Below are 144,179 nucleotides of genomic sequence, written 5' to 3'. Positions count from 1 at the left end.
TTTGCTGCAGTTAACTGGACTGTACCATTGCAGCTAGAAACCTTCATGAAGACTCTTGTTGGTGTGAAGAAGTGGGCCATGACCAATATGGGAGCTGACAGGGAAGGGGTATGCCAATAGGGTTTATTTGTCTTCCTTTCCACCTGCACTCCCTCACTTGCCCTCAGCATCTCCAGTCTGGAGATGCTCCCCTAAAGGCCAGCAGTCTGGCAGTAAGGAACCTTATGACAGACAACGGCAGTCCTGACAATTCATAGGTGTCTGGAAGCCCAGTCTTCCAGACTCTTGCAATAAACTGGATATCTCTGGTCCCAGAGAACAGTTCCATATCCAGGGTCCCTAGAGCAGAAGGACTCACCCCATGGAAAAGAGCCCCAAAGCGCTGGCACACACACATGTGGAAGGTAAGGAGCATGCAGATCTGTATGGAAACACTCCCTCAGTGTACCTTCTTGGACTCCTATCAGTGTGTGCAAGCACTGCTCTGGAGAAAATCATAGAGAGTCATCATTACAAAAAGGTGCACTCAGCTCCCTCCTGGTGGCTTTGAGGTCGGCAAAAGTGCACACATGGCAACCTCTTTACAAAAATTCAACCCAGCTACTCTGAACCGAATCACACCCCCAATCAAGGCTTGTACTGTGTGGGAGAGCTCCAGGAGGAGAGTGGTGTTTCTCAGGGTATTGTGGGACTCTGACATTTGATAAATCGGGTCGGGGAAGGGGGTGGCTATATTTTATGGGGCCCCGAGGCCTATTTAATGGAAAGGAGAACTATCTTTTAAGAAAAAAAAAAAACAAAAACGTGTATATATAATTACTTTGGCTTTGGAAAGGACCAATGCAAGTAAAAGACCCTGAGGCTTTTATTGGCTTCATAGAAAATCAACTTGGAAGTGGGAAGGTGGGAGCTTGAAATGAAATACCACTTTCCTTTTCTCTGTTCTTGTCATTTCTATACAAATCGAAGCCCCCAAGGACTGCAGCTCCTCCACAGCACCACTTCCCTTGCAGAGGGAATGCCTGGGCTGCAGCGAGGGCTTGCGCAAGCCCCCTGCAGGATAGTGAGGGCAAGACTAAATGGAACATGGGCCAGGTGAAAAACGTGAACTATGCAGCTTGGAGAGAGAAATGAGTCACTCCTCTGACCTGGCAATTCCCAAACTTGAGCTTGATCCTTTTATTTTTACATCTCACAGATCATCCTCCCTCTCTGGATCCCCCAAGTCACACAATCCCTTCCTTTGGTGGGGGCCAGTGGGGCAGGTGGAGGCAGGAGGAAGATGTACCATTATTCTGTAGTACAGCCTCTAGGTCTGGGAGGCCGCGTAGCTAAGAATGGGAGCTTGGAGCCAGGCTTCCTGGGCGTGGAGTCCAGCTCTGCCACTTACCTGGATGACCTTGGGCAAGTTATTTCAGCGTTCTCTCTTTCCATTTCCCCTCTGTAAAACTGAAATAAAGTTAGGCCCTATCTCATAGGGTTATGTGAAAATAATTGAGGAAAAGTGTCTAGCACAGCAGGGTTCACAAGGTTGAGTCATAACTCAACAGCCGCAGCTGTTGGATTTTAACGCTCTGGCCTCCCAACCTCGTGAGGATCGTGCCCTCTTGTTGGACAAGTCTCTTTCCTCAACCCTCTCTCTGAGGAACTCAAATAGTTTCTAAGATATACTGCCTTGGAGCAGAAGACAAGGAACTTGGGGCAATTCTCCCCATGTTACGGCCAAGCAAAATAAGGCCCAGAGCTGTTAGGGGCGGGCCCAAAGCCTCAGAGAAAAGTAAAGGCATGTCTCCAAGTGGAGCCAAAGCCTCATGTCTCCTCTGTAGTATTCTCTGGACAGGGAAAGAGGTGGGGCTGCCCCGTGGAACACCACCAGTCTGCCTGGGACTCTGTTAATGAGCTGGGCACAGAGGCTCATCCTGTAGTCCCAGTGACTCAGGAGGCCAAGGGGGGAGGATTGCTTGAGCCCAGGAATTCGAGGCTGCAGTGCACTGTGATCGCACCTATGAATGAACAGCCATTGTACTCCAGTTTAGGCAACACAGTGAGACCCCACCTCAAAAAAAAAAAAAAATTAAAAGGGGAAGTAAGCATCAAGAAGTCTGGGGAAAGTCATTTGTCCCCACAACCTTCAGGAGGTGGAAGATGACTGCTGCCTCCTTCAACTCCACCTCAGCACAACCAAACACAGAAGGTGCTAGGCTCTCTGAGCAAGGACTGCCTGCCTGTCAGGAGGCCTGTGGCCTGTGATTCCCAGCTCTGCCACTAGCTAGCTCTGAAATCCACTTCTTCTGTCTGTAAAATCAGCAATTAGGCTGGATGACATCTAAGGTTTTTATCTTAAACCTCTTCAGAAATTGCTCCATCTCATAGCCATGTGGAGAAAACACCGGAAGCCAATATCCCTGAATGTGGCACTTCCTGTCAACTACGATACCTTCTCCGGACTCCCATCATGTCCCAAGGAGTCCTGACCCATGTGGGGACATAGCCTGAAATGACCAGCTGCCATCATCCTTCGGCCACAGCACCGCTAGTGTTTGTGAGTGATAAGAGTGGGTCTGGAGGAGGCAGCAGGAAACATGCTTGAGAAAAAAAAAATCAGGAAAATAATTTTTCCATTTAAAGGGCAATTTTTCAAGTAATTTTTTTTTGGCAAATGAACATAGACACCAGCCCATTCCCAATATACAAATTCTCAAACATTTTCTTGCTTTCCATGAAAAAATAGTAAAAGGCTCAAGACAAGTAGCAGAAATTGAGACATTGGTAAGAATACCTGAACTCTCGGAAGTGGGAATATGGAAATGGGCGACTGCAGGTCAGTGTGGAAACCCTCTGGTGCCTCTGACGTCCATGTGTCTGCATAGGAGGATGTATGACGTGACCTCCACTTCACCCCACCCTCTGCCATGAATTCCCTTCCTGCCTGAGAATTCTAGAATTCTACATGAGTTGAGCAAGAAAGTACAAAGGAGGACTGACTTGGCAAAATCTCATGGGGCCCTGGTGAAATGAACAGGTTTGGCAATGATTGTGTCACTGTGACCCCGGACAAGTGACATAACTGGACCATGCAAAAGTCAAGGATGTTCACATCCTGTCCAGCAGCTAAGTCTCTACACTGCAGGGAGTGAGCCCTGACCCTTAGAGGCTGACCCCAGTGAAAGAGTCAGGGAAGGTTCTTCTTCCACCAAGTCTTAACCCAGCCTCAACAAGGAGACTTTGCAACCTGGTGATCGGGCAATATTTCCCATTTCCTGGGCTGTGAACATTCCTGAGTCTGTAGCCCTGAGCTGGACAAAGAGTGAAAATCCAAAGATCGAGACAGCCATTGCCTTCGGGGCCTCCTAGAATAATGGAGGAAGCTACCAGACTAATGAAGGTGATATAGAACACATTAAAATACAGTCATGTGTCACTTGATGGGGGCGATATGCTCTGGGAGATGTTTTATTAGGTGATTCTGTCATTGTGCAAACATCATAGCATATACTTACACAAAACCAACATAGACTATATAGTATGGCCTTTTGCTCCTAGGCTATAAACCTATACAGCATGATGTTGTACTGAATATTGCAGGCAATTGTAACACGATGGTAGGTTATTTGTATATCTAAACATAGAAAAGGTATAGCAAAAATACAGCATCATAATCTCACGAGACCACCATCATTTATGTGGTTTATTATTGACTGAAACACCATTATGTGATGTATGGCTGTAATCCTACCGGAGCTCATGGGGGAAAACAATGGTAAGTAAAAATTAACATAGCACAAGTCAGCCACCTAATAAGGAATGGAGGACTGTGATGGCTAATTCATGATCAACCTGACTGAATCACAGGCTGTCCAGATATCTGATTAAGCATGATTTCTGGGTGTGCCTGTGAGAATGTTTCTGGAAGAGATTAGCATTTGAATTTGTGGACTGAGTGAAGCAGATTGTCCTTCCCAGTGTGAGTGGGCATGGTCCGATCTGTGAGGGGTCCCAGTAGAACAAAAGATGGAGGGAAAGAGAACTCCCTCTCTCTACCTGACTTCTTGGACTGAAGAATCCATCTTCTGCCTGGGAACTCCTTGTTCTTAGGCCTTCAGACATGACTTAGAATCTAGACCATGGACTCTCTCCAACTCCCAAGCCTTTGAACTATACCATCGGCTTTCCTGGGTCTCCTGTTGCAGACAGGTGATCATGGGCTTCTCAACCTCCATAATCATCTGAGCCATACCTTACATATATATTTCTATTGGTTCTGTTTTTCTAGAAAATCCTCATACAAGAATGAACTGAATTAATCAAAGAAGATTTCTTGGAGAGGGTGAATATTAAGGCTGTTAATAGAAGAAATAAAGAGAAGGAAGGGAGTCATTGATTCAGACACAACTGATAGGACAAGAGTGGGCTACCCCCACCACCTATGGGGGATAACTTGAGGGCAGACTCTGATCCAGGAGGAGGGAGGTACACAGCTATCCATGTGTAGAATTTAGAGGCCCTAAGAGCTCATAGCAAGTCACTCCCAAGTCTTGGGTCTCTCTGCCCATCCTAAGAATGAGGAAGAAGGTAGCCTAGCTAGTCTGTACAGTGCTTTCCAACTCCAGCACTCTATAGTTTACAATCCTAAAAGTGTGGGAAAAAGTCAAACGGTGAGTTGAGTAGAAAACTGGTCACTTTGGGAGGCCAAGGCAGGTGAATCACGAGGTCAAGAGATCGAGACCATCCTGGTCAACAGGGTGAAACCCCGTCTCTACTAAAAATACAAAAAATTAGCTGGGCACGGAGGTGCGTGCCTATAATTCCAGCTATTCAGGAGGCTGAGGCAGGAGAATTGCCTGAACCCAGGAGGCGGAGGTTGCGGTGAGCCGAGATCGCGCCATTGCACTCCAGCCTGGGTAACAAGAGCGAAACTCCGTCTCAAAAAAAAAAAAGAAAACTGGTGGTCAGTAGGAGGGGAGTAGGCCAGGCTCTTGAGGCATCCAATCTGAGAGTAATTTAAGCATGTCTGCTTGGACTGAGCAAACTCAAACCTCATCCCTGACCAGACCCCATCCAGGACCAGTTCTTATAAAGCAGCCTCAGAGCAGAAGGCAACTTGTGTCTATGGCGGAATATACCCAGCTGGATGCAAAGGGACTGAAATGTTTAAGAAGGTGGGCTAGGACTAGAAAAGTGTCACAGCTTCAAGGTGACATGTCCATCCCCTTTCACAACAGACCACTGCCCGCAGACTGTGGTCAGGCTGAACCGTACCAGCCTTGGTGGTCAAGCGTTACTCGACTTCTCAGTTCTCCAGCTGGCCCTTGTGTCTGGATCTAGACTTAGCGTGTATGCCCATGCCTTATGCTTTATGCCCATGTGCCTTAGCCCTATGCCTAAGCTTTTCATGTGGAGCATGAAAGCCCCTGAGAGACACTTGGGCCAGAGAATAGCAGCCAGGGTTGCCTTAACTAGCATGGGGAGATGGAGGAAGGGTTTGGGCACAAAGCAGTTTTGGGACCCCCACATCCTGCCCTGAAGGATGCACCCACTGAGCCTTTGCCCTGAGATTCCAATATTTTCCATCCCACAGCACTTTTGCCAATTCAGATGAGTGCCATGGGCAGAAATAGGTATGGAAAGTGGGGAGGTTGGCAGGATTCCAGCTTGACAGAGCACCAGGCTTGGTAGTACAGGTCATGAAACACGGTTCAGGGAAATCCCCAAACAGATGTGCCCCAGATGGTTTCCCCATTACTTTGGGTAACTTTCCATTGCCACACATCCACCCCTACCCACCCCCTAGGTCTCTTCTAAAGATCCTATTGCTCACTTTGTGACTTGTCAGGCATGAGAATCAAAAGAAGCAATGATCCCAGTTCCTGAACTTGAGAAGCTAAAGTCTATGTGAGCAGATGAAACTTACACCCATGCTACAGTTAGGGAGGACTCACCAGGAGGACCTGGGGCCAACCGTAGTATAGGAGGCTCAGAAAGGGGGTGTCAGCATGAGCTGGAACAGTGGGAAGAAGGCCATGGGAATCAGTAAATGTGTGGGAGGCAGGGCAGGGGTCATGGAACAGGCAACAGACGATGGAGGATCAGATGTGATGGACCATAGGCAAATTAGAGGGAAATAAACCACCACCTGTTGAGTGCTTACTGTATCCCATGCCAGGCACTTTCCATCTGTTATTTCATTTTATCCTCCCAAAGAGAGTGGAGTATCTTTTTTCCAAGTTGCAGGTAGGGAAACGGAAAGGTTCATATGAATTTAGAGTTGTTCTGGTGGCCAATGAGAAGCCTCTCCCAGTGACCAAACTGGGGAATAACTTGATGGTGATGGTGACGGTGATGGAATGAGATCGGTATGGCTGTGGTATCCAAGGTACTGGAGAACATGCCCATCCACCACCTGAGAGTCATGACCCAGGAGCCCCTAGATGTCTTTGGAGCACTAAGTGGTGGTCTCTGACTTGGGGATCTGCCCTCTTGACTCAGATGCACTAACACTAGCCTTAGCCCAGGCTTCCACCCACACCTCCCTGTCCCCACTCTCCTTCCCCTGCTACTCAGCCCCTCCTTCTTGTCAACAGGCACACTCCTCCTTAACCCTTTGACCAGATGATGTCATTAATCACTACCAACTGTTAAGGAGGCCAGCAAGGTGTTATCATAACAAGCACCCGCACTATGACTATGACTAATCGAGTGGTGTGAGGGATTCAGAAAGCATTAATAATTATTATAACTATTTTTTTCTGCCTTGAGTTTTTTCTGTTGTTTGAGGTTTCAGGCATGAGATGGAGGGTGAAAGGAAGGCCCAATCTTTCCGGAGTTGAGAGGATGTGCCATTTTGTTCAGCCTCCCACCCAGCCTTGCAGTGGGCAAGGGGATTACCTGCTGCAGCCCCTTTGACTCTCCAAGCAGCACCTTGACGGAGGTCTGAGCAATGTGGGGTGAGTCAGGCCGGCTGGGGGAATCAAAGGCATTCGACCAGAGCGCGACTTCCAGGCCACACAGTCGGGGAATCCCTCAAGGGAACCAGGGACCCATGCTGACCAAATCCGGCCCGTAGGAAAGCCCTGTCTTGCTACATGACCCCTGATTCATGGGGCCCAGCTCACATGCTGCCCCTAAAGCAGCCCTCACCAGCTGCCTTACATTATTTTTTAAACTGTCACCCCCAAAGTCCTCAAAGAACCAACTCCCTGAGATGAAGAAACTGAAATGACAGAAGCTATGAAAGTCATCAGCAGAAGGCCCCATCGGGATTTAGCTCCATGTATAAACCTCTAAGGACAGGGCTGACCCACACAGATGATTGTCAATGGTTTGTGTGGGTGTCCCACGCAAATGCAAATCCTTCTAACTCTAATGGATCCTGAAAGCCCTTCATTCCGCTGTTATTAAAATGCAGACCACTCCTGGAGCAAGGGAACTAACATTTATTGTGGTACCTTTGTGCCAGGTACAATGAAGTACTTCATTTCAGCTAATAATATGCCGTTTAGTTCCATAACTCTGCTAAGGGACAGCAGACTGTGGCCTCTGCACCCACACCACCCAGGGTTCAAATCCTGGTTCTGACACTTAACCAGCTGTGTGGGCTTGGACTGGGCACATCACCTCTCTGAACAGTTTCCTCACCTGTCCAATGGGCTTACGAGAGGTACCTACATCTAGCCAAGCATACTGGCTCACACTTATAATCCCTTCTCTTTGGGAGGCCAAGGCAGGAGGAACGCTTGAGCCCAGCAGTTTGACACCAGCCTGAACAGCATAGTGAGACCCTGTTTCTACAAAAAAAAAAAAAATTAACCAGGCATGGTGACATACACCTGTAGTCCCAGCTTCTTGGGAGACTGAGGTAGGAGGATCACTTGAGCCTGGGAGGTTGAGACCGCAATGAGCTGAGATTGTGCTGCTGCACTCTAGCCTGAATGACAGCATAAGACCTTGTCTCTTAAAATGAAAAGAGAGCAAGCGAGAGAGAGAATCCATTACACAGATATATATTAAGATTGTTATGAGGATTTAAGGAATTAATACACATAAACAATCTAGAATGGTGCCTGCATTCCAAGGGTTAGCCCTTGTTTTGATTTTATTGTTTATTCTAGAGAATACATGATACTTATATCAGACTTGGTGCTGGAAACACCTTTTAAAAATGAAGGGAATATGGCCGGGCATGGTGGCTCACGCCTGTAATCCCAGCACTTTGGAAGGCCGAGGCAGGCGGATCACGAGGTCAAGAGATGGAGACCATCCTGGCCAACATGGTGAAACCCCGTCTCTACTAAAAATACAAAAATTTGCTGGGCATGGTGGCACACGCCTGTAGTCCCAGCTATTCGGGAGGCTGAGGCAAGAGAATCACTTGAACCCAGGAGGTGGAGGTTGCAGTGAGCCAAGATGGCACCACTGCACTCCACCCTGGCAACAGAGCATCTCAAAAAAAAAAAAAAAAAAAAAAATGAAGGGAATGTGAATGTGCTAAACCACAATGGGCCAGCCAGAGCAGCATGTTTTTGACATTACCTAATTATTTCTAGGGTACCCTGTCAGGGAGCATCCTTCGCTACTCATAAATACAGTATTTAATGTGGGGGTGGAGGGGTGTGAGGCCATGCCCAGGTTGGGAAAGGAAAGAAAAAGACTGTTAAGGAATTTAGGTCTGCCACCTGACTCAGGAGCCCTCAGCAATATTCACTCAGGAAGTGGATGGGCAGTTGGTTTGCTTGTATACTATTTCCAGGGTAGACTTTATGCTGTTCCCCAGGCTTTCTTAGAAGCTTGGAACCAAGAGCAGGCATCAGAGAGTCAGCCTTCAGAAGCCACAGATATTACCAGGATGGGGTAATTCCAGAGACGTGGGCGTCTGCTCGTGAGTGGCACTGTTCATTCTTCATGTTGGGAAAGGCAGACAAGATGATAAATCCAACCAGCCTGGGAAGACCCAGGGCCTCCCCATCCCCACTCAAATGCACAAACACACACACACACACACACACACACACACACACACACGCCGCCAGGAATGTTCCAGTTTACTTAGTCACCCAGTCTAGGATATTACCAGTGAAAACTACAGGTGTTTTTCTGGGAGGGTGAGAGATTGCAGTTACAATCTATTTTTAAAAGTGTTCAGTTGGCCAGTTACCTTTAAGAAAATGGGGCTTTTACAGGGGGAGGAGAAAGGAGCCTCTGGCGAGGGCAAAGTTCTTGGTGAAGGAAACCACACTGAGGCTTTGAAAGCCAAAGCACTAGTGAGAGGGCACTAGAGGGCTTGGCATGGGGCACAGGAAGCACTGGGACTGGGCACAGTATACAGAGAAGCAAAGTTAAAACCTAGGGGCAGGGCATGGTGGCTCACGCCTATAATCCCAGCACTTTGGGAGGCCAAGGCGAGCGGATCACTTGAGGCCAGGAGTTCAAGACCAGCCTAGCCAACATGGTGAAACCCTGTCTCTACTAAAAATACACAAATTAGCTGGGCGTGGTGGCGAGTGCCTGTAATCCCACTACTCGGAAAGCTGAGGCAGAAGAATCGCTTGAACCCAGGAGGCAGAGGTTGCAGTGAGTCGAGATCATGCCATTGCACTCCAGCCTTGGCAACAAGAGGGAAACTCGGTCTCAAAAAAAAAAAAAAAAAAACCTAGGGACCTCCTGGTCTCACCCAGCAACAGAGCTGCTGGGAATTTGCCCAGCTCTGTCCTGATAATGAATAAATCACTTTCCAATTAGTCCTTTCTATCTAACTCTACAGCTGTCCCTTGAAATAATCTCTTTCTTACCAAGGAGGAAAAGGAAAAGGTCGCTCTGGCATTGACTGGTATCTGATTATTTACGGATACAGCAGACACTGTCCATCCTTCATATCTTGATCAGTAGATGAGGTGGTAAAACTGACGAGTCCTGAGAAAGCCCTTCTGCCTAGAAATGCCTTACACACACAGGCACCTCACCACAGAGAATAACTTAGCAAAAAGAATGAAGAAAGATATCAAAGGTCATCTGTCATCGTCAACTTTCTGGAATCTGTGCTAAGAGAATCCCCTACGGAATCAAGGCCCTTGCCTTCCATCTTGCCTGCGCTGCCTTGGGTTGAGGTATGTGATAAACAGATTCTGGAGATGGTGAAAACCCTAACACTTTTCTAGCACCTCCAACTGCTTCTGCCTCGGCTACTCTGGCCCTGGGGTGGCGGGCGGCAATCGGGGGAGAGAATGAGGTGTCAGAGGCCCGGATGAGTTTGTAAACCCCCAGACACCTGCCAGAGCCTTAAAGCTGCGTCAGAGTCTGTCTCCATCAAAAGGAAAGAAACTAAGGGTGCCGCAACCAAGTCGCAGTAGCCGGAGTGGAAAATATAGCTCTGACACAGGCCGTTGGCTCTGGGGAAAGTTCTGCCGATGAACCATATTGAGACTCAATGTTGTTTATCTTCTCTCATTGCCGAGCTTGGGTTTTTACACTTTTTTCCCTCTTTTTCTACCTGGGAGGTACTGGGTATTTTCCTTTCGCTGCAGTAGAGGGGCTGCTGTTTCCTGACTGTAAGCAGGCCACAATCAGAGACAAAAACAGATGTCATGGGGCTCAGTTTATTCTCTGGAATACTGAGAGGATGGCGTAAGGAGAGAACCATGCCCTGATGACTTTTTTTAACCTTTTAAAAATTACTGAAAGAACCACAGTGAGATACCACCTTACCCCATCCAGAATGGCCATTACTGAAAAGTCAGGAAACAGTAGATGCTGGTGAGGATATGGTAAAAAGGGAACGCTTATACACTACTAATGGGAATGTATGTTAGTACCTTTATGGTAAACAGTATGGAGATTTCTCAAAAAACTAAAAGAAGATTTACCACTCGATCCAGCAATCCTACTACTGGGTATCTACTTAAAGGAAAGAAGGGCCGGTCACGGTGGCTCACACCTGTAATCCCAGCACTTTGGGAGGCCGAGGCGGGTGGATCACGAGGTCCAGAGATTGAGACCATCCTGGTCAACATGGTGAAACCCCGTCTCTACTGAAAATACAAAAATTAGCTGGGCATGGTGGTGCATGCCTGTAATCCCAGCTACCCAGGAGAATTGCCTGAACCCAGGAGGTGGTGGCTGCGGTGAGCCGAGATCACGCCATTGCACTCCAGCATGGGTAACAAGAGCGAAACTCTGTCTCAAAAAAAAAAAAAAAAGGAAAAAAAGTCACTATATATATCAAAAAGACAACTAACTGCACGTGGTGTTTACTGCAGTGCAATTCACAATTGCAAAATTATGGAACCAACCTAAGTGCCCATCAACCAATGAGTAAAAAGAGAACAAGATCATATCCTTTTCAGAGGCAGAGGAGCTGGAGGCCATTATCCTTAGCAAACTAACACGGGAACAGAAAACCAAATACCGCATGTTCTCACTTGTAAGTGGGGGCTAAATGATGAGAACACATGGACACGTAGAGGGGAACAACACACACCAGGCCTATCGGAGGGTGGGAGGAGGAAAAGGATCAGGAAAAATAACTAATGGGTACTAGGCTTAGTACCTGGGTGATGAAATAATCTGTATAAGGAACCCCCATGACACAAGATGACCTATGTAACAAATCTGCACATGTATTCCTGAACTTAAAAGTTAAAAAAAAAAAGATACTGAAACAAAAAAAGGAAATATGGTATATATACACCATTGAATACTACTCAGCCATAAAAAAAAGTATAAAATAACATCTTTTGCAGCAACTTCGCTGGAACTGGAGGCCATTATTCTAAGTGATGTAACTCAGGAATCAAAAACCAAATACCCATGTGTTCACCTGTAAGTGGGAGCTAAGCTATGGGTTCACAAAGGCATACAGGGTGGTATAATGGTCATTGGAGACTCAGAGGGGAGGAGACAAGGGATTAGAAACTACCTTTTGGGTACAATGGTTAGCAGTTTCCAAAAAGGGAAGTTCGATGAGAAGGTTCCATGGTGTCTAATGAGCCTAATGGTCAGAGCATCTTCTTCAGTTCAACGAAGATCTCTCGTACTGTACTACAAGCCCAGAGCTGGCCTTCATGGAATGCCAGGACTTCAGATCACCAAATCACTTTCCAGTCAGTCCTCTCTATCTAACTCTACAGCTGTTCCTTGAAACAATCTCTTTCTTTCCAAGGAGGAAAAGGAAGAGCTCACTCTGGCATTCTGATTGGTAGCTGATTATTGGTAGATATGGCAGACACTGTCCATCTTTTGTATCTTGATCAGCAGATGAGATGGTAAAACTGACCAGACCCAGGAAAGCCCCTCTGCCTAGAAATGCCTCTTACGCACACAGGCACCGCGAAATGGAGAGTAACTTAGGAAAAAGGAATGAAGAAAGATATCAAAGGTCATCTGTCATCCTCAACTTTCTGGAATCTGTGCTAAGAAAATCCCCTACAGAATCAAGGCTCTTGCCTTCCATCCTGCCTGCACTGCCTTAGGTTGAAGCATGTGCTAAGTGGATTCTGGAGATAGTGAAAACCCTAATGCTTTTCCAGCACCTCCAACTGCTTCTGCCTCAATCAATCTAGTCCTGGGGCAGTGGAGGGCAACGGGAGGAGGCGATGAGGTGTCAGAGGCCTGGATGAGGTACCCTAGAGTCCTAGACTTCACTACTGTACAGGTCATCAGGGAACCAAAAATCACTTGTACCTCTAAAGCTGCTGAGATTTCAAAAAAAAATTTAATTATTGGAGACACATTATTTGTCTCTGCATAGAGATATGGGTAAAAGAACGAACCCATTATCAGGAGACTTGGGCCTTATTTTACACTACTGTAAAATAGAATTAATGAGTGGATAAGTCTTGAGGTTTTTGTAAAACTTAAAATGAAACAATATGAAGTGTCTTGTACATAATAAGACATCAAAGAGCAATAGGGGAAACCAACCAAGACATGTAGTAGTTTGCCATTGGCCTCGCCTGGAGTCTAAGGCTTGGGTCAGGATATACCTTAGTATATAGTACATGGTGGGCTCACAGTATACAGTATTGGATAGCTGGCATCAGTTAGTCATAAAGTCACACGCACACACACATGCGAGCACACACTCACACAACATAAGATTGCTCAAGCCACCTCCGGAATTGTGAAGATGAATAAGAGATCTGCAGATCAGTGTGTTTCCCCAATCCTGTCATAAAGAAGGAAGGTCCACAGGTCCCCAGAAACCCTGGGCAGAGGGGGATTTTAGAAGGAAGCTTGCTGAAAAGTACGGACTCCCATGGCTATGAATGGTGCCTGGTGGAAAGGAAAGCCAGGCCAGACAGGGTTGCAACACTTGGTGCAGTGGAAAGGGTAATGCAGCCCAAGAAAAGAGTGTGTGGCTTGGTGGTTTGTGGCATGGCTGGGGAGGAGCAACTCCTGGATCCTAGTCCTGCTGCTGGTTCTGAGAAAAGCCACCAGAGCCTCCCTTCTTGAGTCAAGGACAAGACCACGGAGGGGCTAACGCTTTCATGCCTTTAGCTATTTTGTGGCTTTAAAGTATTTCAATCTATTTGCAAACCTCTTTGATCCTCTGCAAAGCAGGAGAAAGAACTGAGGAATCCCTCCAGTTCACAGGGACAGAAATCAAGACTCATTGAAGGTGGAAGACATCTTCACAGTCACCCAGAAGAAAGACCAAAACCCAGGCGTCCTCTTCCTGGGACTCAGTCTTTACCATTTGAGAAGTGTAAACCTGTGCCTGAGTCAAATGAGCAAAATATTCACACCAAGCTAGACTGTATCTCCTCTCTATCCCTGACATATAGAAAACATGGGTCCAGGTGACAGGGACAAAATACACACAATACACCCACATATGTGCACACATGCATCCATGCAGGCAATGACACTTCACAACTCTAAGGCAGCATACACAAAGTCCTGCCAAGGATGCTCACAAGCACTGAAGGATTTTTTTTTTGAGACGGAGTTTCGTTCTTGTTACCCAGGCTGGAGTGTAGTGGTGCGATCTCGGCTCACTGCAACCTCCACCTCCTGGGTTCAGGCAATTCTCCTGCCTCAGCCACCTGAGTAGCTGGGATTACAGGCACGCGCCACCATGCCCAGCTAATTTTTGTATTTTTAGTAGAGACGGGGTTTCACCATGTTGATCAGGATGGTCTCGATCTCTGGATCTCGTGATCCACCCGCCTCAGCCTCCCAAAGTGCTGGGATTACAGGCGCGAGCCACCACGCCCGGGCCGGATTTTTTTTTTTTTTTTAATGAAATCTCAGCGGAGTCAGATTGTTAAAGGAAGGCTCACGGAAGAGGTAGTGCTGAATTGAAAGGATTCTGTTGGCAAAAAAGAGGGGTGGTCATTGCAGGCCGGTGAAGCCATGAGTGGAAGCAAGGAGGTGAGAGAATACAGGGCATATTCTGACAATAGTGAGTGCCCCCTTGTTCTGGCCAGAGACCCTGTACAGCGAACCTGTGGGAACGAAGGCTGTGAAGGCGTTTGGGAGTGCCAATGTCAAGCCAGGTTGGGCTGTGTTCTGAAGGCCCTAGGCTGCCATTGATGGTTTGTGAGAGTAGAGTTTTGGTGATAAAAATGAGTGCTTTGAAAAGTGAACCTGGCTTGGTGGTTTGGGAAAATTAAGACTTTAAGAGTGCATTCTGTTCTCTAGTGGCTTGGGGGCTGGAGAACAAAATTTAACCTGTTAACTTGGTCGCTCTCAGAATGTTGCTGGCAGTAACTATAGCTGAACCTCCATGTGGCCTTTAGCTCAGCTCGGGTGGGAAGGTACTGGGGAGATGGGTGGGGTCCATGTGAAGAGCTCACCATCCCTCGCCCCATTTCCACAGGCCCAGATCTTGGTTACAGTGGCCCCAGCAGCCTCAACCCCAATTTTCCCACCACTACAACCTATACAGAAGCAAGTTCTGGCTCAATGTGGCCTGCTGCAACTCAGTCTCTCCTCCTCCCTCCTGTTTACTCTAAAGCCCTCTGGTTTTACTTGAAATGAAACAGAAGCCTCAGCTGTGGTCGTGGTGACCAGAAGCTGCTGCATCCCACTCCACCAAGGACCTTGTCTTTTAGTCCCCAGCAGTCCTCACTCACACAGAAAGGACTCAGAGGGGACATGAACTCTCCCTCCACTTGCACCATCTTTGGATGTTCAAAGTCATTTCAGGAGGCCAGAAGAGAAAGAGAAATTGTGGTGGTATCGACAGTCATAGCTGTCCTGATGGTACGGCTGTAGCAGCTGTAGCAGTCTCCGTATAGTTAAAGTCACTGTAGAGTAAGCAATGACTGTCAGCTAAGAGTTGCTGAGTGCTGGCTATGTGCCAAACACTGTGACAAGCATTTATCCCATTTTTTTCTCATAACCAGCAGGTAAATATCATTATGTTTTCCATCTTACAGATATGATAGGGTACCCTTGGTGACAATGTAGATGGATTCTGGATTCCAATGACAGAACTTTGATGAGACCAGCTTGCTCATGACATCCTCTAAGGATGTCCTATATTTCTCCCCTTTCACTTGCCTACCCCAAGTCCCCATCACCACACTTCCCTAACACACAGGTTTCATCTTGCAACCCCTTTGACCAGATACATGTTTATACACTTCGGTGCAGGTAGCTTTCCAATTTTGCACAGATATCTATAAGTCACTTTTTTGGAACCTGGCTCAATGTGGCTGGCTCAATATGGCCTGCTGAAACTCAGTCTCTCCTCCTCCCCTCCTGTTTACTCTAAAGCTCTCTGATTTTACCTGAAATGAAATAGAAGCCCCAGCTGTGGTCTTGGTGACCAGAAGGACCTTGCCTGTTAGTCCCCAGCAACCTTCACTCATCTCTGTAGAAACTCTACTTATAAATGTTGATTCATCCCCAGCCTACAAAGCAACTGGGTTACACTATAATTAGCACCAAACTTAGTTCAGGTTTTTGGGAGCTGGGGGTCTATGAGATTCGCAAAGGACAGCTTCTTTCTCCTACTGGACATGTGAATAGCCTCAGGCAATATTTGAAATAGGCAAGGTCGTCTTGGGTCAACTTCTGTTGCACTCTACCCCTTCTCCCTGGCTGTCCTCTCTGGAGGTCCCTCAGCACTTACCCCTCTGAGGGGCTCTAGGCATGCTCACCTTCTGCCCTGCTTAACCATGCACGCCCAGACGATCTACTCTCCTCTCCACCTGTCCCAGCTCACAAACCAGCCCCACTGGAACTCAGCGTGGCTCTGGGGGTAGTTCTGGGGTCAGAACCACCCAGAGGTTTCAGTGTCATTTTCATGGCTTCTTCCCCACCACGGTATTTGACATCCTGGCTCTCTAGAAGTTACTGGGGATTCCATAAAGGATTTCTCACCAGCCAGGTTAAGAAAGAACCAGGCCAGGCATGGTGGTTCATGCTTGTAATCCCAGCACTTTGGGAGGCCAATGCAGGTGGATCATGAAGTCAAAAGATCGAGACCAACCTGGTCAACATGGTGAAACCCCGTCTCTACTAAAAATACAAAAAATTAGCTAGGCATGGTGGTGCATGCCTGTAATCCCAGCTACTCAGGAGGCTGAGGCAGGAGAATTGCCTGAACCCAGGAGGCGGAGGTTGCGGTGAGCCGAGATCGCGCCATTGCACTCCAGCCTGGGTAACAAGAGCGGAAACTCCGTCTCAAAAAAAAAAAAAAGGAAGAACCAATGGTTGCCACTCAAGACCATAGAAAACGGGTACTTCTAAATCGGGGTGGCGTACATATTCTTTTCACTATCTATATGTTTGTGTTCTATGGGTCTTCAGTCTACCTGAAGTCTACCCACATGGAGCTTCCTTCAAGGCTCCAAGAATCTGCTGATCCAGAGCCTGCATGACCTCAGTGTTCATCCACGGTGGTTTTCACAGTGGTCTTATATCCTGTTTCCAGCACTGGCCATTCCTCCCTGCCTGCTTGCCTGTTCCCATGGGGTACAATGGAGGCAATGGGAGACTTTAATGCTTCAAAGCCCATAGCAGCTGGCAATTCTTGGGACTGAACCAGCACCCAGACTGGCCTCCCTGTGCTCTGCCATGGGAATCCAGCACCCCATGGTCACCTCCCTCAAGGGGATTTATTATCTGAGTCCCATGTCAGGAGCCAACTATAACAAGAACACTTCCTCCTCAGCACAGGCCTGCATTGCGCAGGCATTAAAACAACACAGACATTCTACCGCGTGGTGCAGATAACTGCTTGAGAACGCAAAGTCCTTTCTGAAAGAGATGTGAAGCGCTTTCTAGGGCTTTCCAGTAATATTATATTCTCCCTGAAACAGTCAGTGTGAGATATCCACTTCCGGAAGGTGATCACCTCCCTTCCACACCCCCTCCACCCCCAAGGCCGTGCTCTTGAGGAAAACGCAGCATCACGTCCTCCCCTACCGAGTGGAGGCCCTTTTGATTTCCACTGCTCTCAGCAGGAGTGACTCACAATGAAACTGCAACCTCAAAGTGCTGGGGGCCAGGATTGCGAGAAGGAAATACAGGTGAACACACGCCAGGGGAAAAGGTTTTGTTTCTCTTACAGAATGGCACTTCCAGGGCTGGGCAGAAGCTATGAGCTGGAAGGGGCTGAAGGGGCATGGTCTTGTGCTGACCTGGTGATTTGGAAAGGAAGGAAAATATGCATCAGAACCACTTGTGCCTGTTCACTTCTGCCAAGGGGAACAGAAGGGGCAGTCTGGAAGGAAAGATAAGGGAATCGCAGAATTCAAAGGCATTAGCTTTGAAAATCATCTTAGAAAAACAGCTTTGGCAAGCCCTTGGCTTATTGATGAAAAGACACCCCTTGTTTGGGAATCTCATAGTAGAAGGTCCAGGGCTGGGAAGTGGGTCTCCTAAATGCCTGAGCCAGTCAGTCTTTCTACTATGAGATTGACTTCTCTGTCTCCCTGCAGAGAGGAAAGTACATTCAAGTCTTCAGATCCATAAGGAGACATACTTAGCGTTTAGCAGCTGAGTGTTCCCAAAGAAAAACATCGACCACTACACCTCGGACGGGCTGACTGCTTGCTGTTTGTCAAGCACTCATCCTGGCCCTTGTGTACAGTCACTCACTCCATCCTTGCAACCCTGCGACAGTGCCAATGACCATCTCCAATTGTATATACAGAAAAGCTCAGAGACTTGCCCACGGTCACACAGATGGGAAGGGGCAGAGCTGGGTTGCAAATCCGGTCTGACTCCGGGGCTCGCACACTTAACCACCATTCTGTGCTGCAAAGACAAACCCAGAGACAGAGTACGTTATGGGGTTCCCAGTAACAGAACACTTGGACCCCGGGTAGGGCTGGGGGTTAAGCAAAGTGGAGAACGCAGTTCCAGCCTTTGCTGTCAGAGGTACATAATGTCTGTCACATAAGAGAGGCTCTAGTGCACGACCCTTAGCCACTTTCATGAAACCAGTCAACAACCTGATATCAATTTATATCCAACCCACTGCTTAAGGCACCTGAATCCAAGGTGTTGCTGGGAACAGTCTCAGATCATCCAAAAGCCAAGGAACAACAGATTCTCCTTAATTACTTGAAAGTATAATACTTTTTAAAAAGTATTCCTTGTATTTTAAGTAAGTGTTTTAATCTTAAAAGGAACACTTTTTAAAATCAAGAGTATCAGAACCTCGTTGGGCCTCCTTAAACTATTTTGAACTACATCTGAAGGTCAAAGCATCTTAGGACCTCTGGAGTTCTTAGTCCAGCACTGATGGAAAAAATGTTTCTGTTTCCTCTAATTCTATAGGTGGTCTCCCACAGTCAGGTGGGCAACCAGAGATCAAGATTTAATCTGACCACACAATGTCTGACCCAGTTCCTAAAAGGGTGCCATCCTTATAAAATGATTTCTAAATTCACTAGATCACTTAGAGCACCCCTACTGTGTGTTCCAGGCAACACTGCGTGGGATGAGAAGAGTGACAAGCCAATGATATTGATTTAATTGGATAAATTCTGGCCGGGGGGGCTAGGAAGTGTCTGTTTTTATTTTCACAGTTATTCTAAAATATGAGACAGCACAAGTCTTACCAAAGGCTAAGCAGGGTTTTTTAATGCCCCTTAGAATTAAAGAGGAGGGAGACAGGAGAGTAAAAGGCAGAAGTAGAAAGCAGAGCCCAATAGAAGCCTGTAGCAGAGCCCTTCCGACAGCTCTCTGCCCTGGACCACACCCGGTCCCTAGAACCTGCTCCTAGGCCTGGGGCCCCTTGGAGAAGGGGTTTACAGTAATGACAGGTCACTGGCAAATCAACCCCAAAACTCCCATGGGTTTTGACTTGAAACCACAAACACTGCTTGTGAGGCACCATAGCTTCCGTGACATATGAGAGGCTCACAGGAGCTGCTGAACTGAAGGACCACCCAGGCTGTTTGGAAACTCTGAATAAAGAACACAGCAGTGGGCTTCTCCCTTATCTACCCAGACCGGGCGCCCTGTGGGTACATCCCCTACACCTGCCTCTGAGGCCACACTTTGATCGTTCTCCTCCCACTCGTCCTCACCCGGAGATTTCTGTGAAACACTTACAGCATTCATTCTCTAAGGGTGATCTGAGGAACCCTGAGGGGGTCTTCCCTTTTCCAAGGGAAAATTCTTACGCTTCAACTAAAATGACATATCACAACAGACCGGATGTAGGAGCAGCTGTGAGGATCCCAGTTCTATCAAGTGAGAGAGTTAAAGAGACTTGGGGGAAAATGCAAAACAATGCCACTCTTCTCACTAAATGTGTTTTGGTTTGAAAAATAGTTACATCTCCATTTAAAAATGCCATGTTAACATGTAAGGGTTTATTATTGTTTATGACTTTCAAATGATGTCACAGGAGGCATTTTTAAAATTTCTCCATTTTACTTTCTAATATAATAAATGTTGAGATATATACATATATCCCACGTAAGTAAAAGCTCTTTGGGGGTCTTCAATAACTTTGAAGAGTGTAAAGGGGTCCTGGATCCAAATAGTTCACCAACAGCTGACTTAGGGACTCCAGGGAAGGCTGGATGCAGTTGCACGCACCCACTCCCTCTCCCTTCTTCCTTAGTCTATGAGCTAAGAGCCGTACATATAAATGACAGTTGGCCGGGCTTGGTGGCTCAAGCCTGTAATCCCAGCACTTTGGAAGGCCGAGGCGGGTGGATCACGAGGTCAACAGATCGAGACCATCCTGGTCAACATGGTGAAACCCCATCTCTACTAAACATACAAAAAATTAGCTGGGCATGGTGGCACGTGCCTGTAATCCCAGCTACTCGGGAGGCTGAGGCAGGAGAACTGCCTGAACCCAGGAGGCGGAGGTTGTGGTGAGCCGAGATTGCGCCATTGCACTCCAGCCTGGGTAACAAGAGCGAAACTCCGTCTCAAAAAAAAAAAATAAATGACAGTCGTAGTGGAAGTAGCATGAATCCAGGGTGGGAGAAAGCACCTGCACCTTCACATGTGATGCAGCTGTGCATCCAAAGTGCACAAAACGTGGAGTAGAAGGGAGGATTAAGAGTTGGTGGCGCGTTTTAGAGGTAAGGACCAGAACGGGCAAGATGAAGGGAAGTGTTCAACTTTCTCCTCTCTTTTGTAAGGTTTTTCTGGAAGGTGCTGCTGCTTTGGGTTGCTGCGGTGAGAAGGCAGGCTGATTTAGCTCTGCCGCACTCGTGAATCAGAGACAAAGCGCAATAGAAACACTCTTCTGTCTGAAAATATTCCAAGGCTCGAAATCTTTCCCTAACACAAAAATATCTAAGCCACCCTCACTATCATCCCCAATACCTAAACCTAAGGTACCCAAGGAGTATATAATAGATTCATAACATTTAATGGATGGAAACTTACTGTTACAGACTTTCAACTTCTTGCCATTACAACCTTACACACTGCACACATCTTAGACAACCTCCCCTAATTGTTGCTGCAGGCCCAGCGAAATCAGAGTGATTTGACACTTGTGTGAGTAAATGAATTAGGTACGAATTTGAAAAAGAGTTGGGTTCAGATTCCACCTTTGTGATTAATGACCTCTAGGACCTGGGAAAGTCTTCCTCTCTAGTCCTCAGTTTGCCCATTTGTAAAATGAGACATGTGAATTCTATAATGTCTAAGAGCCCCTCCTCTGCTGATGTCCTGTAGAATTTTAACATCCCAGCAGCCGTCGGGGAGTTGACATCTGCCTGGAGAAGCACTAATTAGTAATCAGATCAATTCTTTTAAAAACTGGAAAAGCTATAATGGGTATAGGCACGGAGCTTGTGAGGATAGTAGTTTCTTCAGATGAATCCATCCTCTACTTCTACTTTATGTGAGATAGAACAACAGACATAGAGCCATGTAGCACTACAAAAAATTTAGGAAGTACATGCTCAGCTGCTCAGTCAGCCAACATTTAGTGAGAACCTTAGATGTGCCCAGAACCATGCTGAGTACTGAGCAAACAACTTTAATCCAAACAGACACAGGCCCTGCCCTCAAGGTGGTCACAATCTAACGGGAGAGACAGAGGCCAATCAAATGGTCACATAGCCACATGCCTAATTACAAACTGACATCCATACTATAGAGGGGCAGGAGCAAGGTGTTCTAAGGTACGCCCAGGGGCTGACCTAGACTGGGGAATGATGAAGTCATTTGAGGAAGGAACATCTGAGCTGACAGCTGAAGGATGAAGACAGGAGGAAAGCAAGAAGGGAAAACTACATGTGTAAAGGCCCTGTGGCTGGAGAGAGAGGGCACAAATCACTGGGCATAGTGGCTGTTGTCTATAAGCCCAGCCACTTGGAGATAGAGGCAAGAGGATCACTTGAGCCTAGGAGTTCAAAAACAGCCTGGGCAACAAAGCAAGACTCTGTCTCTTTTTTTTAAAAAAAAAAAAAAAAAGGAGACTGAAAGAGAGCACATGAATCATTTGAAAAAAAAAAAAAGAAGAAGAAGAAGAAGAAAGTCAATGAGGTTGGAATGCAGAGGGAAGTAGAAAGTGGAGACTACTGTGAGCTGAAGCAGAAGAGACAGGCAGGGTCAGATGATAAAGGAAGTTGTAGAAAACATTAAGAGCATGAGTCCTTATTTGACCAAGAGAGGGAAAGTGGGAAGCCATGGGAGGGTTTAAGCAGCAACAGAGTCATGGCCAGATTGGTGCTTGGAAATGATTACCCTTTTACAACATGGAGAATATTAGAATATCAATTTGGCATTTATTTTGGAGTCCAGGAGAGATAAGATAGTCGTTTGAACCAGTCATTGCTGGTGGTGATGGAAATGGGGCCAAATGAGAAGATTAGAGAAATGTCCGGAAGAAAAATCTGAAAGTTCTGGTGACAGATTGGACATAGATTGGCAAGAAAGAGGGAGGGACCAACACATCATTTCCAGAGTTAATTGGTAGTTCCATTTACAGAGCTAGGGTGCACTGGATGAAGGTGAAACCAGAGAGAGATGATTTTACTCTCAGATACAAAACCAACTACATAAACTGGCAGGGGAGAACAGTACAAAAGAAAAGTGTAGAACCCCCTGCTCAACAGTCCAGAGAATTTCCAGACAGTGGCAGCAGAGCAAGGGGAGGACTCCTTCAGTCACGGGACCCTGCGTGACTGCAGAAGTCACTTACCTACAAAGCCAGCCCTGCTTGGACATGTTGGGTTGGAGATGCCAGTCATCCCATGGAGACTGAAGCAAACTAAAGCCCACCAGAGGGACAGTCCTGGAGCTGAGAGAATCCACTTGTGTCCCACACTCAGGAGCCCACTAGTGATCCTAGGTAGTCATGCAGACAGAGCAGGAACAGCTATGGTCCTCTGGGTGGCCAGGGCTCCGACACCTGGTGTCCTGCTCCCTGATAAGCCAAATTTCTCATCTGAGAAATTGCAGAGCACAGGGTCCATCCCCTGAGGAAAATCCAAATTGCCTGATTTGGAGCCACAGTTGCACAAAGGGGAATTCCACGTTGGCTGCCCAAAGATCAGCCCTTCCGCTGATCTGTGGTTTGCAGTGTCTGCCGGCCATGATCCTCGGAAGAGCGCTCAATCCAGTTTGCATAACCCTTGCTCCATTTGACCTAAGGGCCAGCCCCAGCCCAGGCTCCTCCTAAACTTCTGGCCCATCAGGTCTTTATTCTGAAGTACCCCAGACACTGTCAAAGCCAATGTCAGGAAAGCCCAGAGGAATACAGTGCTCGCAGACCCTGTCCCCTTACACCCCAAGCCTGCCACACTTTGGATGTGTGATGCACGTGGGGTCTATTGCAGCACAGCCTCCGAACAAGCCTCTGTCCAAGGAGCTGAGTAGGGTTACTCAAGGGAAGACTAGAAATTTCAAGCTGGCGAAGCTATTTTACATACTAAATGTCCTGGATAAGAAGAAATGAAACTCCTGTTATCAGCCTTAAACAAAATAACTACTGGAACAGGCGCGGTGGCTCACGCCTGTAATCTCAGCACTTTGGGAGGCCGAAGCGGGTGGATCACGAAGTCAAGAGATCGAGACCATCCTGGTCTACATGATGAAACCCCGTCTCTACTAAAAACGCAAAAAATTAGCTGGGCATGGTGGCGCGTGCCTGTAATCCCAGCTACTCAGGAGACTGAGGCAGGAGAATTGCCTGAACCCAGGAGGCGGAGGTTGCGGTGAGCCGAGATCGCACCATTGCACTCCAGCCTGGGTAACAAGAGCGAAACTCCGTCTCAAAAAAAATAATAATAATAACTACTAATGACAAGAAGGAGTCAAGCTCCAAGGGGCTTCTTCATCAGGACAGTTGTCTCCCATCCCCAAGATGGGCACTCTCACTCTCTCTGCCTGCATCATCAACCTGCCTGCTTTCTGCTGGCTGACCCTAATGCCCAACAAACTGTCTAAATCCAGAGTCCAGCAAGCCCGGATCCCTGAACCTTTCCTCTGCAGCTCCACAGCCACCCTCATAGGGCTCCTAGCCTGCTCCCCACTCTTAGGTTCCAGCTGCAGAATTGCAGTAAGGCACAAAACAACTACACCGAGAAAGCTGCCATTTTGCTTAGCATGAAAGTAGCTGGGAGGCAGATTTCTTATAAACGGTATGAACTATAAAGAATACTCCTCGCTGCAACCCAACTGGCTCCCCTTACCTTATTCTCCAAAATCCATTTGCATAAACACACACACACACACACACACACACACACACACACACACACCAGCAGTTCTTGTCTGCCTGGACTCTTCTGCAGCTAAAGTGGTGAAATTTACTGGGTGGAGTTTCCTAAGAAGATTACTAGGGTCTCCTGGATTGGTGAGCCTTTAGAGCTTTGGACTTTACCACCTCCTATCTTTCCTGTCTCCTTGCAACAAAGGCTAGGAGAACAGAAATGCAGGGGGAAAAAATGGGTCCTCGTTGGCATCTGAATGCCTACTTTGGGCTTCCTGATGAGAGAGACAGAAAATAAAATAAAATCCCCCTTTTTAAAAGCCATGCTTAGTCAGGTTTTCCCTCATTTGTAGCTAAATACAGAAATGAGAGAAGAGTTTGGAGCAGGGATGGAAGAAGAGAGATATTCCCTGTCCCACAACCTTCTGATTTCCCAGTGTGTCCCTGCCCTGGAAAAAAATTCATTTAAAATCAGTGTAATCACCATTGATTAGATGCCTGCTATGCATCTGGGCTTGAGGGCAAACTGGACTCAGACCTTTTGGCCTCCAGAAGCTCACAGTCTGAAAGAAGCATTTGTATCCTTGAAATTCACAGGCTTAACCGTGCCCAGGCTGACACTCTAACCATCCATAAGTGCCTGCCTTCTCACTTCCTTCCCTGCATGGGCTCTTGCTGTGTACAAAAGTCCAAACCCAAATCTGCATTGATGTCTCAAATGTGACCTATGGGTTTGGGACTTTTCCCTGTGGACCCCAGTGACTTTTTGGATGAACAGATAGCTTCAAAAACTTGAGAAACTGGAGCCCTATTTGTTGCTCTTGCTGCTTTGTCAACATAAGGGCACAAGGTCTTTACTCAAATGTTCATATCTGTCTCTTGACAGCAATACTATGAGGCATATCAATAGAGAAGCTGTTATCTCCATTTGTGAAATGAGAACTTGCACCAAGGAACTTGCCTATGATTCTCTCTAACCACTTAAATTCTGAAACTTTGAAATGAGAGTGGACAGTAATTTCAAATCAATGCGGAAAGAATCAACTCTTCAGCAAATGGCTTGAGATAATTGGCTACACATTTCAAAACAAGTAAAGAAGTCAGATCCTAACCTCAACCCTATTTAAAAGATTATAGATGGGAGAAAGATACAAATGGCTTTTACACACCTCCCTTCACCCTGTCATTTTGTGCGTGTGCACGCGTGCGTGTGTGTGTGTTTGTATTTACATACACATCTCAAATAATAAGAAAATCGAAGGGAGGCTGCCTGCCTCCCTGAGTCACTCTCCTTCTCCGAGTGCCCACATGTGCCCAGACCACCTCCTCAGCCTTGCACCCTCCAGGCTCACAAGGTACTCTTTTTTGACAATCCCAAATATAGCTGTTACCATCCATGGGCCAGATTCATTGTCCTGCTTTAGGGAGCTCAGAGCTGATTGGACGAGGCATGGTGTATATATGAATGGCAACCACGTAGAGGTGCAGGTTTCCTAGTGACATAAACACAGGGCATGATGGGAAACAAAAGAAGGAAGGGTTCACAGCCTCACGCAGAGTTCAGATCCCCTGTCCTGCCTGGTGTCCATGCTGAGTCTGCTTCTGGAACACCCAGCTCAGAGAGAAGGTCAGCCCGGCAGGCTAACGCAGACACAGTCCAGAAAACCCAGGAGCCAAGAGGAAAGGAGAAAGATGGAAGCAGGGGAAACCCAGCTCCGAGTTCCTTTCTCTCTGCTTCCTGGCAGCAGAAGTCAGACAGAACTCTTAAGCCAGTATAAGTCTAGCAGGAGCAGTAAGTCCTGAGTTCGCTCCGTACTAGTTTCTAGAAGGCTCTTTCTCACTTCCTGATTCTTAGGTTTCTACACTGATACTCCCTAAAGAGTTGGGAAGGGAGGCCACAGCCCCCTGACCACAGCCCCGTGATCCACAGGTCACCACGGCAGCGACATCCACAGGGTGGGTCTGGGCCCTTTCATCTTTCCCTCGCACTAAGTCTATGCTGGCTGGGCCCAAAGGTGTCTGCACCCCTTGCAGTGAGTGACCTTCTCCAGTGGAGCAGGCTCAGAACCTGCTGCCATTGGAGATGTTCCATTGGTGATGCAGGAAGGTGAGGAACTAGCAGAAGATGGAATGCTTTCCATTGGGTCTGTGGCTACTTAAGCTCAATACTTCCAGGCAGGCAGGAGGATAGGTGCTGTTGCCCTGCTGGGACAGATGAAAAACAGATACAGGGAGGATGAGTGACTTGCCCTGGGTGCAGAGTGACAGCGCCAGGGCAGAGCCCAGGCCTCCTGCACCTAGGCCAGTGCTCCCAGTTACTGCCTAAACTGGAACAGCAGGCAAAGCCCCTGTGAAAGGCGAAGGTGAAGGCACAATCAAAGGATCCCCAGAGCCTTTTCAGATATCTGAAGACGTCCTGATGTCACTGCCCCAGTCCTTCCCCAGGTAGAGCAACACTCCTTGCTGCAACACAACTGGCTCCCCTTACCTTGTACACACACACACACACACACACACACACACACACTAATACAAGACAACACTACTAAGGCTACTTTGGGAAGGGGAAGCAGGGATAGGTAAGAGTAAAGGAAGGGACCTCCTATCCAGCCTCAGGAATCCTGACTTCCTTTCCTTGTTATTTCTACTTCTTCCTCCCCATCTTTTAAACTTTAGATTCCAGCCACAGAAGCTTACAACTAAAAGAAACCCTAAGGGCTATTTAATTCAAGTTTTCATTCTATGTGCTGGAGATGGCATAGAGTAGGGTGAGGGAACCAAATTCTCAGTTGGCACTGGTGTACCCTTGTATAGGTGACATAACATCTCTATGCTTCAGTTTGCTCACTATAAAATAGAGATGGTGGTAGGGGTCATGGTGAGCACTACCTGACCAGCATATAACAAGCTTTCAACAAGTGCAGACTACTCTTACCCACTTCCCTCAAGCACAGGTGGGGAGGGGGACAGCTGGGACAGCTGAGGAGGTAGAAACATGCACCTGAGAAGCCAGGTGAAATCAGCGGTAAAGGAGCCTGGAGCACATCCTGTGACTCTGCCTGTCCTGTAGGAAGCCAGTCTCTGGGATGTAAAGTGGAAGAGCTGCTGGGGAGCTTTGAGGATATTTAGTCCAGCCCCTCGTTTCCACTTGGGGAAACTAAGTCCCAGAGACCTAAGGTGACTGCCCAAGTTAGCAAGGAGAAGTCTTGGGTACTCACTCCAGGTTGGGGGGATGCAATTATTTCTCAATCCCATTGTATTCTGGAATGGCCAAGTTGTCCACGTCACTGTGACCTAGGAACACGCGAATGGGAACCCACAGCCGTGGGCCTCTGCACACAGAACAGCTGTTCTCCCCAGGAAATTAACTTTTTTTTAAATTGAAAAGCTAAAACATTATTCTAAAAGAGGTAGCCTGTCCTAAAAATAGCTATAATGCAGAAGTTCATGTTCAACCATCTTTTTGCTTACTATGCAAAAATTGAAAACTATTAGAGAGGAGGAGCTCTAAGCAGAAAAAGTCCTGTGCCGGGAAACCTGTGACTGCAGCCTTTTATGAATGAAAAGACCTCCCTGAACCCACGATATAAAAGGGGGACAGAGAGGTGAAGGTCTACACACCAGGGGCTTGCTCTTGCAAAACCAAACCACAAGACAGACTCACAGAAGAGGCATGCACAGCTCAGCTCTGCTCTGTTGCCTGGTCTTCCTGACTGGGGTGAGGGCCAGCCCAGGCCAGGGCACCCAGTCTGAGAACAGCTGCACCCACTTTCCAGGCAGCCTGCCTCACATGCTTCGAGAGCTCCGAGTTGCCTTCAGCAGAGTGAAGACTTTCTTTGTGAGTATGATTCCCTCCTGTCCTTTCTCTCTTCCTGGGACTGCCTGAACTAGGCATTCTCCTGGAGCAATAAGAAGGACTCTCCTCCTCCATCCCCTCCACCTCCATTCCCCACACTCATTCCCCCAAACTTAAATTCTTAAGAGAATCCTAGACCAAGCCATGGGTATAGTGAATTAAGCTAAGCCCAGATGATGCAGTAAATGTGCAGGAGAAGCTGCCTTGGAAGGTAAATGCTTTCTTTCCCTTGCGGAGAAACTTCTTATAAGGTCCTACTGGATTAGGAGAATTAAAGAAGGATCTGGTTGGAGGTGAAGATGCTCCCCATGCCCTGTAGTAGGGAAAGGTAAATTGCCTCTGCTAAGAGCCTTTCCAGACCTGAAAGACTGGTGGTTTGGGGAAGCACTCTACAAAAGGGAAACCTGCATCAGAAGGAGATTCCTATTCCCTAGGATTTTTCCAAGCTGAACGGGTTGTCTACAGAAGGGAGAAAGAAAACCAGAGAACAGAATGCGAAAGGGGGCTCAAGGCACCAAAGGGTTGACATAGGTGTCGCTTAAAGCCTAATGTAGCTCTGCAGAAAGAAGACCGGACTGAGTCAAGCTTCTGCTTTCGCTTCAAAATCAGCCAGAGTTTTTAAGTAACTTGACTCTGAGGAGGAGGACCTGATTTAAGAGATGGTTCCATCACCGTTGAATCCTCTGTTTTTAAAACTCCCCTTTTGATTTTTGGGCCAGAGCCAATTTAATTAAAAAAAAAAAAAAAAACTCTAAGTGAAAGGGCATCAAAAAGACTGCATTTCACTTATTTCCCCAAACCTCAAGTTCATTCTCCTTTCGTTCTTCATGCAGCAAAAGAAGGATCAGCTGGACAGCATGCTGTTAAAGGAGTCCTTGCTGGAGGACTTTAAGGTGAGAGCAGGGGCAGGGTGCTGGGGAGTGTGCAGTGTGATTCAGGGAAGGGAGGCTCTGCTTTCTGAGTGCAGGGAGTTGTGTCTGTTTCCTTCACTTTGAAAAGGAGAAGTGGAAGAGCTTGGCTCAGCACAGCTAGCAGTCAGAGGGTTTACAAAGGGCTCAGTCCTTGCGGGGAGGCTTCTGGCGAAGGAGGATCGCTGGAACCAAGCTGTCCTCTCCAGCTAGTTGCAGCATCCCTCTTCCCAGCCACCTCCACCAATGTCTCACTCACCTTTGGCTCCTGACCTTAGGGTTACCTGGGTTGCCAAGCCTTGTCTGAGATGATCCAGTTTTACCTGGAGGAGGTGATGCCCCAAGCTGAGAACCATGACCCAGACATCAAGGAGCACGTGAACTCTCTGGGGGAAAAGCTGAAGACCTTCAGGCTGAGGCTGCGACGCTGTGTGAGTAGTAAACCAGTTCTTTCCCTTGCAGCTGTCCCCAAAATACGATCTCCTACAGACCAGCAGGGATACTCACACCCAGAGACACACCAAGGACACAGACTGGCAGAGCTAGCTGTAAATGTGGAAAGACTCCTAGAATCAGATTTCTTGCTCATTTCTCTCTAAGCAGGCGTAGGGGGTGGCTGCTAGGCATTTACATGTGAAATTTGCAAATAGCTTTCCTGTTATTTGTGAGTCATTTGTGGGTTATTAACTACTCCCCTCTCTCTTCATGAAAGGAGCCCAGAGTTTCAGTCAGGCCTCTACTGCCTCTTTGTAACTAGACCCTGGGCTGGGAGCTAAGGCTCTTGAGCAGAGGAAGCATCACTCACCTCTTTTAATCTCAACATTTTGAAAGCGAAGCTCTAAGAAGGGCCCAATTGACTGACAGGATTTTCCCTGGCATTTTAAAAGGGACGGGGGGGCTATTCGTGACTGGGCTAATGTTTATTAATTCCTCCAGGTAATTTATTTCTCCAACTGAAATGATGCTATCACTACCAATGGTTTCCCTTGTTCTCTCACCAATATTGGAAAATCAGTTGATGTCTATTTGTGGGACAGCGCTATGTGAAAGTTTTGGTTTAAGTAGCTTCCCTCCTTGGGTGCTTAAAAATGATCCTGGGGGGCCAGGTGCGGTGGCTCCCGCCTGTAATCTCAGCACTTTGGGAGGCCGAGACGGGTGGATCACAAGGTCAAGAGATCGAGACCATCCTGGTCAACATGGTGAAACCCCGTCTCTACTAAACATACAAAAAATTAGCTGGACATGGTGGCACGTGCCTGTAATCCCAGCTCCTCGGGAGGCTGAGGCAGGAGAATTGCCTGAACCCAGGAGGCGGAGGTTGCGGTGAGCTGAGATCGGGCCATTGCACTCCAGCCTGGGTAACAAGAGCGAAACTTAGTCTCAAAAAAAAAAAAAAAAAAAAAAAAGGTCCTCGGTGGCTGTGACTGAAGGGGAGGGACAGGATAGAGAGGCAGAAAGGGGCAGGCAATGCTGTAGAGTTCTGGGGGAGAAAGGAATCCCAAGACCTGGGTTGTCATCCAATCTTTGCAAACATCTCAGGGTAGGTCCTGGAGAAATACATTTTATCTCCCAGGGCCATGGTTCTTCTCTGACCCTTGGATAATGAGTAAGGGTGAAGCAGGACTCAGTTCTCTCTGGGAGCTATGAGATGAGGCATTAGGATAAATCTGGCCCCCTCTTCATGCCACCAGCTTGTCCCCCAAGTGTGATGGACGTGGAGCTGGGAGCCAGGATCACCAACACTTTCTCTTTTCTTCCACAGCATCGATTTCTTCCCTGTGAAAACAAGAGCAAGGCAGTGGTGCAGGTGAAGAATGCTGTTAGTAAGGTGAGCCTGGATGGTGGCAGAGAGGGTCTGCAGAGTACAGCCCATGCTCACTCCCCAACCCCAAAGCATGGAAAGTGACAGGGACTCAGCAGGCCCCAATCCTTCAGCGGAGGGAGTGTGGGAACCTGACAGATGGTATGACCTGCTCAGCCAGTGAGGAGCTGCCGCCTTGGTTGTGTTTGTTTTCTGTTAAATGTCTCTGGGGGTTTCTGAATGACTGTTCACTGCCTTTGCAAGCTTGTGGGTTGGGCTGGCCGGCCAGCCTATGAACACAGTGAGCTGTGTGCTGGGGAGAGTGACAAAGGAAACAGAAAGTAGCTTGTTGGGAATCTAGGCTGAACCCACACGTGCAGGAAGCTGGCACACAAATGTGCACATACAAATACACCTGGGGGTTCAGCCCAGACTCCCCAGAACTCAGAATGAGCAGGAAGCCAGATTCTCACTTATCCGGAGTTGGTTCAAGCCCACTGTCATTCTGCCCCTCGCACCTCCCAAGGTGCCTGAGAATGTCAGCTCCCAAACCAAACGGGGTTTCACACTTCCAGCTGTGCATGAACTTTTTAAATCTGATTTCCCAGAAACCATGTGGCCTATGTCCTCCTTGTGGGCTGGGAACAGACACTGAACAGCGTGCCAACATCAGGGGGTGCGAACCTCTCACAGTAGGCCAGAGCGGCAGGGCAGGGCCTGCTCACTGTGTTGGTGGAAGAGCACAGACATTTAAAAGGCTCCCTTCTCTGCTTCTCTCACCATCTTGCTTTCAAAGTGCTTCCTCTACTGTCTTTTCATCAAACTTGGCATAATCATCCTGTGAACACATGACCCTTAAAATTGTTGAATAGGCACCATTTCAAAGACGGTGCTTTGCAAAGTGAATGCTCCCCTTGCTAGCCGGTAGCTGTACTTCAGACTTGGAGGAGATGAAGGTCAGTGCTCAGTCTTTTCCAAGGCAGCCGGGCCTATCCTCCGGTTTACTTCCCAGCATGAGGGAGGACAAGCAGCCTCTGTACTCAAGGTCATGCCCATCCATGAGCATGGAGGAGGGGAGCCTATCTGGTCCCCAGAAGAGATTTTAACTGACCGTTTATCTTCCTACACAGCTCCAAGAGAAAGGTATCTACAAAGCCATGAGTGAGTTTGACATCTTCATCGACTACATAGAAGCCTACATGACAATGAAAGCACAAAACTGAAACATCCGGGCGGCGACTCCATAGACTCTAGGACATAAATTGGAGGTCTCCAGAATCGGGTCCGGGGTTCTGGGATAGCTGACCCAACCCCTTGGGAAACCTTACTGGACCTCTCTCTGAAATATTTATTACTTCTGATACCTCAACCCCCATTTCTATTTATTTACTGAGCTTCTCTGTGAACAATTTAGAAAGAAGCCCAATATTATACTTTTTTTCAATATTTATTATTTTCACCTGTTTTTAAGCTGTTTCCATAGGGTGACACACTATGGTATTCAAGTGTTTTAAGATAAATTGTAAGTTATGTAAGGGAGAGGAAAAAAAACGTTCCTTGGGGAGCCGACGGAAGCTTTCATTCCAAGCCTGACCACGCTTTCTAGCTGTTGAGCTGTTCTGCCTGACCTCCCTCTAATTTCTCTTGTCTCTGGGCCTGGGGTTTCCTAACTGCTACAAAGACTCTTAGGAAGAGAAACCAGGGAGCCCCTTTGATGATTAATTCACCTTCCAGTGGCTCGGAGGGATTCCCCTAACCTCATTCCCCAACCACTTCATTCTTGAAAGCTGTGGCCAGCTTGTTATTTATAACAACCTAAATTTGGTTCCAGGCCAGGCGTGGTGGCTCACGCCTGTAATCCCAGCACTTTGGGAGGCCGAGGCGGGCAGATCACTTGAGGTCAGGAGTTCCTAACCAACCTGGCCAACATGGTGAAACCCCATCTGTACTAAAAATACAAAAATTAGCCGGGCGTGGTGGTGCGCGCCTGTAATACCAGCTCTTTGGGAGGCTGAGGCAGGAGAATCACTTGAATCAGGGAGGCGGAGGTTGCATTGAGCTGAGATCACACCACTGTACTCCAGCCTGGGCAACAGAGTGAGACTCCATCTCAAAATAATAATAATAATAATAGTAATAGTAAATTTGGTTCTAATAGAACTCAGTTTTAACAAGAAATGATTCAATTCCTCTGGGAATGTTACATTGTTTGTCTGTCTTCATAGCAGATTTTTATTTTGAATAAATAAATGTATCTTAGTCACATCACGTTCTGGTGTCGTTGAATCTTGTCTGACTGCAATTGTTCCCTCAAAGCTCCCAAGACAAACGAGACGGGTGAGTGACTTCCGCATCTCAGAGAAAGGAAGCCAGCTACCCTCTCCCAGGAGAGAGGAAAGGCTCCAAACCTGATCAGAGAAAAAGCTATTCTCACTTTAAAGCCTACAGCAGAGATACTGTGGTCTTCCCACAACTCAATCCTTTAAAGATTTGCTCCTAAATCCGTCAAGATCATGTTGATTTTCAAAGATGAGGAGATTCTGTAGGTACCAAAATTAGAAAAGTAAACAGAAAAGGTTTTTTTGTCTTTTTTTTTTTTTTTTTAAGACAGAGTCTCACTCTGTCTCCCAGGCTGGAGTGCAATGGCATGATCTCGGCTCACTGCAACCTCCGCCTCCCAGTTTTAAGCAATTCTCCTGCCTCAGCCTCCCAAGAAGCTGGGACTCTGGGACTACAGGCATGTGCCACCATGCCCAGTTAATTTTTTGTGTTTTCAATAGAGATGGGGTTTCATTATATTGACCAGGCTGGTTAGGAACTCCTGACCTCAAGTGATCCGCCGTCTTCAGCCTCCCAAAGTGCTGGGATTATAAGTGTGAGCCACCGCGCCCAGCCAGGAGAAGTTTTTAGCGTGAATACAAATTTGCCTGGGTTTTCCTAAGGATTAAGATAATGAGCTTGGCCAGGCACGGTAGCTCACGCCTATAATCCCAGCACTTTGGGAGGCCGAGGCGTGTGGATCACGAGGTCAAGAGATCGAGACCATCCTGGTCAACAAGGTGAAACCCCGTCTCTACTAAAAATACAAAAATTAGCTGGGCATGGTGGTGCGCACCTGCAGTCCCAGCTACTCAGGAGGCTGAGGCAGGAGAATTGCTTGAACCCAGAAGGCGGAGGTTGCAGTGAGCCGAGATCATGCCATTGCACTCCAGCCTGGGTAACAACAGCGAAACTCCGTCTCAAAAAAAAAAAAAAAGATAATGAGCTAACAGGGTTTCTGGTACTAGGAGGTGGTCGCAGTGCATATAGTTGGTTGTTACTGGTCATCACGACTAAAAACTCTCACCAAAGCCTCTTTGAGCTGAGATTAGTGGCAACAGGGCTGGACCCAACAGAGTTGAAAATAAGCAAATTAGCCCACTTGAGAGGATAGCCGAGGACACAAGCTGCTGCTCTTTCTGTCCCCTCTCTAAGCCACCAGACAAATGTGAGATTGGCTTCTGAACTGCGGTCTGCTGGGAGGGGCATGGTGGCTGGGGAAGCCCTACTCAAAGCCTCGTGACTTGGAGGAGAGAGGAGGAAAAAATGGGCTGCGTAAACACTGGTCTCCCTCACGCTCTGCCTGGGCAGCCCTCGTCTGGGGAAGGGTGGGAGCTGAAAGGCTGTGGTCAGTTTTTCAGTAAGACCTGACTCACTTCGGTTAAAGTAACCAAAGGAAGGAAGTGGGAAACATCAAAGCTAAAATTCTGAGATGAAAGGGTAGGAGTAAAAATGGAGGTTAGCAGAAGATAAGGAGAGGGAGCCTGAAGCTCTCTACTCTGCGGCTATCCATATTGAACTAGAGAAGACATCCTGAGTCTGTGAGAGGAAAATCTTGGGGCCCCAAAATCACTGAGCTGAAGGGAGAAGTCAAGCTGGGAACTGCTCAGGGCGAGCCTGCCTCCCCTTCTACTCAAAGTCATCCCTCTGTTCAATGCGATAGATGCATACCTGATAGCCTCCTTCGGAAAAGAATCAGAAACTCAAAAAAATGCAACCATTTGTCTCTCACCTACCTGAGACCTGGAAGCCCCCTCCCTGTTTTGAGTTGTCCCCATCTTACTGGACGGAACCAATGTACTTCTTGCATATATTGATTGATGTCTCATGTCTCCCTAAAATGCATAAGACCAAACTGTGCCCCGACCTTGGGCCCATGTCATCAGAACTTCCTGAGGCCGTGTCACAGCCACGTGTCCCCAACCTTGGCCAAATAAACTTCCTAAATTAATTAAGATGTGTCTCAAATTTTCAGGGTTCACAAGTCCCCTGGCCTGGAAGGCTTAGGCAGTTAGCCTTCCAGGCAATGCATACTGACTTTAGTTTGGGGCTGGTACTTTGAGGGAAGTGGGCATCTGAAACAGAAACTCACCTGAAAAAAGCTCTACAGCTGATAAGATATTAACAATAACTACAATTTATTAAGAACTACAATGTATTAAGCTAATCACTCATTTTAAGCCACTTGGTATGTATGTATGTAGTAATAATGTGGCATTATTGCTGTTTTCTCTAAGAGGAAACTGATAGTCATTTTTTTTCTGTTACATTTGCTCTATTGGGATTTAATAATCACACATTCTGTAGATCATATTTGACAGTCGAAGTTTTTGAACAACCATACTAATCCAGCTCTTTAAATCGTGAGTCGATCACAGGTTAACCTGGGAGAAAGCGCAGGCTCTGCACTTCCAATTTATCATCTGTTTGTGTGTGTAGTTCTTCCAGTATCCCTGATACTTACGTTAATGGTAATATGAACATTGACTAAAGTCATCTGTTGGCTACTTTGCTAAGTACTTGATATATATTAGCTCATTAATTACCATGTAAAACCATGAGGCACTATTAATATCTCCATTTTTTCATGTAGTAAAAATGAGACCCAGAGAAGCTATATAATTTACCTTTGGTCATCCTGCCATTGAATGACAATCCATGGTCTTAATGATTATCCCACACTCCTAAAGTCATTTCCACGGGTAAATTACTGCATCTTCCTTCTTTTCTAGTATAATTCTGTTTGTATCACAAAAAACTGAGCTACAGGTTTTACGGTATGTTGTGTATCCACTTTTGTTTGTCTCAAGATATTTTTTAATTTGTCTTTTAATTTCTTCTTTTACCCACTGGCTGTTTGGGAGCGTGAGAAATGTGAATCTAGTTTGGCCTCATGGATAACATGGAGAATGAGAACTGGGTATAGAGTAAAATACTTCCCTCTTTTATTAGTTATCTATTGCTCTCTTCAACATTGACTGCTTAACAACACACACTTGTTATCTCACAGCTTCTGTAGCTCAGGAGTCTCGGAGTGAGAACTAGGAATTCCATCTCAGGATTTATACTGAGGCTTCATCAGAAGGACAGCCAGGCTTGCAGTCACCTGGTGGATTCACAGGGCTAGCAGATGCGTGGGTAACATGGCACACTCACCATGCTGTTGGCAGGTGGCCGTGATTCCCCTTCATAGGGCTTCTTGAGTGTCCTCACAACATGGCAGCTGCCCTCCCCAGAGCCAAAGATGCCAGAGAGAATAAGAAGGAAGTTGCAGTATCTTTTATGACCTAACTCCAGAAATCTCACACCATCACTTCCACTGTATTCTATTTGTTAAAAGTGAACCAGTAAGTATAGCCCACATTCAAGGGAAAGGGAATTGAAGGGAGGAGTGTCTAAGAATTTGTGCACCTCTTTTAAAAGAATTCTAAGAATTTAGAAGAAATAGTTTTGTGCTCCTGGGCTTGTAGGAAAAAGGGGAGGAGCTGGGTGGGCCTTGGTGTGCCTGGATAGGCCATCATCATGCACACTCTCACCTTCAGTCCTCTCTCATAGGCTCAGTCTAATAGATTTACTTCTCTAAGGCTTGGTTTCTCATCTGGAAAACTGGCAAAACGTCTTCCCAGGTGCTATGGCCTGAAAATTTGTGTCTCACCAAAATGTATATTTTAAAGCCCTTTCCCCAGTGTGATGGTACTTGAAGGAGAGAACTTTTGGAGGTGATTAGGGTTAGATGAGGTCATAAGGGTGGGACCCTCAGGATGAGATTAGTGCCCTATAAGAAGGACACTAGAGAGCTTTCTGTCTTCCCCCTACCACTTCCAAGTGCATTCAAAGAAGAGGTCTCGTGTGCACACAGTGAGATGACAGCCACCTCTCAGCCAAGAGAAAAGGACTCAGAATGAAACCTACCTTGCCAGCACCTTGATTTTGGACTTCCCAGCCTCCAGAATAGTGGAAACTAAGTTTCTGTTGTTTACGCCACCCAGTCTGTGGTATTTTGCTATGGCATCCTGAGCTGACTAATATACCAGGTTTGATACAACTGCCAAGTAAAATCTCAGGGATGAAGGTACGTATGTGTTTTAAACAGGGAGCACAGAGATGAGGTTTTGATGGGATTTTTTTAAGCAACAAGCCTTTATTCTCTAAGAAAAGCAGCCACCCCATCTCCTCCATGTCTACTCTGTGTCCTTACACCTGAGTTTGGAAAACGGTGGAGAATGAGAATCTCTGTCTGTGATCCTGGCTTTGGAGGTAAGGAAGATGAAACCAGTGAGAGAAGCTCCTGAAATCTGTGACTACAATGTGGTTACCTATGGAGCCACTGAAGGAAATTAGGGAAGAAGCAAAGAGTTCTTCTACCCTGGGAGTGAAGCACAAGGCAGAAGGAAAGGGAAGAGATCAGGGATGAAAAGAAAGAAGAGGCCGGGTGCCGTGGCTCACACCTGTAATCCCAACATTTTGGGAGGCTGAGATGGGTGGATTACTTGAGGTCAGGAGTTCCAGACCAGCCTGGCCAACATGGTGAAACCCTATCTCTACTAAAAATACAAAAAAAAGTACCTGGGTGTGGTGGCATGAGCCTGTAGCCCCAGCTACTCAGGAGGCTGAGACAGAGAATCGCTAGAACCTGGGAGGCAGAGGTTGCAGTGAACCACGATTGTGCCATTGCACTCCAGCCTGGACAACAAGAGTAAAACTTCATCAGAAAAGAAAGGAAGGAAGGAAGGGAGGAAGGAAGGAAGGAAGGAAGGAAGGAAGGAAGGAAAGAGGCAAGCTAGCTCAGTGGCAAAAATTGCCCATTCTGACATGTGTCCCCCTCAAAACACTTGTATGAGTGGTTTTAACCGTGGAATGCAGGAATCAGCTTTAGTCCTGGGAAAAATTAGGGAGAAGCAGACATAACACTCCAAGAAAATGGGAACTGGATCGTAAGAACATAAACTCAGAATTCAAAATGACAGGAAGATCTTTCAACTTTGGTAAGTGACAGAACTGGCTACAGAATGAATCAGTCAACTTTGTATCTCTGAGGGGATAGTGGGTCCCAGGCGATGCATGGGTTCCATTGTTCAATATCCCTTTTAGGCACTAACTCACTTGGCGACTGCAAAGATTTTACTTAACTTGTCTGGAACTCAGTTTCCTCAACAATAAATAAGAAAATAGGTCTGAATCGATGGTTCCCCTTGGGGAAACCATTCACCCTTGAGGCCACTAGAGTGGAGCCAATAGCCCCTGGGGCCACTAGAGTGATGGCACTCATAGCAGGGATGAGTAGTCTCAGCAATTTCCAAAATTTGGAAAAGCCTCATGGAAATTGTACATTTACCAATACCTCCTCTCTTAAGTCTGCACAAGCTCATTAAAAAGCACTTCCTGCTTTTTTGCAATGGGTTTGCCGCCAGAACACAGATGTCATGAAAACTACCCCAAAGGCCAAAATGGGAAAGGAAAAGACTCATATTAACATTATAATCATTGGACACGTAGATTCAGGCAAGTCCACCACTACTGGCCATCTGATCTACAGATGTAGGGGCATCAACAAAAGAACCATTGGAAACTTTGAGGAAGAGGCTGCTGAGATGGGAAAGGGCTCCTTCAAGTATGCCTGGGTCTTAAATAAACTGAAAGCCTAGCGTGAATGTGGTATCATCATTGATACCTCCTTGTGGAAATTTGAGACCAGCAAGTACTACGGGACTATCATTGATGCCCCAGGACACAGAGATTTCATCAAAAACATGATTACAAGGACATCTCAGGCTGACTGTGCTGTCCTGATTGTTGCTGCTGGTGTTGGTGAATTTGAAGCTGATATCTCCAAGAATGCGTAGACTGGAGAGCATGCCCCTCGGGCTTACACTCGTAAGGGTGTACACACCCTCGGGTGTGAAACAACTAAATGTTGGTGTTAACAAAATGAATCTCACTGAGACACCCAACAGCTAGAAGAGATAAGAGGAAATCATTAAGGAAGTCAGCACTTACATTAAGAAAATTGGTTACAACCCTGACACAGTAGCATCTGTGCCAATTTCTGGTTGGAATGGTGACAGCATGATGGGGCCAAGTGCTAACATTCCCTGGTCCAAGGGATGGAAAGTCACCAGTAAGGATGGCAATGCCGGTGGAACGACACACTTCTTCAGGCTCTGGACCTACCACCAACTCGTCTGACTGACAAGCCCTTGCACCTGCCTCTCCAGGAGGTCTATAAAAATGGTGGTATTGGTACTGTTCCCATTGGCCGAGTAGAGACTGGTATTCGCAAACCTGGTATAGTGCTCACCTTTGCTTAAGTCAATGTTACAACCGAAGAAAATTCTGTCAAAATCCACCTTGAAGCTTTTAGTGAAGCTCTTCCTGGGGACAATGTGGGCTTCAATGTCAAGAATATGTCTGTCAAGGATGTTTGTCATGGCAATGTTGCTGGTGACAGCAAAAACAACCCACCAATGGAAGCAGCTGGCTTCACTGCTCAGGTGGTTATCCTGGACCAGCTAAGCCCAACTCAGCACTGGCTATGCCCCTGTACTGGATTGCCACATAGCTCACACTGCATGAAAGTTTGCTGAGCTAACGGAAAAGACTGATCACCATTCTGGTAAAAAGATGGAAGATGGCCCTAAATTCTTGAAGTCGGGTGATACTGCCATCATTGATATGGTTCCTGGCAAGCCCATGCGTGTTGAGAGCTTCTCAAACTATCCACTCCTGGGTTGCTTTGCTGTTCGTGATATGAGACAGACAGTTGCTGTGGTTGTCTTCCAAGCAGTGGACAAGAAGGCTGCGGGAGCCGGCAAGGTCACCAAGTCTGCCCAGAAAGCTTGGAAGGCTAAACAAATATTATCCCTAATACCTGTCGCCCTGGTCTGAATCAGTGGAGGAAGCATGGTCTCAGAACTGTTTGTTTCAATTGGTCATTTAAGCTTAGTGGTAAAAGACTGGTTAATGATAACAGCGCATCATAAAACCTTCAGAAGGAAAGGAGAATGTTTTGCGGACCACTTTGGTTTTCTTTTTTGCGTGTGGCAGTTTTAAGTTATTAGTTTTTAAAATCAGTACTTTTTAACGGAAACAACTTGACCAAAAATTGTCACAGAATTTCGAGACCCATTTAAAAAGTTTAATGAGAGAAAAAAAAGCACTTCCCCCTGTCTGGATGGAGTCATCCACTCTCTAGAAAGACAGGATGCCTCATGCCAATCAGAAATTCTATTTGGTCATCATCTATTACAGCTTATTTCTTTATTCATTCATTCATTTGGGAAAGGAGTCTTGCTCTGTCACCAGGCTGGAGTGCAGCAGCACAATCTCAGCTCACTGCAACCTCTGCCTCCCAGGTTCAAGGGATTCTCAGGCCTCAGCCTCTTGAGTAGCTGGGATTATAGGCACCCACCACCACGCTGGGCTAATTTTCATATTTTTAGTAGAGACAGGGTTTCACCATGTTGGCCAGGCTGGTCTCGGGCTCCTGGCCTCCAATGGTCCACCTGCCTCGGCCTACAAAAGTGCTAGGATTACAGGTATGAGCTACCATGCCCAGGGCATCTGTTACATCTTTGATTAAGGCAATCAGAAAATGGGATTATTTCTTCAAAAATTTTTAAGCAGTCAAACCATTTTAAAACAGAGAGTCTCTGGAGAAAATTAATAGCAGCAGTCCTTAAATTAAAAGATTCAAAACTACTAATTCTGTTCAAGCCCATAGTTCCTAATTCCAGCCACTGACTCCTCCAGCCCACAAGCCTAAGCCCACCTGACCCCTCCTCCAGGACTCCTTCCTACGTCTACAGCATCTGCACTGCTAATTTTCCAGACAGTTCCCATTTATCCGTGTATCATCAACAGCTCCCTCCCTAGCAGAATTGAGCTGACATTGAGACTTTAGCTTCCAGAGGCCTCCTTGACACGCTGGCTGGAGAGGACAAGGGGGACATAAAAAACCTAAGAAAAGTGACACAGCATACCTCTGACTCTACAGTACAGAATGATATGCACAGCTTCTGGAGCCTGGACCAAAGCTGCCACTTACTTCTCAGCTACATGACCTTGAGACATTACCTATCTTGGTATTCTCCTCTGTAACACAGAGAGAATAATTACTCTTTCAAGGTATCATTGTGATAAAAAATAGAGGCATGAATACATAAAACTCTCCTGGCACAGAATAAATATTTAATAAAAGCAGCTCTATCTTAGACATTTGGGAAAATGCTCCCACCCACCAGATGGAACAATAGGTGCCAACACCATGGAAAATAGCTGGACACACCTTGCACTTGTACCCAATGTAGACCTGGACTTTTCCTTACAATGCCTTCTGCCTCCCTACCACCATTTCCGGTCAGAAAGAGTCAATAGTTCATCCCTGCGCTTGGAAGGGAAAGAAAGGAAGCAACGTTTTTTGAGTGCCTACTTTCAATTTTCCGAAAGTGATCTCAGAAATGCTTGGCTTGGTAAAGTAAAAAAGTACATATTATTAATTACAGCCCCTGGAGTTCTATAAAACCAGTAAACAGCTTAACATAGATGCCTAACTGCCCTTTAGAGCAATAATAGCTGCACATGCTATTAAGTATGGATTAGATTAACGACGTAGAAAGCCTCATTTGATTACGGCACTGGACTTTGCTTAAATATGCTCATTCTCCGTCATTGCTGCTGATCTGCTAGCAATATGAAATATGAGAATTCAGCCAACTGTTCTGCTTCTCCCCTTACTATTATTCAAGAAAAAGTATTTTCCAAGGTCATGAAGCCATTGTGTCCAGTATACAATCCGGAATCTTATGCCTATTTAAAGAAGTCTGCATGCATTACTTAGAGAAGTGAGAAGTCATTTCCAAAACTGACCCTATTATACATCCATCCCCAAGGCTGAATTAGTAACTTTGGTCAGTATGCAGTGTTAAGTAAATAATTGAATCTCTCTACGTAATAACCTCCACGTTCATGTCTGATGATCATGACACCCAAATCGAAGCAGAGGCAGATTGCTTCTCCATAATCTTTGCCCCAGGCCAGAGGTTTTAGAAGATACACACTTTTTCACTCAGAACCTATTATGCTCTAGTTTATGTTAGGTGTTGAAGAAAAGTAGTGAATAAGACAGACGTGATCTTTGCCTTTACGGATTTCATTTAATTTTTTAAATAAAGATGGGGATCTCACTACGTTGCCCAGGCCAGATTCAAACTCCTGGGTGCAAGTGATCCTCCTGCCTTAGCCTCCCACCTGCATATTGCCTTCAGCTACATGGATTTAATAGCTAGTTAAAGAAACAGACATTATAAAGTTAACCATATAATTTTATTATAATCCTGATGATTTCTATTCATCAGAAGTGAAAGATTTAAGAAAGCAACTAACCTAGACTCGGGGCTAGGGGAGGCTTTCATGAGGTGGTGACGTTGAACTAGACATGAAGGCTGAGCAGGAGTTGGCCCAATGAGGAGTGGTAAGAAGCAGAGCATTCTGCAGATTTAAAGACCCCTTAGAAGAGCAAAGAATGGGGGAGGAGGGGTTCATCTCTGGAGCAAAGATAGTTTTGTATCAATTCATAACCCAGCTGGACCCCAGGCTCTGTTCACAGGCCTCTGACTTCTCCATCCCATCTCATGTTCTGAGGCCCTGAGGCAAAAAGAATTAAACTGTTTGAGAAACTAAAAGATGAATCACAGCAAGTAAGGGATATTATATCTCATGGGAAGAGATTTAAGATGAGCTTGGAAGTGGGCAGGGGTCTGATCATTCAAGGATGGTAGGCCACGGTAAAAGAAAATTAGACTTTAAGAGTAAAGGGAAGCCACTGAAATCTATTAAGCAGAAAGGAGACATCTACCTTCTGTATGAGACCATTTAGGGGCCATTTGCTTCCAGTCCAGACAGGAAGAAACTGTGGTCTGGACTAAAGTGGTAATAAACAGGAATTGAGAGAAGCACAAGGTTTCAAACAGTCTGCAATTATTTAGGTCAGAATGGTGAGAGTGGTGAGGGCCAAGATGAACCCTCATCTCTGGCCTTAGTGGAGAAGTAGCAGGTTTGAAGGAGAAGGTGATCTGGTCTACACTGGCCCTGCTGAGTTGGAGGTGCCTCTGAGACTTTAAGTAAAAATACACACATGGTCAGATGGACATAGAGATCTAGTGTGGAGATCACTATGTTGGGGTCATTGATACAAAGATCATGAGTAAAATCATGGGAGTGGATAAGATTACCCAGGGAAAAGAGTGCAGCATGGAAGAGAAGAGAGCCCAGAACCAAGCTCTGAAGAACCCAGATATTCATAAGTCAGAGCAGGAGGGACTGTCAAAGGAACACACTGAAGAGTGGCCTGAGCAATATAAGGAAACACCAGAAGAGAGTGGCATCCCTGAGGACAAGGAAAGAAACCATTCTGAGAAAGAGAATGGTCAGCTGGATCAAATGCCATCAAAAGGTCAAGTAAAATCAAGACAAAAGAGCCCCTACTGCATGGAGCAAATGGAAGTGCTGCTGACTTTATCAAGAAGAGCAGGGAGCAGTAGAGATGGAAGATGGATGGTTGCACATGAAATGGGAGGTGAAGAAATGGGGGCCGGGCATGGTGGCTCATGGCTGCAATCCCAGCACTTTGGGAGGCCAAAGCGAGCAGATCACCTGAGGTCAGGAGTTCAAGATCCGTCTGGCCAACCTGGTGAAACCCCATCTCTACCAAAAATACAAAAATTAGCTGGGCATGGTGGTGCATGCCTGTAATCCCAGCTACTCGGGAGGCTAAAGAAGGAGAATTGCTTGAACCAGGGAGGTGGAGGTTGCAATTAGCCAAGGTCGTGCCAATACACCCCAGCCTAGATGATAGAGCAAGAGTGTATCTCAAGTAATAATAATAATAGGATAACAAGCGTGGACAACTCTTTCAAGATATTGGGCTGGGAGTTGCGGCCCGTGTCGATCCTGGGCTGGAGGAGGTGGCGGCCGCTGAGGCTGCGGTGTGAAGATGGCGGGCATGGTGGGGCGGGAGAAAGAGACCTCTATACACTTTGTTCCCGGGAGCTGCTGGCTGGTGGAGGAGGAAGTTAACATCCCCAATAGGAGGGTTCTGGTTACTGGTGCCACTGGGCTTCTTGGCAGAGCTGTACACAGAGAATTTCAGCAGAATAATTGGCATGCTGTTGGCTGTGGTTTTAGAAGAGCAAGACCAAAATTTGAACAGGTTAATCTATTGGATTCTAATGCAGTTCATCACATCATTCATGATTTTCAGCCCCATGTTATAGTACACTGTGCAGCAGAGAGAAGACCGGATGTTGTAGAAAATCAGCCAGATGCTGCCTCTCAACTTAATGTGGATGCTTCTGGGAATGTAGCAAAGGAAGCAGCTGCTGTTGGAGCATTTCTCATCTACATTAGCTCAGATTACGTATTTGATGGAACAAATCCACCTTACAGAGAGGAAGACATACCAGCTCCACTAAATTTGTATGGCAAAACAAAATTAGATGGAGAAAAGGCTGTCCTGGAGAACAATCTAGGAGCTGCTGTTTTGAGGATTCCTATTCTATATGGGGAGGTTGAAAAGCTCGAAGAAAGTGCTGTGACTGTTACGTTTGACAAAGTGCAGTTCAGCAACAAGTCAGCAAACGTGGATCACTGGCAGCAGAGGTTCCCCACACACGTCAAAGATGTGGCCACTGTGTGCCGGCAGCTAGCAGAGAAGAGAATGCTGATCACTGACAGCCCTGTCCTAGGAGCACAGTGTCCAAGAAATGCTCAGCCTGACTGCTCCAAATTAGAGACCTTGGGCATTGGCCAGCGGGCACCATTTTGAATTGGAATCAAAGAATCACTTTGGCCCTTCCTCATCGATAAGAGATGGAGACAAACAGTCTTTCATTAGTTTATTTGTGTTGTTTTTTTTTTTTTTAATGAAAAGCATAGTGTGTGGCACTTTTTAAATAACAAAGGAAATAGTTTAGTATGAGTACTTTAATTGTGACTCTTAGGATCTTTCAGGTAAATGATGCTCTTGCACTAGTGAAATTGCCTAAGGAAACTAAAGGGCAATGATGCCCTGTTTGCAGTAATTTTTCTTTTTATCATTTTGATTGTTCTGGCTAAACTTGGAGTTTGAGTATAGTAAACTATGATCCTTAAATATCTGAGAGCCAGGATAAAGCAGATCTGCTGTATACTTTTCATATGAAATGCATTGTTCATTCTCATAACCTCCATATTTTCAGGATTTTTGAAGCTGTTGACCTTTTCATGTTGATTATTTCAAATTGTGTGAAATAGTATAAAAATCATTGGTGTTCATTATTTGCTTTGCTTGAGCTCAGATCAAAATGTTTGAAGAAAGGAACTTTATTTTTGCAAGTTACGTACAGTTTTTATGCTTGAGATATTTCAACATGTTATGTATATTGGAACTTCTGCAGCTTGATGCCTCCTGCTTTTATAGCAGTTTATGGGGAGCACTTGAAAGAGTGTGTGTACATGTATTTTTTTTGTAGGCAAACATTGAATGCAAACGTGTATTTTTTTAATATAAATATATACCTGTCCTTTTCATTACATGTTGCTAAGTGATGTTTCATATGTGTGGTTATACTCATAATATAATGGGCCTTGTAAGTCTTTTGACCATTCATGAATAAAAAATATGTACTGCTGGCATGTAAAAAAAAAAAAAGATATTGGGTTGGAAAAGAAGAAGAAGTTGAAGACAGAAGAGTGAGATAGGAGAACTGATGAAATCAGGTTACTCAGAAAGCAGGACAGGGTGGGATGCAGGCAGAGGAAAGAACTACCTTTGAAATCAAGAGGGCACCTCCACTGAATAATAACAGGAAGAAAGTAGAGACAGTGGGTACAGAAGCAGGTTGCTTTGAAGAATCGTTGGCAGGAAGTTGAGGTTGATTTCATCAGATGGCTTATATTTACCCTTAAAAGAATGAATAAGGAGGAGAGAATGCAGAGTGGTTTGAAGTAAGAAACAAAGATTTGAAATGATGTTTGTAGAGATAGGAAGGATAAACAACTCTAGAGAAATGTGGTAGATTTCCAGGCAGTGTTGAGCCCAGTTCAGGTAGGTGGTGATGAATTGAAATGGTCTACCAGACTGTATCATTTTTTTCAGGTTTCTTTTGGCAGCCTGGGAGCAACACATAGAAGGCAGAATTGTTTTGCCCTGTGAGTATGACAAAAGGACGAGGAGGAGAAATTGAAAGTACAGGCACACCTCATTTTATTGTCCTTCACTTTATTGGGCTTGGTAGATAACGCAGAGGTTTTTTTATAAATTGAAGGTTTGTGGCATTCCATGACGAGCAAGTCTGTCGACACGATTTTTCCAACAGCATGTGCTCACTTTGTGTCTCTGTGTCACATTTTGGTAATTCTCAGAATATTTCAAAGTGTTCATGATTATTAAATCTGTTGGGGTGTCCTATGATCAGTGATCTTTGATGCTAATATTGTAGTTGTTTGGGGGCAGCACAAACTGTGCCCATGTAAGACACAGAACTTAATTGATCAGTGTCGTGTCTTCTTTTTTCTTGCCGAAAATATAAAATGTTTTAATTTCGTCCTGTAAATTACTATCACTTATATTGTAACTTTTATCTCTTAAAGCAATATCTAGAACCACACAATACATCTTAAATTATTTTAAAGTTACCAATTTGTTCAAATCTCTCTATAGGATCCAAGATGGCCGACCACTAACAGCTCAGGATTGTAGCTCCCAGTGAAAGCCCAGAGAACGAGACGACGCCACACTTTTGGACGAATTTTCGTCACTCACCGATCAGCCGATTCCCAGTGGAGGAGCCCCACGGGTCGCCAGCGCGACTCTTGTGGCCGCCGCAGCGGTTTTGCCGGCGTCTAGGCGCAGCAGCTCTTCATGCAGAGCCAACGGGACTGCTTCCCCTACTGACCGGAGTTTGGAGCTCCGGGAAGTCAGAGCCTCTTGTTGCGGACTCAAGAGGGAAGCCAGACCAGAGATTCCCAGGCAGAGGAGCACCATCAGTCTTACCACTGCTATTTAGGCTGCCACAGTGGGTTGCTCGGATCCCAACACTGGGAATCAATAAGTCGGACGTTGACTCAGAAAACTAATTAGAAAGGCGGTTCATCTACAATGAAGGGAAAAAAACAGCCTAAGAAGGCCGAGTATACTCAAAATCAGAACCCATCAGCAACGGAACAAGCCCTGATGGAAAAGGACTCATCAGTAACGGAACAAGCCCTGATGGAAAAGGACTGTGTTCCATTATCTGAAGTAGGCTTTAAAAGGTGGATGATAAGAAACTTCTGGGAGTTAAAGGAACTTGTTCTAACCCAATGTAAAGAAACTAAGAACTTGGAAAAAAGGTTCGATGAAATGTTGAAAAGAATAGACAATATAGAGAGGAATACAAATGAACTTATGGAGTTGAAAAATACAACACGAGAACTTAGTGAAATATGTACAAGCTTAAACAGCCGAATGGATCAAGCAGAAGAAAGGGTATCAGAGGTCGAAGATCAACTTAATGAAACAAAACGACAAGACAAGAATAGAGAAAAAAGGATAAAAAGGAATGAGCAAAGTCTCCAAGCAATATGGGACTATGTGAAAAGACCTAATATACGCTTGATTGGTGTACCTGAATGTGACGGAGAGAATGAATTCAAGCTGGAAAATACTCTCCAGGACATTATCCAGGAAAATTTTCCTAATTTAGCAAAGCAGGACACTATTCAACCCCAGGCAATACAGAGAACACCACAAAGATATTCCTCAAGAAGACCAACCCCAAGGCACATAATCGTTAGATTCACCAAGATCGAAACGAAGGAGAAAATATTAAGGGCAGCCAGAGAGAAAGATCAAGTTACCCATAAAGGTAAGCCTATTAGGCTTACAGCAGATCTCTCAACGGAAACCCTACAAGCTAGAAGAGAGTGGGGGCCAATATTCAATATACTTAATCAACAGAACTTTCAGCCCAGAATTTCATATGCTGCCAATTTAAGCTTTACATTTGAAGGAAAAATAAAATTTTTTAGGAACAAGCAAGTACTCCGAGATTTTATTACCACCAGGCCTGCTTTACAAGAACTTCTAAAAGAAGCACTATACACAGAAAGGAACAACCAGTATGACCCTCTCTAAAAATACATCAATAAGTAAAGAGCATTAACATAAAGAAGAATTTTTATCAACAAAAGGACAAAATAGCCAGTTAATATCAAACGGCAGCAACCCTAAATTTAAATCGACCAAATCTCCCAATCAAAAGATACAGACAAAATCTAACGGTATATCCAAAGATATACATAGACTCAACGGGTTGGGAAAAAAAATGTACAAACCAAACGGAGAGCAAAAATAAATAAATAAAAAGCAGGAGTTGCAATTTTCACATTTGACAAAATAGATTTCAAAGCTACAAGGAAACAAGGATAAAAGGATTAATGTAATAATAAGAGATCTTAACACCCAGATACATAAGACCCATAATGAGATTTAGATTCAACGAGACAGAAAATTGATAACGATATCCAGGACTGGAACTAAGATCCAGAACAAATAAACTCAATAGAGCTCTCCATTTTAAACACACAAAATATACATTATCCACAAAATCTAACGATATATCTAAAGATATACAAAGACTCAAAACAAGGGGATGGAAAAAAACTCACCAACCAAATGGAGAGCAAAAATAAATAAATAAAAAGCAGGAGTTGCAATTCTCACACTTAATAAAATCGATTTCAAAGCTACAAGGATGCAAGGGTAAAAGGATTAATGCAACAATAAGAGATCTTAACACCCAGATACATAAGACACATAATGAGATCTAGATTCAACAAGACAACAAATTGATAATGATATCCAGGACTTGAACTCAGAGCCAGAACAAATAAACACAATAGAGGTCTCCATTTTAAACACATAAAATATGCATTAACCACTTTAAACACTCAAAATATTGTTCGGCCATTATTGAAACCCATTTTAGGAATGAAGTAATATTCCTTTTTCCCTCTTTTTCTTTTTTTCCCCTTCTTCTCTTTTTCCAAAAAAAAAAAAAAATCTCTCTATAGTTGAGATTATGCCCTCTATAATAAACAGAAAACAAGTTATATGGAAGTTAGTTTGAGGATTATTTGTGCATGAATTTTTGCCTTCAAAGTCATGCAGAGTTCTTTTGCTTGCTCTGATTTTCTTATATTGTATTAAACTGTCACTTTTGTTCACATGTCACATGCAGTTTCACTCAATTGAAACAGTCAATATTCTCTAAAATTAAAAAAATTAATCTTTTAAAAAGTGAATCTATTTTTTGGTTTTGTAAGCTTTTGATAACATTATTGCTATAAGTTATACACAAAAACATTATGGTAGCAAATATAAAATTAATCTTATTTTTCACCAACAACTACAATTCACTCTTCATTTAAGGTTCTTCTAATGTTTCACTTATACATCTTCTGTCTTGTCTAGACTAATAGCTTTTGTAGCATTATTTTAGGGGAAAGAGGAATTGTTTATTTCCCTCCATGGGGTTTAGACAAATAATTTCACATTTCATTTCTGTTGTGTGTGCTCTGACTGCTCCACCAACTGCCTGCTCCTCCATCTCTCTCCTCCTAGGACCTCTCTGTTACCTGAGATGTAACAATATTAAAATTAGGCCAGTTAATAACCCTACAATGGTCCCTACGTGTTCCAGGAGAAGGAAGACTCACACATCTTGTTAAATTAAAAGCCAGAGATGATTAACCTTAGTGAAGGAAGGCATGTTGAAAGCTGAGACAGGCCAAAAGCTAGGGTTTTGTACCAAACAGCCAAGCTGTAAATGTGAAGGAAAAGTTTTTGAAGGAAATTAAAAGCGCTGTTCCACTGAATACACAGAGGATGAGTCAGTGAAACAGCCTTATTACTGATACAGATAAAGTCTGAGTGGTGTGGATAGATCAAACCAACACAACACTCCCTTAAGTCAAAGCATAATCTATAGAGTAAGGCCCTCGCTCTCTTCAATTCAAGGTCCTTGCTCTGGATTAGAAGAAGCTGCAGAAGAAAAGCTGGAAGCTGTGAGTAGTTGGTTCATGAGGTTTAAGAAAAGAAAAAAGAGCCATCTTCTTTTTTTTTTAGATGGAGTTTCGCTGTTGTTACCCAGGCTGGAGTGCAATGACGAGATCTCAGCTCACCGCAACCTCCGCCACCTGGGTTCAGGCAATTCTCCTGCCTCAGCCTCCTGAGTAGCTGGGATTACAGGCACGTGCCACCATGCCAGCTAATTTTTTGTATTTTTAGTAGAGACGGGGTTTCACCATGTTGACCAGGATGGTCTCGATCTCTTGACCTCGGGATCCACTCGCCTCAGCCTCCCAAAGTGCCCGGATTACAGGCATGAGCCACCGCGCCCGGCCAAGAGCCATCTTCTTAATGTAAAAGTACAACTTGAAATAGCAAGTGCTAATGTAGAGTCTGCAGCAAATTAACCGGAAGATCTAGCTAAGATCATGGATAAAAGTGGTTACATTAAAAGAATAGATTTTCAATGTAGATAAAACATTCTTATATTGGAAGAAAATGTCATCTGGGGCTTTCATAGCTAGAAAGAAGTTAATGCCTGTCTTCGAAGCTTCAAAGGACAGGTTTACTCTCTTGTTAGGGGCTAATGCAGCTGGTGACCTTAAGTTGAAGCCAAAGTGCATTTACCATTCTAAAAACCCTAGGACCCTTAAGAATTATGCTAAATCACTGGGCACAGTGGCTCACGCCTGTAATCCCAGCATTCTGGGAGGCTGAGGTGGGTGGATCACAAGGTCAGGAGTTCGAGACCAGCCTGACCAACATGGTGAAACCCTGTCTCTACTAAAAATGCAAAAATTAGCTGGCAATGGTGGAGCACACCTGTACTTCGAGCTACTTGGGAGGCTGAGGCAGGAGAATCACTTGAACCCGGGAGGAGGAGGTTGCAGTGAGCTGAGATCACACCACTGCACTCTACCCTGGGCAACAGAATGAGACTCTAGTCTCAAAAAAATAAATGTGTAAAATAAAAAGGAAGTATACTAAATCTACTCTGCCTGTGCTCTATCAATGGGAACAATAAAGCCAGGATGACAACACATCTTTTTACAGCATGGGCTACTTAATATTTTAAGCCCACTATTGAGATCTACTGCTCAGAAAAAAATGTTTTTCAAAAGATTACTGCTCATTGACAATGCTCCTGGTCACCCAAGAGCTCTGATGGAGAATTACAAAGAGGTGAATGTTGTTTTCCTACCTGCTAACACAACATCTACTCTGCAGCCCCTGGATCGGGGAGTAATTTTGGCTTTCAAGTCTTATTATTTAAGAAATGCATTGTGTGAAGCTATAGCTGCCATAATGATTGCTTTGATGGGTCTGGGCAAGGTAAATTGAAGCCATTCTGGAAAAGATTCATCCTTCTAGATGCCATTAAGAACACTCGTGATTCGTGGGAGGAGGTCAAAATATCAACTTCAGCAGAAGTTTGGAAGAAGTTAATTTCAACCCTTATGAATGACTTTGAGGAGTTCAAGACTTCAGAGGAGGCAATCACAGCAGATGTGGTGGAAACAGCAAGAAAACTAGAAATGGAGACTGAAAAATGTGACTGAGTTGCTGCAATCTCATGATCAAACTTAAACAGATGAAGAGTTGCTTCTTATGGATGAGCAAGGAGAGTGGTTTCTGAGAGGGAATCTACTCCTGGGGAAGATGCTGTGAGTATTGCTCAAATGACAACAAAACACTTAGAATACTCCATGAACATAATGGTAAGGCAGCAGCCAGGCCTGAGAGAACCGACTCCACTTTTGAAAGAAGTTCCACTGTAGGTAAAATGATATCAAACAGCATTACGTGCTACAGAGAAATCTGTTATGAAAGAAAGAGTCAATAAATGCAGCAAACTTCCCTGCTGTCTTATTTTAAGAAATTGCTGGCTGGGCGTGGTGGCTCAAGCCTGTAATCCCAGCACTTTGGGAGGCCGAGGCGGGTGGATCACGAGGTCAAGAGATCGAGACCATCCTGGTCAACATGGTGAAACCCCGTCTCTACTAAAAATACAAAAATTAGCTGGGCATGGTGGCGCGTGCCTGTAATCCCAGCTACTCAGGAGGCTGAGGCAGGAGAATTGCCTGAACCCAGGAGGCGGAGGTTGCGGTGAGCCGAGATTGCGCCATTGCACTCCAGCCTGGGTAACGAGCGAAACTCCGTCTCAAAAAAAAAAAAAAAAAAGAAATTGCTGTAGCCACCTCAGCCTTCGGCAACCATCACCTTAATCAACAGCCATCAACATCAAAGTAAGACCCTCCACCAGCAAAAAGATTACAACTCACTGAAGTCTCTTATGATCACTAGCATGTTTTAGCAATAAAGTATTTTTAAATAAGATATGTACATTGATGTACTCTTTTTAGACATACGGCTACTGCACAGTTAATAGACTACAATCTAGTATAAATGTAACTTTTACATGCACTGGGAAACCAAAAAATGTGTGGGACTAGCTTTATTGTGATGTTCACTTTTTGCAGTGGTCTGGAATCAAATCCACCCTATCTCTGAGGTATGTCTGTATCGCTAAGAGACTGATGGAAAAGATGAACCAAGCAGTCGAAGTTGAATACTGTGGGAAATAAAGGCAGGAGAGAGCTAAAAAAAGAAAAAGAAGCACCTTGACCATGAGGTCAAGGAACAGTTGTAATGGAAGGATCTGAATCACTAAGGAGAGGAGGCTGTGGGAAGAGAATGGAATGCCCAAATGAAGGGATTTTTGGAAGTGTGTCATTTTGAGGAATAACAAAATCCAGGCTCTAACCATTAGAGTAAATGACTGAGTAAAGGCAAAGAAAAGGTCATTGGAAATATACAAGTCGCAGAATTGAAAAGTCATATTTGGGTAAGTCATCCATAATGGTACTGAAGCCCACCAGACTCATGGCAGTAGAAGGGAGATCAGTAGAAGGCAGTAGAAGGAAAAATATGTGTTCAAATCATCTGTGAATGAAGAAGAGAGGGAGAAGATATTTTGAGCATCCTGGAGTTTCTGATAGATTCTAGCTTCTATAGGTGTACTATTCTCAGAGTTTCATATACTAGACAAATGATCATTCTAGATTTCCTGAAACTTTTTTTTTTTTTTTGACAGTCTTACTCTGTCACCCAGGCTGGAGTGTAGCAGCTCATTCAAACCTCTGCCTCCCAGGTTCAAGCAGTTCTCATGCCTCAGCCTCCCAAGTAGTTGGGATTACAGGTGCATGCTACCATGCCTGACTAATTTTTCTATTTTTAGTAGAGACGGGGTTTCACCATTTGGCCAGGCTGGTCTCAAACTCCTGGCGTCAAGTGATCCACCTGCCTCAGCCTCCCAAAGTGCTTGCACTACAGAAGTGAGCCACCATGCCCAGCTTAGATTTCCTAAATCTTAGAGGAGAATAGATCTAGATTTCTTGGGAAGACTCTCTAGCACAGTTGGAATTTCCTAATGCATGAAAAGACCTCTATGTTTATAAATAGATCTTACCAGATTGAAGTCACTTTTATGTCATACAAGTAACACATGTCCAAGCATAAACCACACACAACCTTAGAGTCACTCAAGACGCTTTTATTTTTGGCCAGGATGAATCATCATTTAATGACACATCCAATGGGGAACCTCCAGCAATTCTCCAAAACAGACCTTTCCTTCAGGGCACGGGTTCTTAGTTCCTTGAGTCTCTTCTGTCTCACATATTACCATGGAGCTCAATCTCTTTCCTACACGGCAAAAAGATAAAAAAAAAATCACCACCAAGAAACTGTTTCCTAGGGGGCCGGGCATGGTGGTTCACTCCTGTAGTCCCAGCACTTTGGGAGGCCAAGGCAGGTGGATCGCTTGAGTTCAGGAGTTTGAGACCAGCTCCAGCAACGTAGCAAAACCCCATCTCTACAAAAAAAAAAAAAATACAAAAAATTAGCTAGGCCTGGTGGTGCATGCCTGTAATCCCAACTACTTGAGAGGTGGGAGGATGTCTTGAGCCCAGGAGTTTGCGATTGCAGTGAGTCGCGATCATGTCACTGCACTCCAGCCGGGGTGACAGAGCGGAGACCTTGAAAAAAAGGAAAGAAAAAGGGAAGGAGATACGGAAGTCGAGAGGGGCCAGGCGCCGCTCCGAAGCAGGGAAGTGGGGCAAGATGGTTTCTATCTCCAACTGACTAGTGTTGGACACCGGAGTCAGTCTCCATGGAGATTATCTTTGATAACAAACTTCTTTTGGGGAATAGCTGAGTTTGCGGTTTCATTTTTCAAAACTCTGCTTCAGCAGGATGTGGAAAAAAAAGAAGCTATGGAAACTCATCTGATTCCCCATATGCTGTTGGAAGAGAGCCACCAGGAAACTGCCCCGAAGAATGGGTAGAATCAATCATCTGCGAGGCCCCAGTCCTCCTCCAATGCTGGTGGATAAGGAAGGTAGATGTCTGCTCTAAGAAGCAGACAACTGGACATGCACATTCATAGCAGAAGGAAATCATCAAGAAGAGGAAAGCTGACCATGCTGAGCCGTAGATAAATGTGTGTGTCTAAATAAGGGCTGCTCTGCGTCCTCACAGATGAATGAGATCATGCTGGGAATTCCCTCTGCAGGGAACTGGCCTAACTGGCATGCAGCTCCATAAATGCACATGTTTGTCTCACTACTTTTTGTATAGTTTATTAAAGTATTGATACAGTTTTAATAAGTAAATTTTTTAGGTTGCAAAATGGACTCCTCATCTTTATATTAAATTCACAAAAAACTGAATCTGAAGAAAATAAAGGGCTGCGTATTTAGCACTGTTAGAGTCACCTTTTCAACTTGTGAAATACTGTTCATTGCTAACTTGTCCTCATTTATAAATCACATTGTATTTATTTCGGTAATATGCATATTGTATCCGTGCTCTTGAATTAATTTGTATCTTTAATATATTTATCTCATGAATCTTAAAAAAAAAAGAAGGAAAAGGAAAAGAAGGAAGGAAGGGAGAGGGAGGGAGGGAAGGAGGGAGGGCGGGAGGGAGGGAGAAGGAAGAAAAAAAGGAAGGAAGAAAGGAAAACTAAAAAGAAATTGTTTCCTCGGGTCTAATATAAATCTCTTGATGAAAATAGACATCCTGGAGGGTGGAGGCTGAGAGGAGGGAGAGGATCAGGAACAATAAGTAATGGGCCCTAGGCTTAACATCTGGGTGATGAACTAATCTGTGCAGCAGACCCCCATGACACAGGTTTACCTATGTAACACACCTGGACTTGTACCTCTGAACTTAAAAGTTCAAAAAAAGAGGCTTACTTTTCCCTGTGAGCATTTACTTTAGAAAATGTGTAAGTTTTAAGTTATTTCTCTACCTGTTTGAAATTATGTAAATCTTTAAAAAAGGCAAATAGGCCTCTTGCCATCTCTCTTCCCTTCAGAAATGTCTTTCTCAAGTACCTGGGAGCCATCTCTTTGAAATGCAATCATGAAGGAAGATAGTGTCCCTACTCCCCGCGTCTTTCAGAGAGTAGGAGCATAACTTGGGCAGGTCCCTCTCTCCAAAACTACCTCTTATGACAAAGATATAAACAATTTATTTTTCCTTTGGATAAATCCAATTAGCAAACACAGATGGTCACCCCAGCTACCGAGTGAATCTAGGATGTTTCACAAATGGTGTAGTCCAGTCCTCCTACTTGAGGACTTGTCATTGTTCACCCTGAGGACATGTATGGAAAGGATTGTATGGGCTTGTCGACAACAGTGCAAAATCTAATCTCTTCCTCCGATGTTTGCCTTAACATTACAACCAGTAATTGTCCCACCGCCACCTCAGCAGAGGCATCCAGTCATTGAACATCCTTAGTTGCAGTCCAGGGAAGAGGATAGAGGCAGAAAGCTGTCTGAATCAGTGCTACTCGTGTGGGCTGAAGACCAGTGCTGCTCCATGATCTGTTTGTTGCCAGTTTGTGACAAGGTAAGTACAGAAATTAAGAGTTTGGGAAACATTATAGCAATTTGACAGATTATTTGTGCACACTCGCATGCTCACGTGTGTGTGTGTGTGTGTGTGTGTGTGTGTGTATTATACTGAATAATTTAAAACGGGGCTTGTGTTTTGTATATCTTTATTATAATTTCCCTGGTACTTCTTTTATTTTTTTTTGTATTTTACAAAAAAAAAAAAAAAAAACCATTGATCCATAATGGATTACAATTTTTTAATTTCTGGCTCTTAGCCAAAGACAGTTTGATAAGTACAGGTTCAAGTCACACTCCCAGGCTTGTTCCAGACTCATGGAAGCTTTTAAGTTGGGAGAAAGACATAGAGAGACATACACTGGACAAACACTTATGTTTTTTTTTTTTTTTGAGGTGGAGTTTCGCTCGTTACCCAGGCTGCAGTGCAATGGCGTGATCTTGGCTCACCGCAACCTCCGCCTCCTGGGTTCAGGATATTCTCCTGCCTCAGCCTCCTGAGTAGCTGGGATTACAGCCATACACCACGATGCCCAGCTAATTTTTTGTATTTTTAGTAGAGACGGGGTTTCACCATGTTGACCAGGATGGTCTCAATCTCTTGACCTCGTGTTCCCCCCCCCCGGCCTCCCAAAGTACTAGGATTATAGGCGTGAGCCACTGCGCCTGGCCTAACACTTATGTTATACACAGTCTAACCAGATTTCATGTTCCCAGTCTCACTTTTGACCTCAGGTATATTATGTAATTTCAATCCTTTACCTGAAGACAAGAATAATAATTCTTCGCTCGCAGATATGAGTTGAAGATTGGAAGAAATACTGTGCTGTAGGCCTAGCACAATACCAGGCTCATGGCAGGAATTGTTAAGTTGCCTTAAAGGGCATCTGGCTGAACCCACAACCTGCTCCTCCAGTGAGAATCTCAGTCCCCACCATGAAGCCAACTGCAGCTACCCCAGCACATCTAGCATATCTTGACCAGGGCCCCCAGCTAAGGTAAGGCAAATAGTACTGGCCAGGTCATCTCTCCCCTGGTCTCCATTATACCCGAAGAGCTTAGCCTCCTAAGGAGAAAACATGGCCTCCTTCTCACTCATGATGACAAACCCTGATTTTGTTCAAGTATCATGCATCTATGTGCCTCAGGGGAAATGGGCTCCCTCCATGGTAATTCGCCTGTCCAGTGACTGATTTAGGAATGGGTTTGTGATATAACCTGGGTAATAAAACAGGGAGAGAGGTCTGAATCTCTCCAGAACCAAAGGAGTATCAGGAAATATTTTCTTACTTTTTTTCTTCTTAGTGCAATGGTGCAATCTTGGCTCACTACAACTTCCGCCTCCTGGGTTCAAGTGATTCTCCTGCCTCAGCCTCCCAGGTAGCTGGCATTACAGGCAGGCACCACCACGCCTGGCTAATTTTTGTATTTTTAGTATAGACAGGGTTTCACCATATTAGCCAGACTAGTCTCAAACTCCTGACCTTAGGTGATCCACTCCCCTTAGCCTCCAAAGTGCTGGAATTACAGGTATGAGCCACCATGCCTGGGCATATTTTCTTACTCTTAAAAGCAAGGAAACTAGGCCTTTTTTCTGCCTCTAAATGTCACATTTGAAGCCTGGAATTGCCAAAGTCTTCTGAGAACCATAAAGAGACTCAGCCAAAGATGATAAACCAACATGTAGAAAACACAAACAAAATAACAGAAAGAAGTAGGACATTGATGTCTTTGCTAAACCCATGAATTAACGAATTAAGATCAGAACTACCTCAGCATTTTCAATATATAAGATAATTTTTCTTTTAAGTCATTGGTAATTGGGTTTTCAGTTACTTGTAGCCAAAATATGTGCAAAACAGACGTGAAATCTGAGGCTATGAACAGTTGGGCACCTTTGATCCAGGGGCTTCCCCTATTCCCTTCCTCCTTCTGAACAGCTAAGTCATCTCTGACTCACCCAGTGAACCCCAAATATTTAAAGGAGTTCAAGATAGAACAAGGAGTTCATTCCCTTTCACCACAGGACATGACTCCTGCATTTTAGCCAATTCTCAGGCCAGCCCCATCCCACCTTCCTCATTGGTTTCAGCTAAGGAAACCAGAGCACTACGAAGCCCACAGAAGACTCCAAGTCTGTAAATGAAAGGTGTGAGGAGTGTGGGCTGTGCACTGACCACGTCCGCTTCTCTCACAGGCTCCACCATCAGCCCCTTCCTCCTGAAGTGGCCCCTCCTCTCCAGCTCTTCCCTGTCTGCTGGGACCTTTTTCAAGCCCCTCCTCTTCTGTGACACCTTTCAGCATTATCCCAGACCACCCTCCATACTGAACATTGAGACACTCTGATATTCTGCAAGTTTCTGCCTTCAGATTATGATCTTGACACCGTCCCTCTAACCTGACAGTGCACCTTCGAGTGCAGGAATGAGTGCAGACCTTTATGTGTTTCCAGGGGCACCAAGCGCACAGAGCCATTACATACATGCTTGAGTTCAAGTAAAAAGTAAACTTTCCCCACAGCCATACAATCACAGACATTTTGAGTTAGAGTCTCAAAAACTCTCTCGTCCAGCTGCTGCCCTCAGTGGTCCTACAGATGGGCTTCAATCCTACAGACTTCAATCTTTGCAGTGAAGCAGAACTCCTTACTTTGGGTGCCATCTGTTTTATTTCTGGACAACCCTCAGGATTGGGGACTTATTTCAATTGTATTATCAGGCCCCAATTTGCTTTCCTATAACCTGTCTTCAGCTCTTTGATTTATCTTTCTGGGATTAAAAAAAAAAAGAATAAATGGGCCAGGCCCAATGGCTCATGCCTGTAATTCCATCACTTTGGGGAGGCTAAGGTGGACAGATCATCTGAGGTCAGGAGTTTGAGAACCCCCTGGCCAACAGGGTGAAACCCCATTTCTACTAAAAATACAAAAACGTTGGCCAGACTTGGTGCCGCACGCCTGTAATCCCAGCTACTCAGGAGGCTGCAGCAGGAGAATGACGAACCTGAGAGGTGGAGGTTGCAGTGAGCCAAGAGTGTGCCACTGCCTTCCAGCCTGGATGGCCGAGTGAGACTCCGTATGAAAGCAGCTGTTACATCCCTTCTAAATCTTCATTTGTCCAAACTCAGTGTCTTCAATTACTTAAACTATTCTGTAAGACAGGAGGGTTCCAGAAATTTGTTTCATATTTCTTGTACCCATTCCAATTAGCCATTTCTCTGTTAAGATCTCATTTATTAATTCAACAAATATAGATTGAGTTCTGACTTTATGCAAGACTTACATCAGAGAATCCAACTTGGAGCTTGCAGTCCGGGGGAAAGACAGTTAGATGATGACGGTGAGGAACACAGTGTCCTGGCTTACTGCATTGCACCATTTCAGGGGCACCGTTCACACATAACACAATGCAATTTCACCCCTTGGAGTTGTGCAACTTGGTGCAAGCCAACTGTGGATGAGGAAAGGCCTCCCTAGAAGAAAGGACATTTAAGCTGAGACCTGAACTATGAGTGTCACTTAATTATATAAAGCAAGGGAGGAACAGTGTGCTGGGCTGAAGGAACAGCATGTGAAAAATGTAGGGGAGAAAGCAGAGGGCAGGGGAAGTGACAGACGAAGGAATAAAGAGAAATCAGGCTTGGGAAGTAAGTAGTGGTCTGAGCCTGCAGCGTCTAGCAGGCCATGTTAGGGAGGTTGACTCAGATCCTAAAGACGGTGGGATTCCACTGGAGAGATTCAAGCAGGAAAATAATATGATCATATTTGCATTCAGCCTGCTGTATGGAAAGTGGATTTGAGGAGAATAAAACCAGAAGCTGGGAAACCAATTCAAAACCTGTCACAGTAATCCAAGCCCAAAAAAAAAAAAATCAGACGGTGTCCAGAAACCAAGGTAGTGGTAGTCGAAATAACTTGGAATTTACATAGACACATTTGTGAGCCAGTTCATATGTAAAGTCAATTAGACTTGGTGACTAGTTGGATGTGAGGAGTAAAGGAAAGGAAGAAATCAAGGATTTCATAGGCAAATGGACAGATGGTGGTGCCACCTACTGAGGCTGGAAATCTTGAAGGAAACCCAGGTTTAAAAAAATAAAAAAGTGTGAGGGCAGAGGGGGTGAGAATTGGCTGGCCCAAAGGCAGTGCATTATCTCAACTGATTGTCCACAGTCAGGTACAGATCAAACTCCTTGTTCTCCTCCTGCTCTGCTTCTCACTACTGCACTTGACTAGTCTTTAGAAACAAAAATTGGGCCAGGTGCGGTGGCTCACGCCTGTAATCCCAGCACTTTGGGAGGCTGGGCCAGGTGGACACGAGGTCAGAGTTTGAGACCAGCCTGGCCAAAATGGTGAAACCCTGTCTCTACTAAAAATACAAAAATTAGCTGGACATGGTGGCAGGTGCCTGTAACCCCAGCTACTTGGGAGGCTGAGGTAGGAGAATTGCTTTAACAGGGAGGCAAAGGTGGCAGCGATCTGAGATTGCACCACTGCACTTGGAGTGTGCCCAGTACCTGGGCAACAGTGCAAGACTACATCTCAGAAAAACAAAACAAAAACATTAAACTAAATTTAAAAGGACAATAATAAAAATCCCAATTTAGGCTGGGCCTGATGGCTCACACCTATAGTCCCAGCACTTTGGGAGGCCAAGGCAGGTAGATCGCTTGAGGTCAGGGGTTTGAGACAAGCCTAGCCAACATGATGAAAGCCTGTCTCTACTAAAAATACAAAAGTTAGCCAGGCATGGTGACAGTTGCCTGTAATCCCAGTTACTAGGGAGGCTTAGGCAGGAGACTCGCTTGAACCCAGAAGACAGAGTTTGCAGTGAGCTGAGATTGTACCATTGCACTCCAGCCTGGGCGACAGAGCGAGGCTCCATCTCAGAAAAGAAACAAAACCCAATTTGGAATGTAGTCATCTGAGCTATTCTAAGATACCTAAGTAGAGATGTCTAAATGGATTTCAGGAGATGTCTCCACAGGATTCTGGAGTCATCAGTATATAAATACCTAAAGCCATGGGAGAGGATATCAACTAAAAAAAAAAAAAATGTAGAATGAGAAGAGGAAGTTCCTCAGTGGACTGAGGAACACAATCATTTAATGGCTGAGTTGAGCAAGAGGTCTCAGCAATGAAACCAAGGGGGAACAGCGAGAAAGATGAAAGGGAAGATGGGAGTATGAGGTCATGGAGCCAAGGGAAGCTGGAGGAGCCAAGTCCGCTGACAGCCCTGGAGCAGGCCCAGGCAGCTTGGGAGGATCCTCCTCCTCCAAGATCATCTGCTGCGATGCAGCCTCACCACTATTGCTGGTCCTTTAGGGGAAGCTGCACTACGTTGTTGAGCATACTGGGTGTTATGAGTTGAACTGTGTCTCCCAAAGTTGTGTTCAAGTCCTTACCCCCCAGTACCTGTGAATGTGACTGTTTGGAAATAGGGTCTTTGCAGTTGTGATCAAGTTAAAATGAGTCATACTAGATTAGAGGGAGTCCTCATCCAATGACCAGGCCTTATAATAAGACTGAGAGACATAAGGAAAGACAGCCACGTGAAGACAGAGGCAGAGACTGGAATTCAACTGCCACTAACAAAGGAATGCCAAAGATTGCCAGCAACCACCAAAACCTAAAAGAGGCAAGGAAGATTCTTCTCCAGAGTCTACAGAAGAAATGTGCCTGCAGGTACCTTGATGCTGGACCTGTAGCCTCCAGAATTGTGACAGAGCACGTTTCTTTTTTCTTTTTTTTAAGACAGAATCTCACTCTGTCATCCAGCCTGGAGTGCAGTGGCACAATCTCACAATCTCGGCTCACTGCAATCTCTGTCTGCTAAGTTCAAACGATTCTCCTGCCTCAGCATCCCAAGTGGCTGGGATTGCAGGCATGCACCACCACACCCAGACAATTTTGGTATTTTTTTAGTAGAGACGGATTTCACCGTGTTGGCCAGGCTGGTCTCGAACTCCCGACCTCAGGTGACCCGCACACCTCGGCCTCCCAAAGTGTTGGGATTATAGGCGTGAGCCACCGGCCCGGCCATTTCCATTGTTTTAAGCCACCCAATTTGTGATAGTTTATTACAGAAGCTCTAGGAAACTGATACCCTGGGGTCAGCTAAAATCTCAAACTTTTTCTTATTTGAACTAGATATTTGTCTCATTTTCATTCTACGTTGCACACTGAAGTTTTAAAAGTTAATGACATGCTCATCCATGTTTGCTTTGCTCTTAGGTATTTTGGGCAACTGATCTAGCTTTTAAACTTGTTTTTTACACTTTTGCCCAAGTTGATAAAACTTGAAACATGGTGGGTCAAGTCTGGTGTATCATAGTATATCAGATACCAAGGTCCTTCTCCTAGCTAGATGTCTGGGCACAGTGGCTCACACCTGTAATCCTAGCACTTTGGGAGGTCAAGGTGGGCGGATCACTTGAGCTCAGAAGTTCAAGACCAGCCTGGCCAACATAGCAAAATCTGGTCTCCACTAAAAATACAAAAATTAGTTGGGTGTGGTGACACGTGCCTAATCCCAGCTACTTGGGAGGCTGAGGCAGGAGAATCACTTGAACCTGGGAGGCAAAGTTTGCAGTGAGCCGAGATCACACCACTGCACTTCCAGCCTGGGCAACAAAGTGAAACTCCGTCTAAAAAAAAGGGCTGTGTGGGGGGTCCTTCTTCTTTCTCCTAACTAGAAATAATAGAAGACAGCTATATCTTGATGACCTCTGAGGTGATCACAAGTCTGCTGGAAATCTTTATCTACCAGTCCAGTGATCATATGAAATGAGTCTCTTGTCTAGACCAGAATGACCTTAAGTCTGCCCTCTCCACACAAGTCAGTCATTTGGAGTGAACCTCAATTTCTCTATGCTCCGTAACCTGACCCCCCAACTATGCCACTTGTTTTGTTCTTGCCTCAATCTTCGCATTTGAGGTGCTTTGTTCTAACAGGCATGACTTTCTAGCTCCTCTGAAATCTGAGTCTGCGTCCACATCTACAGACTCCTCCTGACACATTATCTCCCAAGCACAAGTCCCAACAGGTGGCATTCGCAGCCTTAAAGGCAGGACGTGACCAGATCCTAATGACTGTTGGTTCCCTTCTGCTTGCTCACAGGCCACTGGGTTAACAATCTGGCATTCCACTCCACTCTATTCCTACAATGGAAAGAAGCAGTAGGGAGCCTTCCCCACAAAAAAAACTGGGAGTGAGTGGGAGACTGAGAAAGGAAAGGGGCATTTGCATTGGAACTGTTCTGTTGATATGAGAAACATATCACAGAAGCTGAGGCTTGTTAGGCCAAAGATGGTACAAATGTATGTCATGTTTATTGACAGGAACCAAAGCTTTGTGCAAATGTTGAGTACAGAAGGAAGGAGGGTGGGGAAGTGTGTACCTGTTTGGATCCTTCCCTTGCCTTCATCCCCAACTTGCAGCTCCCTTGGGCCTGGGTGACTCCCTTACTGGGGTATGTTTATCTGCTGGTTGATTCTGCTGTGATGGGTTCTTCCTTTCCTTCCCCTGTTGTTTCATAACACATGTTAAGCATCTCCTCCCTCCCCTCATTTTTCCATGGGAAAATACCACAGATGAATAAAGACATGTTACTACTGTAAACCAAAGAAATGACGTGTCATTCCAGAACTGGGCACCTTCCTGTATCCTGAATCACAAGTCTTCACTATGCACAGCCTCTTGGCAAGGCAGAGCCAGCACCTTCTCTGTAGCCAAAAAGGAAAATGCCCAGTGTTTTCTTTGTTCTAATTTCCCAAAAGTTACTTGGGATGTTGGCATTAATTAGACAGAAAATGACTAGAACTAGAGTCAGCTTTATCATCAGGTATGCTAGGTAAGGTAACACTAGATGTTATAACAGATAAGCCCTGAAATCTCTGCGGTTTAAACACACGGAAGTTTATTTCTCATTCCCAGAAAGAATATATGTGGAGGGGGCAGCAGTGAGGAGGGCAGCAGTGAGGGGAGGCAGGGAGAGGTACGAGCAAGAACTCTGCTCCACACGGTCACTCATGCTGATGGAAGCTCTGGGTTATTCACCCTTCAGAAACAAGACGGACCCACACACCCCAAATCTCCTTCAGAAACAAGACGGACCCACACACCCCAAATGTGTTTCAAATGTCAAGACAGATGATGCCATACACGCACCAAGAAGTTATAAAAAGGTTCTTTGCTCACATAACGGGGCTTTCTAGGGAGAGCTGGGCAGGTTCCCAGGTAGGTCCAAAAATGGCTTGAGGGAAAGACGAGAGGGGCAACTGGCTTGGATTTTATGATAGTTAGGGGAAGGCGCAGGGTTAAGGATTCCCAGGCTTGGATTTACACGGTTTGAACTTCCTGCCAGTGCCAAAGAAGGAAATGCTCATAGGGTTTCATTTTCAGTTTATGGGGCAGATGGGGTTAGGAGAGTGGTGGGCTTGAAAGCTGCCAACAAACACCAAAAACAGAGTCAGACTCCACTACGCTTTGCTGCCATCAGCGCATGGTTTCCAAGGTTGCCCCAGATGTCAGCATGCATCCAGACAATAAAAAAAACCCGGGACAACGGAGGATTGCGCAGGTCTCGATAAGTCAGGCCTGGGAATGGTGGTCATATGCCTTCTGCCCACATTCCACTGGCTAGAACCAAGTCCCCTAGATGCAAGAGAGGCTAGGAAAGGTAACTGACTGGGCAGTCACTTCCCAGCAACAACTACGAAAGGGCTAAGGAATCTTGAGTGTATAGTCAGCCTCTTCCACAATGGAATATAAGAAGCAACGGATCCAGCTTTTGTGGGGCCCAAAGCTTGAATAATTTGGAAGCCGTCTTCCAGAAAAAAACATAAAAATTAACATACCAAATTAGCAGTGTCCTTGTAAGTCAAGGCTCTGTTTTGTTTGGTTGGTTGGTTTTGTTTTTGGGTTTTTGCTTTTTGTTTTTTTGACAGCATCTCACTCCATTGCCCAGGCTGGAGTGCAGCGGCATGATCTCAGCTCACTGCAACCTCTGCCTCCCAGGTTCAGGGGATTCCCCTGCCTCAGCCTCCTGAGTAGCTGGGATTACAGGCACGCGCCACCACATCTGGCTAATTTTTATGTTTTTAGTAGAGACAAGGTTTTACCATGTTGGCCAGGCTGGACTCAAACTCCTGACCTCAGGTGATCTACCTGCCTCGGCCTCCCAAAGTGCTAGGATTACAGGTGTGCACCACCACACCCGGCCACAAGTCAAGGCTCTGAAGTTCAGGGTTCAGTGGCTTCCCCGTGAAGGCCTCCTGCTGTAAGTTATCACAGAATGATTCTAAAGAGGCATCACCAACCACTCTTTGTGTCCTATGAGGACAAATCAAGAAAAAAGGGGTGTAGTTCCAGTGTGGCTACAGAACTCCTTCTTGCAAGTGAGTACATTCTGGGATTGGTGACTTCAGTTATAGAGTTCATGGAATTCTAGCCTTGATCTTGTGAAAACAATTGCAAGTGTGCTATGGGAATTGGGAAAAATACTATCATTTTCTATGTTCTGTTAGTGAAGACTGATGAAATGTTATCTCTTTGCAACCACAATACCTAAAACAATTTCATCCCCTTGGTTTATGCTCTATATGTGGCTATTCAGAGGTTTGGAGTAAGGATATATAATTTAAGTAAAAAGTTTGCAGGGGTGGAGCATGGCAAATATTATAATTTGGTGATCTATGTTTCAGGAAGTTTGAGAAATAAAAGTATCCTTTCGTGGGCCTCCAGCCCTGAGATTCTATGACTGAGAAATACTCCAGAATGCCCATCTCTCAACCTACTCTTCAGTATGCCTGTTTAGGGACATGTGATATTAATATAAACCCAGAGAGGAATTAGGACCCCTAAGAAATGTGACACTCCACTTCCCCTATAAGGATGAGGAGCAAGGGACATACCTTCAACCCCAACCCCACAATAGGGTTGTGCCCAGGGTTGTCCTCAGAATGGCTCATTGGAGGAGCAGGGGTCTGAATATCTAGACAACAGCAGGCTTTACTCTCTGGGTTTCAGCTCCACCTGGTTCCACTGAGTGAGAACTTTTTTTTTTTTGAGACAGAGTTTTGCTCGTTACCCATCCTGAAGTGCAATGGTGCGATCTCGGCTCACTGCAACCTCCGCCTCCTGGGCTCAGGCAATTCTCCTGCCTCAGCCTCCTGAGTAGCTGGGATTACAGGCACGCACCACCATGCCCAGCTAATTTTTTGTATTTTTAGTAGAGACGGGGTTTCACCATGTTGACCAGGATGGTCTCGATCTCTTGACCTCGGGATCCACCCACCTCGGCCTCCCAAAGTGCTGGGATTACAGGCGTGAGCCACAGCGCCCGGCCGAGTGAGAACTTTTGATATGTATCCTCCTCTCTCTACATTCTCATTTTTATTTTCCAATTTCCTGGACTTTGTACTACACAGAATACAATCATGCAAGCTTCCATTTAGGAAAAAGTGACATAAAAAACAAAATGCTAAATATGAACACAAAGTAAAGTGAAAAAAAAACAAGTTTGTTTAAATGATGCCACTTTTGTGTCTAGACAGAGGCTGAGTCATTTAAATGTCTTCACAGGGCATCTTTTTTTTCTTTTCCTTTTTTTTTAGGGCACTGCCACCCAGGTTGGAGTGCAGTGGTGCTCAGCTTCCCAAAGCACTGGGATTACAGAAATGAGCCAGTGCACTTGGCCTCTGGGCATCTTTTAATCCTCAGCTTTATCCATCTACTCATCCTATATTTACTGAGCATCATCTATGTGTTGGGCTTCGTGACAAGTGCCAGGATGTGCATCCATGGGTTCAACCCTACTCCAAGAGCAAGCTGTCTTCTGCTTGAGCCTCCCAGGCTGCACAAGCCTGTGGACAATTTGTCTGCAGCAGCCCATATGCAGCCTGCTGGAACAGAGCGGTGAGGAATGAGATGGGCTGGAATGGTTAGCGCGGTTACTGCCACAGGACCCACGGAGGGCAGAACAAGAGGAAATGGGCAGAAAGAGCAGAACGGATCAGGGTTTGACAGAGCAAAGCCCTCCCTCTATCAGAGCAGGGGGAGCTGTCTCAGCTGATAGGGGAGCTAAAGAAATGGGAGTGCCAATTAACTGCCTCCAGGAGGGCTTCCCTGGATCTCACAGACTTCTGGGGACCTGCTCCCGGCCCAGCACGTGCTGCTGTTTCTACCACAACCCTTGGCACTGACTCATACAGAGCCTTGTGTTGTTCTCCACGAAACTGTCAAGTCAGGGAAGTTCATCTTCATTCTCTGCAAAGAGTACTGAATACCAGCAGGTTCCCACCAACCTTCAACAAGCACCTGAGGGCTGCTATGTGCTAGGCACTGGGATGTGTCCGTGGATAAAACAGACACAAATCCCTGCCCTTGTGGAGCTTACATGCAAGCTGTGATAAACAAGTTATACGGATTTTTAGAAGGTGATCAGAGCTATGGGGGAAAGTTAAGTAGGGTAACTTTGTATATGTACAGAGTAGTTCAATAAAAATGATTTTTTAAAAATAGAACCACGAAGGGTTATAGAGAGTGCCCAGAGTGAGAAATCAAAGGTGGGAGGGAAAATTGCAGTTCTAAAACAGACAATAAGGGTAGGTGTCATTGAAAAAGTGGCATGTTGGGGGGAAGCAATGGCTCACGCCTGTATTTCTAACACTTTGGGAGGCTGAGGTGGGTGGGTAACTTGAGGTCAAGAGTTTGAGACCAGCCTGGCCAACATGATGAAACCCTGTCTCTACTAAAAATACAAAAATTAGTCAGGCATGGTGGCAGATGCCTGTAATCCCAGCTACTTGGGAGGCTGATGCACGAGAGTCACTTGAACCTGGGAGATGGAGGTTGCAGTGAGCCGGGGTTGCCAACTGCACTCCAGCCTGGGAGACACAGCGAGACTCTCTCTCGAAAGAAAGAAAAGAAAGAAGAAAAAAAGAAAGAAAGAAAGAAAGAGAGAGAGAAAAAAAGAAAGAAAGAAGAAAGAAAAAGAAGGAAGAAAGAAAGAAAAAGAAAGAAAGAAGGAAAGAAGGAAGGAAGGAAGGAAGGAGAGAAAGGAAATAAAGGAAGAAAGAAAGAAAAAAAAAAGAGAGAAGAAAAAGTGACATGAGAACAAAACTCCAAATGAGTTTTGCTGATAACCGAGGAGTGTTCCACCACGGGGACCTGGAGGTCGAATAGAATGATTATGCTCCACCCGTCCAGCTCTGCAAGTCCATGAACTTTGCAGGTCCCTAAGCTGTGGCTTGGCCTTGAGCCTCTCTGAGCTTCGGATGCCTTTACTGTCTCGCCTTTGCCTTTGGGCGGAGTCCCAAGGAGGCGATAAACCTCCAATGAACTTCAGGGTCCTGTACTACAAAGGATTGTTTCCTAGGTACTTATGCTGAGCCTCAGTTTACAAATCTATAAAATGGGGGTAATTATTCTACTTCCTTATGGAGTCATTGGAGATCAAAAATACAAAACAAAGGGTCACAAAGGGGAACTGTCAGTCTCTGAACTGAGCTGAAAGGCTCATCATGGGGCTTTCTTTTAGGAACAAGGCTGAAGGTTAACACCGATGTGCTACCTTATTCTCACAACAGCGCTGTGACAAAGACACTTAAATCACTGTTTTTACAAAGTGGGGAACTGAGGCATACAAACACTGAGGTCTCTGAGCTGTCGAGCGCTGTGACAAAGACACTTAAATCACTGTTTTGACAAAGTGGGGAACTGAGGCATACAAACACTGAGGTCTCTGAGCTGTCGAGCGCTATGACAAAGACACTCTTAAATCACTGTTTTGACAAAGTGGGGAACTGAGGCACACAAACACTGAGGTCTCTGAGCTGTCGAGCGCTGTGACAAAGACACTCTTAAATCACTGTTTTGACAAAGTGGGGAACTGAGGCATACAAACACTGAGGTCTCTGAGCTGTCGAGTGGTAGAGCAAGACCACGAATCCAGATCTGTAGGAGTCGGAGATTCCAGCCTACACACCACATGACCTCTCTTGAATCTCTCAAGCCAAATTTCCTCTGGTGGTGTGAGCGGGAAGAGCCGGGTTCTAAAACGCAAACTAGACACTGCTGCTCTCACATTTCCTTCCAATCAGCCTTCATCTCTGTGGTCTCCTTTGCTGGGATAGAACCCAGCGGTTTTCTCTGTCGAATTCTTAAAAGAGAACTATACCCCCCAAAGCCGAGGGCCTGATTAATTTTGGCAACTGTGGGAGGGAGAGAAGGGGAGGCATTCTTAGAACTGGGGCCTAGGCTGGGGCTGGCGGGCTCCACTTTCAGCACATTGTAGAGACCATGGGCATGAGGGTTTTGAGAGAAACCTGTGACTCACCTCGCCTCTCATGGTCTGTTTCACTTGGAGGCACACCGTCTTCCCATCATCCTCCCTTGGCCCCCACCACCAACTCTGCCCAGCTGCCAGCACCCCTCAATGACCCAACCACCTACTCCTGCTGCCTCCCAGCAAGCCTACAGCTCAGCATGGCAGGGGCTCCTCTCTGCAGGGCTGAAGAGCCACAAATCCACTGGGACTGAATGCCCCTGTAGCAGACCCTTGTAGCAGCCTCCCTTCTCAATGAAAGCCACACAGTGTTAATCACCTTTATCCCACAAAGAGGAGTCTGGGGCCAGCCTAGGGCATCAACAGTGACAACTGCCACTCTTATTAAAAGGGCATGTGCCAGGCACAGTGAGCCCCGTAATCTCAGCACTTTGGGAGGCCAAGGCGGGCGGATCATGAGGTCAGGAGTTCGAGACCAGCCTGGCCAATATGGTGAAACCCTGTCTCTACTAAAAATACATATATTAGCTGAGCATGGTGGCAGGCACCTATAGTCCCAGCTACTCGGGAGGGTAAGGCAGGAGAATCACTTGAACCTGGGAGGCGGAGGTTGCAGTGAGCCGAGATAGCGCCACTGCACTCCAGCTTGGGTGACAGAGCAAGACTCCATCTCAAAAGAAAACAAACAAATGGCACGTGTGAGGAGATAGAGAATTCAGGAGATGATGGAGCAGGGAAGGGGCAGGAAAGCAGGCTTCTTGACTCTCAAATGCCGCCTCCGAAGTGAAATCAACCTGCTTACGCTGGTACAATGATGACTACGGTAGCCACTACATAATGCAAGAGAAGATATGATAATAATGAGAGCTAATTATGTGCCAGGCTAAGGCTTTTCCATAATTGTTTACATGATGTAACTATACTGAGGCTTTCACGTGACTATTTTTTTCCCTGATTTTTCCTTTGGTCCTCACCACCTTGTTAGGTTGGTGATAATATTGTAGTCTAGGTTTTCCAAGAAGCAGATGCCAAAACAGGATTACACATACAAGGGATCGATTAGGGGAAATTTCTTTATGAGAGAAAATAGGCAGTGTGAAGCAAGGCTGGAGGAACCACCAGACAGCGGGTGACCCCATTAAGGAGAAAGAGAGAGGAGGACGGGTGCAAGGGGCCCAGGCGCAAGTGTCCATGAAGTCGCCAGGGGCAAAGCTGGCCATCTTGCAAGCCCTGGTTCTCCCGGGAATGGGTGTGCCTTCCCATTACTGTTGTGCTGTTACTGACTCGGAGCTGCATGAAGGAAATGTGACCTCCACACAAATGAGACAATGAATTTCAGAGTGCAGCAGCTGGGGCCCTTGGACAATTAAGCTTCCCATAATAGGAGGTCTGTGGGGCACATGTTCATGGATGCCTAGATAATTATCCCCATTTCACTGGTTGACAAACTAAGGCTCAGAGAGGACAAGTCATCTGCTCCTAGTTGGGACCCAGATTAGAGTAACTCCAAAGATTTCTCTTGTGCTGTCTGCAACTGAGCTGCTGACAACCACATCCCAAGTGATCCCCAAGACTGATGCCTCAGATTTAGTACCCGCAGAGGTCTGGGAACACAATCAGTGTCACATTGGGAGGCAGTGTGGCTGAGCTCCTGTCCACTGAGCTCCTGTCTAGTGGGAACTGCATGTGTCCTGTCTGCCCCACAACACCTAGAACCCCAAGTCAAAGCCGCCGCCTCCTCCCTGCTATTCCTAACCAGAGGGGCACCCCCTCCATAACGCTGGGCCTCTCTTACAGCACCCACCAGAGTCTGCCTGTCACGTACGTTACGTGCACACCTGTCGTCCCCCACAGGCATTTGCATGCCAGTCAGAGAAGCAGGACAGGTAGCCCGGTCAAGATCAAACACCAGGAGGACAAAAAAGGCTGAGCCTCAGATTTTTGTCTTGAAGTCATTCTGCCTACACACCCAAAATATATGCAAATAACCATAATTGAGTGAGCAGGGCCACTGACATGGGGAGAGGTTAAAGGAATCCCCTAAACCCCTCTACATCTGACTTTTCCACCCGCCCACAATGTGGCAAGGGTCTGCATCTATCAGTTTTGGGAAGTGCTACAAATGTCCTTTTGCTCTTGGCTAACTGACTCTACCCCCAGATCTGCTGCTGACAGCAAACACTTTCATAAAGCTCTCACTTGGAAAACAGTATGCGAAGTGCATTCATTCATTCATAAATCAATACTGTCTTCCTGGCAGTGCCTATCAAAAGCTAAAATGTATATACCCTTAGATCTAGCCATTCCACTACTAGGGATCTATACTACAGAAATCCTTACACATGTGTTCAAAGATATTACACAAGATATTTATGGGATCTATATCAATAGTAGAAAAAGAGGGGAGAGTAGTCCTTCCATGCAAATGAGGTTAAAAGATAAATTAGAAAAAAAGGGGACCAGGAATATCCATCCATAGCAGATAAATTGTGGCACATCACACTATAGAATACCCTGCAACTATTTAAAAAAGAATACGATAGTTCTATGAGTTTGGTCGTGGAAATTCACAATATATGCTAACTGAGAAAGCAAGCTGCATGTTGCTTAATGAATATGAAAAAGCTCTGTCAGTTGCACAATAATGTGAACACACTAGTGAAGTGTACACTTAAAAATGGTTATGATGGTAAGTTTTCAGTTAAGCGTATTTCATCACAATTTTTTAAAAGCAGGTTGCAGAACAATATGCCTAATGATTCCATTTATACTTGGTATAACTGCCAAAGAAATTTCTCAGTTGTGCTTATAAGTATATTAGTATCTAGATAGATTAAGAGAAACTTTTTGGATAAAAATTTCAAAAAAAAAAAAAGCTGTTCAATGAAGTTATTTCTGGAGAGGGAACTGGCATCACTGAGGTGGAGAGGTTGTAAAGAGAAAGGTTCACGCCTCACTCTGTCTGTATATGGATATATAACATCTTGTTTGAGTTACTAAAATTACTTGTGTGAATTTTCCTTTAGATGCATTAATCTATCCAACAGATACCAAGCACCTACCCTGAGTCAGCTGTCATTTTCAGAGCCTGAAATAAACAGATCGGACTGAATTTCTCATCAACGCTTTCTCTTCCTTGCACACTGGCTCAAAGAACACCCCACTGTCATCCTTCCCCTCCTGCCCTCGACCCTCCTGTGGGTATAGGATGAGAGGTAAGGCTAGAGTCTCACTATGAAGGCCATTTCCTTAGAACAGGTTTGTGACCAGAAAAGGAGACAGCTGAGTGCCAGAAAACCAAAGGCCCCTCTAGGTCTTACTACAAATACCAAGTCTCCCTGCACCACAGACTCCAGCTAACCAAGGTCTCTTAGACTTAGATGAGATCGTGGTTTCTTTGAAAAGTAAACCTTTGACTGGTGAATTCAGAACCACGTGTCTCCAAATCAGAGGGTAAGGGCTGAGAGAACTCAGCTCATTCTGAAACTTGAGGCCTTATTACCCCAAGAGGCAGCAGCTGTTTGAGGAACAAGAGACCCACAGCTGCCTGGACAGAGGAAGGAGCAAGATCACGTTTCACATACTCAGACAGCAGTGGTCAGAGCCAGTAATTGCCCTGGGCTAGGACCTGAGCCACCCAGACAGGATGCTCATTTGCATAACTCATACAGATACTTTGCATATCAGGGTCCTGGGAACACTACTCCCCTAGGATCAGAGAGGTTACGACTAGCATTTGGTCACACAGGAACTCAGAGACAAAATCAAAACGCAGGTGTAGGAGAGGACTAGGAAGGGAGAGGTTAGGAAGGAAGGAGGACTCGTGAAGGGGAAAGGGGAAAGTCAGGCCCGGTATTTCACTTGCAAATCCTGGCAGGGGTGTGGGGTGGCAGTAGGAAACTTTACCGTCCCTGAGGGCAAGAAAGTTACGCAAACAAAAGCATTTGCATGGCAGCCCTGGTCCCTAAAAATGACTTACCATACACAGGTTCCACTGCCTCGGCGGCCCCACCTGATATCCTGCAGGCTTGACAGCCAAAATACTTCCCGGCCAGTGGCTCTGGGCGGGAACTTACCTTCCAGGCAATTATGACTCCCTCTAGAGGGGAGACAAGTGAATTCCAAGGTAATCTTACCTGGGAACGAGTAAGTTCCAGATGGTGGTGTGTTAAAAATGGAAAGGGTAGACGCCAAGTATATTGACACTTTTGTGTGTGAACACCAGGGAGGCTCCCAAGGGCTCCACTTTCAAAATGAGTGGAGTAAGAACCATGAGGACAAAGGGATGAGAAAGGCTCTTTAGTGGCAGAAGGAAGAGGGGCAAGGAAGTCCCTGACAACTGTTTACCCTGCTCTTCCGGAAGGGCTCCCAATTTCATGTAATGTCATCATTTTTCATGATGATTCACAAAGGTCTGACTACAAAGGATCTAAGTTTAAGGTGTAACATTATAAGACTTTTAAAAAATTAATGAATTGAGTGAGTGAATTGAGTGGCAAGATCCCCGTCAGACCACATTCTCAAATTTTGGTTTTCGGGGAGCAAACATCATTTATGAGGGGAATCCAAGTGCGAGGGGCTGGAAAGGGAAAATGGACAGAAAACAACAAGGGCACCCCACAGAGGGGAGTATATCAGATTTCCATGAGCAGAATCCATGGGGGGCGGGGTCAAAGGTCAAGCTATAGAGATGAGCAGACAGCAGTTCAGACCAAAAGACAGGAGGGATGATGAACCTGTCCGAGAAGGATCTAGCTCTCAGAGAGAGAAGCCAGAGGAGAGCTGCAATGGGGAAATCTCCATTATGCTTTTCCACTTTTTACCATCAAAACCCTCAGTCAGGTGCTGGCTCGAAGGGCTGCTCGGAAGCTCTCCCGGGTCTCTGACAGAATAGCTCCACCTATGCGCCCCCACCACTGCCCGTTTTGGAGAGCACTGGCTCTCCTTGTGTTGCAACAGCGCCCGCGACTCCTCCCCGCTGAGCTCCACAAAGGCTAGATCCACTTCTGGACTCATCTGTGTGTCTACAAAGTCCTAAGCCCGGGCCGTGACACAGAGGAGGTGCTCAAGATGCGCTGAATGTGTTGAAAGTGTGGCCTTTTCACTCTTGGATAGTGGCTGAAGGTCTTCTTTTCAAAGAGCAGCTTGGGCTGAAAAGGCCAAAGCACTGAACCGCTGAATGGTGGCCCAGAGCCGGGGCGCAGGCCTATCTTTGCACGCCCATGAGTTATGTATCACCCACTTTTCAAAGTCTTGGTACAGCCTCATTTAATCTTCACATGCCTGGATGGGGAAGGACTGAAATGCTCCCTGACAAGGCATGGATGAAGTCTTTGTCCAGAGGACAAGGATCCAGGGCGTAGTTTGCTTTTTTGTTTTGGTTTTTGTTTTTTTATGTCACTCATGCTCATCTCAAAACCTCTCGGGCCCTAAGAGGCTGCCCTATGCCACCTGGGCTTGGATGACACATTGCTCACAGTCTGGAAGAGCCTCTAATGTGTCCAGGCCTGTGGGGACAGGGAAAGACAAAGCCACTTGCTGCTGCACACAGGCATTTTGTATCTCCTCAGCTGGGCTCTCAAGGACAGTAACTGGGTCCTACACTTCATGTATTTCTCCCGAAGCACAGGGCATACCCAAGTGCCTGGATGTCTAGCAGTTGAGTAGTTGAGCATGCTGGGGAGCCACACTGTTTGTGAGTGCAGGATGACAACAGGGAGATGGAGTCAGCCAAAGGGCCCAGGGGTGGCTGGAGCCCCTAAATGTAGGCTTCCAGAGACACAGCCGGAAGAGGCTACAGTCTCAGGGCTGAGGATGCGGTGGCTGCCCCTCAAAGCCTCCCCTGTCCCCACTCTGCCCCACCAGGGGAGTACCCAGAGGGTTTGTTTACACTCACCAGCAAGTGGGCCAGCCACTTTCCCCAGCCTCACCACCCTCACCCTCCTCCCTTGAATAACTGAATTTTCTTCACACCCTGAGCAGGCCCGACCTACCCGCTACCCAGTCGACCAACCCTCAGCTACCCACTCATCATTCACAGCCTCCTGCATTTCCTGTCTCCAACCCAGTCAAAGGAAAGCCCCAAATTTACTGCTATTGTTTACCAACCCAACTGCCTGCTCACCACAAGAAACAGAGGCCCCCCCCACCCCGCCCAGAAGCTCGGAGCAGGAGCCTGGACCAAGCGTAGGACACTGACTTGACTCCAAGCCTTGGGCTCCCTGTTCCCCCACTGCTGAGCAGCTCACTGAGGGGTGGAACCCTCCTGGTGATAAAGGCCACCTGGCAGCTGGCATTTTAGAAAGTATTTAAATCCACCATCTAGGCTGGGTGCAATGGCTAGTGCCTCTAATCCCAGCAGTTTGGGAGGCTGAGGCGGCCAGATCACTTGAGGTCAGGAGTTCAATACCAGCCTGGCCAACATGGTAAAACACCATCTCTACTAAAAATACAAAAATTAGCTAGGCATGGTGGTACCTGTAATACCAGCTACTTGGGGAGCTGAGGTAGGATAACTGCATCAATCTGGGAGGCGGAGGTTGCAGTGAGCCGAGATCGCACAACTGCACTCCAGCATGGGTGATGGAGTAAGGTTCCATCTCAAATAAATAAATCCACCATCTCACTGAATTCCTTATAACAGCCACAGGCCTAGGACTATCACCCTCATTCCCTGGCAAAGAAAACTAGACCTTCCTCAGTGGAGTGGAGTCCAGCCTCCTATGTCCTCTCCTCCCCGCCCTCTCCGCACTCCCTGACCAAGACAATGTCTATCTATGTGCTTTCTTAAAGAAGCTCTAAACTTGGAAACAGGAGATCCAGGTCAGAATCCCTGACTAGCTGTGTGACACTGGGCGAGTCCCTTTACCCCTCTGAGCTGGAGTTTCTTGTAGATAAGCTGGAGACGAGAATGACTACCTCAGAGTGTTCTGATGATGGTGAAGAGATTGAGGCAAAGAGTCCGGCATCGGCGTCTGGCAGGGACCCAGGAGTGTCTGTAAGCTCTATACATCTCACACCACTTAAGGGTGTTCCAGAAGCACACCTGCCCCTGAACCCACGTAAGCCAGCATCTGCCCTTAGGGGCATCCCACCCCAGCATTTGGCAGAGGTGTTAGGTTCTCTCTGGAGACAGGGACTCACAGGGCCATGCCAGCATTGCTTTTAACACCTTCATAAGTGCAGACAGAGTTAAGTGGATTTCTCTGAAAGCAAAACCCCATGCTGGTTTGTTTTGAGCAGTGATTTTGGAGTGATGAGTAGAGTCTCAAGGTGGGAACCAAACTCAGCAACCCACTGTCATAAAGGGGAGGTCCAGGGTCTGCTGTCCTCATGAGCTGAGGGTGGAGACATAGTTCTTCTGGCGGCAGAGTGACAAGCAAGTCTCTCCTCCAGCAGGGAGAAGGATTTGAGTTCCAATCCCACCATGCAGCTGTGTGACCCCCTAGCACATTATCCCGCCCTCTCTGTTACCTTCCTCACACATAAAACAGAAATCAGCAGCCGCCCTATATATATCCTCTCCCTGGCAGCTCTGAGGGTAACATAAGAAAATGTGGGTGACACAGTGAAGGATGTGCTATTTCTCCACCTGACCTGGAGGGAATGCAATGGGGCAGGCAGCCCAGTTTCTACTTCAGGTTCTGCTGCAGGTCAGCTCATCACGTGGCCCCAGTTCTGGGCCTCGGTCTTCTCCTCTGTGCACTGAGAATGGGCCACAGGAACCCTGAGGTCTCTTCCAGCTCTGAGGTGGAGCATTTGGTTTCCGTATGACGCCTATCACCGCCTCCTGGAGCATGCAGGTACTACACTAACCTGCTCCCCTGGTCTCTTTGCCAGGATTTCAACCAATTCACCACCATCCCCTCTTCCCTGGACCCTATACCAGCTGGCTTTTGCAGGCCAAAGGTACCAGCACCTGGTGGTGGCTATGTAGGTCAAAGAATTATATGCCAAAAAGATCTTGGCTCCTGATTCTGAATTTGGTAAAAGATGGGCTGAAACCCTTGTAGCCTCCCTGTCCTGCTTTGAGGATGCCCTACACATATCCTGCCCAGGTCCTCACCAACGAGGTGCTGACTCCTGCTCACCCAGGAGGCCCTCCCCTCCTCTCCCAAGGCCTCCAATCCACCCTCCCCCCACCACAAAACCCCTCTGCACATGGAGGCGGTGGGGGCTAGGGCCTGAGCCCCAGGAAGAAAGAGGAAAAAAAAAAGCTTTCAACTATTAAATCTGTTTAGTAAAGACAATTTTGCTCATACAAAACAACAGTTTACAACAATCGAGTGCTGGACACACCATCTGAGACGAGGGAGGCGCTGCATGTACCCAGCACCTTCCCCATGCACAAAGACGACCCTGGACGCCCCTCCACCACCTGCCCCTGAGGGAGAGGAAAGGTGAAGTCTTCCTGCCACCTCTCCCTCCAAGGGAAGGGGAGTGGGGGGCTACGGCACAGGGAGCCTATCCCCAGGTGCTCCTCATCTGTGCTGGGGGAGGCCCCTCCCCTCACTGGCCCCGAAGCTGAGTTGTTTGGGTGATGGCAAATGGCTGACGGGTAAGGGAGCAAAGTCGGGACATCTTTGGTGCAAAGACTCCCTCCCACCCACCAGGCCACACAATGGAAATTTGAGGAAAGACCTCAAAAGTGGCCCTGCCTTTGCCCACAAGGGGTAGCTGGCCGATGCCCCAGAACCAGGGGAGACAAAGGAAAAGCAAAAGCTTTGTCAACAGAAGCTGCCCAGGCTCACCCACATGAGCTGAGAGGCAGCCCGTGGAGAAATGGCTAGAACTTTAAGGAAAATAAACAAAAATGGGTTAATAATGGCAAGAGGGGAAGTAGAGAGGTCATTCAGTAGATGAGTGCCACAGAAGACCTAGGACCAGCACTAAGTGGGGGAAGGGGGCCCTGGGGGCTGGGGGTCCAGTCTTCCTGATCACTGTGCCAGTGCCTGGTCACTCCTCTCTGCCTCCCAGAACCCAGCTAACAGACAGGCCACCGAAGGCCTGCTTCAGAATCTGGATGGGCTTCCCAGGCACTGTGGCCGGCTCAGTATGGGCAGGGCAGATCCAAGAAGGGAGAAGGTTCCTAAGCCCCAGCAGGGCCATCTCCCTCTGCAGCCCTGCCTGCCCCTGGCCCCTCAAATGCACGATCCCAGGCACAGATCTGCGCACTCATACACACATGTGCACACACACACACACACACATACACTCACCCCTATTTGTCTGGCACTCTGGAGATGTCTGAGGGCTCCAAGAGAGGAGATGCATGGCATCCTCCTCCAAGATGGCCATTAGCTCCCAGAATGCCTGAGCCAGCGGGGATGACCCCAGGCTGTTGTGGGGAAATACGGAGGGCAGATGGAACAACACAGGGACAATCCCTATGACAGTTTCCACAAATACCCTCTAACAAACCACAAGCGTTTGCAGTATCCAGAGAGAAAGGCGTCTGGTGGAGAGGAGGAGTGGGGGCAGGACAATAAAAGAGGTTTCATATAAGTCAGATTACTGATAAAATTGCAAAACGAGCACAGGTTCAAGAGTACCTTGCTCACTTCTCTCCACAGCCTCCCAACCTCCCAGCCTCTCCCACTCTGGGGTGGCCAGAACCAAGGCAAAATTCAGCCACTGATGCAGTTCCAGGCTCCATGCAGCTGAGGAGGAGAGGAGGTGAATGTGGACAGTTCTGTGTCTCTTCGTTTAAAAAATATATTCCTGTAGAGAGTTATTGCTTGTCCTCCCACGGGCAGGAGGGGCGCGGTGGCTCAGTGGGCCAGGGCCGCGGCCTCCAGGGCCCGAGCTTTCTTCCGCCTCTTCAGCAGCAGAGGGTTGGATGCATCTTCAATCTTTTTTATCTTGATCTGCTCATAGTCAACTCGCATTGTGGCCAAGGCACTGGTCATCTCCTCCTGGGGCCACGGCAGCACCAGAAAGGCACAGAGAGCCAGAAGACAGGAAGGAGAGATGGCAGGAGAGAGACATGAGAGACAGAGACACGACAAGGGCAGGGTGAGGGCAGCGGGGTTGGGAGCAGAGAGAGAAGATGGGCTGGTTAGTGGTCCACGCTGCTGACAGCAGCCTCACCCCAGTGCTGGGCAGCAGAGAGCCTGGCTATGGCACTGCTGCTGTTCCCTCAAAGCCCCCCAGTGACCCAGCAGGAAAGCTGGAAGAGCCCTAGACCAGGAGTCAGGAAACCTGGATCTGGTCTGCCCCAACCAGTCACCAGCTGTGTGACCTTGAGTAGATTGGCCTCTGCCTCTGGGCCTCAGTTTCTCTTCTGCAAAATTAGAAGATTACATCTGATGGTCTTTAAGGTCCCGTTAGAGACCCAGGGAGTAAAGGGATTCAAAGAAACAGCCCTGGCAGTGGCCAGGTGTGGTGGCTCATGCCTGTAATCCTAGCACTTTTGGAGGCCAAGGCGGGCACTTGAGGTGAGTGGTTCAAGACCAGCCTGGCCAATGTGGTGAAACCCCGTCTCTACTAAAAATACAAAAAGTCAGCTGGGTGTGGTGGTGGATGCCTGTAATCCCAGCTACTTGGGAGGCTGAGGCAGAGGAACTGCTTTAACCCAGGAGGTGGAGACTGCAGTGAGCAGAGACGGTGCCATGGCACTCCAGCCTGGGTGACAGAGCAAGACTCCATTTCAAAAGAAAGAAAAGAAATGGCTCTGGTAGACTTTGGGCAGGAACAGAATCCTCTGCTCACAACCTGATCAGCCAAGTGGCCCAGCTGCTGTTTTGTTGTAATGAAGACACCCCTGGGATGAAAGATACCGAATCAAGCTCTCCTCTGCCAGCACCACGCCTCACATCTGGGCACTCCCCGCAAACCGCCCACCCGACCTGGATCCCCTCTTGCCCAGTGGTGCCCCTCACCTTGACATCCTCCCACCGCTCCTTGTCCTCCTTCAGGACCCGGCTGGTGTGCAGTGGGGTTTGAGGGACCTTTGTTGATTGCTGAGAAGAGAGAAAAGGGGTCCGAATCAAAGCCTGGGGTGGGCAGAGTCCTGGCTAAGACCCTGTCCTGCGGCACAGTCCCGTGGGACCCAAGGCTCCCCAGCCTGCCGAGCTTACCATGATCCAGGGATGGTTCATAAACTCGGTGATGGTCATTCTCTGGGTGGGCTCTGTTTTTAGCAGGTTCCGAATGAGCATCTTCACTGCGGGGTGGGACAGGGGGCAGGGACAGCTCAGGGGCCACTCTCCCTGGTCTGCTCCTTCTCCCAGTTTTCATGGGGTTCAAAGAGAGGTGGCATGGAGGCAGACTGCCCAAGGAACTCCCCCAAGGACTGTTATGGCTGTACCACTTATAGGCCCTACATGGACCCACAGCCTCAGCCTTGCCTCCAACCCTCCACATAGGCAGGATGCACCCTGCAGGTGTGGGCGCAGGTGCTAACCCACAGTTACACCACATGAGATGGAGGCCCACACGCGTGACACACACACACACACACACACGCTCTTCCCCTTGTCCTGAAAGCCTGGGTTCTTACCTTCCTCTGATACTTCTGACCATTCTGGGTTGGGAAATTCATACTGGCCCATTCGGATGCGAGTCTTCATGCCCGGAGAGATGGCAAGGCCATGGTTGGAGTAGAAGGGGGGATACCCACACAGCCTGCATCAACAAGAGGAAGGAAGTGGGAGACCAAGCAGCTGTTACTTAGGGACCCTGCACCAGGAACAGAATGAGAAACAGGCTCTTCTCCTTGTAAAGGTCACAGAGAAATCAGGGCTCACTGAACAGGCATAACATACAAAGTCAAGGACAGGGCCCAGGAATCCAGCATAGCAAGTATCTAAGGCACCCATGAGCTGGTTTACAATGCCACTTAGCTATGGGAACTGAGAGAAGGGGCACGCAGGGGACTCCCCTGTCCAAATGGAATGCCAACATCTGCCTCTTCCTCTTGACCTGGAGAGGTACAGCCTGCCCTGACTCCCAGCCCCACCCAGTCCCCTTTCCAGCACACTCACAGGATGTACATGATGACACCCAGGGACCACATGTCACAGGACTTGTCATACTTCTCTGGGCCCAGCACTTCTGGAGCTGTAAACCAAAGGTCAACATGGGTGGGCCCGGCTCTCAGAACCCTGCAATCCACTCAGTTTCTCTGTGAAAGATGCTCCCCCTCCCAGCCTTTCAGCCTGTCATGAGGTGGCAGCAGCTGGGCGCAGGAGGAAGAGCCGAAGCACAGCCCCAGGACTGGAACAGATGCCCCCCTCCACGAGGAACCCTGGAACTAGGATCTTAAGATTGTAAAAATCCTGGACTGCTTTTAGTCTCATGCCATCCATTTAATTTGACAGACACTCTGAACATGCTTTGAAAGCTTCCTCTATGCCAGTGAGCCCAGAACAAGACCTGGGTCCCAGACGCCACTGAGAATCTGATGGAAACCATGGCTCTTCTCAAAAAGCTCCTGGCAGAGCCTTCTCTACACTTCCTCCACTGTAGTTTTGCTCTAACAAGCCCTGCTTCTCAGCAGGTCCCAGCAGAACCAGCACCAGAAGGGGCCATACAGACATAACTCTCCTAGGCTCTGCGGCCCCCGACACAGCCAAAAGGAGGGGGCTGAGAAAAGTTCTGGGAAAAGCCTAGGTCCCTGGGCCTCCTGTGGACTTACCCACATAGTATGGCGTATAACAAGGAGTGGTCAAAGAGTTGTGGCTGGTGGTTTCCTTGGCAAAGCCAAAGTCTGTGAGTTTCAGGATGGCGTTGGGCCTTTTGGAGGTGTATAAGAGATTCTCAGGCTACAGAGAGAGACAGAAAAATAGCAACCCTGTTGGACCTGGGAGGGGCTGTCAGAAACCAAATGGGTCCTGGTTCCTTCCTTCCTCTGCTCATCCAGCAACCATTTTCCTATCCAGGGCACTGTCCACCACAAGGAGCGGCAGCTCTCTATGGGCAGGTGTCTGCGTCCGCAGGGTTACCAGACTGCCTGGAGATGAGAGACTGACACACAGAACCCGCAGTAAACACCACAGGGACGGAGAAACCAAGAGTGTGTCTATGAGATTCTGCCTGAGGAGAACCACAGGGCTGAATGTGGCCAGAGAATGTTTCACTACTGGGCTTATGGGTTTGCCCATGGGCAGATAGGGCAGAGAATGGCATGCTCAGGAACCAGGCAGCAAGGATGCAGGGTGGCCTGGCAACCATCCCCAGGGTGGCACAGGCCCCCTGCTGACCCCACAGTACTCGGGCTCAGGGCTGTGAACAGCTGGCACCTTGACATCCCGATGGGCAATGTTGATTGAGTGCAGATACTGGATGGCCTCACCAATGCTCTTCATGATTTCGGATGCTTCTGTAGAGGGGAGGGAAGGGGGAGTGAAAAGAAAGTCACGAAGACACATCATTAGACTTGAAAGCCCAGTCAGTCCCACCTCTGTGCAGCCTGAGGCTCCCCACAGCCACCACCCACCCCAGAAACAAAGCCACCAGGAGCTGCCCTGGTCAGTTGAGGCACTCCTTGCAGCATGCTGGATGGGGTAAAGGCCCCTTCAGACCTCCACTGCCCTGCCTGCCTGCACCTGTTCCCACAGCAGATCATTTCTACCTCTTTCTGTGAACGCCTGATCTCCTCGGTCCTGGATTCGGCTAAAGAGTTCTCCACCGTCCAAACTGAAACAAAGCCACAGTGAGATCGGAGAACACCGCATCCTGCCGCCACTCTCCACTGCCCCCAAAAGAAATCAAGTGCTGACATTCCAGGCTTCAGGCCCATGCCTGGGCTGTCCTCAGAGGGCAAGGCACCTGGGTGGGGAGTGGGGACAAGCTGGGCAGGGACCAGAACAGTGGCTGCTTACCATTCCATGACAATCAGCAGGCACTTCCTCCCTGCGTACAGATTCTCATAGACATCCACGATCCGCACGATGTGCGGGCACTGGGAGGCCCGCCAGTGCAGCTCCACCTCCCTGCGGGCCTTGGGGCAGTCCTGAAGCATCTGCAGGCCAAACAACTTCCTGAGGAACTGCACTCTCACGTGGGCCTACTCTAAGCCCCCGGCCCACATGCCCTGGCATCACCACCAACACACCAGAAAGCCCCCACTCCCGCTGGCCCCTCCCTTCCAGCCCCCGGCACATTTCCTGAGGCCTCTGCAGTTCCTTATCTGCTCTCTATGAAATCTCACCATGACCCTCTTGGGGCCTTGACAACTACACTGAGATCAGCCCTTGGACCATTTAGTCCAGCTTAGGCCATGATGTCTACTCTAGAAGGCAAGCAGCAGTCAGGTACTGGGAAGCAGGGGGTGAAAGGGTTAGGGGGAGAAAGGCAGACTGAGAAAAACCAAGACGGCATTGGAAAGGGGGCTAGAGAGAGGAGAGACTTCAAAGTCCATAGGAAAAGGTACCTCCGCAATTACTCAGACCCAGCACACCAAATCCAGAGCGATGGTCTCTCTACCTCTGTGGCTGACTTCAACCCAGCAACAGATGGCCTTGGAAGTCAGCCAGACACTGGTTTGAATCCATTTAATTTGACAGACACTCTGAACATGCTTTGAAAGCTTCTTCTATGCCAGTGAGCCCAGAACAAGACCTGGGTCCCATCCATTTAATTAAATGGATCCAGTTATTACTGGATCAGCAAGCTTGAGCAAGTAACAACTCGCTGAGCCTCACTGATGCCCCTTCTTCTCCCTGGACCAGTTGGCTGGGGGTGTTAAAGGAGGCTGGCTCCTCACCAGCCTCAGGAGTTCAATCTTGACTTGTCTAAGCCAGTCTCATTAATTCCAATCCCTTTGCTAGTGACTCGCTCAGGAGCAAGCCTACAACTCAACTGACCAAGATCTTTGTAATAATCTGCTAAGAGGCTTCTTAAAGGGAGCACAAGAAACCTATATCATCTCTCCTGTTTACGGCACCTGGGGCCATGACAAGCACATCATGACCAGTAAGGGGGGCCTAAGAGGATAAACCAGTGTACTGAGGAAGGCCACCAGGAGAGATGGCAACCACCTGGATCCTTGCTGACATCACCAAGGATACCTCATGACTTCTTTCTGACAAGATAATAAATTTTTCTTACTGTTTAAGCTGCTTTTCATGAAAATTTTTATTGCTTGGGGCCAAAAGCATCCTGATCTACCCTTCCTTTGTAAAGTGGGGATAATGGCTTCTGTTTCACAGATTTGTTATAAGGATTAAATGAATATTTCCACAAAACACCTCACAGAGTGCCTGACGTGTGCTTACTAACAGCTGTCATTTTTATCACCGATTGTCTGCTAAGTGCAAGCACAGGTGCCAAAATAATTAAGACAAGGACACTCACAGATCTAGCATCTTCATAGGAAGTCAAGATGCAGTCCACACTCCAGCTGCTTTGGACAAGCAGAGGGCTAGGGTGTCCAGGAGACAGGCTAGGAAGAAAATGGACAGGCAGAGGGAAGGCATCCAGGCGGGAAGAAACGTGGGAAGCAGGTGCTGACTGACTGAGATGGAGTGGAGCTGTGATGATACAACAGGGAGGGGGAGAACCTGCCACAAAGTGTCTGAAGCTTGCAGATAAGATCAGATGGCCAAGATGGAGATGGCAGATGGCAGGGAAGGGCAAACAAGCATTTCCAAGAGTAAGGCTGGCATACATTTATGCTATGGCCCATGATGTGCTGGGCTTTTCCTAACTGTACAACATTTGACATTTTACAGGATGAGGAAGCTAAAGCTCGGGAAAGTAGCATGCCCAAGGCTACATTTCTGAGAAAAGGCAGAGCCAAGGCTGGAATCCAGGCCTGGTACACTCCAAAGACCAAGTCTTTCCACCATACCACCCAGCTTTTAGAGGAGGCTGGAAACCAAGACTTCTCAGACTGACTTTGCAGAGGCCATTCCCCATCAGGTGTCTAGAGGGAATCAAGCACAAGATAACTGGGTCTCTCCCATGGAGTCATGGTTGGCTGGAGCCAATAGTTGCAGGAGTCAAGATTCCTATGAGGTCACACTGCCACCTTGTGGCCATCTGAGGACACCGCATGGGTCTTGAGTTCTGCTACTTTCAACTTCATTTGGGCTTTTTAAAATTTTTGAAACAGGATCTCGCTCTGTTGCCCAGGCTGTAGTGCAGTGGCACAATCTTGGCTCACTGCAACCTCCCCATCCCAGGTTCAAGCAATTCTCCCACCTCAGCCTCCTGAGTAGCTGGGATTACAGGTGTGAGCCACCATGTCTGGCTAATTTTTTGGTACTTTTAGCAGACAGGGTTTCACCATGTTGGCCAGGCTGGCCTCAAACTTCTGGTCTCAAGTGATACCCCGCCTTGGCCTTCCAAAGTGCTGGAATTAGAGGCGTGAGCCACTTCACCCATTCTTCAACTTCATATATTTGGATGTACCAGGAAAAAAGTTTACTTTCACATGCTCTAAGAGGAGCAGGAGAAGGCACTGGCCAATTTCCTTTGTATATAATTCAATCCAACAAGCATTTTCTGAGTTCCTATTATGGGTCATACATTGATTGCACTGAATGTCAAAACCAAATAGTGGAATCCTGATCTGGAAGAGCCTAGGTTAGTGGGGGGTCAGAAAATGTGAGGGGAGACACAGAAAATCCTGTGAGATTACATGCTGTAAGAGTGCTAAATTCCCAAGGGTTCAGGAACAAGGTTTCCAGAGCAGCTAAGCAGACACAACCTCTATCACCCCCTACAGGCACACAGGAACTGGAGCTCAGAGAAGAATCAAGTCGTCAAATTTACTCAGAGGCAATGCGTGGTTGTAGAGTTACAGCTGGGGAAGACTTGGCCAGGTCTGAAATTTGTCAATTTCTTCTTGCACAGCCTCACAGAGGTCTACCTTTCAGAGCCTGTGCCACAGGCATTTAGGAGTGATATCTGCCTAGCCTCCACTCACAGAAACATCATGAGCATTTAATGAAATAATATCTCTAAAAATGCATTGTTATCAGAAAGGCATTCATCACTGTCAACCAGTACCATTAGTGCCACGATAGAGGGAGGTCCCTCTGTCACCACTGAGTTGAGCCTGGAGCATGTGGATGTAACCAGTACGAGTTACAAGCAAGAGTGTAAGCTGGGTTTCTGTCTTCAGCCCAGTGACCACCACCAGGACATCTGCCAACCAGAGCTGTGCTAAGTGGGATGCACCAAGGTCCAAACCCAAATGCGTGCTCCCGGACACCCCCTGAACTCCCAGAGCCCACTGCAAGTTCCATGCTTTCTGCCCTAGACACGTTAAGAGTGCATGGCACAAGGCAAAGGAGTCTCTGCAGCAAGAAGGGCTGGGTCCACATTGCACTTCCAGACTTGCACAAAATCTCTTCCCATTAGAGGAGACAGACAGATGCAGCACAGTGAACCTGGGCTTTGGAATCATATGCATTTTGAATCCCGGTTCTGCACTTCCTAGCTTGTGTCAGGCAAGGTCATCTATCTTCCTGAAAAGTGTCTCCTCATCTATAAAATTGGATTCAACTTCATAAAACGATATCCTTGAAGATGCTTCAAAAACTCTCTATAGGGTACTTTTCACTTTCAAAAAAAATTACCATTTTGCATATTTATGCCTTATCTCCCCAACCTAACTGCATTTCCAGTGGGCAAGATCTAATTTGATTTCTGTTTACTCCCTCCCCTCTTCCTTCCCTCACTTAGTGGTTAGGAATTACTGAGCCAACACCCCCTCATTCTGTTGCATCTTCTCCCTACTAAACTCTCTCCCCCAGTGATTGAGTGAGGGTGAGCTGTTCTCTCTGTCCTGAAGTAAATTGGAAAAGGTAGTATTTTTAATTTCTTAGAGAAACACAGCAAGAATTTCTCATGAAGACTGGTCACTGACAACCACCCAGGCACATGTTTATCAGAAATCCCTGACTGGATAGGAAAATCAACCCAAGCAACAAAAGACCATCAAATGGGTCAGGTAGGCTGGCCGACGTCATGGGCACACAGCCCGGAAGCGCCCAGGTGGCTTTGTGGACAAGTGAGCAGTGCAGAAAGCCTGGAGGGAGGAAACCAAGAATGCACTAATCTGGAGTACAGAGCTAAGTAAAGAACAGCAGGGGAGGTGGTGGCCTGCGCTCCAAGCCAGAGAAGAGACAAGGAAGGAAAGCAGGACTCCTAGGGCACTGCCAGAGGCCATCAGCAGAGCGAGGCAGCAGGTCCACCCAGAAGCCAAGGCTCCCACTCCTTAGGCATGGCTATGGCCATAGGCAGTGGAGGCTAACAGGCCCTGGAACACAGCTCTGAGGACCAGAGACTAGAAGAAGGAAGGGTCTTCCTACTAAAAAGCCACAGATCGTTAGTCAAGAATGCCTGGAGGAATTGTGAAATACTTTAAGCCCAAATTAAGCCCCGGTCCAACATTGTGACTCACCTCAGCCCCACGCAGTTTGTGCCTGAAATTCTCTTCCACTATAGAAAAGGTTAACGATTGCATGTGCTTGGCTGCAACCCAACAGGCATGGCCCCTTGCCAACTGTGGCAGGGGCAGGGGGCCAAGCTACAGAGCCCACTGCCTGGGGAGGAAGCTCTAGGACAGTGGCGGTGAGGGAGCTGTAGGAGCTGCCTAAACACAGTCCCATGACTCTGTCTCTGCCAGAACCTGAGAGGAAGAAGGACAGGACCCCTCCCCCTATTCAGAATGTGCATGCTTCCCCTCATCTCCTCCCACGAGTCTGCCATGGTGGAGCCACATGGAAAGACTCAGGAGTGGTCAGCATTTGAAGCCTAGCTGGGCCAGAGGAAAGGAAAGCAGCCGGCACCCAGGACCTGAGGTACTACTCACCAGCAAGGCGGACATGACGACAAGACTGGGAAGGAGCAGGCCCCAGGGCCTCAGGGGACCCCCTTCAGAAGCCCCACTGATCACTAGCTGTGTGAACTTGTGGAAGTTTCCAACCCCTTTGAGCCTTGGTTCCCTTATCCATTAATAGAACAGTAATAGCCCCTACCTCATGCGGTTGCTATTTTAGACAAGTTAATAGATGTGCATGATGTAAACAACTAAGAATGGTGCTTGGCACGTAGTAAGTACTGCATCTGTGTTTGCTATTATTATTCTGCTCCCCACTCCCCATGTGTTGGAGTCCCACTGGGGTGGGCAACTGGGATTCCATTACACCCATTTCAATCAAGGTGCTTTAATAGGTCTGGGCAATGGGCAGAGGGGGGGACCCCCGGGACACAGGGAGGAAAGCAGGCTGTGGCATCCCAGGCCTGCACACTCCCTCACTACACCACCTAACCTGGGAAGCTGAGGGTGGGGTGCACATGTAATGAGAGAAGGAAGACATCCCTCCCCAAGACAGACTGATTCAGAGCCAAGAGTGGTGCAAAAGGCTGATTCTGGCACCAAGTGTGTTGTGGGTGTGTGGTGCAGTGTGTGGTGCATGTTGTCAAACAAGACCTCCTCTTCACTCCCAGGAGGCAGCTGGGGGTCAGGAGGAAAGCCACGTGTGTCACGCACTAACCCACCATGCCTCCAGGCCAGGGCCACCCACTCTGGTCCCTGGACCACCAGTGCATCTGCTGCACCACATGGAGGATGGCTGGCCAGGGTGTTCCACAGGGTGTAAAGGAAAGCAGACTCGGGAGGGCCACTGCTGCAGGGGAGCCCCAGAAACCACTTGGCAAGGTGCTGCTGGAGCAGGCTGTGGGCCGAGGGGCGCTGGCAGTGCTCTGTGCTAAGTGGCTCCTAAGTTCTGTTGGCCCTTGAACAACTCAGGTTTGAACTGCGTGGATCCATTTGTACACGGATTTTCTTTCACTTCTGCTACCCATGCAGCAGCAAGACCAACCCTTCCTCTTCCTCCTCCTCTTTCTCAGCCTACTCAATGTGATTTTCTTAATGACCTTTTCTTTAGCTTATTTCATTCTAAGAATAAAGATATAATACATGTAACAGACAAAATATGTGTTAATTAACTATTTACATAATCAGTAAGGCTTTGGGTCAACAGTAGACTATTATTTAATAGTAGTTTTGGGAAAATCAAAAGTTTTACGTGAATTGTTGACTGCTCAGGGGTCAGTGCCCCTAGCCCTTACATTGTTCAAGGGTCAACTGCACTTCAAATGGGTCATCTCACGGACTTCACCCCTACCCTGGGAGGAAACATCCTGTTTTATAAATGAGAAAACTCATTGAGTCATTACTTCACGTCCTTGTGGCCAGTTGTCCCTGGTAGGGCTGGAATTTGAATCCTGCTGTGGCTGCTCCTAAAGCCTCCTTTCCACCACCCCACAGTAAGGCAAAGAGTGCAAAATCTGCCCAAGACTGTCCACAACAGCAACAGCCAGAAATGGAGGCTGAAAATGCCTTAAAGGGCAAACCCTTTGATGTTAAAATTCTGAGAATTTCATCCTAAGGTAGTAATCATAGATGTATCTTAAGAATAGATACATCTCAAGAGTTATTCACCTTTACTAGAAATGGCAAACAAACTATTAAGAAATACCTGAGACTGGGTAATTAATAAACAAAGATGTAACTGGCTCACAGTTCTGCAGACACTACAAGCATGGCACTAGCATCTGCTTTCGGTGAGACCTCAGGAAGCGTACAATCACGGTGGAAGGCAAAGAGGAAGCAGGAACGTCACATGGCAAAAACTGGAGCAACAGGGATCAGTGCCACACACTTTTAAAAAGATCTCCTAAGAACTCACTATCTTGAGAACAGCACCAAGCCATTCATGAGGAATCTACCCCCACGGCCCAAACACCTCCCACTAGGCCCCACCTCCCACACTGGGGATTGCACTTTGACCTGAGCTTTGGAAGAAACAAACATCCAAACTGTATCACAAACTTAAGGCCCAAGGATAAGTAACAGAGGTTGTTTTATTTAGAAGAAGTTCAGCTACACATCTGCAGTCACTAAAATAGTGTTTTGGATGAATGTTGAATGGGGAAATGTGGATTCTTGAGTGTCTACTGGATTCTCAGGCACCATCATCATCACTGTCTAGAATACTATCCCGTCTTTTCTTTTGCATCACAAATCCCAATCTGTACTTCCTTGAGTTATCAGAACATGTCTGATGTTATGTGAAAGTTACAAACCCTTAGGTACGCTATAAACTCAGTGCTATATGAATATGTATTTGGATCTGTATATAAAAACAATAAAAGCATTGGAGCTGGACACGGCGGCTCACATCTATAATCCAGCACTTTGGGAGGCCAAGGCAGTCAGATCACTTGTAGTAAGAAGTTCATGACCAGCCTGGCCAACATAGTGAAAATCAAAAAATACAAAAAATACAAACAATTAGCCAGCCATGCTGGCATGCACCTGTAATCCCAGCTACTTGTGAGGCTGAGGTGGGAAAAATCACTTGAACCCAGGAGGCAGAGGTTGCAGTGAGCTGAGATCCTGCCATTGTATTGCAGCCTGGGCAACAGAGCAAGACTCTATCTCAAAAAAATAAAAATAAAAAATAAAGGCATTAAGACTCAATGAGTTGTTAATAATAATGATCTCTGAAAGGAGATTTAATTTCCTTTATTATGTCTTTATTTTCTAGGCGATTTACAATTAGTATATGTTACCTTTTAAAAAAACAAAGAAGCTTAGCTCTCCAAATTTTAGTCAGAGGGTGGCCATCCACGCATCAAGCCCTATGGCCATGGAGTATATCTCTGGGGCTTCCAGAAGCCCTGCCAGATGGAAGATGTGGAGCCAGAGAGGGACATAGGAGGAGACACACAAGCACTGGATCCCATCCTCACAGAATGGATCACTCAGCGAAACCTCAGAATGCCCAGCATGTGCCACACACTGGTTTAGAGGATGCCAAGAGTGTAATAGAAAACATGACAAATAAGGCCTGTGACTCTGATGGAACTTAACATTTTACTGCAGAACATACGTAAAAAAAACAAGTTCAAAGAAAACAGTTTTAATTATACACTGTGATTTATGCTGCAAAGGAAAGAAAGAAGATGCTGGCACAAAAGCAGCAATGGTTTAAGGGAGAATCCCTCTCATCTCTCAAAATTCCAGACAGCTGCTTATAGGATGGAGTGAGATGTCACACTTCTCAATTATCCCAGCTTGGAAGCGTAAGAGGTGGCAGGCAGAGCAATCTTGGCTGAACTACTGACTTTCCTCCACATTGACGGGGAAAAAGAGGATGTCCTCCTTTCAGAGCCTCGGCAAAGCTCGGTGAGGATTGACTGATGGTTCTCCCGCAGAACCATGATCTAAACGTAAATCTAACAACAGATTTAAAAAGCCTTAGAAGGTTGATGAGATAAAGATGCCACACAGATCCTTCACATGGACGCACACATTCCCAAACATTTGGTTGGGAGGCAAAAGCAAGTCTCTATTTGTTATTAATGTTTGTTAACATGATGGGGAAAAGTCCCTATTCAAAACAAAGCTAAAACTTACAACGGGGAATCCCAGTACCAAAAGCCTTAAAACCACCACGTGGCACTGCCCAGAAGGTGGGGCCTGACTCCAGTGCAGGCCACCATCCCTGTCGGCCCCCCTCTGCAGAGTGGTCACAGGCAGTCACAAAAGCCTGGGGCTCAGCAAAAAGTCAAGAGGCCTAAAAATCGCACTGTAAATGACAAATCTTTAAAACACTGTTGCAACACATGATGGATAAAAGGCTAACTTAGCTCAGACAAATAAATTGTAGAAGATCAACAACCCAATATAAAAATGGCCAAAGCATAAGAACAGGCAGTTCAAAGCGAAAGAAGCACAGATGGCTGAATGGAAGACGCTCAGTGTAGCTCTAACAGAAATGTTTATAAAAACAATCATGGTAACTCACCAGACTGGCAAAAAAAAATTAATATTTGACCAAAACAAAACTCCTGGGTTTATGCAAAGATCTGGGGAGAAAAGGCACTTTCTTACATTCTCAGTTGGTAGGAAAATAAACTAGTATTTTTGGGGGAGGAATACTGTATCTAAATTGTAAATGTTCAGACCTTGGACCCAGTATTTACCCAGCAGGAAACCATCCTACAAATTATATTCATAAATCATTTTAATGGCAAAAAACTGGTTACAATCTAAATGCCTACCAATAAGAGGCTGGTAAGATAAATGACAGCAAATCCATACAACGTGCAGCGCCATAAAAGAATGAGGCAGCTCCCCATCCATGGCGACGGGGAGAGCAGGAAGCTATTAAATGGGAAAGCAGATAAGGACCCAGATGATGTAATACTTTGGCTTTATCTTTTTAACATCCTAATTGTTTTAATGGAACTGCTTCCACCTTACTTAAGTAGCTTTTAAAGTATATTCATAAAGACAAGAAGCAAACACACCGAAAAGTTAATTAGTGGTTCGTTATAAATGGTAGTAATATGGATAACATTTTCTTCTTTTGCATATTTTTTACATTTTCAAAAACAAAAAAGTACTGAACGAAATATATAGCATAATCCCATTTGAGTAGTTTTGTTGTTAATGTTTTGCTTTTTTTATGGAAGAGAGAAAAGGATATATGAAATTGTAGATGCCTTAACTTTTTTCTGAAGGAATTTAAGGTAGCAGTGTTGACTACTGTGGAATAGGTCCTAGAGAGAAGTGTGTATTATTTTTCTTTTTGTTTGATATCTCTGTGTATTGTTTGAACCTTTATCATCTGCATGAACTTTTAAAAAAAAATTAAGTGAAAGGGTTTGGATTCTGAGGTGCAGTGTGCTTCAGGCCTTACCCTGGCCTGAGACAATGACACACATGTTCCCTAAATGTAGGCCAACTTTCCTGCTAGAGGGAGAACAGAGTTGAGAGATTTCATATTGGCCACAGGAAGAAGAGAGGCTTTGCATAACTCTAGGTCAGAGGCCACACTTGACCAGGCCTGGCACCTTCCCAGAGGATGTAACCCTCAGAATTGATAAGGAGTGAGCAGAGGCCCCAAAGCCCCAAACCACTGCTGCAAACCACTTTTGACTTATATGGACATGAACACTACACACAGCCGTGATGTCAACCATGCAGGAGTCTTGGGTAGGAAACTGAAAGGCAGGGACAGAGATATTTCTGTTTCTTCCAGCAAATGACTTTGAAAGAGAAAGAGGAATTTTCATTTAAACCACATCGATCGTGTGCCAGGTGCACTTTACATATAGAAAATATTGCCATATTTAAGCTTCCTAGAACCCTACAGAACAGGATCAATTGCTGACTCCATCATACAGGTGTGGCAACCAAGGCCCAAGTTAGTATTAATAATTTGCCCAAGGCCACATGGCTAGTAAGTGCTAAAGCCAGGACTCAGACCCAATTCAGATCTAACCTCCAGTCTCTTTCATTCACAACAAGGGAGGCTTTAACAAATAAATCCTGAGTTGCTATTAGTTTACTGTTGGCCTCTCTCGACCCCTCCTAAGTAACTCCGTCTTTGTTCTGTTCACAGGCCTGCCCTATTCACATCAGGCCCAGGGCCAGAGCCCAGTACAGAAGAGTCACAATAAATATTTACTGATTAAATGGGTGGACTGTACACTAGCACGACAAGATACAAAGCGTCTTTCCCTAGGAGACAAGGCAGACAGTGATAGGAAGGAAATATCCTAAATGCTCCAAGTTGGCTTTAAGCTAAGATCCAAGTGGCAAGAAGAAAAAGATCATGTTCTTAGTAGTATCTAGGTATTACTAGTATCTACTTTTAAAAATCCACAGAGATGGGCAAACTAACAAGAGAAATTAAGACAGAAGGAGGTCAGGAACACTGCCTCTGGCCTAAGCAGCCCCTGTGCATATGACCCTGTGCCGCTGTCAAAACAATCTAAAATTTTACTTTAAAGCAACAACGCAATCTCACCTTCATCATCCCAACTGAGCAGAATGAGACTCGGCAATGTATACCTGAGTTAACAGATCTGACGGGGGGTGGAGAGGAATTGAGAAAGTGGAGGAAGAGAAGGAACCTACAATTCAAGAGAGCAGAGCGCGCACACACACACACATCCCCCACCCAGTACATAATTCCACTTGCCTAAGACTGGAGACAGCTGGGTGAGGAGAGAAGGAAAAGGAACCAGAAAATAGATCATTGCTGTGATGACATACAGCAGGTTACATGGCCAGGGAGAAGACAGGAACCATTCTTTCCTACATAGTGAGAGAAATGACCCAGACACAAAAAACAAAACCTAACAAAAACACAAGGTCACCTATGAGAGAGTGGTCACATCTTCTGCTATGGGCAGGGCACCTGATAAATTCTCATTCTACATCACCTCTCACATAGATGAAAATACAAGGAAGGGAACTATTACCCTAAACTTAATTCTGACCAGGAAGAAAAATCTAGTAAATTATGTTAATAGTAAAAATACTTCTGCTAGTAAAAACAATAACAACAAGAACAGCACATTGGGAGGAAGTAAACTTGTCAATTCAGAATTCAAAGGAGAGAAGAAAAAAAAAAGAGAGACAAAAACAATTGTTTAGCCTAGACTTCAAGAAAACCAATATTTAGGTCAGGCACAGTGGATCACACTGAAATCCCAGAACTTTGGAGGCTGAGGCAGGAGGATGGCTTGATGACTAAGAGGATATAAAAAGGAGGAGGAGGAGTTCAAGGCCAGCCTGGGCAACACAGGAAGACCCTGTCTCTGAATAATTTAAAAATTAGCTGGGCATGGTAGCACAAGACTGTGGCCCCAGCTACTCAGAAGGCTGAGACAAGAGCATCACTGAGCCCAGGAGGTCAATGCTGCAGTGAGCCATGATCATACCACTGCACTTCAGCCTGGGCGACAGAGTGAGACCCTGTCTCACAAATAAAAAACGAAAAAGAAAAACAGTATTTAGATATTGAGACCAAGGAGAATGATGGGCAGAAATCCTAAAAGGGAATACATTTTGAAAGACATGGTCCAAGTCTCTAAAAATGAATTTGATCATCTAAAACACAATAGTCCCCTGAGGAAGAAAGCAGGAGGCAGCCACATGTCAGGGAGAAGTGATGAGCTCAGATAGTAAACGATGTGTGCAAAGACATGAGCAACTGCCCATAAGCCAGGACAGGCCCAAAGGGAGTAGTCTGGGCTCACTAAACAGAGCAAGTAGAGCTTGTGAAAACGCAAGAGCTACTAGGAGCATGCCTTCAAGCTATATCCAAAGCCATAAGAAGAACCAGGGATGACGTGGCCCCATGATGGGGACAGAGGCACAAAATAACAGAGAATGGGGGAACGTTCATCTCCAGTTATTTCCCATCTTTTCTATCAAGGAGAATGGTCTACAGACTAGAACAAGCTAAACATTTACACACATTCTCTCTCTCTCAAGAGAAGCCTCAAATCTAAGCCAGACCATGAAACAACTTACAATCACCCAGATTACATCCCAGGATGCAGAAGGAAAGTGCGGGATGATTCCGGAACTACTGCTGGCAGTGGTTCAGGAGCAGAGGGGAGAGGAGGAGGCGATGTTCTGCTTTCTGGCAGCACACGTTCTTTCGGTACCCAGTGCCCACAATGCTTCAGGCACTAGACCAAGCTCACAGGGCTTCAAGGTTCACAGTCAAGCCAAGAGGGAAAAAGAAGCAATATATAAACAAAACTGTTAATGAACTATGATGACTAAGAAGATATAAAAAACTGGGAGGTTGGCACTTTTTTTTTTACAATGGTTTTCAGTCTGTTACCCAGGCTGGAATGAAGTGGTGTGATCTTGGCTCACTGTAACCTCTGCCTCCCAGGTTCAAGTGATTCTCCCACCTCAGCCTCCTGAGTAGCTGGGATTACAGGTGCCCGCCACCCTGTAATTTTTATTTTTGTAGTAGAGATGGGGTTTTACCATGTTGGCCAGGCTGGTTTTGAACTCCTGACCTCAGGTGATCTGCCTACCTCAGCCTCTCAAAGTGCTGGGATTACAGGTGTGAGCCATTGCACCCAGCTGGCACCTCTGTTTGTTTAAAGGGAGGGGGACAAATAGGATAAACTGCTTAACATCTGTCTCTGGAAAAGCTCTAGAACAAATCATAATCTAAACCATACAAGCTAGCCTGGGTCCCCTATGAGGCCACAGCAAGCTAGTCTCATTTCTTTTCAAGCAGAGTTTACTGAATTATAGACCAAAGGAATGCCAGACACAAGGGGTCTGGACCTCTATAAAGTATACGAACACAGTCTCCTGCCAGACGTTGGGGATGACAAAGGAGGAGACAGTGAGATGACAAAGCATTTAGGTAATATTTGCAGTTATTACAAATGACCAATAATAAAGTGCTGTTTACTGGATCTAGGACAGGCTGCTGAACACGCACCAAACTGAACTCACTGTCCCCTTGAATTTGCTCCCGGATCTCAGTAAATGGCAATGACATCACCATCTAGCCAGGCTCACAGACAGAAATCTTGAGTACTCATCCTCAGCCTCTCCCTCCCTCATCCACAGAACCAGTCCAATTTTGTCTCTGGGAAGATCTCCCAAATCCGTCTTTCCTTGCCCAGTCCTGCTGTCACTTACTAGGTTGTAGCCCCCTTTTCTCTTGTGTGCTTTCTCTTTTTGAGACAGGGTCTCATTCTGTCCCTGAGGCTGGAGTGCAGTGGCGCAATCTCACTGCAAACTCCACCTCTGAGGTTCAAGTGATGCTCCCACCTCAACCTTCTGAGCAGATGGGACTACAGGCACACACCACCATGCCTGGCTAATTTTTTTATTTTTTGGTAGATGCAGGGTTTCACCATGTTGGCTAGGCTGGTCTTGAACTCTTGACCTCAAGTGATCCATCCATCTTGGCCTCCCAAAGTGCTGGGATTACAGGCATGAGCCACCATGCACAGACTACTCCTGTGTGCTTTCTAACTGGTTTCTAGAAGGGAGACTTACTCCATCCCAGTATATCCCAGGTCAGATGCTGGAGGCAAGGCTGAGCAGGACATTTTCTTCCTTAAACATCTCCACTGGCTAACATGATAAAATCCAAATTCCCTAACTTACTTTTCCCTAGCTCCTGCCCACATCATCGCTACCCTCACCTCCCAACGCATCCACTATATTTAAGCTACAACACACTTCCTAACCTCAGACAAGCTGGGCCTTGTCATGACTTCAGGTTTGTGCAACCTACAAGAACCATGGCAATGTCACCTCCTCTGTGAAGCCTCTGATCACTTCCAGGCAGAGTCAGCCCCTCTGCCTCTCTGTGCCCACAGACTGTTGCTAAACTGTGACTTCAGCACTCACCAGTGTGATTTATAAAACTTTCTCTTCTCACTGTAGACCATGTGCCTCTTGGAGGCTGGGACAATGTCTTGATCGTCTTTTGATTTCAAATCCTAGGCCCAGTACATGGCATTTGGGAGGTGTTCAATAAATATTTGCTTCTTGACTAAACCCAAAGAACAACTTCAGTGGCAAACCAAGGAAAGCTATCCTTGGCTTTGCCGTGTGTGTGTGTGTGTGTGTGTGTGTGTGTGTGTGTGTTTGCATGTGTGTGTGATGGAGTCTCACTTTGTCTATCACCCAGGCTGGGCTACGATGCAGTGGTGCGATCTCGGCTCACTGCAACCTCCGCCTCCCGGGTCCAAGAGATTCTTGTGCCTCAGACTCTCAAGTAGCTGGGACTACAGGTGCACACAACCACACTCAGCTAATTTTTGTATTTTTAGTACAGATGGGTTTCGCCATGTTGGCCAGGCTGGTCTCAAACTCCTGACCTCAAATCATTCACTCACCTCAGCCTCCCAAAGTGCTGGGATTACAGCAGGCGTGAGCCACCACACCAGGCTGTCTTTGCCTAGTATTTATATTTTACCAACAAGCTGACTAAAGACATAGTAGGCAGCAAGCTTACCGAACTTCCAAGTAACACCCCCTAAAAAAAGCAATGGGAGAGGCAGTGTGTGCTAGGTAGTAGATTTTTAAAAGATTACAGTAGGAGAAAATAAACACCAAAACTAACCAAACAAAAAAGCTGTCTATTACAGTACAGGATGAAAGAGACTTTTCTCAAGTCACATCTTTATAACATGAGTGAGAGCCAAGGTTCTGAAGCCATGCTACCTGGGAGCAGTCCCAGCTCCTCCATTAACCAGCTGTGGGATCCTGAGCATCTTTTCTAACCTCTGGTTTTTTTCACTGTAATACAGAGATAAGAACAGTATCTAACTCACAGGATGTTATTTCGTGAATAATAACCTAATTGCACGTAGGATTTTGCCTACCTCAGTAAGATCTTTCATTATTATTTGTTGCTGTTGTTAAAAGCTGCTTCTAAGAACAGGGACGAGAAGGTGTAAAGCATTGTGATTAAGAGCAAGGGCTCTGAAATTACACTCCCCAAGTTCAAACACCAGCTTTAAGCTTAATAGTTGCCTGACCTTAACCAGTTACTTCACATTCTAAATCTCCATTGAACTCATCAATGGAGTTTATGATAGTATCCGTCAAAAATATTCACTTTTGCATTATTTCAAATTGGGAGGGGCAGAAGGAAATAAACTAAATACCTATTAATAGAAAACTGGGCCAGGCACAGTGATTCACATCTGTAATCCCAGCACTTTGAGAGGCAGGTGGATCACTTGAGCCCAGAAGTTTGAGACCAACCTTGACAACATGATGAAACAATGTCTCTATAATAAAATGCAGAAAAAACTAGTTGGGTGTGGTGGCACGGGACAGTAGCCCAGCTACTTGGAAGGCTGAGGCATGAGGATCACTGGAGCCTGGGAGGCAGAGGTTGCAGTGAGCGGAGATCACATCACTGCACTCCAGTGTGGGAGACAAAGTGAGGCCTGTCTCAAAAAAAAAAGGATGAGGTAGATTAAGACATACTGAAATCAAAAGTTCTTCAAAACTACATTCTTCTATTGGGTGCAGTGGCTCACACCTGTAATCCCAGCACTTTGGGAGGCCAAGGTGGGAGGATCACTTGAGGTCAGGACGTTGAGACCAGCCTAACCAGCATAACAAAACCCCTTCTATAGTAAAGATACAAAAATTAGCTAGGCATGGCGGTGCGCGCCTGTGGTCTCAGCTACAGAGGCTGAGGCATGAGAATCACTTGAACTCTGAGGCAGAGGTTGCAGTGGGCTGAGATCGTGCCACTGCCTGGGCAACAGAGAGAGAGAGAGTGTGTCTCAAAAAAAAAGTCTTTCATGAAAAAAGCAAGTTGTAATTTGATACATATAGTCTGACCCCATTTTGTAAAATGTTTTAGAAAGAGAAAAAGCATGTGTGTGTACATGCATGTGTGTAAATATAGGCAGCTCTTGCAAACATAGGCAGTAAATACAGGCAGCTCTTGCTTCGCTCAGTAATGTGAAACCATAAAAATGACCATGCAAAGTAACCTTAATCATCAAGGAGGAAAATTATGGTTTAAAATTTTCTGTCAAAACACTAAAAATTCTCTTGCTGTCAAGTTATAAATGAATAAGAAAATGAGAAAACAGCAAAACTATTTATTTTGTATACTCTAATTCAAAACAATAGAGTTGCTGAGAATGAGTGCTTCATTTCTTTGTAAAAACTGTTTCCAGAGTCATTGGAACAGCACCTGCCTTCTCACTGTTTAACACCCAACACGAAGTGGGTCTCTCTCCTATGCCTCTGCAAACTGTCATCCTCTTTTCTAGGTTTGGCTCCGTTTCTAACATTTTGTCCTTTGCACTTTCAATGTTGTGCAGTATCTTCAAGGGTGCCTTTAACGTGAAGCTTCTTTCCCCAGAGTCCCCTCCTCTGGACCCTCTTTGTCCTTTTCATGAAACCACTCTGCCCATTGATGTTGACATGCCACCTGCAGTGAGTTTCCCAGGCTGCATGTGCCACCTAAGCAGTGGCACTGTTCACATTCCCACAGTCCGCTATTTCGTCTACAATTCCATTACATTTGGCTTAAATTTCACTACCAGAATTACCACATTTTGTTTATTTGCTGAAATTTCATCTTTGTTGGCCAATTCCCTCTATCGATTGTCCATTTTTATAAAATGTCACATGAGTTTCCCACTAGGAGACAGGGAGGCAACGCAACTACACACTTTCCTGTGTGTGAACTGAACAAGCAGTGATCAATCACCAAAAGACTCTTAAAGAAGGAACACGATTGGTCAGTGATCATAGAGAACATTCGTTATGTACACAGTGCGTGGACTGAAGCTAACAGCCAAGTTTATACTCTGTGCAGCTACTCATCATACATATATCTTGGCAACTCAAATTGGAGACGAGTTCTTGGAGGACTGATGTTATTTAACCAAACCATAGTAACTGAAATTCATGCAGATTAGAACCATGAAAAATGAGGACTGTCCATAGAAAGAGCGTCATCTGTAAGTATATACGCTAAAGAGCTAACAGTGATTACGTTTCAGGAAGAGCTATGCTGTTTAAATTTTTTCTCAGTGACTAAGCTCTACACCTTGGGAATAGGTCTCAACATGGTGTTAATTTGCCTTCCAGGGAACATGTGGCAATGTCTGAAGGCATTTTCTGTTGTCATAACTTGGGGGGATGGGTAGATAGTTGCAACTGCCATTGAGTGGGTAGAGGCCAGGGATGCTGCTAACTCCTACATAATCAATCCCCCACAGCAAAGGCTTATCTGGTCCAAAAGGTCAACAGTGCCAAAGCTAAGTACCCCTGTTTAAACCAAAGAATTTCTTATTTTAGTTTAAATCAAAGAAACTTTGTTTAAATCAAATAATTTTTATTAAGCCAATTTGAATAGTGTCTTTCTCACCAAGTGGTAGGCAAAGACTAAATGACACAATGGCAAATAGAAAGTTCACAATAAATGCCATTAGTATCAGACGCTCTTACTGACTTCAAGCTGAATGGGTATCTTAACATGAGTTAGATTTGTGGTATTTTTACAAACATTAACTCACCTGATCTGATGCCAGGATGTGGCTGCCAAAAAGTTAATCTTGCCTTCAGCTCATAGACAGATCAAGTACCTAGCTCAAGACAGGGATCCAGTGCACCCACACTGTATTTCTCCCATACCTAGAATCCACATGTGGACCACATCAAGCAGCGAGCACACAGTTCTGGACAACACAGTTGTAAAAGCGTATTATACTTCCTGAGGACAACCAGGATATAAAAGATCTGAGAAGCGTAACATATGAGCAACAGTTCAATAAACTGGGGTAATTTGCCGGAAGAAGAGAAAAGGAGCAACTGAGGGACTGGATGTGGTAACAGTCCTAAAATTCTTGGGTGCACAGTACAATGAGAGGGCAGGGCAGAAAGTCAGACAGGAACAAGAAGTAACAGCCTCCTGTAACCTGGCAATCACACTCCTCGTTGTTTATCCAGGAGAAATGAAAACATTACATCCACAACAAGACTTGTACAAGAATGTCAACAGTTGCTTTATTCACCATAGCCCAAAACTGGACACAACTCAAATGTCCATCAACAGGGGAATGGAGAGGCAAATTATATCATATCTATACCATGGAATATTACTCAGCATAAGAAACTACTAATACATGGCACCATGCAGATGAAATTCACACAAAGAAGTTCATACTGATTACCCCATTTATATGAGGTTCCAGAAACGAATCCACAGTGAGAAAACAACATAACTGTGATTACCTGCAAGGGGGTGGGTGTTGGGGTGATTGGGAAACACAAGAGGGAACTAACGAGGGTAATAAAACTTTTTGTTCTATAGTTGACAGAGGTTTGGGTTCCACAGATAAAGGCATTTATCAAAGCTTATCAGGTGATACCTTAAGAGTTGTGCATTTTTCATTGTTATATAAATTTTATCACCAAATATATGCATGAACAAATATTGAACTCGAATTAATGTCTATGTAGGCTGAGATGTTTGAGAGTAGAGTACGTTGATGTCTGAACTTACTACGAAATGCATCCCCCAAAATAAGATGGGCTGGTCAATGGACAGAGAGACTGAAACATGTAGAGACGTGATAAAGTAAACAGTAAAAAGGCTAATGGTAGAATCCAGGTGGTTGGGTATAATGGCGTTCACTGTACAATTCTTTCAAGTTTGCTTCACATCTGAAAGGGTTCATGATAAAAAGCTGTGAGGAGGAGGAAGCAGCAACCAGTGGGGAGAACCACATGGGAAACAAGAGGTGGCTCGGAGGTCATAGGAGGAGAACACGAGGGGAAGAAGACAGCTGGTTTCAGCCAACACAGGGGCCTATGAAGGGCACAATTGCAAAAGGCCAGTGTGACCTGGGAACAGATAATCTTAGCTAACAGGGAGTCTCAGTACATGTGAGGCTGCTACTCAGACCTTTACTGTTGGAAGTTCTTGTTCCTGTGCGACCAGCTCTATCACTATCCAACTGTGTGGTCAGGGCAAGTAAGCCCTGCCTCTCTCTGGCTTTGGTTGAAGGAATGAACGTGCAATGCAGGGATCCGTTTAAAGGATCCCTACTAAACACTTTCCAGCTCTGATGATCTATTCTTCACAGCATCTGTGGAAACCATTTTTTTAAGACAGGAATCAAAGAATGCAGAGACACAATTACAGCTTCAGCAAGCTCCAGGCAGTTTCACACAGGCAAAATGAAGGAGCCTCCTGTGACATCACTGTATTCTCAAAGAAAGGACCTGGGTGAAAGCAGCTCTCAACTGTCTGCATGTGGACTATCCACTCTGTAGTTCAGACACAGCAAACACTAAATTAGTGAGCAGGAGCCCCCTGCCCTCCCCCCCAAAGCCCCACACACACCCCGCAGAATTCTGGGGCACAGAATCTGAGTGGAGTCAACATGTTCCCCACCTTAGGCATCTCGGTGGAAACGACGGTACAGAGAGTTGCAGGCATTTACCAAGGTTACACAGCCCGTTAACACAGTGAGGGCTACAATCCAGGGCCCTGGGCAGACCATAGGGATTCCCTGGAAAAGCGCTGGGCCCCAGAGAACCCTCCTGAATTTCAGGAGTGCCTATAACCAGCCCCTTCTATCTCTGCCTTTGGGGCTCTGGTTTCCAAGGAAACCAGAGTCTTGTGCTTCAGATATTAAAGAAGAGGGAAAGATGTATGTTTCTCAAGCCAAAGTCTATTGCCTCACAAACCAAAAACAACCTCTGGCAGGACTTCCTTCCCACCATTCTCCATGGGGGGAGGTGGAGTTAGGGACAGACTACTTAGAGGGCAACACTGGGAAGTGGGGGTGTGGAGGAAGTCTCTGGAGTGCCTGGGGGTGGGGGAAGTCCTGCTCCTGTCCTGGAATGACTGTGGTCATCACCTAGGGGAAATCTGGGATCCTCCTCATGCAGGATAACAGGATACCCATCTAGGTCCAGATGTGCCACAGCTGCAAGCAGGGCCCTGACAGGAAGTGGAGGCCCCAAAAGAATAAGACCCATGGGAGAGAGAAGAACGTAGCTGCAGTGCCGTCCCTTCCTCCGACTACATGCCTACTAAACTCCAGCTGGAGCCACAAGGCTGCCAAGCTGATGGGGGCTGATGGATGGAATGATAGGTGAGGTGAGAGAATGAACGAGGGGTAGGGAAGGGGGTCAGACATTGTCCTGCCTTCTAGCCCCGAGGGGTGCCAGGTAAATGTTCAGCATTCAAGCCAGGACCTAGAAAGAGCATAGCTGAAGCCTCTTCCGAAGAAGTAAAGCCCTACCCAGGGGCAAGAAAATTTCCATACTGACGGATTTGTCTAGAAGTGGCCTGAATGTCTTCCCAGCAGTGGTGATGCATCCCCAGCTGAAGGGAAGGAGGGAGTCATCTGCACACTTCTCCTGCTCCCCAGGCCTTCTCCACCCTTACCCCACACTCACCTCGGTGAGCTCAGAGGTTCTTGGCAAGGACTTGCTCTCTGGGGACCACAGCAAGCCCACAGGGGTCAGAACTGCTCGTCCCTCCAGAGAGCCTGGAGCCTGGGAGTCTGCAAGTACAAGCCCAGTTGGCAGCCACGGCTAAATCCCTGCTTCCCAAACCAAAGCCCAGCCCACCCAGACGTCCTGCCAGGTGGGGTAACTGCAGAGCCGCATCTGCCCTTTCTCCACTCACAAAGCAGCAATGATCAGAGGGACTGGCTTTGCTCCTCCCCCATCTGAGTGACTCTGGGTCTCTGTGGCTGTGGCCCGGGAAAGGTAGGGAGAAGGCCAGAAGGACTGGGAGATTAAGGACACCTCCCTTTGTTCCTTCTGGGAACAGACTAACTGCATCCCTGTGGGAAGACTGGGAGGAGGAAAGCAGCCTTTTAAAATTAAGCAAATAAATAAATAAATAAAACAGAGATAGGAAATCCTGGCCCCACCTTAATTACACTGGAAGTGTATAATCCTCAGGAAGAGTAACTGATTCCCACCCCACACTCCCATTTACTCCCGGTTGCCAATTTCCGGGGAAATAACCACAGCCTCACAGTGAAGCTGCGCCAGAAGGGTGTTGAGGCCTGCAACAGGCTCTGGGAATTCCCTAGGCCTGGGTTTGTTCCAAGCGAAGAATCCAGTAAGGCCTCCCAGGTATTTCTCAGGGAAATACCATCTGCAGGACCTATCATTCATATCCACCTCCAACCAACACTCCGAGCACAAGTCTAGCCAGGACTCTCAAATTTTAAAATCCCACAAACTTCTGTAAATCCAGTTCACAATTCTGAATTCCTCCTTAAATTTAACCCCAAATTCCTCTGAGCTCCCCTGGGTAATGGTGAACTAATCGCCTTTCCACCCTGGTCCACCCTTCAGATGCCCTTGGGTTGGTGGAGAGAGGAGAAAGCATCCAGCCCACCTGCTTCTTCCTGGCTGTCCCTCAAGGGTCAGCACAATCATCCCCATCGGAAAGGAGAAGACAGAGAGATAAGGGAGCTAAATCTTGTTCCCTTCCACTTCCAGGATTAGCAAGCAGCTGTCTCAGAATCACCAGCCCCTCCCTCGTCCAATACCCAGGCACTCTCAGCAGCCTGGCCCTCCAGCAGGACTGTCTGCTCATGCATCCCCACACTGCACATTGCTGCTTCCCAGGCATGACAGATGCAGCCGCTATTCAGTGTTTTCATGCCAGGACAAAAGCTTCTCCAGAAGCACAAAGCCAACAGGGAGGCAGACAGGGCTGACTTCAATAGAAGCCACCTGCCGGGGCCCCTCCTCTGCCACACCCCTCCCCCCAACCCACCACACACACACATGCAAACATACATACACCTTGTTCAAACCTCTCCAACTTGTGCTGACCCAGAGTCAGGTGACTTTTGCTCTGAATCACTGATTCTCCCAGAGCAGGGAGACTGTTGCCATTTCTGAAACAGTATTCCGTAGGATGTTAATAAGCGCTAAGTAAAAAAGGTGTTATACAGATGGCAGAAACATTAGGTTAAACCAAGTTAAACAGATTCGTTCACAGTAGAACTTCTCAGAGCCTTTAATTCAGTAATGTGCACTGCAGACTGCTCCCCAATTTAGGTGATCGGAGTGTCTCGGGACTGGTGCTGCGCTTGGAGAAATGGGTGGCCCCTTTTCCCAAGTTCACCTAGTTCCCTGAACATAGCTCTTCTACCACTAGAGTACATAAGAAATACCTTGTTTACATGTTTCCCCCTCAAGCCTGCAGTGAACAGATGAATGGACAGATTAATAAGTACACACACATACACACTTATGGTGCACTCATCTTCTTATTCAATTCAAGTGAATGAAGCTTCTGCAAGGACCATTAGTTTTCATAAAAGGGACTGAACACATGTACACCCTCAAGTCAACCTTGACTACAGATCATCTGTGCTTATGTCACACCACGGACAGCTATCAGCCCCCGGAGGAGCCGGCTGGTTTTATTCCCTTATCAAATCCTCCCCCACCCAGATCTTATGCACTGTTTTGCATCTGGCTATAAAGGAAGTTGGGTGACTGCTTTCAGTGTACTGTACACATCAGCAGTCAGTGAGAAGTCACCACTGTAACCATCACACATGGTCTGGGTGAGCTGAGCCACGAACACCACTAATTCCAGCAATCTGAAAGGAAAAGCAGGAAGGCCCACCAAGCTTGTTTGGCAAGGGGACCCTGAGAGGCTCCATCCAACCAACCCGCCTCCCTCCGTGGGCCAGATAACAAATGGACAGGTAACAATGAGTGAGACACTCAGACAGGCGTAAATCTTCGACATTTCCCGGAAAGTCTAGTGCTTTCGTATTCAAACAACGTATCTCAGGTTTTCTTTTGGATCTGAAAGTAGGACCCCTCCCCAACCCCAGGAAAAACTGTCAGACGGACCCTAACTTCGGGTTGGAAAAATATAGCCTGTGTACTCTGGTGTATACCCAGCAGCCTCTGCGATTTCCTGGGATAGGCTTTTCGCTTCATTCATAATGAAGCAGACCCTGAAAAGGTGTCTTCCACTGACCTCTGCAGGCAGCTGAACCCAAAAGCAGATGCTCACCTCCCCTATGATGGGGTGCAGAGCACTCTCAAGCTCCTCACCCTCACAAGAAGCCTCTGCCTCTTCAGCAGGCTACCCCTGCTCTGAAGCCACTGACTGTTCCTGGCCTGCATGTTTCTTACAATGCCTTCAGCAGAGATGCAGATTGTGGTTAGTGTCTGGGTACCTCAAGGGGCTGGGGAATTCCTCATGCTCTGGTTGTGACCTACAAGGGAGGAGGCTCTGGTGTCAGCTCACCCCTCCTGCCCCCAGAAACATCAGAAGAAAATATGATGAGATACTGCCAGGCATTACAGAAAAGTCTCTATCACTAAATACAAGTGTGTGCTGCCTCACCTTAGGATAAATGCGGGAGCTGATTCCCACCCTGTTTCCCAATTTTTCTTCTTGCTCATTTGGCAAAATTAGTTTAATCTATAGAAACTGGGAATGGAAGAGAACACAGACAGCCCTTTCTATGGAAGCCCCTCCCACCTGCTTTTCAAGCAGCCCCAGCCCCACCCCAGAGAGAAGAAACACGAAGGCCCCTTTTCCAAGCTCCTGCCAATACCCCACCCAGGCCTCTTCCCCCTGGACTCTTCTCAAGGCCAGAGAGAATTCCTTTGTTCCACTCATTATTCCATTTATCTTCTCTAACTGGGCGGGATTATGTCTGGAAGTAGCTGCTTCTGAAGCTGACACTTTAATGCTTGATTTTTTTAAACTCTATTGTTTAAATACCAGTTTTGCCTCTGAGGCAGCCAAACCTCATGTTCTGCCTGTTAATTATCAGCTGCTAAGTAGCACTTTTCTCACTGGAGCTGATGACCTCTGGGCCACTGAGGGTAAGGATGCCAGTGCTGGAAAAGGAGGCTCCAGCACTAACATTCATCAAAACCCAAAAAAGACAAACAGGCAGAAAACTGATCTATTCCTGTGCATATGGCTGCACCTCCTCGAAGTGCCAGGCATGGTGCTTGCTTGCACTTGGAGATATCAAGCAAGTAAGACATAGTTCTTGTCCTCAAGGAGCTCAGTCTAGCAGGGGAGGGCCTGGCAGGGGGCTGTAATTCAAGTGCATAGTGGTCGTGCAGGCAGAATGAACCGTCACTAGGGCAGAAGAGGGAGGCAGTTCCGCCTGGAATTGGGCAGGGGAGTAAGGGGTAAAATCTATTATAAGCCTCAAAGGATAAATACATTTCTATCAGAAAAAAACATAAGAGAAGCAAAGATCCAGATCTAAGAGAAGATGTGGAAGCAGTCCAATGCACGGCAGAGCAGTAAGGAGTGCTCTCCTGGAAGGGAGAAGGTGGAAGGCAGGACAAACCAGCTTGCTTTAATGCCACGTTTAGGAGTTTGAATTGTACACTGGAGGTGAAGGGAGGCTACTGAAAGTCTCTAAATAGAAATGACATTTGCCATCACCGGGAATGGATGGCTGAATCTCTCAATGCCTCTGAAGAAAACCAGGTCAGTGTTAACAAGTGTTAACATGCAAATAAACAGGGACACTTCCCTGTGGAGCAGGATGCAAAGAAGCAGAGGGACACATGGCCCACACCAGCTGGATGGCCCTCGGGCTGTCCCTGTAGGGCTCCACTAAGATTCAGACCTTTCCTCTGGCTCTCAGCAAGGCCTGACAATTGGAAGGATCCTGGAATGATGTTGCATCTCTGCATCTCCCTAGAGCCCTTGGCAGATCAGGCACTCTGACATACATGTGCCATGACTTGAAGTGGCAGGGACCACACCACAGCTGTCCTCAAATACCTGCTGAAGACTGAGTGCAGAGATGAAGGTGATGTGTTCTGTGAGGCTCTGAAGAAGCAATGAGCACCAAAGGATTTCACCAACTCAAGGAACCACATCTCAAGATTCAAAAAACATACAACTTTAACAACAGCACATTTTTCTTTAATGGTAAGATTTTCTTGAAAAGGGAGAAGCTCCTTACCATTGGAAGAATTTTAAGCACAGATGTGATAGATTGGTGGTTGCCAAACCCAGATAATTATCACTTGAGGAGCATATTAAAAATGCACATTCCAGATTACCTCCTCTTGGACTCAATTAGATACAAAGAGTGGGACCCAGGAATCTGTACCTTGAAAGGCTACCCACAGGTGAGTCTAACAGTCACCCTGGTTTTGGAGCCACTGGGCCACGTGACCATCTGTTAGGATGTAGTCCTCAACGAGATGAACTCAGATGAACTCCTCTTTTTTTTTTCTTAAGTCAGGGTCACATTCTGTCACCCAGGCTGGAGAACAGTGGTGCAATAGCAGATCTCTGCAACCTTGACCTTCCAGGCTCAAGTGATCCTCCCACCTCAGCCTCCTGAGTAGCTCGAACCATGTGCGCACGCCACCACGCCCATCTAATTTTTGTATTCTTTTGTAGAGACAAAGTTTCCCCATGTTGCCCAGGCTGGTCTCCAACTCCTGGGTTCAAGCCACTGGTCCACCTCAGCCTCACAAAGTGCTGGGATTATAGGCATGAGCCACTGCGCCTGGCCTTACAAACTAAATACTTCAAGATCCCTTTCTAAATGAATACCTTCTACTTGCCCTCTCACCTGGGTTCAAAACCTCTCCCTGTGTTCTTTCTCAAACCCCATTCCAGCACAGATAAGTCTTTACCATGATTAGAAAAATTATCTCAGAATCTTGCCTTGTCTAAGAGAATTTTCTGTGATGATAAAATGTTCTCTATCTGTGCTGCATAAAACCATGGCCACTGAGTGCTTGAAATATGGCTAGCACTACTGAGGAGCTGAATTTAAAATTTTACTAATACTTAATCTTAATTTTAATAGCCGCATATGGCCAGTGGCTACCACAGAGGCCAGTGCAGCTTTCTGTAAAAGAGAGTTTCTGTATTCTCTGTGGGATCCAGGCAAACAAGTAAATTCTGGCCCTACTCCCTCCACCACTCCTCTGAGCTCGTCTCCAGCCTGAAGAGATCCACCTGATCACAGAGAGATTTAATTCAAAGATGACAGCAGGAAAGGAGGGGCTCTGCAGCAGCTATACCAGAGGCAACAGGTACAGGGAACACAGTGCCTGAACAAAAACTCTCACCCCCAAGGACTTCACCCTGTTCTGCTCAGAAAAGTAATTAACACCAGCAGTTGTCACCCCATCCTGGGCAGCAGGGCCTGACACCTGGTGCCATTTCCCAGCTTCCCCGGAGCAAGCAGCCCTCAATCTCATGCATGACCTAAAACATCCCTTAGTTGACTAATGCTGGAGTCTCAAAACTGGTTTGTACTGGAACTTTTGACTCTATTGGGGTATGGAAGTCCAAGGGACAGAAACTGAATCTCCAAAGAAAGAAAGAGAGAAAGCAAGCTAAGTTTATTCCAGACCTCAAAAGGTTTCATCAGGAAAATAGATCATCTGTACATTTCCAAACATAATTGGTTTCTTGCCCAGCTACAGCACACAGGCCAAAATCAAACCTGACCAAGTACTCCAGATTAACATGTGGTGTCTTCTAGCCTTGATTTCTATACCCCATAAACACTCTGGGCCATTTCTCCCAGCATCTGCCTTGACACAGACACGCACTGAATCTACGAACAAAGTGGTAACTGAGTTGAGATGTAAGTATTGCCTCAGCCTTCTGAGACACAACAACACAGACCTGTGCAGCAGCAAAAAATGCCAGGTGGGAATCAGGAACCACCTGTCTTATTTAAACAGCTCTCAGTGTCCAGGGAGGAGACCAGCAACCTTCCATGTATGAGTTGGTACAACAGCTCTCTCACCTGGAGGACAATGGTGCTTTCTCAAGATTCCCTCAGTCTAAGCATTGACTACTTCCCTTTGGAGACATAGCTGGCCTGCCATAAAGACACAATCTCTCAGAGGAAAGGAGAGTGGAAGGTGTGGGTCGGAAACGAAGGACAAAAGAAAAACTACACAGGAAAAGCACTGCAGGGGGAGGGGCAAAAACCACTCATTACAGACCAGACCAGACACTTTTTCTGATGTTTTCAAGAAGACGGTTTTACCTGCTTCTTTCTTTACAGAGAGAGAGAGAGAGAGAGAGAGAGAGAGAGAGAGAGAGAGGAAAGAAAGAGAAAAAGAAAAAGAGAAAGAAAGACATGTTGCAACTTCCTTTGTCACAGCATGTACTCAGGAACAGACAGACTCAACCCATTGCTTCACCTTCCCATCTGCACTAACCGTCAGCTCCATCCCAAGCCCTGACCTCTGTTCTTTCAGCTCCTGAGCTACAAGACACAAACTCGGCCTCCCCATCTCCCTGCACACAGTCTCCCACTCCTTCACCTAGGAAGTTAAAATCAAAAAGGAAGAGATTCTTCAGAGCAAAAGAGAAGCCATATGAGGACCCAAAGGAGGATAAAAGGGGCTCTGCCACAGCTTCAGCCCAGCCATTCCTTTTTCATGCCTCCTTTGCCACTTCTCCCTGGCTCTATGTAACTGTCAGTTCACACCAATGTCGAGCACTGCCTATTACCCAGATTCTCAGAAAGGCAGCATCTCTCCCTCCTCAGCCAAACAAAATATGGGAGCCCCAGTGGAGTTCCTCACACTTCTCCTTAGAAACCATCCCACTGGCCATATTTTCATCTGCACCCTCCCCTGGATGTGTCACAAGTGTGTGTCCATGAGTATACTCTGCCCGTGCAGGCAGTGATCCCACCCTCTTCTCCCTCACACCTTGAAGAGCCCATCATGTGTCTCTGCGTCCTTTACTGGTCACCTGGTGCCCGGACACTTATCCCCCCACCCACTCCCTGAACCTCTTCCTTCAGATATAAAACCAGGAACCACACCACCGGGCCTACAAGGGGCGAGTGAGAAAATGCAAGAAGTGGTACAATCTGGATTCTGAGATGAAGTCTCCTTTCATTCATTTTACACACACAAGTGTTCGTTCCTCTAAACTCTAAGTTTCCAAAGGCAGAGCCTACAACTTATTCTTATCATCGCGGTGATTTGCACAAAGTACTCCATAAATATTGGATGATAAACTTAAATTGCTAGATCATCTAAGTACCCATTGCAATGGAGTCACAAAGGACCCCCAATGCTGTGAGAGAGAGAGAGCCTAGGTTTTAGAGTTAGACACACTCATTAATAAGCCTCAGGCCTTTGAAATTGCTACTCCTCTACCTGGTCCCCCTTCCCACCCACCAAGTACCTTTTTTGTCTGTTTTAAATACTAATGTATACCCAGAGCCCAAGATAATGCTTAGCACTTAGTAGGTGTTCAATAAATAATTGCTAATGAATGAATTATTCTGTATATGTTTGAACATGTTTTTTCTGTAAAATGAGGACTTTCACTTTACAGTGAAAGGACTATTTTAAGATTAACAAAAATGTAAGTAAAACACCTAAAACAATGCTGATACATAGTATCTGCTCAATAAAGACTTGTTATTAATCTGGGAAACTTTCACAGAGTTGTTAAGTTTCCAACAGTTATCTGAATGATAGAAAATTGTCATATTGTATCAAAGTCAATCTGCTGTTTTGATCTATCCTTAGGAAAGCTGTACAAGTAACTCTTGGCACTGCTAATTAGTTTTCTTGAGTAGTAAGTTGTTTTGGATCTCAAGGGTATATAGAAGGCACCCATGGGCAAATCCTGCTTAGAAAGCAGGGGTCTAGTCTAAGCTGCTAGAAGGAATCATTGTTCTAAATTCTTCTCATCTCATATAGCAGAGGTATTAAAGGGGTCTAACCCAAGAGGATGACCCTTGACTGTTCTGCCATTCCAAGCTAATCCTGCCATCTGGGCCTCCTGATGGCCAGTCAGCAGGGAAGACAGAAGGCAGGCATGAGAAGAATAAACGTTTATAAACATTGGCTGAGTGAATAAAAACACTGTGGCCAGGAGAAAGGTGAAGTAAGACCGTCCTGCAGAAACTGAGGACAGAGATGGTGGCTCTCAGTACCCGAGGCTCCCTGGGACCCAGGCTGGCCACTTGTTTACCAGCATCAGTCTATTTTCCCAGCAGTGCAGATGCAACAACAGTGATGAAGAAAGGCCATCAGTGCAGACCTTGCTTCAAGGTCAAGTCTGGTCCTGTTGATTTACAACGAGGAAACTGAGTGAGGCCCAGGCAGGTCCTAGGACTTACTTGGGGCCACAAAGGTAGAGTTACCAGCCAGGTCTCTGAGATTCCAGTCTAGTGTCAGGTTTTTTTCCTGTGCAAATCTGTTGGGGCATGGAGTTAAGCAGCCCCATGAGGTTGAAATCTCCTACCTCAGTCCCAGCAACTGGGTACTTGATACAGTCTGGATATCTGACACCTTTAAATCTCATGTTAAAGTATGATCCCCAGTGTTGGAGGTGGGGCCTGGTGGGAGATGTTTCCAACATGGGGCAGATCCCTGGCTTGGTGCCCTCCTTGTGGTAATGAGTTATCACTCCAAGTTCATGCAAGATCTGGTTGTTAAAAAGAATCAAGGGCCTCCCCCACCCCCATGCTTCCTCTTCGCCACATGTGATATGCCTGCTCCCCCTTCATCTTCCCCCATGAGCAAAAGCTTCCTGAGGTCCTGACCAGAAGCAGATGTTGGTGCCACAATTCTTGTATAGCCTGCAGAACTGTCAACAATAAACCTCTTTTCTCCATAAATTACCCAGTCTCAGATACTCCTTTATAGCAACACAAAATGGACTGATAGAGTGTTTAACACTGGTCCCTCTTGCAACACACAGGACCATGACCAGCAGGTAGAAAACCATAGACTGCATCTGCGTGTCCGTGCCGTATCTGTAGCTAACTAAAAAATGCCAAGAGCTGTACGAAAGCTGGCAAGCTCCACATCTGTCCCTTTCTCAGTTAAAATTCTCCAAAGGGCAAAAGGGTCATCTCCACGACTGAACAGGAATAGGAGGGGCCCTGGAAGAGGGAGAAGGAGGAGAGACATCAATGGGAAACCGCAGTCAGAGTCCTTATAAGAACAAGAACTCTGTTAGCAGAAATAGAAAGTGCCTGCTTGATTCAGCAGATCCAAGTGGGTAGAAAGAAGACATACTCAGAGGACTGTCTAAGAGCAGCTTTTCAGCAGCAGGAAGAACAGGGACAGACAGTGAGAGAGATCATCACTCCACCCCAGCTCAGTCTCAGAGCGCATAGCCCAGTACTATCCCACCCGTGGGCCTGCCACAGCCCCTAACTCTGAGGATTACCACTAGTACATTACATTTATGTCAGTGGCATCCACAATTACTCAGTTATCACACCTTTATTCAGTAGCTAAGTATAATGCACAGTACCAAAATACTCTAGGATTCTTTTTTCATAGACAGGGTCTTGCTCTATCACCCAAGCTGGAGTACAGTGACATGATCACAGCTCACTGTAACCTTGACTTTCTGGTCTCAAATGATCCTTCCACCTCAGCCTCCTGAATAGCTGAGGCTATGGGTATGTTCCAACACAGCTGGCTAATTTTTTAATTTTTTGTAGAGACTGGGTCTTGTTACGTTGCCCAGGCTGATCTCAAACTTCTGAGTTCAAAAGATCTTCCAACCTTGGCCTCCCAAAGCACTGAGATTACAGGCATGAGCCACCACACCTGGCCTGAATTTTTTAATGAGGGCATACAGTCACTACATGGAAACAAGAGGATACAAAAATAATGAAGATGTGGGTTCTCAAGGAATTTACAATCTAATCCACTATCTAAAGAGATGCCTCGCATTCCTGTGTGGAATCTGGAGACAATGTGCAGAAATGGCATGTTGAAAAGGGAAGGAAAAGAAGTAAGAACAGGTCATCAGCCTCAGACCTCAGGTGGCTGAAGGAGAGAATGCAGTTGGTGTCTGCCATGTTTTTGCATCCTTCAATGACACTTTCTGTCACTGACCTTTCTGTCACCAACCACATCACTGATCTTTATGGCAAAGAAATCATCTGCCATATGACTGGTGAGACGAAGGTGAAGGCAGACTAAGATGAATCTTTACCACATGCTGCTATGTTGGCTGCCCAGGATGTGGCCCAGAGCTGGGTATCGCTGCCCTACACATCAAACTCTGAGCCACAGGAGGAAATAGAACCAAGATCCCTGGACCTGGGGCCCAGGCAGCCCTCAGAGCCTTTGCCCACTTGGGTATGAAGATTGAACGGATTGAGGATGTCACCCCCAATCCCTCTGACAGCACCCGCAGGAAGGGGTTTGCCGTAGTCACTGTCTATGCATAGGAGTCCTCAAATATTTTCCATTAATAAATTGCATTCCTGTTTAGAAAAAAAAAACACACAGAGAAAGAGAGAGACAGAGAGATGCCTTGTACATAAAGAAATGCACTTAGGCTGGGCACAGTGGCTCACGCCTGTAATCTCAGCACTTTGGAAGGCCAAGGTGGGTGGATCACAAGGTCAGGAGATTGAGACTATCCTGGCTAACACGGTGAAACCCTGTTTCTACTAAAAATAAAAGTAAAGATAAAAAAATTAGCCGGCCATGGTGGCGGATGCCCGTAGTCCCAGCTACTCAGGAGACTGAGGCAAGAGAACTGCTTGAACCCGGGAGGCAGAGGTTGCAGTGAGCCAAGATCTCGCACCACTGCATTCCAGCCTGGGCAACAGAGTGAGACTCCATCTCAAAAAAAAAAGAAAGAAAGAAAGAAATGCATTTAAACAGTAAAATAAAGGGTAAAAGTGTATCGGCAAGTTTGATGGGGAAGGATGGGAAGACCCACTTTTGGTGTGAAAGGCTCTGGGAAAGCAGCATCACTGCAGGGTGGAATAGGTAGATCCAGACAGGACAGGAGACGGGCATGGTACAAAGAAGATGCAGATGGAGAGAGGCTGAGTGTGAGGGTGGAAAGCAGGATTCTGTTAAAGAAACAACATATATAAGTGACTTAAGCTGGGGAGAAAAAAAAAAAGTATACATTAAAAAAAAACAGATTGGGGCCAGATCTGGGAAGGATTTGGATATCTCATGTATTCTGCAGACAAAGAGACCCACTGAAGGGCTTAAGCTGGGAAGCTACATGATCAGAGCTGGGCTCTAGGCAAACTAATCCCCACTGAACACCAAAGAATCAAGGGGGCAAGACCTACATTCCACAGCTGAGGGTTCTTAGAGTTAGCCACATGTTTCAACTGCCCATCCCACTCCCACTACTTCTACTCCTTCCCTCTCTGGTTACACCTCAAACCCAAATTTATTTTCTTTTAAAGAACCTGAGGCCAGGTAGCCAAATCAAATGCATGAAGTAAGGACAGTTTGAGACCCAGGAGAGGGGGCACTGCTGCCCTTCCTCCTCCCCTCTGTGAGCACAGGTCACTAGAGCACATCAGGGGAAGGGAACACAGAGGATAGGAAGTCATGGAGAGTCCCAAGTGGACTCTGCTGGAAAGGACATGGTGCTCACGAGCCTGGCAGTCAGAGGGAATGACAGCCTTCAGCATGTCTGCAAGAGCAAGCATTTCCCAGACGGATTACTATGCATGCTCATTTTCTCCCTATGGCCTCCATTTACCAGAGATCTGGATGTCTGTAAGGAGGGAGAAGGCAAGGGATGGCCCCTTGCAGGCCTCTCGGGCTCAGCAGAGCAGCCAGACTGCTCCAAGCTGCAAAGTATATGCAGCCTCCTCCTCAGGCCACCTGCATTCCGAGGATTCTCCAAGCTCCAGGCACATGGCCTTTAGTGTCCAAGGCTCTCCCGGCAGAACCCTTTGAGCTCTGCAGAAGCCAAGCATGACAAGCAATCTGCAGATTCCCCACTTAGAGAGGCTGCCCTTCTCCAGCTCCTGTGAAGCCTGGCCATTAGAATCCTACTAACCTTCTTCTAGGAATCACAGAAGCCAAGGAAGGCAGTCAGGATAGTGAAAGACAGAGGGTATGGCTATTCTGACAGGGGTTTCTTCTGTCAGAGTTAAAAATAAACTCTTAGCAACTATACCTAACTCTTCCCCTGCACAGGCCAATGGGTCCTGTCAGATAAATCTTTCCTTGCAGAGGAAAGAGGCCTCAGTGGGGAGAGGTGGGACAAGGAGGCCATGGAGACTTGATCAGAGTATGTAACTCTAGCTGAAGACAGAGGGCTCCTTCAGTCCTACCTCTCGATTGCCATCACTCTCCACCATGCACCCCTTCCCCCAAGTGAACCCTAATCCCAAGAAGCAGACAAAGAGCCCTCCTAGGCCACGATTAGTATCACCACCTGTCCAGGGATTAGAAAAATCAGAAAGAATACTAACGTCAAACTGAAGAACAGAATGCCAATGTCAGACTCTGCCCACTATCTGTCAGCTAAGCAGATATGCTCACTACCTGAGCCCCTTTGCTCATCTTGCTCCCCAAGTCTCCAGGATCCCTAAGGAGTAGAGGAGTAGAGGAAGAGGCCACACCTCCATGGACACACATCAATATTGCAGCCAAGAGGTAGAAGAAACCCATGCACACTGTGACGTTCTGCACGTGGCTGAGCTGGGAGGGCCAAAGCTGCCACAGCCTGACTCAGGAAGGAGGTCCTGAGAGCCAGGGCCTAGTTATTCTTGGAAGCTGACAAGATGAGGTCACGCTTTTGAATGTGGTAGCCCAAAGCCTTACACTGTGGAGGTGAAGAACATAACATAGCAACAGGGCAGGAGTACATGGTAGGTAGCATGCTCAGTGACAGGGCAGCATGGTAGGTAGCATGCTCAGTGACATGGGCAGCAGACCATGCCCATGTGGGGCTGTCCTACGCATCCCTATGTAACTCTGGCAGAGGCCTGCTTAGAGGTAAAGCCTGGAGGAACTCAGGGCTGGAGGCGAGCAAAGCAGAAGGTCTGATCCACTCTGATGAGCTGGGTCAACTTCCTTTTTGTCTAACACATTCCCTCCTGGGGAATAAGCAGGACAGCTCCACAGAGCTTTCACACACACAAATATGGATACCTGGAAACACCAAAACCATAGTGCATCTCCTGGCACTCAGAAGAGTGTTAGCCCCAAATCACTCAGACTGGAAGAGAAAGGGGCAAGCAGGGAGAACTTCAGCGAAAAGAGAGAGAAACAGGTCAGCAGTGTGGCAGGAAGGACTGAGACAGCTAACAGGGCCTGGCTGTGAGGGGAGACTGCAGCAGTGGCAGGTTTATTTTTAGCTGTTGGGCAAAGGGGCTGAAGTAACAGTTCTGGGCTCTGGGCAGGAGGCCAGGCTGCTAAGGTCTGGTGTGTGCTGGGAGCCTCATTAACAATATGTATCATTAAAATGGCAGCAAATAATCAACTCGATCATCTCGCTGTAGACAAGCAGGAGGGTAAGGAGCCCCCACAGGAGGATGAAGGTGGAAGAGTAGGCAGGGGGACAGTCAGTAGATCTCCTGTTCATCCCTTCCCCTCGGAGAGATTTCACCTTTGCTTCTGGTTCACAAGAATCTTCATGGAGATGAGCCAGAGAGAAGGCACCAACAATACAGCTCCCTTAGCTCCCTCATCTGCTGAGACAGCTAGGCAACCCCTAGCTTCCACCTCTGGCCACCACTCTTCACCTCTCAGATGAGTGCTGTATGGACACTGGCCATAGAGATGCCTGGAAACATCCCTCCAGAATAAGATGCCCTTTCATATGACCCTTTGGAGAGCTCAGGTTCCCAGCAGAATGAGCACAGAGCTTGGCTGGTCTTGGAGGAGAACACCAGATACAAATATGGGCTGACCTTGGGTCCCTGTCCCAGCTCATTCTGGCACACAGAGATGTTTACTGATCAGAGAATAAAGACCCCAAGAACGCTTCAATGCCAGGGGCCCAGTCCAACTTTATGTCTCCCTCCCCTGTGGCTCTCTTCCTCCTCCCACCAAACCTGATGGCCCAGCACATAGGACCCCACCGTCCAAACCTCCAGAGCTGAAACCACTGCTCTAGCTTTGCATGGGTAGGAAGAGGAAGAAAGAGAACAGACATCACCAGGCATCCCCTTTTCCTCCTGCTTCCTCAGTCTCCTAAGACCTCTTCTTACTCAGCCCTGTCTGAGGGGCTGAGGGTCAACTGAATGTAAGTCCTAAGTTCCTCACCAGCTCTGGGAATCAGTCCCATCTCTGATCTCAGAACAACCCCTAATCCATAACTCTACCTTTGGTGAATTAGAAGAAGGCATTCTTTTGAAAGAACCCAGCCACACACAAAGACAAAGCCGAGACTTCAGACCTCCCTTACCTCCTCCACCAGAAGCCCGTGCACAGGGCACCGCCTACACCAGCAATCACAGTGGACTTCAAATGCCCCATGACTTGAAATGGGAAAGGAATCTCAAGTAGGGAACAGAGTTCCTCATCTCTATTTTGATTACACTAAGATTCTGCCAATTTTAAGGAAATAGAAGATACACACCCTACTAAACTACGTAGTCTACCCTCTCTGCCGAGTCACCAGCTAGAACACCTTCTAAGTCTTCATAAAAGAGAAGGAGCAGCTGGTCAGTGATGATTATTCATTAACTGGACACAGGCTGCCCTGGAGCCTGAAATTAAGCCTACGAAAAGGCATCTATGCTGACCCAGATACTGCTCATGGTCAGACCCAGAGCAAACCAGCAAGCTAACCTGCCTGCCCTCCACCTCTGGCCTGCAGCACTGCCTTCTACTGCCTCGCCCCGCCAGGGCTCAAGGAGCTGCACAAGCCAAGTTCTGTGCACTGAGGCCTGGAAAGTTTCGCTGACCTATTCAAGTTCCTGTAACTTGTTAGCAGCATACAAAGACTAGAACCTTTCTATTTATGTATGTACTTATTTTTGCTTTCTTATCTAGCACATAACCCATGGTAACAAGCTCATCTCTACATATTTATATCTATATCTATATATAGATAATACATATATTTTAAAATACAAAATAATGTTTTCCTAAAAACTAGAAAAGGTAAAACAATCTGATTTGGGGCAGAGATTGCACCAGCAATCACAGTGAACTTCAAATGCCCCATGACTTGAAATGAGACAGGCGTACATTATGCTGTCCAGTGGCATCGCCCCTTCTCTTCACCAATGCCCCAATTACTAGGTGATCTATGTGGGAAGACCCTAGCTGATGGGTTAGTGGAGTTCAGTTTTGCTCCACCAGGTCTACAGTTTCCTAGCAACCAAAAACCAAAGGAGCCCAAACCAAGACCAGGTCCCAGGGAACCAAGTCTCAAGGTGTGGCTTAGATGCCGACAATATATAAGACCTTGGACATGCCACTACACTTTTCTGCACTGGCCCAGTTTCTTCCTCAGTGATGTGGAAGGAGTCAAGAATGATGACCAGGGAATGTGGGATCTAAGTCACTATGAAGTGTGGGTCGCTTCATCACTGGGCCTCAAACCATTACCAAGAAAAGCTCCAGTCCTTGGAAAGAACAACTCTTCCCTGCCTGGAGGGAGGTAGATGCCTCCCTCCAGGACACAGAACCATCTGGAAAGGTACAGTGCAGGGAAAAGAGGCAAAAAGAGACTTCACATGACCCTTGGCAGGGCCTGAAGTAGAGGAAAGGGAAGCAGAACTGAGTGAATCCTGCACCACAGACATTACACCACCAGGAAGAACCCCGGCTCAGAGCATGGCAAGGCTGCTTGGGAATTGTGCAATGGCTCAGACGCAGACTGTGCCCAGCTCTTCCCCATCTTGGCTGACATTCTTCCTGGCACCCACTCAGCACACTCCTGGGCTCCGGGTAACAGGAGCTTCGGCCCCTCCCCTAGCCCCAGAATTAAGTTTGCCTCCAGCAGTTCTGAGGCTGGGATCTTCCAGGCCCTTCTCCCAATCCCCTGTACCTACTTCAGAAGAAAAACCGTCAACTGTGGATGGCCCAACCTCTCAGGTCCCAAGTAGTGGAAACATCTTCTTAAACCAGGTCCCAATACCTTCTTCCTCCCACAAAGGAGTTCTTTTGTTTCCTAGACACCCACCAATATTTGGCCCTGAGGCCCAGGGACTGCTTTTCTCTCCCCTCCCGTCAGCCACTGATCCCATATCTTAGCTGGAGATTATCTCCAAGCTCAGTCAAAGCCAAGAATTCACAAGTAAAAAAGGACAACGAGCAGACCCAGCTTTGATCCTGCCTCAGTGGATGCCAGGAGCCATGCTGCAGGAGCCAGGGGTCAGGGCCAGGGTCAGGGGGGACAGGGTCTCTGAAACCAGAAACCCAACCCTTCCTTCGTAATTCTGCAAGCCCAACCTCAATGATTCCTAACCTTTTTTGACACCTTCATGCCCCTCAAACACTTTAAAACCTGCTTTGACACAAGATGGGTTAGCTTCAATTTTGAGCCGCCAACCCCTGAGCACTCCGACCTCCTGTTCCTCCCCTCAGTTCTAGCTAGGCCAGTGTCACCACACCTCTCACAGACTTGCTCACTTCTCAGAGGCACAGCAATGTCCCTCAGCTCCTGGAGTCATCACAGATTCCCGTCTTTCAAAGCTCCTCTACTCCCAGCCACAAGATTTAGCTCCTAGACCAGCAAAGTGTAGGAGAACTTTCTGCAAGGATGAAAATGTTCTTCTGCACTGTTCAATAGCCATTAGCCACATGTTTACTGAACACTTGCAGTGTGGCTAGCAACTGGTCTTTCAAATTTAATTTAGTTTAATCCCTTCATGTTAATTAATTTTAATTTAATTAGCTATGTGAGGATAGTGGCCACCAAACTGGACAGTGCAGCCCTAACCTACATGTGTTAACTTCACCTTCTCCAAACGGGTTTCTTGACTCAAAATTTTACAGGCCACTTTTTACATGTGAATCCTCCATGCAACTAAGCTTATGATAGACACTCGGCAAACTGTCACCTACCTGTAACTATGTTGCATATAAAAGAGGCTGGTTTGGTCAATGAAACTTTCCTCACCTTGTGACTCCAGCAAACTCCAGTTTGGGACACCGCCTCTGACCAGCCACACTACCTGTCTTACTCTCCACAAGTACACAGTATGAGGTGTGCTGGAGAGGAGATGGTGCCTGTACTGTGAGGATGTGGGAGTCCTGGAATTTCCCTCCAACAGCATCCAGAATTATCATGAGAGGTTCCAATCATCTCCCCTTCATGAGAACAAAGGAAGCCACATCACAGTGGCACTTCCATGACCTATGGAGAGAGGACTGCTGGAGAAAGGACAGGAAAAGAAACTACAGAACCTTGTTTCCTCTAATCCACGCAATGGAAAGATACACAGAGATAAGTTATGACAACACTGTATATTTTATAAAGCAATAACATGCTTCACCTAATCAGAGTGACACAGCAGAGGAGGACAATGATACAGTCTTTAATTAAATTTGTTGAGCTAACACCTAAGGGTCACCAGGACACAGTGAAGCGGCAAGCAGCTGAGGAACCCTCCCAGGGAATACAACTAATTAATACATAAGTGGGTTGAGATTAGGTGTCCTTATCAAAGAAATAATAGAATTCTCATGTTCTTGTACAAAAGATAACAAGATTTCTATCAAATACTCCCTTAAAAGGGGGATGGAGTAATAAAAAAAAATGCATGGAGTTACTGTTGAAGCTCCCCTGCCAACTTTGGGGACTCAGCTCAGGAGCAGCAAATGCCCACCCAGTCCCCTTTGCTGACCTCAAAGAAGGACCTGAGGTAAGAGAACAGCTCCTCAGGCTGGAGGCACCCTGGAGCAGCAGCCAGCCATGTCCCTGACCCTGTGGCTCAGTGAGGAAGTAAGCAAGAAGAAGCCGAAGACTGGGAGTCAGGCAACCTGGGTTCCAATCCTGCCTCTGCCAAGTGAATGGCTATGGTACCTTGAGCAAGTCACTCCCTCACTCTGGGCCTTGGTTTTCTCTTCTGCAAAACCAGAGGGCTCAAGTCCCTTACAACTGTGACTGAAAGTCAGCAAAAGCAGCCAGGAGAGATGGTGAGGTGAGGTCATAGCACCCACCAAAAGAGTTTAAATGGAAGCTCTCTGAGGTGGAGGGAGAGAAGCAGCACGGTGAGCTGGGACTGTTTTTCAAATGCTGATTTCACTTAACAGGGCTAAGATGGGGTCACCAGACTACAGGCAGGGAGAAGAGCATCTGGGCAGCTGCCAGTTCCCATCAACTCTCAGGGCTGCAACACAGCAGACTTGTGAACCCCAGCAGAGGCCAGGCTGCTGCCCTCCAGCTCTGCCCTAGCCCCCCAGCACTGGCCTCCACACACTGTGCAGAAGAGAGGTCTCCTCCTTTTTTCTCAGGCACCTTCCCAAAGGGGTCATCCCTCCTGCCCCACTCCGTCTTCCTCTCCTGCTTTATAATCACAAGACTTCTAGTTTTGAAAATGATTTCACTACTCAGCACCTGAGGTTAATCAAAATTCAAGATCTAGAAATCTCTTTGGTGTGTGTCTCTGGAACAGGATTCTTAGAACCAGATTTCCCTCGCAGCTGTAATTATGTCTCAGCCAATATTTGGATATGGAAGTGCTGTTAACACTACTGTCAGTCTCCAAATGCCTTGTCTCTCCTTTCTTCCTCCATTATTAAGTTTTAACACAAAGGCATGTGTGGGAAATCCACAGTTTAACAGTTGAGTCAACTTAAAAGATCTGGGAGCAGGCTGCCTGTCAAAACAGACTGACTTCACTCTTCACCCACTTCTAACCTGAAAGAGATAAACTATGAGTGTTATTTAACATGCTGCTGGATTTTTCCTTCCAAAACTATTCAAAGTAGACAAATATCTAAAGCTCTTTCCCATTAGTTACAAGAGAAATCTGAATTGCCACTCAAAAGCATTTTTCAGTATGGTTTTGTGTGTGTCTATTAAACAGAATATGGAGCAGAAGTTGGGAGCTTTTGTTCTTAAGTCTTTACATGAGATTCCAAATATCCAAGAGAATGAACAGCCAGTATCCCCAAACTACTGATAGGTGAAAGCAGATGGTGCCTCAGAGGGGACAGAAAACACTCCTGTAGGGACCGTCGTCACTTCCTCAAAGATACAGGTTAACTGTGGTCAAAATGTATTCACCCAACTCCAGTCCCCAAGGTCAATCCAAACAACTCCTCCTGCTCCTTTCCCTTCAGTTATGAGTAAGGAAAGAGAAGTCTGAGGCACAAATATTGAGGTGTTGAAGATAATTATCCCCTCACCAACAGTCAACACTAAACAACCACCGAGAACTCACAGCAGAAACCAAAGAACTCTGACGGTGTTGAGTATGAAAGCATCAAGAAAATAATTCTAGAGGCCTTCAAATCTAGAAATGGGACATGCTTGCCCTGTACAACCGCGAAGCACTGGTGTATTTTTAAAATATCTTATTGTATATTCCAATAGTTCCACCCATACCTCATTTCTGAGTTTTGTACTTGATAACTGAAATACAGCTGGCTGTGGGGGCTGAAGGGGAAGAGAAAAATATAACAGGAAGTATTTTTCTCCTTCTCCAATCATTGAGACACCCTAGGGGAAACAGACCTGAGGTGTCACCTTTAGAGATTGGTTTGACCTGAAACCTCTGTGAGAGGAAAACCTTGTTGGTGACCCTGCAAGACTGGCTCACACTTCACTGGGGACCCACCCATCTCATGAGACCTCTCAGCCCATTCTGTTTAACTTCTGAAGTCCATATTCTCACTCGAATCCTTATTCTCCCATCACCGCACCCCTAAAAGAAAGAAAAAGGATGGGCTTCCCTGGCCCAAGAATAAGGTTTCCTCAGACTGCCCATCATTGCATGCGTCCAGGACAGCAAGCGGCCCTCTCCGGGAGGCGGAATGAGCACAGGCCCGGCCGCGGGTCACTGACTCGGTTCCCAGTGATCAGCAGGGCCGCGGACACCGCCGGCCTCTCTCCGGAGCCGCCCCGCGCGGGCGTGGGTGGGGGCCCGCTCCGGGACCCAAACAATCCCGCCCCCACAGCCGGGGTGTGCCCCGGACCCTCCCGCCGCACACCTCCCGGCCCGCGCTCCCCAAGGCGGCCTGGCTGCCCTCGAGAGGCCCAGGGAAGTGAAATCACACATTCCGGCTCCCAAATAAGGAGCGAGGCTAAATAAACCTCTGCGCTCCGACTTCTCCAAACCAACCGACCAACCGGCTCAATGAGTAATGGGCCTTTTGTGCCCGCAGAAAGAAAACCGAGGGAAGAGAAGACGGGGAACCACCACCCGCCGAATCACTTCCTTGAGATGGAGTGAAATTAGCAGAAGTCCCGAAGCCAACCGTTCCGAGTCGGCTGGATCCCGCTCAAACGCCAAAATGGCAGAGTACCCGAGGCCCCGGAGCAGGTCCCAGGGCTCCCGCACGGGGGCGGCCGGAAGCGGTCTGGGTGGCGAGTGCGCCGGGACCCGCCGCCCGCCCCGCACTCGGCACCCCCGGCCTGGCCGCCCCGCCCCGCCCCGGCCACCCCTCCGCCCCGCGCCGCGACCGAGGCCCGGGTGGGCAGCCGCCGCAGCGGAGCTCCAGGGCGCGGGGCCGGCCCCGCCTCCCCTCCCCCGGCCCCAGACCTACTTTGAGAGCGAATTTCTCCTGGGTCCTCTTGTTGAAGATCTGCAAAACTTTCCCGTTGATGCCCAGCCCCAGGACCTGGCTGGTGACCTTGTAGTCGTCGATGATGGCGTTCTTCTTGATCTGCAGGCCGGACTTGACGTGGAACTGCGGGAACTGCTGAGGGGGCGGCGGCGGCGGCGGCTGCGCCGGGGGGTGCGGCGGGGCAGGGGCGGGGGGCTGCGGCGGCGGGGCTGGGGCGGGGAACGGCACCGGCGGGCTCTGGCCCTGGGAGTTGGACAGCATGGTGCCCGGGGGCGCGGGGGCACGGGCCGGGCTGCCCGCGGCCGCCCCCTCCTCCGGCTCCGGGCCCCCTCCCCGCTGCCCCCCGACCGGCTGCGAAGTTCGATCCGAGCTGGAGCCGGCTTCCCCGCCCCGGCCCGGCTCCAGGCTCGGCGGATCGCGGGGCTCCGTGAGTCCCGCCGCGAGCCGCAGACGCCCACCGGCCCGGCGCCCTCCCACCCTCCCTCCCTCCCCCCGGGGGCCTGGCGCTCTGGGGACCGCGGGGCGGCGGGGGCCCGGCCGGGGGGAAGCGGCCGCGCGACAAAGTACCCAGCCCCGAGCCGGCGGCCGCGTCACAGCCTCGTCTGCGTCCGGGGCCGGCCCTTAAAGGGGAGGGGAGGGGGCGGGCCCTGGGGAGGCGTGGTATGGGGCGGGGCGGGCCTTAAAGGGGAGGACGCGACCCGGAGCTGGGAGGATCGCGGAGTAGGCTAGGGGCTGCTGCCTGGCGGGCAGGGAGAGGGGACGAAGAAATCCCAGTTCCAAACTAAGGCCATGCAAACGGCCTTGCAAGGGCGACATGTCAAAGGAGCCACATAATTCAGATGGAAAATCTACTCTCCAATTGTCGGGGCCTCTTAGCGGCAGCGAATGGGAGACGGGTGTATTTCCAAGGAGAGGGATGGCTCGTAGGTGTCCAGCTAGATGAAACCTCGGGGGCGAGCTGGAATCACAGGGGTCATTCATCCCAGGGAAAGGTGTGCGCCAAAGGCTGGCGTAGGAAATATTTTCTTAACTTTAACATTTTCCTCTGAGTTCTTTGCATCTCTTTTCTCATGAATTTATTGTTTTTCAGTAAAGACGTATTATTGTGTAACCAGGAGCACTTTCGTAATTATACCTTTGAACATGTTTTCATGTAAATAAAAGAAAAAGGATGCAGGGTGGGAAGAGGATGGGTTGAGATTGGAGCCGCCTGAATTCCCGCCAGCCTTTGCCACGGATTGCTGTATGAGGCCGAGCAAGTCTTGCACCTCTCTCTCCATGGGAAGAACAGACCTTTTCAAAGGTTGTGGAGAGAGTCAGAGGAGATAACGAAACTGAAGGGGAGGCTCTGAGGAACGGGTTCTGATTTCCGATGTGGAAAAAGTCCGTAAGAAGTGGGTTAGCCCCGTGTCTCTCAGGAAAAGCTCAGGGATCTAGCTGGACCCTGCATAGAAGCTGCCAGGACTCCTCCACACACATTCTGATGGGGTTCGAGATGACCAAGTCCATCCCTGCCGACCTCCTCCCCCGTCTGATTGGCAGAGCAGTTGAGAAATAAGCGACTTATACAGGTGAACACAAAACCTCAGCTTAAGTCCTGGTAAGGCCAGTTAGAGAATGAGGCTTGACCTATGGCCACACATGGCCCCTAATAGGTCCCCCAAAACTCCAGAGAGAAGAGAGAGCCTGCGGAAGGGGCCCTTGGGGATAGAACCTAGGTAGGAAAGGCACAAGTGCCAGTGTCTCTTCCCTCATTCACCTTTCCCAGATGCGTGTGGAGACAGGAATGAGGGGGAGGAGTGAGGGGTGGTAGTCACCCTCCCAAAGCTGTCCTTTCCTGGGGCACGCAGGGCCCACCAAGGAGAAATATGGTTCCCAGGACATGAACATTTGCTCTTCTCAAGCAGTATCTGCTTAGTGCTCTGTACCAGGTGCCATGCTCAGCCCTGCAGTGGCGGATGGTGTTAATCTGGTGGGGAAGAAGACAGATACTAGTGGCACAGAGAGGGTGGCAGACCCAATCCTAGAAGCCCAAAGCTTAGGGATTTTCTTCTGTCTGCAGCAGCCAGCAGCTTCCTCTGAGGCTACAGGATAGATATGGTTAGACAGCTCCCTGGATTCCCCTGACTCTTCAAAGACAGAGACACTAACCTAAGGCCGTGGGGATGGGAAAACTCCTTCATGCCACCACTTCTATAGCACTGCTGTCACCGCCCCAAAGCACACCCAGGAGATGCCCAAGGACGAGAGGAATGCAGGGATAGGAAGGCGGAAGATTCCGCTGCTCAGGCTCTGGTGTGAGACTGCTCTGGAGTCTGAATTGGTCTTTTTCTTTCTTCACAGAGTCACTGGAAGCTCCCTATGGCTTGGCACACGAAGCTGGAAAGAAGATAACTTCCTTCTGCCTTTTCAGAGGCAGCAGGGCACAGTGGTAAGACGACAGGATCTAGAGACAAATGATCTGAAGCCAAGGCTGTCCTCCAGCTGGGTTACCTTGAGCAAGACATGTAGCATCTCTCAGTATCTGAAAAAGAAAAGAGGAAAAACAACAAAATCTACTTTCAGGGCTGAGTGAGAATAAAATGAAATCGTAATTATGAGAAGACATTCTAAAGCATAAACTATAAGTTATCATGAAATATTCAATATCACCATTATTTAGACATCGCTGGCTCGCTCCTCTGCTCTGTTCCCATGGCCTACGGATCTATCCATGAGATCAGAGCCGCTTTCCTACCTAGCTGGAGCTCTGAGAAGATGGTGAAGCCTGAAGATTTAGGAGTAACAGGACAACCGAATCCCCACCTGAGATTCCTCCTGGAGTTGCAAAAGCCATGTAGGCCTAGGGGACACGCAGGGACTCTGGGGGTACATACATAGTATATAGGGATTATATGAACTACACACATAGCACCAGAAAACACACACATATATGAACACAACACATAAGCACAGTGTGCCACGTAACAGAATAAATGCCTAGTGGATCAATAATTGAGGAGTAAGTTGTGCTAAAGGCAGACGCACTGGGCAGGAGATTCTGAGTCTTAAGTTCCATTCTGATACTGACTTGCTGTGTAACCTCATGAGAGCCCCTTGCTCCCACAGGTCCTTCCTTCTCCTTTATAAAATAGTGACAGTAACATCTACTTGGCCTACCTTGTAGGGCTTGTGCAAAGATAAAATAAAATACTTTCCCACAGGAAGCCATCCGAAGTCCTATTTGTGTAACACCAGGCTCTCAGCCATCTGTAATGAACTACTTAATGAACAGCTTTTATGGATGTATAAAAGCACTTCAAACTTGAAAGTCTATCCAAATAGCAAGTACTATTTTTGTCTACTATTAACATGGAAACACATATGCCATGCAATACAGTACACATAAAGACAATTTAAGGACCTCAGGTATATAGAAATGGATTTATTATAATCCTTGAATCATGACACACTCTCATTGATCCATGCCGCTCCACTTTTATACAGTTAGTTCATAATTATTTTTAATAATGCAGTAAGCACCTGTGAATCCACTACCCAAAATAAAAACTAGAACTTTGACGTAACATACATCTAACCAGATGATTCCTCCCCACATGCTCCCCCAACCCTTCTGTTTCCCTGGTCCAAGACCCCATCATCCTGAGTCCTATACTGACCTTTCTTTTGCTTTCCTTTTTATATAGTTTTATCTCATGAAGTCATGTTCAAAGGTATCATAAAAGATGAAACTCAGCCGGGCGCGGTGGCTCACGCCTGTAATCCCAGCACTTTGGGAGGCCGAGGCGGGTGGATCACAAGGGCAAGAGATCGAGACCATCCTGGTCAACATGGTGAAACCCCGTCTCTGCTAAAAATACAAAAAATTAGCTGGGCATGGTGGCGCGTGCCTGTAATCCCAGCTACTCAGGAGGCTGAGGCAGGAGAATTGCCTGAACCCAGGAGGCAGAGGTTGCTGAGCCGAGATCGCGCCATTGCACTCCAGCCTGGGTAACAAGAGCAAAACTCCGTCTCAAAAAAAAAAAAAAAAAAGATGAAACTCAAATCGTCTTAAAAGGGAGGTAGCCAAGGGTGAGTTTATCAGCAAGAAAATAGAAAATAGCTTGTCACAGTTTCAAAGTATTCCTGACCTTCTCATGATGATGATGATGACCGTGTTTGTTGAGTGCTTCCTGAGTGCTCAACACTGTGGTCATCCCTCTTCCTGCATTGCCTTGTTTAAATCTCATGACAATCCACGGCTGAGATTGCTAGTTGGGTGGGCTAATACCTGTTTTCCCACTCTTTGACAGTAAAGAGCCCCTATATTTAGCTAAACCTAAGACTGCCTGGAATAAAAATTACATTTCCCGGCTGGGAGCAGTGGTTTACGCCTGTAATCCCAGCACTTTGGGAGGCCAAGGCGGGCAAATCACGAGGTCAGGAGTTCGAGACCAGCCTGGCCAACATGGTGAAACCCTGTCTCTACTAAAACTACAAAAATTAGCCAGGCGTGGAAACAGACATCTCTAATCCCCAGCTACTTGGGAGGCTGAGGCAGGAGAAGTGCTTGAACCAGTTGGCGGAGTTTGCAATGAGCCGAGATTGTGCCACCGCACTCCGTCCTAGACAACCGAGCAAGACTCCATCTCAAAAAAAAAATTACATTTCCCAATTATCCAGCCTCCATTACAGCTGGTTACATTCATAAGATTAAGTTCTAGCCAATGATTTGTAAATGGATGTGGTTTATGGAAAGAAGTAGGTCTTTTTTCTCCTTCTTTTTTGTTTCCTGCTGGCTGGAATAAAAATTTCACAGCTGGAGCCATCTTGGATGGTGAAGGGGAGGTTACAGCTTGAGGAAGACAGAGCAAAAGGACAGAAGGATTCTGTGTCCTGTTGAGCCTGGATCCATCATACCAGCACTGAACCACCTACGCAGACTTTTATATGAAAGAGTGACAAAAACGGCCTTCTTGTTGAAGTGGCTGATGGCCTAGGTTTTCTATCAGACACAGCCAAACCTTATCCTGCTCTTATACACTCGTATGAGGTCTGTGCTGTTATCGCTACTTATCTGTTGTATAAATAAGAAAAATGAGTCCCAGAGAAATTAAATAACTTTCCCAGAGTTATTCCACTAGCAAAGGACAGGACTCAAGTCTTTCTGAGCAGACATACACTCACATATCCTCCTTCATGTCAGAAATATGGTAACTGCTATTTCTGGGCAGGAATCGCCTGAAGCGGTATGGGCTATTCTTTCCATTTTAGATCAACGTAAATGTCCCATACCTCAATTTCCTTCCATCTTGGACTAATCTGTTGCAGAGTCTGTGTTAATTTGCATGACTGGGTTATATGATAGGCTACATCATGACCATATTTTTCTTCAAGATTCCCCCACTTAGCCATTACACCATCAGAAGAGTAAAAGTTTCCTATATAACTATGATGTGGCATTATGAATGAGTGACAGAGAATGGAAATTTATGGAGGTGGATTTCTTGGAAATTTTCAGCTAACACTCTCTTGATGAGACAGGGTCATCCACAGGCTGGCAGATCTGCACATGAACGCAGATAAAGCAGCCTTTATATCCATTGCTAGTACCGCAAACAAAATATTGCAAGAAGTGTGATTTACCGAAGAAGCTCTGTCCACTAAAAACCCACCCTTGGAAAGAAAAATGGCTTACAGCCAGAGAGAAATAAACAGTCTTCGTGTGGTAAAATAGTATTTCTGTGATAAAATGAGAAATTCCCTAAAGCAAAAGTGACAGATATATATTTACATAAGACTCATTAGTCACAAAAATTTCTGACCCAGAAAATGACCTCAAAATATTGGAGAGGATGGCCTCTATCAGCCCTTCTATTTGACCTCTCTCTGAAGATGCTAAGGGCTGCTTCGCAGAAAGGAATTCTACCCAAAACAAGTGCCATTGGTAATGCCCTAGGTAATCATCTCAGAGGGGAAAAATGCTTCCCCACCACCCACAGTGCCCTCATCCGCACTTTATCCTTTGACAGTTTCGCCATGGCAAGGAACATCTGGGGCTGTGGCAAAGAATGGGAATAGAAAGAGAAACAAAGAAGCACCCAAAGGGGAAGAGAAACTTCCCCTCTGCACATCAACAGACATAATATGATCCAAAGAGACTACAAATGAGAGTAATTAGGACTGCAGGATGCCCAATGCTAAATCCACAGTTTACAATGGGAAATGTAGGGAAAAGAGCCAAATATTCACCTGTATTCAAGAAGGCTTTCAAGGCTGTTGTCCTTGAATTAAAAACACTGCCCTCCAACCTAGCTTGTATCTGGTATATCAGTTGCTACTTAGATGAGTAACAGCCTGGATAATGATTGGGAAAGGAGGAAAGGAAAGGGGGAACAATCTAGGAACACAATCAAGATGGGTCAACCAAAAGGGTCATGACCTGGTGGTGATGCCTGGATTTTTCTCCCTCACTTAAGTAAGTGGAAGTGGAAGGTAGAAAGGGTAGGGAAGAGATACACACGTGTGTATGTGGAATGGGTAGAGATTTCCTAAGAGTATAATGATCCATAGCTTCACATGAGAACACAACTTTGAGGCAGCAGAGCATGGTGGAATCAAATCCCGGGCTCCAATCCCACCCCATCACTCACTACTATACTTAACTGCACTTCATTGTACTGTTTGTATAATGAAAGAAGAAATAATATTCCCTGGATTAAATACAGGAGTAACATTTTCAACAGTCTCTGGCACATGAAACTTGGTCTCTATAAATGTGAGCAGTTTCTATGCAGCAGGTACTTTCACACTAACCGTCTCATTCAATCCTCTCAACAATGCTCTAAGTAGTAGTATTTCTGGTATTTTGATCACGGAAAACCTTATGGCTCAGAAAAGTTAATTAACTGACCAGTCATCACACAATCATGGGGAAGACCTGCGTCCACAAGTGTCAGAGCCCATGTTCCTAAATGCTCTTGAAAGTGGTTCAGAAGCCTCTAAGACCCTGCTACTCAAGTGGCTGAGATGGGAGGAATTGCTTGAGCCCAGAAGGTTGAGGCTGCAGAGAGTTGTGATGGCTGCGTGATTCTCCCATCTGATGGACAACAGGAGCCCCTCCTGACCCAGAGAGGTCAACAGGGGGAGGCTATCTGTGCTATTTGGTTAGCCTTGTATTTGGGAGCTGACAGGGAGGGAAGGGGGCAGTGCCAGCACCCTAAGGGCCCAGAATTCTCCTAGATAGATGTCAGACACTACTTCCATATTGTGTAATATACAATAGGCATTCCGTATTGATCTTAGCACTTTTGTTTCTTTTTTGAGACTAAGTCTTGCTCTGTTGCCCAGGCTGGAGTGCAGTGGCTTCATCTCAGCTCACTGCAACCTCTACCTCCCAGGTTCAAGCGATTCTCTATCTTGTGCCTCAGCCTCCCAAGTAGTTTGGACTATAGGCACATGCCACCACACCAGGCTAATTTTGTATTTTTAGTAGAGACAGGGTTTCACCATATTGGCCAGGCTGGTTGAATTCCTGACCTCGAATGATCTGCCTGCCTCAGCCTCCTAAAATTGCTGGGATTACAGGTGTGAGGCACTGTTCCTAGCCACCCTTTGTTTCTTTAAAAACATTTCTCTCCTTTTTATTATAAATTATTATTTTTTTTTTGAGTTGGAGTTTCGCTCTTGTTGCCCAGGCTGGAGTACAATGGAGTGATCTCAGCTCACCACAACCTCTGCCTCCTGGGTTCAAGCGATTCTCCTGCCTCAGCCTCCTAAGTAGCTGGGATTACAGGCATGTGTCACCATGCCTGGCTAATTTTGTATTTTTAGTAGAGACAGGGTTTCTCCATGTTGGTCAGGTTGGTCTCGAACTCCTGACCTCAGGTGATCTACCCGCCTCCGCCTCCCAAAGTGCTGGGATTATAGGTGTGAGCCACCACCCCGGCTATTCTAAATTCTTATATTTATAAAGTGTGTTGAAGTCTGCACAACACTTTCACATACATTACCAACAGCTTCCTATTGACCAAAGTCCAAAGCCTGAGAGGAATTTCTAGCCCTTAAATCTGCCTCTTGCCTTGAATCTTGACACTCTCCCATACAAACTGTATCTTCTTGCTGATGCTAACCACCTGCTGCCTCTAAACAGGCCATGCAGTTTCTTGTCTCTCTCTGTTCTTTTTTTTGTTAAGCCTTTCTCCCATGTGGTTTTCCTCCTCCACCTGGAGAATTCTTGCCCATCCTTACAGGCCCAGGTCAAATGTCACCTTCTTGATGAGGGCTTCCTGCATATATCTCTCCCATTTATGAGCCCCAGGGCACCATGCTTTAACATTCTCAAGGCTACCCCCATTGGAATAGCTATGACAAAAACAAAAACAAATCCAGAAAATAAATGTTAGCTAAAATGTGGAGAAATCGGAACCCTCGTGCACTGCCAGTGAGAATGCAAAATGTGCAGCCATTGTGGAAAGAGTATGCAGGTCCTCAAAGACTAAACATAGAATTGCCACGTGATTTAGCAGTTCCTCTTCTGGGGGTATACCAAAAAGAATGAAACAGATATATGTGTGTATATATATATCCGTGTTCACAGCAGTATTATTTTCAATAGCCAAAAAGTGGAAGCAATTCATGTCTATTGATGGATAAATAAAATGTGGTATATCCATATAAGGTAGTATCATTCAGCCTTAAAAAGGAAGGAAATTCTGGCTGGGCACATTGGCTCACACTTGTAATCCTAGCACTTTGGGAGGCCAAAGCGGGTGGATCACTTGAGGCCAGGAGTTTGAGACCAGCCTGGCCAACATGGTGAAACCCCATCTCTACTAACAATACAAAAATTATCCAGGCATGGTGGTGGGTGTCTGTAATCCCACCTACTCGGGAGGCTAGGCTGAGGCAGGAGAATCACTTAAACCCAGAAGGTGGAGGTTACAGTGAGTCAAGATCTCTCCCCTGCACTGGTCCAGCCTGGACAACAGAGCGAGACTCCGTCTCAAAAAAAAAAAAAGAAGGAAAAAATTCTGATACATGCTATAACATGGACTAACCTTGGAAATATTGTGCTAATGAAATAAGCCAGACACAAAACGACAAATATTACATGATTCCACTTATCTGAGGTACCCAAGCAGTCAAATTCATAGTCACAAAAAAGTCAAATATTCTTCTAGGCCTGGACAGAACCTCAGGCCCATCCTCCTCCCTCCAGGACCATCATACTCAGCAACGCTCCCCTCCTCATGCAAGGCTCTATGTCATTCAAACACTCAGAAAATCTCAAACCCAAGCAGACACCTCCCTTTGTCAGCCCCTTCTAAGTCTGAAGTCCAGCCCAAATGAGGCCTTTCCCACATGCTATCCCACTCTCTGCCATGAGGACAGGGGTCAGAAATTCTCCATATGTGACAAAGAGGTTTACAAAATAAATTCTTTTCTTTCTTTCTTTCTTTCTTTCTTTCTTTCTTTCTTTCTTTCTTTCTTTCTTTCTTTCTTTCTTTTGAAATCTTTTAATACATCCACATGGTACAAAATGCAAAAGCCCTAAGGAGCATCTTGCAAACTGTCTCCCTGGCCACCTAACCCCACAGTCACCACCCCAGTTCTCCACCCCAGTTTCTTGTGTATCCTAGAAGTATATAAGCAAGTTCAACCTTCCATCTAGGAGTTAGCAAGAACTGTGCTTGACCTAAACCTCCAGGAGACCTGATCCCACACTCAGAAGTCACACTATGAAGAGGAAGGCCCTGAACTGACTTTGACAGCCTGTGAGCCAGTGCCCCTTCAGGTCAGGCTTCATTCCTGGGTGCCCAGGATCAAGGCCTCTGCACAGTAGTGTAAGGCCTCTCCTGACGTTGGTGAAGGACACACATGATTCTCTCTCACAGAGGAAGGCACAGGGAGTGGGGATGACAGCCAAGGGTGGGAGTCAGGCACATGGGTAGGAAAGAAGCAGGGGAAATCCTGAAAAAGGAGAGGTGATGGAGGAAGCTAGTCTGGTTGAGAGATTGGGGTTGGTGGTTGCCCACTTTTGTCTGCAGAGCCAATTGGTGCCAAGGCCCCTGTAACTCAAGCCAAGAATGACTGGAAGGGTAGCAAAGAGGGACACATGGGCAGCCTCTCTCCTAAGCCTTCCCCAAGCAGGCCAAGGCCGAGCAAGAGGTGTTTCTTCATGTCTTGGTGTAATCACAACTGCCTCAGCCACAGACCTCCTGCCTGCGTCACTCCCCAGGAATCTGGTTCTTGTTTACCATCAAGAAGTGTGGTTATTACAGGGCCTTAGTGGACCTCTTCCAGCTTCCCAGGAGAGCTTGTGGAAGAGCTGAGGGCCTGGGAAGGGGAGCCTGGCCCAAGGGGGATGGCTGAGTGGGAGGAGCAGCAGGCTTCCCCTCCTAGGGCTCCCTCACCAAAACAAGTCCTAGAAGAGCCTGGCGGGATTCTAGGAACCTTCCTTGGCGGAGACACCTGGGGCCTATCTTCCTACAGAGTTGGGAAAGAAAGGGCAAGGAAACAGAAAAAGCAAAAGGAGAGAATGGGTAAGGAAAAGAACCAAAGAACAGGGAAAATTGGGTTCAAATTTATTCTGTGTTCTGCTCCCGGTTAAGAAATAACAGAGGCGGGCAGATCACCTGAGGTCGGGAGTTTGAGACCAGCCTGACCAACATGGAGAAAGCCCACCTCTACTAAAAATACAAAATTAGCTGGGCATGGTGGTGGGCACCTATAATCCCAGCTGCTCAGGAGGCTGAGGCAGGAGAATTGCTTGAACCCAGGAGGCAGAGGTTGCGGTAAGCCGAGATCACAGCACCGCACTCCAGCCTGGATGACAGAGTGAAACTCTGTCTTAAAAATATATAAATAAAATAAGAAGTAACAGAAACCTGGGGAGGGGATAAACCCTCTAACGAGATTTCTATTCTGCTAACTTTGTGTTTATCCCTAGTGACAGGTGCATTTGTATTTTTGCTGGATGGATGAACTAGAGGATGGTGGATGGCACATAAGGAAAAACACATTTAAAAGGTCATGGTAATGGCTCTCATTTAGTGAGCACTTACTATGTTCCTACAATACCTGTGATCCCAGGTGTTCACTCAATCAATGCCCCACAACAACCCTGCAAGATAGGTGTTACTAATATCCTTCCAGGGGCCCACATTAGGAAACTGAGGCTCAGTGAATTTAAGCAAGTTAAGGTAAGGCCTGGAGTGGGGATTTGAATGCAGGAAACCAGGACCTAACACCTGTCTTCTCAGTCACCATGTTCTCCTGATCTGGGAACAAGACTTATAAATGCTACAATTTGGGGTATAAAGTTCCATACTAGGCCAGGCAGTGGCTCATGCCTATAATCCCATCACTTTGGAAGGCCGAGGTGGGTGGATCAAGAGATCAGGAGATCGAGACCATCCTGGCCAACATGATGAAACCCCATCTCTACTAAATATAAAAAATTAGCCAGTCGTGGTGGCATGCACATGTAGTCCCAGCTACTCAGGAGGCTGAGGCAGGGTAATTACTTAAGCCTGGGAGGCAGAGGTTCCAGTGAGCCGAGACTGTGCCACTGCACTCCAGTCAGGCGATAGAACAAGACTCAGTCAAAAAAAAAAAGAAAAAGAAAAAACCTCCCCACTAGAGTTTTTCTTCCTCAATCGATTACCTTGTTATGGTCCTCATCCCAATCCCAGCCCCCGGGTGGGCTTCTCTGGACCGCTATTCTAGGCTTAGAAAAAATCATAGCGAGAATAAGACAGTTATGTTTTTCCCTACCCCAAATTCCAATAATTTATTAATCTAGCTCAAGATCTGGGTATGAAAGTCATAAAAAAGATGTGGGACCAAGGACCGGAGCATGAGCCCAGTGCCCTGCCCAGATGAAATGCTCTTTCTTTCTCTTTCTTTGCTATCCCTCCCGGATGCCTTTTTCTCTCTTCTTCCCTATGCTTTTTCTTTATTTTTTAGAATACTGTCCAAATGAGGAGGTCTTTCTGAAACACCAACTTGGTTCATTTCCTCCCCACTTAGCTGCCTGCTCTTTTCTCCCTGGGAAGTTGAACTAACAAGGTAGTATGAAAATCAGGTCATTTTCACTGTTTCAGTCTTTCCAGAGGCCATGGTGCTGAGGATGGAAATGTCAAAGTAGGATAATTACATGGGCCCTGAAGCCCTGTTTTCTAACTACCATTTATCCATAATCGATTCCTGAAAAAGACAAGCGACATGAATAATCACCCCAGCAGATGGAGCCTCAAGCAGTGAGGCAGAAGAGAAAACATGGCCCCCTGAAGGGAGAGGGAAGGAAGGCCTGGGGCTCAGGGAATGTGTCTGCCCTGGATACAGACCCTGTGATCAAGAAAGGCACACAGCTCAGACCTTGCCTGGGCAGATAAGGCATGTGTAGTGGGAAGCAATTAATCACTGGACTTCTCCTTTAACGTCTTCTGACAGCCGTGAGAAGTTCTCTCTAGGAAATGGGGAAGGAAGTAGTAAGGAAGAACCCTGAGGATATCACATGAAGAGGGAAGCTTGGGCATAAGAACAAGGTTGAAAGATCACCACAAGTTCTAGCAGCTGCTTATTTAAGGACACTCCTTGTAACACACATCACACACACACACACACACACACACACACACACACTCCACTACAAGTTGTTAAAGCTTCTGGCAGGGCTACAATTTTCTTTGGCTGGTTTCTTCCTTGCCTTTAGGTCCAGATGAGGAGATGGGGCCAGCCACGTATCACTGGGCATTTTAGCTAGTTTCACTTCCTGTTTCTCATGCTTAAAACGTAATCATCATCGTAATGATAATAATAATTCTGCAGCCTTGCCTCTGGCTTCTATTTATCTAGGGCCTCCCAGTAGTGTTTGCTTCAGTGGGAGGCGGAGTAGAGCACATCTACTTCATCAATCAACAGCCGAGGGTGGAGGCAGGCTTAGAGGTGAGGGTAGGGACATAGAAATTAGCAATGGAAATTATTAAACTCATTTGATCAAGAGGGGGAATCTAAGTGGGTTGGTAATTCCCCAAATGGCTATTCTTACCTTAGAGACATTTGTGAAGCCCTTCTCCCAAGGTCCTCTAAAAATAAATCGTTCCTGGCCGGGCTCGGTGGCTCACGCCTATAATCCCAGCACTTTGGGAGGCCGAGGTGGGTGGATCACAAGGTCAAGAGATTGAGACCATCCTGGTCAACAAGGTGAAACCCCGTCTCTACTAAAAATACAAAAATTAGCTGGGCATGGTGGTGAGTGCCTGTAATCCCAGCTACTCAGGAGGCTGAGGCAGGAGAATTGCGTGAACCCAGAAGGCGGAGGTTGCGGTGAGCAGAGATCGCGCCATTGCACTCCAGCCTGGGTAACAACAGCGAAACTCCATCTAGAAAAAAATAAAATAAATCATTCCCGAACACTTTTCACCCTTCAATTTGCCCCCAGTCAAGTTAATCTTTGTGATCTGAGGCCCAAAACATTTAAACTGACATCGCAGAGTCACACGGCAAGTTAGGAGGGAAGACTGGGTTTCTTCTGCATCTATCAAAAGCTGTAACCAAAAAGGGAATTTCCAATTCTATGGGGAACTTGCAAAGTTGTTAGGAAAAAGTACAACTGCTACTGCTAAGGAAAACAATGTGTAGTTCTTGCACACTTAAAACCCTAGGACAATGAGGGGGAGTTCCCTCTTACTGAGAATTTGCTGGGAATGTCTAAGATTCGAATGGGGGTAGGTGGGGCAGTGTTCAGACTTTGGCCAAGACAACAGCTCCATGGAGTAGAGGTGTTGAGCCAGTATTTTAATTTTTTACCACCAGTAAAGGGCTATCCTCTAAGGACAAAGGTTGAGCACTGCACAGCCTCAAGAGAATGAGATGGGAGCGGAGGGAAGTGGGGGAGGGAGCCATTATCTTGATGACAATAGTGACATAGTAATTCTTTAGATCCTGCCCTCCCCTGGGGACCTGAGGAGAAGGGGAGGGAGGGAGGAAGCTGGTGGTTTTGGAGTCCTCTGTATATGAACCAAAAAGGCAGGTAAAAAAATAATAATAACAAAACCACCAGAGAGAGCCTCTAATGAATTGAATTAAAATTAAATTTAAAAAAAACAACTCCCTCTCAGACACAAACAAAGACACACATAGCACACAGACATACCCTGAAGCACTAGCTAGCTACACTCTGGATCAAGAGAGGATGTGATATCTCATATGTATTTATTATGATAATTATTGTGGTTGGAATTTTTTCCCCCAAAGGACAATCGTAAGCCTGGGGCTGGATGGTGAGTGACAGGTTAGAAATGCGAAAATGAGAAAAGTCCACTGTGACCCTTCGAATAATCAACCTCAGGCTGTTAGGTGTTGAAGCAGTGCAAGGAGGGACAGCAATGATTTCAAACACTTCCATAGCATTCCCTATGTGTCAGACACCGTTCTAAACACTTTCCATGTATTTGCTCATTCAACACTTGAAGCAATCCTGTGAAATCGGCTACTGCTCTTAAGACATTATCACCATTATCTATATGCATTTCCACCCTGGCTGTCTTGGCATCCCTGAGTCTGGAAATGATGAGGTTCTGGCTTGGTTCCGGATTCCACTGTTGTATCTCCTCTCCTCCAGGAGCTTCAAGGTAACTTTACCACAGCCCCTGTTATCCTATGACCTGCAGGTACTGGGAGATCCCTAGGGAGGACCTCGGAACATCCCGAGGCTGGAAAATGGAATATTGACATTCAGGGATGTGGCCGTAGAATTCTCCCCAGAAGAGTGGAAATGCCTTGATTCTGCTCAGCAGCATTTGTATAGGAATGTGATGTTAGAGAACTACAGAAACCTGGTGTACCTGGGTATTGCTATGTCCAAGCCAGACTTGAATAACCATCTGGAGGAAAGAAAAAAGCCATGGAATGTGAAGAAACAGGAAGCACTAGCCAAACACCCAGACCAGATTCTCGAGAGCCAAGATGGCTGAAAAGGAACAGCTCTGGAGTGCAGTTCCCAGCGAGAGCACAGAGTGTGAGTGATCACCACATTTCCAAATGAGTTTTTACTGCCCACAGACCAGGAGATTCCTGGGTGGAAAAGTGCCATGAGATTCCAGCATGGCTGCTTCAGCTGGTGCAGTGGGTCTCCTCATAAAAACTCACACACATCTGAGCAGCCATTTCAACTGGCACCTGGAATGCCTGGGAGACAGAGTCAGCCATTCAACTGAAAAAAAGAGGGCTGAAACAGGGAGCCAGGTGAGCTGGCTCAGCAGGTCACACCCCCACAAAGACCAGCAATCTGAAAAGCTCTGGGCTGAGAGTTTCACAGCAAGCACAGCTGGACCCAGGATGGTCCAGCCCTGTGGGGGGAAGGGCATCCGCCATTACCGTGGCAATCCACCATTACTGAAGCAGTCCGCCATTACCGAGGCAGACCGCCATTACTGAGGCAGTTCTAACTATACCTCTATAAACAAAACTACAAAGAAGTTCACAGAGCAGCTGGGCAGAGCCCACGACAGCTCAGCAATGCCTCTGCTGGCAGACTGTGACTAGACTACCTTCTCGCTGGGCAGGGCATCTCTGAAAAAAGGCAGCAGCATGTCAGGAACTTATAAATAAAGCCCCATCTTCCCAGGACAGAGCACCTGGGGAAAAAAAGGCAGTTATGAGTTCTGCTGCAGCAGACTTAAACGTACCTGCCGAGCAGCTCTGAATAAAACAATTGAGCTCACAGTTCAGCACTTGAGCTCATATAAGGAACACACTGTCTCCTCAAGCAGCTCCCCAATCCCCGTATATCCAAAGAGACACCTCATAAAGGAGAGCTCAGGCTGACATCTGGCAGGTATCCTTCTGGGACAAAGATAACAGAAGAAGAAACTGGCAGCAACCCTTACTGTTCTGCAGTCACTGCAGGTGATCCCCAGGCAAGCAGGGTGTGGAGTGGACCTCCAGCAGTCCTACAGCAGAGGGGCCTGTTAGAAGGAAAACTAAAAAACAGGAAGAAATAACTTCATCATCAACAAAGTGGACGTCCACTCAGAGACCGCATCTGAAAGTCACCAACTACAAAGACCACAGGTAGACAAATCCAAAAAGATGGGAAGAAACCAGCACAAAAAGGATGAAAACACCCAAAACCAGAACACCTCTCCTCCTCCAAGGAATCACACAACTCCTCACCAGCAAGGGAACAAAGCTGGATGGAGAGTGAGTCTGATGAATTGACAGAAACAGGCTTCAGAAAGTGGGTAATAACAAACTTCTCTGAGCTAAAAGAACATGTCTAACCCAATGCAAAGAAACTAAGAACTTGAAAAAAGTTTGACAAAATGCTAATGATAAAAAACAGCTTAGAGAAGAACATAAATGAATTGATGGATCTGAAAAACACAAGAACTTGATGAAGCAAACACAAGTTTCAATAGCCAAATGGACCAAGCAGAACAAAGGATATCAGAGATTGAAGTTCAACTCAGTAAAATAAAATGAAACGGCAAGATTAGAAAAAACGACTAAAAAGGAATGAACAAAGCCTCCAAGATATATGGAATTATGTGAAAAGATCTAATCTACATTTGATAGGTATACCTGAATGGACAGAGAGAATGAATCCAAGCTGGAAAACACTCTTCAGGATGTTATCCAGGAGAACTTCTGCAACCTAGCAAGGCAGGCCAATATTCAAGTCCAGGAAATACAGAGAACACCACAAAGATACTCCTCAAGAAGAGCAACCCCAAGGCACATAATTGTCAAATTCACCAGCGTTGAAATGAAGGAAAAAATACTAAGAGCAGCCAGAGAGAAAGGTCGGGTTACTCACAAAGGGAAGCCCATCAGACTCACAGCAGATCTCTCAGCAGAAACCCTACAAGCCAGAAGAGAATGGGAGCCAATATTCGACATCCTTAAAGAAAACAACTTTCAACCTTAGAATTTCATATCCAGACAAACTAAGCTTCATAAGTGAAGGAGAAATAAAATCCTTTATGGACAAGCAATTGCTGAGAGATTTCAGCACCACCAGGCCTGCCTTACAAGAGCTACAGAAAGAAGTACTAAACATAGAAAGGAACAACCAGTACCAGACACTCCAAAAACGTACCAAATAATAAAGAGCATTGACACAATGAAGAAACTGCATCAACTAATGGGCAAAACAACCAGCTAGCATCAAAATGGCAGGATCAAATTCATACATAACAATATTAACCTTAAATGTAAATGGGCTAAATGCCTCAATCAAAAGACACAGACTGGAAAACTGGATAAAAAGTCAAAACCCATTGGTGTGCTATATCCAGGAAAACCCATCTCATATGCAAGGACACACATAGGCTCAAAATAAAGGAATGGAAGAAGATTTACCAAGCAAATGGAGAGCAAACAAAGCAGAAGTTGCAATCCTAGTCTCTGATAAATTAGACGTTAAACCAACAAGGATCAAAAGAGACAAAAAATGGCATTACATAATGGTAAAAGGATCAATGCAACAAGAAGAGCTAACGATCCTAAATATATATGCACCTAATACAGAAGCACCCAGATACATAAAGCAAGTTCTTAATGACCTACAAAGAGACTCCCACACAATAATAGTGGGAGACTTTAACACTCCACTGTCAATATTAGACAGATCAACCAGACAGAAAATTAACAAGGATATCCAGGACTTGAACTCAGATCTGGACCAAGCAAACCTAATAGGCATTTACAGAACTCTCCACCCCAAATCCATAGAATATGCATTCTTCTCAGCACTACGTCACACCTACTGTAAAACTGACCACATAATTGGAAGTAAGTCACTCCTCAGCAAATGCAAAAGAAGGAAAATCATAAAAAACAGTCTCTCGGACCACAGTGCAATCAAATTAGAACTCAGGATTAAGAAACTAACTCAGAACCTCACAACTTCATGGAAACTGAACAACTGGCTATTGAATGTTGACTGGATAAACAATGAGATGAAGGCAAAAATAAAGATGTTCTTTGAAACCAATGAGAACAAAGACACAACATACCAGAATCTCTGGGACACATTTAAAGCAGTGTCTAGAAGAAAATTTGTAGCAATAAATGCCCACATGAGAAGCAAGGAGAGATCCAAAATCGACACACTATCATCAAAATTGAAAGAGCTAGAGAAGCAAGATCCAAGAAACTCAAAAGCTAGCAGAAGACAAGAAATAACTAAGATCAGAGCAGAACTGAAGGTGATAGAAACACAAAAAAAACCCTTCAAAAAAATCAATAAATCCAGGAGCTGGTTTTTTGAAAAGATCAACAAAATAGACCAGTAGCCAGATTAATAAAAAAGAAAAGAGAGAAGAATCAAATTGATGCAATAAAAAATGATAAAGGGAATATCACCACTGATCCCACAGAAATACAAACTCCCATCAGAGCTTACTATAAACAACTCTATGCACATAAACCAGAAAATCTGGAAGGATAAACTCCTGGACATTTGCACCCTCCCAAGCCTAAACCAAGAAGAAGTCGAAACCCTGAATAGACCAATAACAAGGGCTGAAGTTGAGGCAGCAATTAATAGCCTACCAATCGAAAAAAGCCTGGTCCAGATGGGTTCACAGCCAAATTCTACCAGACATACAAAAAGGAGCTGGTACCATTCCTTCTGAAACTATTCCAAACTATCCAAAAGGAGGGAATCCTTCCCAAATCTTTTTATGAGACCAACATCATCCTGATACCAAAAGCCGGCAGAGACTCAACAAGAAAAGAAAACTTCAGGCCAATATCCATGATGAACATAGATGCAAAAATCTTCAGTAAAATACTAGCAAACCAATTGCAACAGCACATCAAAAAGTTTATCCACCATGATCAAGTAGGCTTCATCCTGGGGATGCAAGGCTGGTTCAACATACACAAGTCTATAAATGTAATCCACCACATAAACAGAACCAAAGACAAAAACCACGATTATCTCAATAGATGCAGAGAAGGCCTTTGACAAAATTCAACAGCCCTTTATGCTAAAAACTCTCAATAAACTAGGTATTGATGGAACGTATCTCAAAATAATAAAAGCTATTAACGACAAACCCACAGCCAATATCATACTGAATGGGCAAAAACTGGAAGCATTCCCTTTGAAATCTGGCACTAGACAAGGATGCCCTCTCTCACCACTCCTATTCAATATAGTATTGGAAGTTCTAGCCAGAGCAATCAGGCAAGAAAAAGAAATA

The 144,179-nt window shown here is 46.5% G+C and overlaps 2 protein-coding genes, 1 long non-coding RNA gene and 3 pseudogenes across 5 annotated transcripts; 5 read left to right on the top strand and 1 right to left on the bottom strand.

Annotated features, from left to right (window-relative positions):
• The first annotated feature begins 27,703 nt into the window (after positions 1-27,703).
• Positions 27,704-32,930, top strand: IL10 (interleukin 10). The gene is made up of 5 exons (XM_002760733.5): positions 27,704-27,926; positions 28,778-28,837; positions 29,131-29,283; positions 30,615-30,680; positions 31,784-32,930. The coding sequence occupies exons 1-5, from the start codon at positions 27,762-27,764 to the stop codon at positions 31,874-31,876; spliced, it is 537 nt and encodes a 178-aa protein (XP_002760779.1). The 5' UTR covers positions 27,704-27,761; the 3' UTR covers positions 31,877-32,930.
• Positions 32,931-43,898: 10,968 nt separating this feature from the next.
• Positions 43,899-44,823, top strand: LOC100385787 (methionine adenosyltransferase 2 subunit beta pseudogene; annotated as a pseudogene). Its single transcript, XR_013529632.1, has one exon. The product of XR_013529632.1 is annotated as a methionine adenosyltransferase 2 subunit beta pseudogene (transcript).
• On the top strand, positions 54,120-54,820 carry LOC100393616 (selenoprotein K pseudogene; annotated as a pseudogene).
• On the bottom strand, positions 77,484-125,574 carry MAPKAPK2 (MAPK activated protein kinase 2). 2 transcript variants are annotated; one of them, XM_035281449.3, is made up of 10 exons: positions 124,960-125,574; positions 83,090-83,229; positions 82,840-82,904; positions 82,508-82,587; positions 81,904-82,030; positions 81,251-81,326; positions 80,767-80,891; positions 80,345-80,430; positions 80,147-80,227; positions 77,484-79,180 (listed from the first exon to the last, which is right to left on the bottom strand). In XM_035281449.3, exons 1-10 carry the CDS (start codon positions 125,239-125,241, stop codon positions 79,037-79,039), a joined length of 1,206 nt encoding a protein of 401 aa, XP_035137340.1. In that variant the 5' UTR covers positions 125,242-125,574; the 3' UTR covers positions 77,484-79,036. The 2 variants fall into 2 exon arrangements, with proteins under 2 accessions (XP_035137340.1, XP_078213139.1); XM_078357013.1 differs by lacking the exon at positions 124,960-125,574 and adding an exon at positions 84,564-84,964.
• Positions 114,279-114,749, top strand: LOC108589186 (small ribosomal subunit protein uS11 pseudogene; annotated as a pseudogene).
• A 551-nt stretch (positions 125,575-126,125) lies between the features above and the next one.
• On the top strand, positions 126,126-128,182 carry LOC144580406 (uncharacterized). Its single transcript, XR_013529866.1, has 2 exons — positions 126,126-126,551; positions 127,324-128,182. It is a non-coding gene; the product is annotated as an uncharacterized LOC144580406 (long non-coding RNA).
• The last annotated feature ends 15,997 nt before the right edge of the window (positions 128,183-144,179 follow it).

This window comes from Callithrix jacchus, chromosome 19 (assembly GCF_049354715.1).
Source record: "Callithrix jacchus isolate 240 chromosome 19, calJac240_pri, whole genome shotgun sequence".
Taxonomy (NCBI): Eukaryota; Metazoa; Chordata; class Mammalia; order Primates; family Cebidae; genus Callithrix; species Callithrix jacchus.
Note: the sequence above shows the minus strand (reverse complement) of the source record. Positions and strands in the feature narration are given on the sequence as shown.

Excerpts from the sequence above, each read along its gene's own strand:
- IL10 (XM_002760733.5), top strand. The coding sequence starts at position 27,762 with ATGCACAGCTCAGCTCTGCTCTGTTGCCTGGTCTTCCTGACTGGGGTG. Across the intron at positions 27,927-28,777 it reads GCAGAGTGAAGACTTTCTTT|CAAAAGAAGGATCAGCTGGA; the intron begins GTGAGTATGATT and ends TTCTTCATGCAG. Across the intron at positions 29,284-30,614 it reads GGCTGAGGCTGCGACGCTGT|CATCGATTTCTTCCCTGTGA; the intron begins GTGAGTAGTAAA and ends TTTCTTCCACAG.
- MAPKAPK2 (XM_078357013.1), bottom strand. The coding sequence starts at position 84,878 with ATGTATGCCAGCCTTACTCTTGGAAATGCTTGTTTGCCCTTCCCTGCC. Across the intron at positions 81,327-81,903 it reads TTATACGCCATACTATGTGG|CTCCAGAAGTGCTGGGCCCA; the intron begins GTAAGTCCACAG and ends TTTGGTTTACAG. Across the intron at positions 80,228-80,344 it reads TGAACCATCCCTGGATCATG|CAATCAACAAAGGTCCCTCA; the intron begins GTAAGCTCGGCA and ends CTCTCTTCTCAG.